Genomic DNA, 144,179 nt, shown 5'->3' with positions numbered 1-144,179 from the left:
GGTCGAAGTACCAGAACAGGCCTTCTTGTTCGATCCGAGGTAGAAAGGGTTTCACAAAGCAACAGAAGTGCAGAGGAGCAGTCCTTCAGCCGGTCACCAGCGATTCCTCGGTTCAGCCTCGTGGTTGCAGGATACTTGGCTCCTGTATTCCTTTGTTCGTGAGAACTCAGGAGATCAACATGGTAGTGGCGTTTCCAGCCCCCTCTTATCCACGGTTCCCTTCGCGCCAAAACGGAGGGGACCCAATGGGAGATCCGCTCATAAAACACTCATGCCATCTGCGGACCTTATCATGGACCACGGGGGTTGCAGGCATTCACACCACCCTAGACTCTCTGGCACCCAGGATGTGTATTGGGACCAGACATCCCAGCCCCCATCCTGGAGGCACACACAAGGCCTGTAGAAGCCCGCGAAAGCATCTGCGTTTCGCGGGAAAGTACATGCCCAAATAAGGAAGGCCCCTGGTCGGCTCGACCTGGGGGAGGTGAAGGGACAAGACGGTCAGCGGACAGGACAAAGAGCCTCGTGGTCTGGCTATTTTGGGAGCCAGGCCACCATTTTGGGCTAAGCGCGAGAAACTTGCTTAAAACGCCAAACGGAGCTCAAAAACACAAGAAACGATTGCTGCCACCAATCCCGTCTGTGATTCACTTGCACCGTTCATTTACGATCCAAAGAGAGTATCTAGGGCCTGTAGAAGACTAGAGACCCAAGAGAGCAGTAACTTAGCTTACAGTGCCCTCTTGTGCCATGTTGCGCGAAAGCTGCAACATGATAAAGAAACTATGGAAAACAACGTTTCCCGGTACTGACTGTCTTAAGGGCATGTCAGTATCCCCGTAAGAATGGAGCGAAAGCCCAGAGGAGTGCGGCAGAAGGCTGCACTTCTCTGGCAAAGTCTAGATCATGGTGAAAACAACAGCAAAAAGTTTAGGGGTTGCCACATGGAAGGAAAATTACCCACAATTAAGAAATCTTTCCTAACACTTAGCACTACCTAGCACGTGTCAGGAAACTGCATTCAGGCTTTATATTTGCTACTCCTAGTTTCAACACCACTGCTATCTCCCCTACCTGTCTATACAGGCCTTTCCTATAGTGAGACCCTGCTGACACAGTTGTCATGATCTGCCCGCACACTGCATTTCAGCCTATTTTGTGATTTTGTATCTGTGATTTTCAAATCTAACCACAGTTGTTATTATCTGCCTGCACACTGCGCTCTGCCCTACTTCGTGATTTTCAAATCTAGGCAGGTTGCCACAGTTGTTATTATCCGCCTGCACACTGCATTTTGCCCTACTTTGTGATTTTCAAATCTAGGCAGGCTGCCACAGTTGTTATTATCTGCCTGCACACTGCGCTCTGCCCTACTTCGTGATTTTCAAATCTAGGCAGGTTGCCACAGTTGTTATTATCTGCCTGCACACTGCATTGTGCCCTACATTGTGATTTTCAAATCTAGGCAGGTTGCCACAGTTGTTATTATCCGCCTGCACACTGCATTGTGCCCTATTTTGTGATTTTCAAATCTAGGCAGGCTGCCACAGTTGTTATTATCTGCCTGCACACTGCGCTCTGCCCTACTTCGTGATTTTCAAATCTAGGCAGGTTGCCACAGTTGTTATTATCCACCTGCACACTGCATTTTGCCCTACTTTGTGATTTTCAAATCTAGGCAGGTTGCCACAGTTGTTATTATCGGCCTGCACACTGCATTTTGGCTTATTTTGTGATTCTCAAATGTAGGCAGGTTGCCACAGTTGTTATTATCCACCTGCACACTGCATTTTGCCCTATTTTGTGATTTTCAAATCTAGGCAGGTTGCCACAGTTGTTATTATCCACCTGCACACTGCATTTTGCCCTATTTTGTGATTTTCAAATCTAGGCAGGCTGCCACAGTTGTTATTATCTGCCTGCACACTGCGCTCTGCCCTATTTTGTGATTTTCAAATCTAGGCTGGCTGCCACAGTTGTTATTATCTGCCTGCACACTGTAGTATAGCCCAGGCTACAATCCCCAAACTCAGCCAAACCTTTTGTGGCTAAAATTGCCCCAAAGTTGTCACCCATGTTACATTTAGCAACCACCTGCCTCTCTATTCGGCGGCTACACTGACTACTGCACCTAACTGCCCCGCCCTGTGAACACCTCCACTGCTAACCCTGACAGAACATTGCCTAGCAGTCACCTGAACCCCTATCTAACTGCTACACTGGATTAATGTATTCTGATACCCAGCTGCCATATCGCTGAATACCGCCCCGGCCACCTAAGATGCACCTAGTAGCTACTTGCCCTGCCATCTGACCACCACACTATCAGACTATTGCTTCTAGCTCACTTACATATGCAGTATCTGTTAACCCCCTGCCCCCGGCTGATCACCACACACCCAACCAGCAACTAGGTTGGCCTCTTCACTTGACTCCCACACCCCACCCACTGCCAACAAAATGTTCCTACGAGGTATCTACTCAATACTGCTGAGAACTATTCTCCACCTTATTAACTCTTCATGCTCTCCCAGTCCTACCCTTAGCTCGGCGATCATAGGTACCACTCCACACACCCCCATAGAGCTGTACACCACAACCATGCTGCTCCAATTCTTTCTACCATGCAGCATCTCTGAAAGAAACACCAAATTACGGTCCAGACTACCTAAACTATACAGGCCCCGAGCCAGGGACTCTATCCAGTCCAAACTGACCAACCGCTCCACTACCATTAGCACTTGCGCCAACCTTACATTGAAAAGACTCAAGTCCAGCCCACCTAATATTACGACCAAACACAAAACTTACAACATAGTGACCACCCCCACTAAGACTACCGCCCCACCCATAAAAGGTGCCCTCATTAACGCACGCTCCATAATAGCCCATGCGACAGATATAACAGACCTCATTCTAGCAGAAGATTTAGATTTTTTAGCCATAATGAGTCCTGGCTTCACGCAGCTGCAGGCCCAGCCCTCTCACTAGCCATCCCCGACGACTACACCATCCTCCGAGCGGATAGAACAGAATCCAGAGGCGGTGGCCTGGCCGTAAAAGCCAAAACGCACCTCAACATTAGACTTGACTCCTCTACCAACCTCCCATCATGTGAATCACTCACAGTTAAGTTACCTACTGCAAATTCCCAAACGATATCCATTCACTTACTCTATAGACTTCCTGGACCCTTAGGATCCTTTGAGGAAGACCTCGGCACCATCCTCACCAATAACCTAAAGAACTCCTCCCACTGCCTCCTTTTAGGGGACTTCCACCTAGGCTTTAAAGACCCCAAAGATCACCAGGCCACCCTCATCAACAATACTCTGTCTGAATTAGGCTTTACACAAAAAGTATCTGGCCCCACCCATAACAAAGGGAGAACCCTTGACTGGGTATCAGACTACAACTGCGTGGCCTCCATTACTAATAACTCCCCTCAACCTTGGTCTGACCACCATCTCCTCTCCTTTACCCTCAAAGCTTTGAGCCCCATCACCAACAATGTGCTAGCCTCAGCCATCCCCACGAGAAGTAAGAAAAATATCACAGTGGAAAAATTGATCCCTCTCATCCTCCCAATGCTTAACCAACTCCCTGCTACTTCCAACCCCTATGACCTCGGAGAAGGCTATAACAAAACCATGCGCATATCCTTAGACTCCATTGCACCACTAAAACTAAGAAAATGTAAACCGAAAAAGCACCTCAACCAATGGTTCTCTAGCCACCTTAAAGCTCTTAGATTAGAAAAACGCAAAATGGAACAAGCCTGGAGACAGTCTCCCACAGACCATAACAAGTTAGTGGTTAATAAAATAACGTCCAACTACAAAAAAGAAATCATAGCTGCCAAACAAGAGTCTTACAACCAGAGAATTGCACAATCCAACTCCAGCACCAAAGAGCTGTTTACGATCATTAAAGAACTGGAAACACCGGTGCTAACTCCAGACACCTGTGTGAAGGACAAACAATGGTGCACGAGTGTCCAAAATAAGAAAGAATCCATAGCTAAACCAACCAACCCCACTAATACTGCCCCGCGCCCCACCCTTCAACACCCCCAACCTCACTCACTTCAGCTTTTCCAAAGTCCACTCTTGAAGTGGAAAAAATCATTCTCAGCCTAAAACCATCCAACTGTCAGGGTGACCTTTGCCCCCCAGAAATCATTAAAGATGCAGCAAGAGACCTCTCGCCATTCATCACCAAACTCACTAACGCCTCCTTCTCCTCAGGTACCATCCCAAACAAACTTAAAGAGTCCTGGGTCCTCCTCCTTCTCAAAAAGCCCTCTCTTGACCCCTCCATTCCCACTAACTACAGACCCAATACCACCATCCCATTCCTGATCAAGATATTAGACAAGACAGCCTACAAACAAATCCAAAAATACCTTGAAATAAACCATCTCCTAGGTATTCGGCAATCAGGCTTCAGACCCCAACACGGGACAGAAGCAGCCCTTATCAACCTTAAGGCTCAAATTGACACCATTAGAGACAATGGGAAAACTGCTTTATTACTTCTCCTGGACCTCTCCGTGGCATTCGATCTAGTTGATCACAAAATCTTATGCAATCACTTGGACTCAGCTGTCCACTTCTCCCAAGAAGCCATTGGCTGGATCGAGTCATTCCTTAACAAGAGATCCATGCGTGTCTTCTCCACCTCTGCTGCCGCCAACCCCATCCCCATCACATGGGGAGTCCCCCAAGGTTCATGCGTCTGCCCCACACTGTACAACGTGTTCACGAAGCCCCTGTTTGATGATCTAGATGATCTAGATGGTCTGGGTATCACCTACACTAATTACGCCGATGATACACAGATCCTCATCCCGTTGACGGGAGATTACAACCATGATTTGGCCTTGGTGAACAAGGTGTACCTCATCATCCAGGCATGGATGGCTTCTCACAGTCTATGCCTGAATGATGACAAGACTGAACTCATCATCCTTGGTTCCACCTCAAACCTAACCAAATTGGACCACAACTACGGCAGCTTCATTATAGACGGGAACCCGATCAAGGTAGCGAAAGAAGTGAAAACTTTAGGAATATACATCGACTTCTCCCTCTCCTTCCATATACAGGTTAGCTCTATGGCATCCTCCACGGCCTACACATGTAAGCTTATAAGAGCAGCCAAACCCTTCTTATCCACCCAGAGCTGCATTACGTTAGCCAGAGCCCTTGTATTATCAAAACTGTACTACTGTAAATCCCTCTACGTTGGAGCTAGCAAGCAGGTCACTAACAACATACAGACGCTACAAAACAAAGCTCTCAGAGCAGCGCTCAGTATCCCCAAGAGCGAACACATCTCTAACATTATGAGATCCCATAATTGGCTCAACACTACAGATAAAATCCTGCTCAAAGTTTCCTCACTAATACACAAATGCCTCAACAACGCTGCCCCCGCTACTTAGTCGATAGAATAAGCAAATACACCTCTAATAGACCTACCAGAAACTCCAACGCAAACCTGCTCACAGTTCCCAGGTTCAAACGCTCCAAAATGTATGGCAACAGCTGCCAGGTGAAAACAGCCGAACACTGGAACTCCCTACCACCCTCTCTAAGGACACCCCAAACTTACACACACTTTAGACGCAACTATATACATTGGTTAAAGAACAATGACCACTAATACCATCCAGCACACTGCACAGCTGTATACTATGTAAATATGTTTATTTGCAAATTTGTAAACTTTTTGCCTTCCAGTGTAATCTTTGTAATCATTGTAATGCACTGTAACCTGTAACCAAGCTTCGAATAACCTTGTTGCTCCTGCCCTCAGGTCGGGTGCGCAATACAAATGAATAAACTAAACTAAACTAAACAAAATAATTCAGGACAAAGAACAGGCATTGAGATATTCAAACATCAAACAGTATTTAAAAGAACAACTAACTCTGTCTCCAGCATTACCATTGAAACCACTATAATATTATATCCAACATAAATTGATTAATGAAACAAAATGTTACCTGCCTATATGAATCTCACTATTATAAACCCAGAAATTCATCCACTTTCCAACATTCACTCTATATTCTGGATACTTTAGATACCAAAAATACTAAACCATCTATATATTTCTAAACCATATTTCTATAGCTTTTTCATCAACTAATATACACCGATTAATTTTTGGGTAGCCATTCACAAGGTATAAGTGTAAGCATTTTTCTATTCCTAAAATCTCTTGTCCCTTAGATTTCTTCAGTATCAAGATGCGTATGGTACCAGAAAGGAACTGCCGAACAGACATTTAACAATACTTTTTTTACAAATATGTATTTTTTTCCAACATCAAGAAAAGTATGGTGTCAGATAAAAACTTCTTAAACTTAAATTCAAAATGTCTTTTTCCACTTCCCCTTCTATACATGTGTGAAATTTTAACGGTGGGGATTATGTATAGGCTGTGTGTTAACAAAGGTTTGCATACATACATTGGTATAACTTCAAAATTGCTTTCAAGTAATTTATTTACCCTGTTCTGAACCCACATGTATTCTGGGTATCAATACACCTGGGCGCAGCCTTCTCTGAACATGTATAAGTGACTTTCACTCAGTATGAAAGTACTGCTTGCAATCTGTACATATATGTATCTGTGTGTGTGTGTGGCTTCCTTTCAATATAGATGCATGGCTGTTTTTAAAGGAGCCTGCATATAATGCTTTCAGTCTCTTTACATGTATGTGCTGGAGATGTACTATTCTCCAACATCAGATAAAAAGACAATGCATGAACTAATTCTTTCAGCATGCATTTCATTGCACAAACATTCAGTTTATACTGTGGTCTCCACCAGTGGCATTAACTGCATGATGTCTCTTAGATGATAGTGAGTCCTGATTCCATAATGATCCAAATGACTCAACACCAGCTTCCACCATATTTGCAGATAATACTTAACATTAGACAGACAATCCCACTTTAAAGTCGAAACCTGCCTTCTGATTTGGATTTTGTTTTTGACTGCAAAAGGACAGGGCCTAAAATAAGCCACATCTCACTTAATTTTCAATGTGATATAGTAAACACATGACATCTGATCTTAACACCTGTGCTCCTGTCTCAAAGATGCATTTCCCCGCTACTCTCTGGTTTTGTCCACCCCAAATATACCCTGAATAATTTGGACAGTTCAGGGTTTGGGTTGGAATTACACTTCTGGATGTAATTTCAAGATTTGGAACAACCAGCAGGGAGCCCACTCAGTCAGACATCATTCCTGCAGCAAGCACTCAATTCAGGTGGCTTAATTGGAAAACAATCCCCAAGCACAGACTGGTCTTCCTTTTCTCAATGTACAGTGCCATTGTCTGGGTAGTGCTAGTCCTTCTGTGCTCCATTGTGTTCCCCTTCTGAATCTTACTCGCCCAATATTCCATCTGTCCTATGTGTATGTCTCTATGTATCCCACAATCTCCACCCCTGGCTTGTCAGAGGTGTATTTTTCAGCCAAAAGTCACATGATCAACAATGATTGGAGGGAAAAATGTGTCATGTTGAAAAGATGCTAATTTTGCTGGAGTCTTTCCCCCCGAACATCATGGGGCCAAACGTGTCATGTCTATGATGTGCAGACAACCTATTTTTCTTCAATAGCCCTTTTGCAGTCCTTAGGAGATTGTTAGAAGAGATGCAAAGAATTATGAGAAAACTAAGGATATGCACTTTTCATACAAGCTGGTATCCTTCCCCGACCTGTTCATTGACTGGAACATTATCAAGCATGTTGCATGTTACAAATACCTGGGTGTAGAGTTTACAACTGGGACTGACTACAGAGAATTCATTGATATTAGGAAACATAATGCAATGTCCAAACTGAGCATGATGTATAGATGCATGAGAGCAGCCTCTGGATATAGATTTCAAGGCGTTCTCACTTTCTACAAGCAATGCTTCTGTACCTCGATTCTATATGGCTTGGAATGACTTAGCATGAAAGAACTTACTTGGTTAGAGGTGTTGGAGGGCACATTCTGGCATAAAATACAGAGCCTGGGCCCTAGTGTCCCTGTAGAAATAATTTGTCTAGAATTAGGCCTCAGCACACTGTCTAAAATGGTATCAAGAAGGAGAATTGTATTGTTTCTTAAATCTTGCAAAGCACCTAGATGCCCATTTTTAAACCTGTTGGGCCAATCAGTTCCTACCGCAAACCATGACTCCCTGGCATCTTTGGCACTAGAAAGCGTTGAAAATATGGCCTGGATGCCTGTTTGGGAGGGTAATTTGCATGAACTAACTAACAAGTCCACCAGCAAACTTGAGCAACAGGATTTGTGTGCAAATTATACCTACCTTGCTACCTTGAGTAGCTATAGCTCTCTTATTGTCCAGCTAGCCCATAAATATAAAACTCCTCAAGGTTATATCAAACAATACCCTTCCCCCAAATTACTCAGGTTTGGGTTGTTACTTCAAATGGGTAAATAACTGGTAATGTCATCTATTGGACCTGAGTTGGGTGTACCCAACGAGTGAAGAGTGTATCGCCGCTGTGGGTTACCTGGAACACTAGAGACTGCTCAGCTCATATAGATGAGGTGCCGTGACTATGGCCCACTCTACATGAAGTTGTTGGGTCCACAATATCTGCCTACAATGGTATCAAGAGTGAGGCTTTTTGATGATACTGCTTTAATACAAGAAATAAATCAGTACATTTTCCATTATGCAACATCTGGAATGCAATATCAAAGCTGGGAAAGGTGGGAAGAGTGAGCTAAACGGTGAGATGTTCTATGATTTAACTATGAGGTATCTGATGACATGTACTGCTTTTATGCTTGCAATGATAGCTTTACTCTACTGAATTGTTTTAGGAAGAATTAAATCAACAATGTATTGTGGATGGATCCATTTAATTGTATTTTTCTCTCTCTTATCTATGATTAATTGATTGATTGATTGTTGTGTTTTAAATTAATTTAAATGCATTTATTGTCTTTATATTATGATGAAATTTGTTTGAGCTATAAACATAATAAAACATATACATAATGCTTTATTACCAAATGGCAGGATGATCACATGTATATTTTAAAATTATGCAAGTCTGGGTGAACCTTAAGAGAAGTTAATGAATATTGTGTGATCAAAGTTGACTATTTTACATGTTTTACAATTTCTTTGGCCATTCCTAACACAAGCAAAGCCTAGTTTATAGTACAGAATCGGATAATATCACTTCTGGCTCCATCATATCCAATGTTCAGATCAAGCAGAGCTTTGGTTATGATGCACCGATTAATTTCATGATTACACATTGTTGGTCATTTCTCTTCATGTTAAGTGCATTTATTTCTTTGGTGAGCAATTACCACTGTTCTGCACCAGAGTGCAGAGACAAAAGAGTACCTAATTATTCTTTTTTTTTATGTTACCACTATCCAAAGCAACATTCTCCTGGTGTGCATGTTAATAACAATTGAACTTGACAAATTTAAGGCTGATTTCTATGTGGCATGCTTCTGAATGGCAGCCAACTTTCTATTGACCTCTTGAGTTAATGCATTGTTTAGACTTTATTTGAAGTAAAGTGTGCAGCTGACCTTCTAGAAAGCCAAAACCTTGTGTCAATTAGTGAAGTAAATGTGTATGCTGATCTAGTTTAAAAACCTGCCTTGCATACAATAGAGGAGCATTTTGGTTGGCCTAAAAGCCATGTGACCTGACCATTACATGTAATAATCTTCTAACTTGTTTCATCTGGACTGGAGCCCTGTAAGCTCTTCAGCATGTCTTGCAAGTGTGAACTGAGACTTACACTTTAGGTTACATTTCTTGATTTTTGCAATGCTGGTCTGCCTTTTCAAGGTATAGAGAGAGGGGGGGAGAGTCAAAAGCTACCCTGACCAAAGGCGTGATATAGGGTCACCGTATTTTGCAGTAGAGCTAGGTAAATACTAAGTCAAAAAAGGACAGAGAACAAAGATGGTAGACAATTTTAAATGTATTGCCACTCTTAACAATACATAGGAAAAATAATGTTAAACCATGTTAAATGTATTGCAACTTCAAACAATACATAAAAACTAACACTGTTAATCACTATGCTTACTAATCCACAAGTATTGCCGATTACTATGTGTCTAGTAATGCTATCTTTCTTTTCCCAGCGCCGAGGCGCAGTGTGTTAAATTGTTTTTGTTCTTAGTTAATGTAAAATAAACAAAACCCTTTTTTCCTTGTTACTCTCCACACTCTTGGGTTTTTGTTCTCTGTCCTTTTTTGAGTTAGTATTTACCTAGCTCTACTGCAAAATATGGTGACCCTATGTCACGCCTTTGGTCAGGGTAGCTTTTGACTCTCCCCCCCTCTCTCTATACCATTTACCCTTCTGAGTCAAGCCCCTTACAAAAAAGAGGGTCCGCCCTATTATTATTACTTCTGACTTTTCAAGGTACATGTCTCAGCAAAATGAAACTCAATGGTATTTTCAGTCCTATCTTTACGTTTTAACACAATATACTTTGAAATTAATTTCTAATGTAGCAGAATAATGGGGCACATTACATATGGATTAACTTCATTTAGACTGAGAATACAACTGTTCTGTAAGTACTTCCTCTTTATACATGCTATCGGCATTATAAGGACATGTGAAGAAATCCAGTTCTTGAAGACTGTATTCCCTGAGAAATAAATAGTTCAGTTCTGGATCTGCCTTTCAAATGTAGCACAGTTCATGCTTTGAAATAAAGGCAGTTCACATGTCATTTTCAACCTGTTTACAAAATGTGGGCATGCTACACAGTTTTACATGCATCTGATTTATTTGTGATAGAAAGCAAAGGCCATAAATCTCTAATAATTTACAGCATCTATGTATATTGTTTCTCTTTCTCTTGACAGGAAGGCTTTCTCATTTTATTTAGTCTAGGCCTAATTCCTATTAGATATAAAAACTTCCACAAATTGTAATGTCATCACAGTCAACATATGGTTGTTTTCTTGCCCCCTAGCTTGAAATCAAGGAAGGACATACATGTTCCAGTTTTTAATGGAATGGCTTGTGAATGATTAACGTTAGAATAAAACATAAACAAAGATGAAGTGGACAAAAAAACATGGCATTCTTCTGTTGAAAACATCTTAAATGTAAATATAGACTTCATGATCTCTTTGAGCTACCACCAGTAATATTCATCATAATGGCCACATTTTATTTACCTAGTGTTAGGCCGAATTATATGCAGTTCCATTTGGGAACACCACACACAATTAAGACTACAAGTGACAGTACAAATTCACCTTTGGTACAAGCCTGTAGTACACAGTAAAGTGTTAGCGATGGCTAAGCAGCCAGACTTATCTCAAGAGTATGGACCTCATCACCAGTTGTGCGGTAACGCCGGCGGTAATAGCGCTGGCGTTATTAGCCCTACTGCCAAACCCACCGGTGCTATTAGCACCGGATCACGGGTTTGGCGGAACAGGTATTGCCAATTCCCCACTGAGCCCATTCGGGATTTCCCCATTCCCCATTGGGCTCAATGGGGAAATTTCACGCTTTTACCGCTGGCGGATTTCCCGCCGGCAGTAAAAGTGCCATAAATCGGCAAAATCTCGGTGGATTTCCCCCCAGCTCAGAGCTGGAGGGAAATCAGCCGAAGTCGTGATAAATCCAGCAGTAACAGCGCTACCACCTGATATAAGGGCTACCGCCAAACTCGTGATGAGGCCCTAGTTGAGCAGTATCAATAGTTACACAAAGGACAGCAATTACTATGATTCAAACAAACACTGACTCAAGTTTTCTGAGTAAAAGAATATACATTTATTTACACAATTTACACATCAGTTGTAAAACATTTCACTAAAGTAAAGCAGTTTAGAAATCACACTCCTAATACACCACACCATTCCCAATAGATTCTGGACGAGTTAAGCTCAAAAACAAAGTGTGAGCAAAATGGCACTCCAATAATTTAAAAGGGAGGGAAAGACACATTTAGACAAAAATTGAGCAGCACCAACAGGTAAGTAAGCAGGGCAATCTAGAAAGAGGAACTACAGTGATGGAATCAAATCAAAAAGGCTTAGGGCCAAAGTCAATAGGACAAAAGTCTTTTGCTCAAGATCACACAGTTCAGGGTAGTTTGTAGTTAATTCTTTGCCAAGAGTTCCGGGCGAGGATGGTCAGCAGAAATGTTAGTTTAAAGAGTAGAGAAGGACAAGCCCTCGAGTTGGCAAAAGGTTTCACACACCTTCACCGCGGCTGGATGAAACGAACAACCGGATTGGAACAGTACCTTAAAATGAGAAGCAGATGTAGCTGAGGTGGAAATTCCTGGCAAGTCCTTCAGGCTCAAGGTTCCTGAAGCGACTGTTGGATTGACACGAAGTAGAAGTCCTGCACTGCCCAGGGAAGAAACCAGCAGCAGAGCAAAGCAACAAAGGAAAGGTGCATTCCTTAAAACCCAAGCAGGGTCCGACCTTACTGGCTATCCGGTTCACTGTAGCTCTGCACAGCAAATTCGACCAGAGGAGGGAGGCCTGGCTTGGAGTTTGGGTGAAATGGTTGGTCCCACCAGCTCAAGGGGAGAAGTTCCTAGACGATCCTCCCTGTCGCTGGAGTATGAAGATTCAGACCTGCAGCGGGCTTCACCGGGCGGTTTAGTCATTGTAGGGGTCCTCTTCTGTCAGCTCCTCTTCGGTTCTTTTGTTCCAGTGGCGACTCTGCCTTCCCAGCCCCAGAGACCTGCCTTTTATGCAGTTTTCCCCCATTCACATAGCCTTGGCTGTCAATCACACAGCAGGGTGGCAGTGCCGCCGGGACAGTCACCCCAACCAATCAGATCAGAGTGCGACATTGGTCTCCAAGGAGACCCTGTGCAGGGAGTCCTAAACCCCTCCCTCACATCCTGTCCCCCCCAGACATACAGCCGCCTAAGGAGGGCTTCTGTGTAGAAGCCCGAGAAAGGACGGTGAACAAAGGAACAGAACCTGGTTTGGCGCGCTGAGAAAATAACGAGAAAGACATTTTCAAAAAGAAATGGCGAATAAACCCAGCCGGAACCATATAAAAAACGTATATGGTCTAGGGGGTTTAAGTTCGAGGCTACCAAGATAGCCTAAAACAATACCCAGGTAATTTAAGATAACCGCGGTAGGAAAAATAGGGTAGTTAAAACTGCCACCAGCCAAGTCTTAATGAAAAGGGAGCAAAACAATGCTCCAAGAGAAACAGACAAAAAGGGATAAGTATTAACCCTTTCCAATATTCTATGTAAGATAGTTTGTACTGGATCTGTGGATTTTAAAAGTGATGAATAAAGTCAATGGCAACTTTACATGTTCTGCGAGACAGTAGTCAATCCCGGAAAATAGAGTCGAAGTTGGGAAGTCAAAAAACAACCCTGTGTCACTGCACTGAAGGTGCTGTGTAACACACAATAAAAATATGATGCCTATGGAGTAGGTGAGGCTCCACAGTCTATGAACACAAGAAAATGTCAAACACACACAGCAAAACACATGTAAGAGTGGGAAAAAAGGCTCACTCTCTTGCCAGGTGAAAAAAATAAATCCTAGAAATCCAGCAAAGCTGCTGAGGGACTCAGTAGGTAAGGGAAATTAGCCATTCTGGAAGAATTCCCCCTAACACCTAGCAACTCTTCCAAGGTGTTACATGTCATTCATAATTTTGAACCAGCCATTCAAATATATGGACCATAAAGAAAAATGATGTGTCTCTTAATGAAATGTACTAAATCTGGACATTAAGATGACTATATGGTCATACAACATTGATAATGTAGATATACCCATGATTATCAGTCATTGCAAACTGTCATAAACTGCAGAAATGTATTGCTTAGCCAAGGTTATATTTGATTTTACCGACCACAATTATAGAGTGGTACATTTCATTGCAGTCTAAATACTGTTTTTTTTTTTTTAATATGCCCCCCAAACCCTTTTATTTTCTACCCTTATAATGCCACCCCAACCCCATCCCAACCCATTTTTACCCCTTACCTACTACCCTTTATTTATGTATTTAATCTTTCTGTGTTTTTCAGGGTTATTGTCCACTCCGTTATGTACCACTCTATTTAGTTGTCCATAGAATGACTGGATACCCTCAGCCAATATTGTCTTAAAAATCACTCACAGAAGAGGGCTCAGTTTTTGCATGCTTTACATAAACAAATAGAGGAAGAAGGGATATTTGTGTTTTCCTGCATGCAGAGTATTCTAATTCAGCTTAATCTTCACACTGAATCTGTTGGTTGTCTCTGTGACCATCAGCCTGGCTTCAGAGCTGCCAGAAGTACGGAAACTGCTCTCCTGAACATCCGTGAAGACCTGCTCTCCAACCTTGATTCCAACACCCCCTGTGTCCTCATCTTACACTGATCAGGCCCTGGCCTGGCTGACTTCGTTCCTCTCTGATTGACCCTCCCACGTCCAACCTGGGTCCTTCCTCTACTCTATCTCTATCTCTACCTTTGGTGTTCCAGAAAGGTCTATCCTCTTGCCCTGGCTATTTAACAAATGCCTGGCACTTCTTGCCTACCGCATTACTGCTCTCTGCCCCAACTTTCATTGGTATGCGGATGACACTCAGCTTATTTTCAGGCTCCCCTCAGCCACCTCTTCTTCTTCTCTCATCTCTGACTGTCTGTCTGCTATCCAGGAGTGGTGTGCCACCAATGATCTCTGCCTTAAAGCCAGTAAGACTGAGATTCTCCTCATCAACATACCCGCTCCCTCCTTTCCTGTCATTCTCTGGCTGGCCTCTCTTAGCCCTCTCACTGCACCCACCTGTGAGGCTAAAAACCTTGGGGTCATCTTCAACTCCACACTCTCCTTCTCCCCTCACATCTCTAACATCTCTAAGAATTCACACTACCAGCTGCACCTCCTCATAGGTATTCTTCCTTTCCTCTCCTTCCCCCAGAGGCTCACTGTCTCCAGAGCTCTGGTTCTCTCTAGGCTGGACTACTGCAACAGCCTCTTTCTAAATCTACCTGCCTCTACTCTCCGCCCTCTGCAACTCATCCAGAACAAGACTGCAAGACTTTTCCTTGGCCTCAAGCCCAAGGATCGTGTCTCTCCAGGACTGAAATCTGTTCACTGCCTCCCAGTTGCTGTGAAGATTAAGTTCAAAACCCTCTGCATTGTCCACAAGGCATTCTGGCACCTCAAAACCTTCAAATTTCTACTCAGAAATATCTTCCTTCTAGAACCCTTCGCTCATCCGCCTCCAACTCCCTCACGGTCAGTCGCTTCTCCAAGCAACGAGTTGGTGGTACATCTCTTTTGTTAGCTGGGGTATCCCTCTGGAACAGCCTCCCTGCCTCTCTGAAAACTGAGGAGAACCATCTCCAGTTCCGGAAGCACCTCAAGACCTTCCTCTTTGCTTCTGCTTTCTCTCCCCTGGGGAATTCCTGGCTGAAACTGAAACTGCACTGGTAACCTGGCTACCCTCTGTTCATGGGCCTATGTCCTCCCCGCCAGTTGCATACCTACACTGCCCCCTGGCAACCCTTTCACTCTGGCTGTTTCTGCATCACTGCAGCCCCCCACCAGCACTGACACCTGCACTGACCCTTCACCTGCCACCAGCTGGCCGCACCTTAATATTATTATTTATGGTTTTATTGATTTGTATACTGTTTATCCTATGTACTGCACTTCCCCCTACCCCTTGCACTTTTCCCCACCCCCTTTCCCCTGCACTTGCACAGTCTCAATATCACCTGGCCTAGTAGGATCATTGTCTGTCCTCCCTCTGTTCCCCTCCCTTGCCTCATTGTGCCTTGAAAGACTTGTGTATAGGCGTGTTATAAATGCCATATCATATCATATCATTTCTATTTACAAAAGGTGTGCATGAAGATCCTTGCAATTATCAATTAATAGCTGTTTTGAGTAGTAGCAGTAACAACTTCACTGCTTTGCTACTCAATTATCTCATATTTTGGGTAAAATCTGAAGGGATTTTCTTCCTCTATCAAAAAGGTTTTAAGAAACAAATAGTGATATCTTCAGATAACATCTTTGTTATGAATATGTTTATTTTAGGTTATGTTTTACTATACAATAGCTTTTAAAATAATTGAAAAAGATAGGTATCACATTTTGACTGTTATAATTAGGGTTTCCTGTTTAAGGGGTTTATTTTTTTTTACTTCTGGGGGTGTTTTTCAAGTGTTTTAAAAAAATTTCAGAATCTGTGTTTATCAGTGTTTTCTCATTTGCCCCTTTCAAAAAATGGCGGACAACTGTTTTTCCAGGTGGAAACACAGAAATTTAATTTTATTGCTTCATTGCATGCAAATGTAGGGTAATCTCTCAATGTGAGATGTTCTAAACAATTTCTAGATTGCCCGTAAGAGGGAGCATTTCTCTCCCACACCAGTGAGTGACACTTAGGACCTAATGACATTCTTACAGGCCATGAACAGTAAGGATGTGAAATTAACTATCGTACTCGGTCTGGCGACATTTCAGATAGTGCAAGAGCTAAGACATAGATAAGGAAGGGAGGGGGAGAGTGGGAAGGAAATGGAAACAGACAGGCGACTAACGATTTAGGCCTGGCAACATTTCTGGTAGAGCTGGAGAAAACAAAAGGTGAGAGAGAGTGGTGGAGAAAGGGAAGGGAGGAACAAAACAAGCGACTATCGTACTAGGCCTGACAACATTTCAGATAGTGCTGGAGGGCGGGGGAAATAAGGGGTCATACCCTCACACACCACCTTGTCAGTCTATGCAATACCTGTATCCAAGATGTAACTAGGTATGCTTTCCTCTGTGACCAGCTATGACTATATTATCATGACTACCACCATGCAAGTCCTACCCAAAACCTAAGAACGAGCTAAAATCGTTGCTTTTTACAGGACTTTTGCTTCGAGGAACAGATGTGGGGGAAAGGCACACTTAAGACATTTTCATTTTACCAGTAAAACATTTGCAAACGCAATTAAGCCATTAACTCACAACAGACTACTAATTAATAATAGTGGCTTGATGTTACGGTTTGATAGAGAAAGCACTAAGACATACCAGGATGGTGGGCATTGAGTGGGAAGGACAATAGGGTTTAGTTTAGCAGTAGACAGTCAATGGGTGGGGAAATAACCAGGGGGCACCAGAGGCAGTAACAGTCCTGCCCCGTTCTGCTCCTCTGCCACGGCCTTGGTTTTTTATTTATTTGGACAATATTTTTCGGGTCAACATTGCGGAAATAAATAATTAATCAGGTCCACGGACCCGAAGAACATTGTCCAAATAAATTTAAAAAACAAGGCCGTGGCTGAGGCCTGTAACTGCCGCTGGGCACCAGTGGCAGTAACCGCCCTCCCCACATCCCGCTCCTCTGCTGGTGGGGGAGCTACTCGGGGGCCAAGGGCATGACTTGCCTCTGGCCACGGCACAGTTTACTTATTAATTTGGACAACGTTTGTCAGAACATTGTCCAAATAAATAAATAAACTGGGCCGTGGCGAAGGCCTGTAACTTAGGGTGACCAGATTTCCAAAACGAAAACCGGGACAACCAACAACATAAAAGAGGGACTCCCAGATTGCAGCCCACCAATGACCACCCCTCCCCCAACACGTCCCCAAAACCACCACCCAATCATATTTCCAGCTCTTCTCCTTTTTATAAATTGTATATGATCTCATTTGTGCAGTTTTGTCTCTGAATCTTCGCATGTTACTTCAAAACAAGCGTTTGCTATAACTCAGTCATATTACATGGCCTGCTGTACAATTATTTCCAAGCCAGTCTCTGTAGCACAGTCAGTAAGTGTTGTGACGTGCACTTGAAAGGTTGGGGGTTCGAGCCAATCCTCCAACTCCAACATTGTGAAAAATAATTATAATAATTTTAATTTCCATAGTCACCCAACCATGCAAACCCCTGACGGTAAAATTAAAAAGAACTCCTGGGTCGTGGGATGGAGGGCGATTTCCCTGGGAAAACCAGGACGTCTGGTCACCCTACTGTAACTGCCTCTGGTGCCCCCTTGCAGGGGGCACCAGAGGCAGTAACAGTCCTGCCCCTGTCCTGCTTCTCAGCCACGGCCGTGTTTATTTATTTATTTGGACAATGTTTTTCGGGTCCGTGGACCCGATTAATTTATTTATTTCTGCAGTGATGGTCCCCACCAGCATTGCGGGAATAAATAAATTAATCGGGTCCACGGACCCGAAGAACATTGTCCAAATAAATTAAAAAACATGGCCGTGGCGAAGGCCACTGTTCTGGTGCCCCCTTGCAGGGGGCACCAGAAGCAGTAACAGTCCTGCCCCTGTCCTGCTTCTCAGCCACGGCCGTGTTTATTTATTTATTTGGACAATGTTTTTCGGGTCCGTGGACCCGATTAATTTATTTATTTCTGCAGTGATGGTCCGAAATAAATAAATTAATCGGGTCCACGGACCCGAAAAACATTGTCCAAATAAATTAAAAAACATGGCCGTGGCGAAGGCCACTGCTCTGGTGCCCCCTTGCAGGGGGCACCAGAGGCAGTAACAGTCCTGCCCCTGTCCTGCTTCTCAGCCACGGCCGTGTTTATTTATTTATTTGGACAATGTTTTTCGGGTCCGTGGACCCGATTAATTTATTTATTTCTGCAGTGATGGTCCCCACCAGCATTGCGGAAATAAATAAATTAATCGGGTCCACGGACCCGAAGAACATTGTCTAAATAAATAAAAAAACAAGGCCGTGGCTGAGGCCTGTAACTGCACCGCCCTCCCCACATCCCGCTTCTCTGCTGGTGGGGGAGCTACTCGGGGGCCAAGGGCATGACATGCCTCTGGCCACGGCCGTGTTTATTTATTTATTTGGACAACGTTCTTCGGGTCCATGGACCCGATTAATTTATTTATTTCTGCAATGTTGGTGGGGGACCAACATTGCAGAAATAAATAAATTAATCTGGTCCACGGACCCGAAGAAAGTTGTCCAAATAAATAAATAAACACGGCTGTGGCCGAGAAGCAGGACGGGGGCAGGACTGTTACTGCCTCTGGTGCCCCCTTCGCCACGGCCGTGTTTTTTTATTTATTTGGACAATGTTCTTCGGGTCCGTGGACCCGATTAATTTATTTATTTCTGCAATGTTGGTGGGGAAGAAGTGCCCTTATTGTTGTGCTTATGAAGAAATAAGCACAACAATAAGGGACTAGTTGACAGAGAGAACAAAAAAAACTGTTTGCAAAATGCATTCAATTCACCATTCAGCCACAAGGTGGCAATGGTGCATAATCATTTAAGGCACTAAATCCAAGTCTTTCATAGAGCTGCCATGATAGCTCACTGGCAACGCATCTGTCTTGAATACAAGACATCACAGCTTCAAATCCCGCTCCCAGGATATGATTTACCGGGGTTTATCGGAGTCCCCCGAGTAATAAATAATAACGGGGTCTAGATATCGGGGAAAATCGGTAATCACCAAAAACCGGACTCCCTAGTTATAATTAATGTGAACTGTACTCTAATACAGGGTTCCTGGGTGAGGTTGGACAGAGAAGAGGATTGTTCCTGCTTAATCAAAATGATGTGCGCTTAAAGACTGGTGTGTACTTCTGACAAATGCACCTTACCTGAATAGCATGAGCAGCTTTGGTGGTATGTGAGTAAGCTCCTGCAATTCATCCACAGCTGATTAGATGAGAATCATGGCTCCATTGAGGAATAGACCAAAAAAGGTGAAAAAACTCCCAGCCAGGAGAAAAACCCTCATTGAAACATTCTGTCATGACAGGAGTCTCTGGATGACATGATGGTGAACACCTGGAGAATGGATTAAGGTGTAGAGCATCAGAGAACAGGGATAATGAACCATGAAGACATAGAACAAGGAGCCAGAAGGAACTAGGCAAGGATGGGAAAAGGGAACGCATATACAACAAGAGCTGCAATACGATTTACTGCTTAATGAAACAACTCTTCTGCTGGAAGCAGCAGCAGTCATCTTGTGATGTCAGTACATCGAGAAGAGTCGCGGTCCGAGGCCGATGTGCCTGACCATTACATAGACATTCTAATGAATTTCTGTGATTTCGGAAGGCCAATGCTGGTGTCAGCCTCCATTTATTCTAGACTGCATAGCCAGTGAAACAGCTGACAGTATAGCATCCTTGTTGATCAATTTTTATATGGCCAATCTATATCTGGCCTAATGTACCATGCAAAAAGGTCCCTCAAACTTGTCGAACTCATATTTCATGTCTAAGCTATGCAAATGATCGTGTGATACTTGATCCACCAAAACTGGCCGAGAGGAGCATTAACATGGTATAAAGTTTTTTTATTTACTTACTAATGCACCCATTAGATATAGAAATGTATGAAAGCAAAATCATATGTTACCACATGGAGGAACACAATCATAGTATTTTCTAATGCAAATATGGTGATAGTCCCATCGAGGTGGTACAAGAATATTGTAATTTAGGTATATATTTAAACAAAAAACATGGGATAAATTATTGAATATATGAAACTGTGCAAATGTCAGCTTTTAGGAGGTTTCATAAAACAATTAGAGGTCTTTATTATTAGATCATATTATTAAAAAGCCTAACCGATGCTTTTGTAGGGCATCAAATCCAAATCTAGAATGTTAGCTTCCTGCTTAGATTGGATCAATGGCGATGTTTGGAGGCCCATTGAAGGGCTGCCAAAATGTACATCAATATATTACCTTCACACAGTGTGGGGTCTAATATCTTTGGAATATATAAGGAACACTTTTCTCCGTCTTAGTATCAACTACATACTTTCAAATTATTTACTGTCATTTATGAGAGAGAATAGAGAAGTAGGGGGTTATCCATAGCTATCCACCACTGTGGAACTGAATGAACAACTCTTCATCTCGATTTAATTGAAATGTGACAGCTTTGGATATCCGGCAGTAATGACAGTAGTGAAAAAACAGAAAGGTAATGTGTGGTTTTAAAATGTGAACATTAATTGTATCTTGAATACAAAGTTTGCCCAAGGAAATTTTGAATCTGTTGAGAGTCTTGCCTTGTATACCGAATTTTTGGAAAAATAGTATAAGGCACTAATTCATGAAATTATATTTAAATCTTTTAAACGCCCAGACTATCCTGGGTTATGATTACACATTGTAGAGAACAATATAACATGTAATGATTTACACAAACAGGAGACTTCTAAGTACTGTATAAATGCATGTGTGACCTTGGAGATTTTAACACCAAACATTTTCTGAGATTAGAAAATAATTCCATATTTTTAAAGTCAATAGAGTTTGTGAAGTGTGTATGAATGGGATTCAAATTACATTTACACTAGCACTGATTGCTAACCTATCAGAAATAAAGAAAATATAGGTAGGGACATTTGAACATGTTTCTTTTAAAAATGCATAACTTTATCTTAACAAAAAGAATTTTGCAGATTTTGAAAATGATGAACTCATGATCAGGGGAGGACTTGCAACATTTAGCTTATTGGGGGCAATTTTAATTTTCTGGCTCATAGTGCAATTGCCCAAACACACAGTGCGGTGGCCCCAACTTCAACAGTACGTCAACTCTCCCCCTCCCCCACTTCTCAAATATATATAGTAGACATTATTGATATTACTTTCCATTTATACAATACCTTTTTTTAATGTTTGTGGTTTCTTAGAGTGCCCGACCACTGGAAATGTTCCAACTTACCAAACATTGTAAAATTATTTCACCTGGATAATATAACTGGTGAAATGGGAAAGCTGGAATTTAGGCCCACTTTTAAATGTGTCACAGATTGTAATTTGACAACAGGTTACATCTCTTCCCACCTCATCCCATATTTAGATGTAGAACTATGTAAAGAGGTGGCAAAGTTAGAGAATTCATTGGTAGAGCAGACCAATTGCTGAACAAGGGGGTCTGGGCAAGGGGGTCTGGGTTTGTTCTTGGAGTCAAACAAGAGCTGGCATGGCAAAAGACCAATACCTAGTTACCTGCCTCCTCAGCCAACAACACAAAACCCAGAACTGACACCAAGTCTATCCAATCCCCACACCATTTGCCCCTCACTTGTCATCCTGCCTCCTTAACAGAACATGTTGAAATTATGATTATAGAGAAACACTATAGAGTAAAAACTCATATGAGAGATGCTTTCTCTACATATAGTTAAGGAACATATGGCACAGTGATGAAAAGTTATTCACTTAAGATCACATAAGGTATGACGTGTGGAAAGTGGGATTTGAGCCCTGTCTTCTCGGTTCCATAGTTTTCAATTGTGAAAGTAGGAGCTATTTTATCTTCTTTTAATACATCTTCTGTATTAGAACCAAACAAATGCTTTCTGTGAAGTGGTTATTCAAGGGATAATCTAGTATACTGTTAAATAAATCTGTTTTTTTAAAGAACCAATATATTTACAAGAGGGTATCCTATGAATCATCTGTTTCCTAAGGCAATAAATCTAAGAAACAAAATATTAGAGAGGTAGTAATAGAATGATATGTTCATAAAGCAACACTCTAGAGTATAAACCCATGTGAGACAGTATACATCAATGAGTCAGAGAAAAAGGGGGGGTCAAACCAGTTCCACAATCATGTAAGACATAGATCTCAGCAACATTCGGCCTGCCATTCCAGATGTTGACCTCCATCTCATTTACCCAATTATCCTCTGGGGTCCTTTCCTTACATCAAATTCTCAAACTCTTCTGTTTCTTACAGTTAATTTGCAGATCTCCATTCCCCTTTTGCTCCATCCTTTAACTATTAACTCTTTCCCCTTTCCCTTATCTTGCACACACTTCCTTCTATAGAGGAGGTGCTAGACTTGCTAGACCCTACCCCCTTCAAACTGAATGCAGATAACTTGTCAGGCTGATCAATGGTTTCAGAATTGCAAAAATCAGAATTGTAAGAATTGTAGCGCTTTTTCGGACAAAAAGCACATTTTAGGGCAATATACATTTTTTAGGGTGATAATGCTTTACGCAGTGGAGGGTATCTCAGGTAGTACACATATATCATGAATATCGAAAATCTAGTCTGGCAACTGGACAGAAAATAAGTTATGCTCAAAAGTAGGTTGCCATTTGGTAACATGGCCAAGTATTCAGACAGGGGTTGATTCTAAAATGGCTGCGCAGAAAACCAGATGGGGGAAAAAAACATAGTCATGCAAAGATAATGAAAACATTCTCTATCAGCAGTTCATGGATAGTTCACTACAGCTGGGGCATATATTTAGAACTTCTTCACATCAATTCTGACATTGATGGGCCGGGGAAGCCAGTTAGCGGACTGAGAAAGTAGCAATTAGAGCAGACAGCTGTTTAGTTTGCAACAAATGTGATGAGCAAGCATGGTATAGCCTGCCAAAAAGACTGGTGATCTGATAAAAACTGCTCCTTTCAAGACATCAAAGGATTTATAATAAAGGTCAGTAGGATCTCACACAAATGTAATAGCCTATATGCACGTGAAGTGAGGCATGCCAAGTTATGTCATGTGACAAATAAGGGCTTGTCTTTAATTGAAAGAGCCAATCAAAATGAGTTGCGTAATAAAATGAAATGTTGCACCAGCCGTAAAAAAGTATATAAACCCAGTGATTTTGGGAGCTAATTGCCAGTGTTGTCTTGGTATCCCATGGCAGATTAAAAAAGACTTTTGAAACCAGCCCAGGTACCTGTCTGCCTCCTTGCTATGTGTCCAGTCTCTGCTGCCTGATCCACAGAAGTCAATGCCCAGGGAGGGCAATGGGCCCTCCTCTTCACTTCCCTTGCCCAAATTGCTCAGTCCCGAATTCCTTGTCACCCATGCCCTTTAATTTCCCATCATACCAGGATCATTTCTTTCCCTTCACTACCTTCCGTTGCCCTCACCTGCAGTTAGACAGTAGACCACCATGACTTGCCAGTCAGCCTCTGCAAACATGACAAGAAGATGTGGTTGGGTTCTTGCTAATAATTGTGGCTATGGGGTCTGCAACTTGACGATGCAGAGCGAAAGACAGCTAGGGGACCTGGCTGTATTGTGCTCCAACTTGTACTTTCTTGGAAAGTTGGTTGCATATTTCAACTCATGGAAGCAGAGAAAACTGCACCGAATATATGCCTTGGACGGGTGATGGAGAGGGAGCAAAAGCTGCCTATTATATTTATGTGTGCTTTGAAATAAGGTGTAGAGTGGAGGTGTGTGTGTTTGTGTTTCAGTTTCTGTGACTGGAGTAATGTGTTTGCATGTATTTGTGACAGTGTAATGTATAGATGGAAGAGTGACTTTGCATCTAAATATCTGAATCTAATGTTGATTTGCATGTGTGTTTTTTGTTGATCACATAAGAAAAGGGTATTCTGGATAATCCAAGGAAAACCAATCACATACTCAGAGTTGGGAGGTAACAGTAAAATTGTCACTATTTGCCAAATACTGTTCATTTTACCGTCCACCCAATTCAGGGTTTGATCAAACATCATCAGTGGTATTCCATGGGAATACCAGCAGTGGAATTTTAGGCAGACCTTTGCAGAAAATCCACCTATATTTACACGGAAAACTGTGTTGCAGATTTCCGATTTTTGGGTTAACTTCGCCGACATTTTAAGATTCATCCTCCATTGTGATTTCCACTCGTGTGTTCTTCGTTCTAAAATGGTGGACTATGATTTCGACTTGCAACCAAGCCTTGCGACCTTTGAGTTCTGTTAATGTTTAGGCTGTCCGAGAGCCAACTGTTTAGACTAGGCACAGAGAGCTTGCACTGCATATGACCTGTTATCTAAGTGTTGTCTGCGCTCACAAGCCTCATTCTTGGATAACTGTTGGGACAATGAAGAACAAACCTCGAACTTATGTTTTGACTAAACTGTATTGTAAAGGAATGTGGAACATGGCTTACCGTGTGATTCCAAGGACATACATCACCATTGTGCCTTCATGGAAATGCAAACCCATGCAATCGTATGCATAATATTGTATCATCTGTATGTGAACTAGGCACAAACTCCAGACCACGAATTATTAACATGAAGAGAGGCTGGACAATATTACACAGAATTGTATAAAAGCAAGAATGTTTAGATGTCCAGCACTCTCTCACCTCTCCTTGTCGGCTGGTACACACTTTGAGGTGTTGGGAGTCAGATAGCTATCTGTTTTGCTTTTTAAACTGTACAGTAATAAAAGATCTGTGAATTATTTAGCCCGTGATTGGTGTATTTCCTTTGTGGTACTCAGCCTCAATATTTCTTTGTTCATTCAAGATGGTGCCTGAATAGAGACCTTCAAGATTGATGCCATCTCGTTGAAGAGTTGACACGGCTATCGGACCGGGATCAGATGGTGAGAAAAGGGGGCCCCTTTTTGGATGAGACGCGACACCTCAACAGTACTGCACAATCCGATCCCTGGACGGTGAGCATGCGGTTCGAGATGGCCTCTTGACGAGGGTCCATATATCGAGGCGGGCAGTTTTACCGAAATCACCAACCATGAGGGTCCTTTGTCCTTTATAATCCAATCGGACCTCCCTTTGTCTTTTGAATCAGGTGAGTCATGCCCCGATTCCTAAGTATCCTGATATTTGTTGTAGTATTGTACTTGGGAGCACAATCGCCGCCAGGTAACACCAGTAATCTGACATGCCTGGGAAATTGTCTGCCTGTTTCAGGGCGTTATTCCGCAGAGACAGACAATCTTTGGAATTTGGCCATCCGGCACCACAGGGTGGGTCGCCGGCATGTACTATGTATTGTAAGTACGGCATTGGTAGTGTTGTATTCAACGATATTTGGCACAGACATACTAGACATGCTCCCGAACTTCAGTGGCCAGTCAATGGTAGTTTTGAGATTGCTCGGATAGAGTATTTGGAATCCATATTGTTAAAGAAAAAAGCTAGACCTGCAGCATTTGATGTAATACAAAATTGGAAAAAGGAAGCTATGCAGCAACTTAAGAGTAAAGAGAAGCATGCAGGTCGTCACATGTCAAACTCAGAAAAGTCATTATTGTACGATCAACAAAGACAGTCAGAGTCTGTTAGAAACATGGATAGGGCTTTTCAACTTGGTATACAGAAAATATATCCGTCTAAAGATTTTCATACCTCAGATGTGCTAATTGATAAACACCACCTCCTTATGTACCTATTCCTGCTGTTGCTCCTCCTCCCGTAGCAATTCCTGTCCTTCCTGTTGCTCCTCTGCCACCAGTTATTGCTCCTCTTCCTATTGTTGTTCCTCTGTCTGTACCTCTACCTTTACCGACTGTTAGTGTTCCAGTAAATCCGTCTTTGTTGCCAGTAGTAGCGTCTCCACTTCCTGTTGTACAGGATTTATCTACTCGCTCTTTTCCAAGCAGTTTTGCTCCACATGTAGCTGATAAAGGGGCGAGTGCTGAATGAAAAATTGTAACGCGGAACACAGTTTCCAAAGAAAATAGGAGAAATCTGAATGCATGGGCTAAACAATGTATAGAGAAAGGTGAACAATCTACTGTGTTAGCTACACTCCTTAATTTAAAAAGTATTCCCGATCAGAATGTCTTTATTAAGGGGATGGGAATACATTTGGCTGTAATGTCAAATAGATTGGCGGACATAGATGTCCCAAAAGGGCTGAGAGACTTGAACGTTTTAGCTTATTCAAGGGATACTGCAGAGAAAGTACATGAGCATGTCGAGATGGTTTTTGAGTTTAGACGGGAGTTAGAATGGTTACAGAACGTTGAAATAGATGGTGATAGTTTGGACGCTTTTTATGTGCAGAAATGGTTCCTTCCTCATTGTAAGTCAACAAGTGAAGAAACGCAAATTTGCACAAGGGATGCGCTTAGATGGATTTCAGATATTTCGATATCTCCCGTAAAAGTATACGATACGTATAGTCAGTATACTCCAGGAATGCAGAAGAAAGTGTTACAGGTGTGGTAGAATACCTGCAGGATGAATGTATAAAGAAAAAGGTTTGTTATCCCACAGAAGTATTGAATATTTATAAAAGAGCTTTTGCGTCCTATACTGCTTCCACCACTTTAGCGCTCGATTTGGCTCTGTTGCTTAGTAAACGTTCGGAGTCGCATACTTCTCAGCTGCCTACGAGAGAGGTTCCTCCGACATTCGTTCCCAAAGTTGAGATTCCGGCTAATGTTTCAACAGGTGCAGCAGCCATCAATATTGAAGCTCATTATGTATCACAGTTTGTTCACGTCCCATTCTCAAGACAGGAAGTCAATACTGTTAGACAGTCGATTCCAGACATTAGGAAGAATCCAACAGGGTTTTACAAAGAAATAGAATCTGTCTTGCAGTCGTCAGTTTTTACTTTGGGTGATGCAGATTTGTTTGATCCTACCTGCTGATTTATGGAAACAGATTAGGACTATAGATGATCCAGCGGGGTTAGGTGACACGTGGGTTAACTTGGTTAGGTTAGATGGAGAAAGGAAAGCTGGTGAAAGACCACCGCAAGGGATACTGACTTTGCCAGATAGAGTAGTTACAAAATTAAAGACTTTGATTCCAGAAAGAAGGTTTGTTTGGGACAAACTCACTGCTTGTACCCAAGGAAAATCCGAGGGTGCTACCGAATTCTTTAATCGATTCGAACAAGTGTTCTAAGATTTAGCGGACAAGATTTGAGCACTGAGTCAGGGAAAAGATTGTTTGTGGAAAAATATGTGCGTGGATTGTTGCCGGATATCCAGTCACAAATTATGACTTATGAGAGTGCTTGGCAAGCCAAATCACAGTCTGAAGTATTGCATATGGCTCAGTATTATGAGAATAGAGTCAATAATGAAAAAGAAAGGATCGAAAAGAAAAGGGGAGAGCTAAAAACCAAGGTACTATTGCAACAGATGGCCAAATGCCCTAGAGGTGGAAATACACAGTTTCAAGGTCAATTCGTTCCACAAAGTAATACGCCGTTGGGTCCTGTACACGGGAACCAATGTGCTTATTGCAGACAAGAGGGTCATTGGCAAGCACAATGCCCGATCCTCCAGCAAAGGTCGAATAACACATATTGTGTCATGGCTAGATTATCCAGAGGACGCCCTAGGGTAGGGGGTCCTGGTAGGAGCCAGTTCGCTCAAAATTCTGAGTCTTTCTCGCAAGATAATCAGCAACCTAGTGTAGATAGCAGAAACATTTTTGATAATCCTTCAACTGCTTATCTCTCTGAAGATCTTGTTTTCGATGATATATTGTTCCATTAGGACAGCCCGAAGCAGGGTCTGGAACCGACTCCTATTCCCGTTAATCAGAAAGGTCCCTACATTTAGATGATGGTGGGGAATAGGAAGCATCTATTTTTAATAGACACAGGAGCACAGAAGTGTTCAATTGATCATTCACGGGTTCCAGAAATTCCACTGTCAAGGCACAATAACATTTCTGTAGGGTTTTCTGGGACACCAGTGGTAAGTCTGGTTTCTCTGCCGGTACCGATTTCACTAGGTCCATTCACGGATCACTGTCCATTTCTTCTGACAACAAACTGTGGAGAGAATATGCTGGGGTTGAATCTGTTGAAGGAATTAAATACGGTAATTCATTGTTCTTCGGATGGAGTGCGTTTGATGATTTCACCTCAGCAATTTTATGCCTCACAGTTTCTGATGAGACCTTTGCCACCAGAATTTAGTGAAGTTCCGGCATGTTTATGGGCGGTGGACGACAATGATGTTGGTTTTTTAAAAATTGAGCCTGTTAAAATTGTTTTGAAACCAGGAGTTAAGTTGCCACGAATTCCACAAGATAAGATTTCAGTTGATGGTAAGCAAGCCTTGAAGTGTATAGTTTCCGACTTTGTACATTGTGGGGTAGTCGAAGAAATTGCAGGAAGTTTGTTCAATAGCCTGATTTTACCGGTGTATAAAAAAGGGGATAATGTGATTCCTTTCTGTTTCATTATCGATTTGCGCGCTAGCAATAAGATTGTTGCTCCACAATTTCCAACTGTGCCTGATGTAACGACGATACTAACAATGATTCCAGCTTCTGTTTCTCATTTCAGTGTGGTGGATCTTAAGAATGCCTTCTTTAGCATTCCCATACACGTGGATAGTAGATATTTGTTCTCGTTCACCCTAGGGGGACGCTCGTTTACATTCACCCGTGCACCGCAAGGGTACACAGAGAGTCTGAGCGTTTATAGTAGGGCTTTGAAAGAGCAGCTCGATACACTGGAGTTGCCCTCTACTTGTACATTGTTACAGTACGTGGACAACCTTCTCTTAGCTGCAAACTCAGAAAGTGCTTGCAAGGAAGGCACTGTTTTAATGCATATTCATCTAGCAAAACATGGGCATAAAGCTTCATTGAAAAAGTGTCAGTATTGCCGACAGGAGGTCCCCTATTCAGGCTATCTCCTGTCAAAGGAGGGAAGAAGATTGACACCTGAACAAATTAAGAGCATTTCTGGCATGTCTGTCCCAAATACACAGAAGGAAGTCAGAGTCTTGTTAGGAATGGCTTCTTACTGTAGACAGTGGATCCCTAACTTCTCGCTAGTGATAAAAACAATGTTGGCATTGACAAAGAAGGACATTTCTTGCCACTACCGTGGAACTTGGCACACCAGAAAGCTTTTGATCTGCTCAAGTCTGCACTGTGTTCAGCACCAGTTTTGGACACACCAAATTATGATAAGGCCTTTGTGTTGTATGTGCATGAACGTGATGGATGTGTTTAGCTGTGTTAACACAGGAACATGGGGGAAGAATAGACTGTGCGATTATTTTTCCTCCACACTTGATCCTGTTGCATGCGCTTTGCCGAGATGTTTGACAGCTGTTGCTGCTGCTGCTGCATCTGTAAAACAAAGTGAGGGTATGGTTCTAGGTCATCAATCATAATCATAAAGTGCACCGCACATCAAAAAGTAGTAGATTATGGAGGGAGAGGAAATGCTTTTGCTGACAGGATAGCTAAACAGACTGCTACTGACCTATATTCAGAAATGTATGTTACTAAGGAAGCCACAAATACTTGCACAGTAGATGAAGGGATTGACTCGATAAGGAATATGCAAGCTGATGCCTATTTATATGAGCTTAAACACTGGGCTGAGGGTTTGGCAAGGTTGGATGAGGAAGGGTGTTGGGTAGACAGTTCAAAGGGAAGATGGATGCTACCCGATGCATATGTTACTGCCATGATCACAATGGCTCATGGTCCCACTCACATATGTGCTAGGAAAATATGTAAAATGCTAGAATCTGTCTGGGTGAATGTCAATATCTCAAAAACTGCTGAGTGTTTTGTCCAGAGTTGTATGGTTTGCCTACAGCATAATGAGGGGAAGGGTAACAATGACACCTAGGGGTAGTTTTGGTCCCCCCTCTGTGCCTTTTAAAGTGATTCATTTCAACTTCATTGAGATGGAGCGCTGTAATAACTACAAACATGTCTTGATGGTCATGTTTGCCTTTAGCAAATGGGTTGAAACCTTCCCCGTGGAAAATGCTACAGCTATGGCAACAGTGAAAACCATGCTTAAGGAATATTTCCCTAGGTTTGGTTTGCCAAGGGTCATCTGGTCGGATAATGGTCAATATTTTATCGCTGCTGTTATTCTGCAAGTATGCGTGGGATTACAGATCGATTAACTGTTCCATTCGGCTAGACATGCTCAGAGCGCTGGACTTGTAGAATGCCATAATGGTATTTTGAAAAACAAGATTGCCAAGGTCTGTGCCAGCAGTAATCTGAAATGGCCATACACCTTACCTATAGCGCTACTGTCCATGTGGACAACCCACAGACTCGAACTGGGCTCTCCCTCTATGAAATAATAATGGGGAGGCCAGCTAATATTTGGAACTTGCCTAAAGCTAAGAATTTGAGAGATGTGGATCATTTACATTTATCAGAATACTGTGACCAGTTAACTCAAAACTTGTATTTGATTTACCAACATGTGCGAGAAGCCCTCCCAGTTAAATACGAGGGGCCGGGTCACAGAATTCGACCCGGTGACTGGGTGCTCACAAAGTCATTTGAGAGAGCATCCAGCCTTGCACCATGCTGGAGAGGACCATTTCAGGTCCTGTTAGCCACACAGACTGCTGTACAAGTGGCTGGTCAATGACACTGGATACATGCTACACACATCAAGAGGATACCTTTCCCTTTGCCACATGACGGAGAAGATAAAAAGGAAACTACTTGCTCTGGTTCTGGTGATCAATCGGTCTTGAACAACATCAAGGGTATTTTGGAGACTCTTCCTGAGCCCGTGGGGCCGGGGAGACTGCTGCTTTGTCTCTGAATTCTTCTTCGGATCTTTCTGTACCCTTGAACGACCTTGCCTTGTTTCATCACTTCCATTACAACACACTGTTCGCATATCATGCAGTGCCTAGAGTCTTAAGGTACGATCTGCATCCACGGCACTAGACTTACAGCACAGCACGGCTGTGCCCACAGGAAACGACTGTTGAGCTCGTCCTTTGCCACTTTTGCACTGAAACATAAGTAAGTGGCTGGGACCAGTAAAAGTTATCTTCAATCAAGATCACGTGGTCAGGAGATCACCAGCAAACGAACTACAGTGTTTATCACAGAAACTTTGCAGGAAAGAGCTTCGAGGAACAATGTCTGTCACTATCTCTACTCGTACGGAGCAACAAATCGATTGTGTCGCTAAAAAAGACATTAGACAGAAAAATACATGGTCCTTGAGGACGTATTGTTTTCTTGTAATTATGTTAACCGGTCTGACAGTAGTAATTGCTCTTGGGTTTTGGTACATTGAGGGGTGTGCGTCCACTTGAAACTTTTATACCCACTGAGAGTGTTCCCACTATGTCTTCTCCTTTCGTGCATCTGCACACTCTATCTCCTAGGGATTCCCAACACAGACAGAGTTATCACAACAATACACTTTTCGTAATTATGAATGCAACTCATGCGATGTTAAACAGAACTAATTGCTGGATATGCTTGCATTTGCCACAACAAGGGGAAAAAGGGTTGGGCTGGTATATTCATCCTTTGTCTCTAACTACTGCATGCTATGCCTCTCTAAGGGCATTATTCTTTGGTCGTTGGAATGATAGCATCTCAGGAAATTTTGACAGGACTCATTTGAATGAATTTGAAAGGCGAGTCCTGACGCTTCTGGGATGCTCCTTTTTTCCAAATAGGAGCAAGCTGAATGTTGCTTCTATTAGGCCTTCCGATAAACTTTCTAGGCCTTTCCAATCGCTAATTTCTTTCAAGATGGCTCCCGTAGGCAACTGGGATGCCACGCCTCCTTCTTATACTATTAATCACAGCCCCAGCTCTGTTTCCTTCTGCATACAAAGGAATGGTTCTCAGTCAATGGGTTCTTTTGAGGGTTGTACCAATATTGCGAACTTGACTAGTGAGGACAGACCTTTGTATGTAGGTGATCCTGTTTATTTATTTTGTGGCAATGAGGCTTATCCTTGGCTACCTAGAGATTTGCAGGGTACTTGTTATTTGGGTATCTTGCTTCCAGGGGTATATGTAGCTAGCACCTATGAGATCTCTAGGGCTCGTCCAAGGCGGGACAAGAACAGTGATAATCCTTCACAAGTCATGGGTGATGTAGCAAAATCCTTTGTGCCATTTTGGGGAGAGATCATGAGGATATTAGGAGACTAGCAAGAGTATTGTAGAGAACCATCAACCAGACCACTGACATACTCTACAATATGACGTTAGATCAGAAAGTGATTAGATTAGTGGCTCTACAGAACCGGATGGTGTTAGACGTCATCCTGGCTGAGCGTGGTTAGTATGTAAATTGGTGGGATCTGCTTGCTGCGTTTTTGTACCTGACTCCTTCCCCACCATATTTAAGGCAATACAAAATCTGCACGTCCTAAGTACAGAAGTACATGTTCCTGAGGGAAACTGGGATCTTAGTGCTTGGTTCTGGGAATTTTACGGTCTTGGGCAGGGGTCCCCAACCTTTTGTGCACAATGAGCAACATTGGCATATCAAATTAAATGGTGAGCAACATCCATTTTTCGACGGAATGTATCGGCGCACAGTTGGCGGACAAATTGTTCGCAACACAAATTAGAAATGTAACAAAATTAAAACTGCATATAGAACATTTAATTTGCAGTACTTAATAGTTATCTAGACCACGTGTTATTCTAGTCAAGGGAATGTGCAAGGCCTTTAACTTCATTTGACATTAAGTGGTTGTTTACAAGGAATGTTGAGGAAATTGAGTGGTCAGTAGTACATTTATAGACATATAGGACCAGTCCAGCTGTTCAAAAATAGAGTAGGAGTAAATAAACATTGCCAGGGGTTTCAGGTTCCCGAGCAAAATATTAGTGCAAATGTATGGACAGTAAAAATGGCCACAAACGGAGCTTGAGATTCTGCCTAGGATTTTATGGGATCTTTAATGGCAAATGGTGCATTCCTAAGCATGTAAGATCGGCAGTACTGTTCCACAGTCATTGATGACTGTATTGTGGATGTTTTTTTTCTTCAGGAATGTTATGAAATGTTAAATTTCTTATTGATCAAAGAGTAAAGACAATCCTCTTGAGTTCATTTTCCAATGGCCAGGGTAGGCACCACGAAGAAGATATCTGACAGCCAGAGAGACTGGTTGGCAATGCCTACGCTCGAAAAGGAGGCATTGGAAAGAATGACTAATTCACAAGAAATTAACATATTCTCCTAAAACTGTTGAACAGTTCAGAGGCCACAAAGGAAAACGTCAGTTTGTGTGAGTCTTTAGGAGAAACTATCCAGGACAGAGCTATTGGCAAACCGTGCTCCCATGTTCAGGAGTTCCAGTTTATAGAAAAGGATGCACCATGGTTCGATGCAGAATGTAGAATCTCGAAAAGAAAACTGAACCATGATTTAATGAGGGGTGTGTACACTGCTAGTCAGATTTATAGTTTCAAAATGGCATAAAAAAATTGCATTAAAACAAAAAAAGAATTTGAGAAAAAAAAGGGAGCTTTCTTGAAGGACACCAAAATCAAGACGGGCATTATGCCATCCCCTTAGACAAGTATTTCTTGGAACACCAGCCGCTCAAGGTTATAGGCCAATTCCCTTACTGGACATTGGGGCTTATTACGAGTTTGGTGGCATCTCAACGGTACCGTTACTGCTACTTCGTCCAGCGGTATCACTGCCAGATTCCAAGTGGTGGTTTAGCGGTGTTAGTCGCCAATTATGGAGTCCGTAGCACTCCAGGGTGGATTTCGTCGGTATTTGATCGATAGAAACATAATGTGGCGGAATTTACATTTTATTGGAGTCGGTGACAAATCTGTGGATGCTGTCCCTTCTCCCCTATGGGGGAGAGCATTCCATGTGGCCAGGGCGGTACGTCCTTGGTACAATAGTTCCCCTGAGGGTGGTGCACAGGGAGAGAATCACAAGGGAGAGGAAACCCCTCCTGGGACTAGGAACAACCCTACCATGAGAACGCAATATACTCGCCAATCACCAGACCCTAGGACCCCCCCATTCCTATAACCCAAAGAACAACCCCTTCCCTAGATAAGTACTGGGACTATGAAGAGCACAACTGACCCAAGGGAGATCAAGGTTAGAAATACTGAGACGAGGAAGAATGGGGAAGAGTTGAAAGATATGTTATTGACAACCACTGAGACAAATAAGATGCATGGAGGAATGTAGAGTGTTCTGCATAACCAACATGAGCATTCTAGACAATTTGGAATAAGTACTGGGATGAAGAGGAGGGGCGGAGGCATGAAGAGTTCTCCTAAGAACCACAATGAGCAGTCTAGTTGTTGCTGGCTGCTCATTGGTCAATGCATAGTAGAAAAGGATGAGGGACTCAGGAAGAAGTTGTCTAGTCCTCCATGAAGGAGCTGCAGGAGCCAGCACGGTGCAGGAAAGTGCAAGGAAGCACACCAGGAAGCCAAGAGAGGAGCTGGAAGGACAAGGGCCAGTCCACAGTGGAAGGACCAAAAGGCGAGCTGGCAGAGAGAAGCTCCCGGTGTTCCTGCAGACAGGGAAGCGCGTGAAAGGAAGACCACGCTGTCCTGGGAAAGATTGACACTGCAGTGTTCCTGGGCAGACCAGAGTCCACTACAAAGGGGAGCACTCAGGCTGGCTGGTGGGAAACTAAGACGGTGCAGTCAGCATCTTAATAGTCACAGTACCTGGCAGGCATGTGAACCATGTCTGTCCCCCAACAAGAGAAACTTACGTGTCTGGGACCCACCAAACGAAAGCAACATGAGTCCTCTTCCTTGTGCGGTACTTGGGAGGAAAGGGCTCCAAGTACTCACACACAAAGAATGTTTCTGGGACCCACTATACGAGAACCACACAAGTCATCTTCCTCGTGGTGGTACATGGGAAAAGAGAGCTCCAAGTACCCTCATGCAAAGAAGGGGGGTTTGGGACCCACTACAGGAGAAACACACAAGTCCTCTTCCTCGTAGTGGTACTTGGGAGAAGAGGGCTCCCAGTTCCCAAACATAAAGAGGGGTACAATCCAATGAGAAGAAGGGAAACCACAGAGTAATTTACTAAGGACCACACTTCGCAGGGAAGTGAACCAAGTTGACCCAAGCAGAAAGAGAGAAAGGCCGAGATCTAGAACCTACAAGAGAAGGAACCAGGGCAAAGGAGTCATTGCCCCTGTCCAATAAATAGAGAGTTGCCAAGAGAAGGAACCAGGGCAAGGGAGTTGTTGCCCAGGTTGCTACGAAGTTTGTGCAACAGAGAAATGTCTAAGAGAACTTTGGGTTTGGAACCTGAGTTATTTGGAACTCTTTGATTGGATCTACAACCTATTCTTCTGAATTAAGAGGACATTTTGTTTTTTATAGTTTAGTAAATAGTGTCATGGATGGAAATAGGTTTCGGACCTGTGACAGACAGTGGACTATTTACTTTAGACAAGACATACTGGCAGTTTCCGGTATCAGGTATTAATATGGCCACATATATGGTCGCCGTAAATAATATCGCCGGGAAAATGTTGTGGCGATATTATTTGGGTGACCATATATGTGGCGATAGGGGCAAAAAAAAAACAATTTACTAAAAAAAAAAAAATTAAAATAAATAAAAAAATGTGGGGGTTGCGGGGGTGTCCCCCGCATGTTCCATGCAATAATGGTGCCACAAAAAACAACCATTTTTCGGCAATATTTTTGCATGGCGATATTTTTGTGATGACATTATTACATGGAACCCAGTTTCCTTAGTTTTGGTTGAGGAAGGGAAACCCCTCTTAGCTTTAGGGAAAGGCAGGAGTTTCCCCAGTCCCCCACCCTTTTCCTTTCAATAAAAGTATATGTCATTCAACATGAGCCCACTGTGTCCGAGTCCTACTTCTAAATTCTTACAGGTCACTAATAGTTTTTTAAGTCTTATCCAACGTGAGACGCAGACCTCTCAACATCTGTCCAATATACAAGATTGTGGAATTATGCATTGTTTTCCAACACAAATAAAGGTGACAAGCAGGGATGTCATTTGGTCCCAATGTATTCCTTTTGGATGTTAATTCTAGTACTTCTCTTAGCAAAAGGACCCGGGTTCTAATTGCGGTACCGCAATTTGCGGTACCGTAATTAGCGCCTTCCCCATTCCCATTATGCCCTATGGGGCAAAAATGGGAATGGGGAAGGGCAATGGAGGAAGGAGGAATTACCGCCTTCCCAACCTTGGAATAGGGCGGTAATTCCCATTTCCTCCAAGGCGGAACCGGTAAATTACCGACATGAACCATGGCGCTAACCTTTGAGCATTTGATGACCACTTCATAGAGGGGTGTGGTGGTGTTAACTGAGTATTTGAATCAATTAATTGACTTGTTAGTTTAAACCTATTAACAATCAATTAATTGGATTGGAATACAGGGCAAATTAATTATGAAAAATGTGGCATGAATTTACCGTATCTGCCCATTAACCATGTGCTAGATGGGCAGGTTATCAAACGAAGACCATTTTTCCGCTAGGACACTATGTAATAATAAATACAGGAGACACCAAAATGAATATTGTCGATAAATATACATGGTGGGATCAAACACAAACATCACTTGTACAGAAAGTGTGCATGCACATTATTTAATAAAGGAAAGTTGGGTATGCATACCACCTCCTTGTCGATTATGCTCATACTAGTTGTACCAAAGAACAGAATATGCCAATTTTCTCCATGACACAAACATGGTTCAAATATTGTACTCATTAATACATTTGTCAGCTGGGCAAAGTAACTGGAGATGACAGGGTTTTAGCAATGACGCTACCATAACAAGTAAGGACATTTACTGAAGAATTATGTGCATGGTGGCACCAAACAAATCTTGCATGTATAAAAATAATCCAGCTGGAAACACAGCGGCTCATTGGCCAACATTCTTGCACAGTCCAGGACTCTGTCCTGACTACAGTGCTACTGAGGTCTCATCCATTCAGCACCTCCTTCTAGGCCTTCACACCATGGCCCAGGGCAACTGGCGAGCAACAATTTAGGGTGCCGTGAGCAACATGTTGCTCCCGAGCTACACGTTGGGGATCCCTGGTCTTGGGGATGGAAATTCTTTTCAGTCTTAATGGTAATCCTTGGTGTTCTGTTGTTCTGTTGTTGTTGCATACAATGTCTTCCTGCCATATGTTCGATGTTAGGGGGATGTTGTGCGCAAACTGTAGGAACATTAGGACCGAAAATACATGCACCTGAGAAGATGACTAATGCATTTGTAATGGAGGATATTACTGTCAAAGATTTGATGGCAATTGATATATCTGATGAGTGTAATTCATGATGTACGGACATTGAAATGTGGAGTTACGAATAAAGTGAATATTTTTAAGGCTCTTGGCTTAGGCCAAAAGGAGGGTTTGTTAAACGCTAATTATATAGTGCCTCCTTAGTAGTTCTATTGGCCTTAACCTATTCGCACTACACAGAAAACTGTGTTGCAAAGTTCCGATTTTTGCTTTAACTTCGCCGCCATTTTAAGATTCATCCGTCATTTTGATTTCCACTCATGTGTTCATCGTTCTAAAATGGTGGACTATGTTTTCGACTTGCAACCAATCCTTCCGACCTTTGAGTTCTGTTAATGTTTAGGCTGTCTGAGAGCCGACTGTTTAGACTAGGCAAAGAGACTTTGCGCTCCATATGAACTCTGATCTAAGTGTTGTCTGCGCTCACAAGCCTCATCCTTGTATAAACGTTGGGACAATGAAGAACAAACCGCAAATGTATGTTTTGACTAAACTGTAATGTAAAGGAATGTGGAACATGGCTTACCGCGGGATCCGAGAACACACATCACCATTGTGCCTTCATGGAAATGCAAACCTATGTAATCCTTTGCATAATATTGTATAATCTGTATGTGAACTAGGCATGAACTCTAGACCACAAATTATTAACATGAAGACAGGCTGGATAATATTACACGGAATTGTATAAAAGCACAAATGTTTAGATGTCCAGAACTCTTTCACCTTTCCTTGTCAACTGGTACACACTGCGAGGTGTTGGGAGCTAGATAGCTATCTGTTGTGCTTTGTAAACTGTACAGTAATAAAAGATTTGTGAATCTTTTAGCCCGTGATTGGTGTATTTCCTTTGTGGTACTCAGTCTCCATATTTCTTTGTTCTTTCATTACATCTTCAGCAAGTAGTAGTTGTAATAAGGTGTTGTGGATTGTAACACACCAATGGCATATGGGGAGCAGTGTTGCCAACATTACCATCTAGAGTCACAGAATCTGTTATTTAAATGCATACATTGCCACTTGGTGGTATGAACATACCCCTGAACCTAGGACTCCTGTCCCTCTCACTCACTGTGGATGCCCATGAGTGGGGTCCACCCAGGCACATCTACAACATTGCTTAAATGAAGACCAATGCCTCACCCCATTTAAACAGAATCCAAACAGGCTTTGGAGCACCCTGTTCCTTAGTGGCAGGCTAGATTATGGAGGATTTTGTCTTTCTCAATTGTATTGTTACATGTTGGAGCTCTGGCCCATGGGGCAACAGCCCAGCCAACCTCGGGGGCAATTGTTCCTTTGCCTCCATTGCCAGTCCGCCCCTGCTCATGATGAATTTCTAAAACGAAATTCGTATCTGGAAATATGAGCGACCTTCTTGAAGTTTGTACTATCATTAACTGATCATTTTTAAGAAACGTGGTGATATTTAAGCATTTGTAAATGTGATTTGTATATGTTGTCTGAGTGGAACATGTAAATATAAGACAAAAACACTGAATACAATAAAACCAATGCATGTGAGACAGGTTACTTGTAGGGTCTTGATAAATGTCAATTCTATGTGAAGCACGTACTTTATATAACAAGTGCGGTACATAACGTGTAGACATTGGAAAGATAACATGTTCATCGTGCCCTTTGATGATGTAATGCTGTAAGCTGACGTTTGGAAACAGATCTCACCCATGAACATGTATCTGGTTCTTTCTCTTAAATATAGATTGTGTCGGACAGTAAATATAGTGGCTCTGCAGCAGAGCCACACTGCTTTCAGTTGCATGCTTTGCAGAGAGCTGTTTGTTGCAAATTGTGTCCGTTTTGTTGAGCATATTTGTTGAGCATTTTATCGCCATTTTACGTCACCATCTAAGTGGTGCTAAGGATTATTCTTACAATTGGCTCATTTTTCCAAGAATACATTTGTAATACAGTGTGTGTTTTTGCTGATTGGATGTTCTTGGTTCTTCACATGCCAAGGATTTGATGGGATGAGTTATGTAGCTATGCATTGTACTAAAAGATTCATCTGAAAATATGGATCCTTGTCTCACTGAATACTGTTTTCAAATTCTCAATTAAATATAGACAATACATCTATGCCAGTGCTGTCCATTGTTTCATTAGCAGGTGTCCCCCTGTAATTCAACAGAGCCCTGTCAGTGTGGCCAGATGTTCGCTGTTGAGCCTAGAAAGAAAGCAGGTTCATAGGCACTCAGGCTCCCATAGTGTCATGGACACTGGTGGATCAGCCAGCAGCTGCAGTTGCTGTATTCAATCCTCCCCACCAACGATCTTCTATTATTTCAGATTAGACAATGCTTTCAATTATTAATAATAGTATTTCTGTCTGCACATTAAAAAGACCTTTAGAGATATTGTAGTTAAAGGGGGTCATTACGACCCTGGCACTAAGTGGTTAACGGCGCCGTAAAAAGCTTTGGCGCCGTTAACACCTTAGCACCTTACTACGAGGTCCCTTTGCGGGACCCGACCTGAACGGCTGGTCTGGACCAGCCGTTAAAGTAGGGACCTGCAAAGGGACCTCGCAGGCAATTACGGTACCGCAATTTGCTGTACCGTAATTGCCGCCTTCCCCTTTCCCATTGAGCCCTATGGGGCAAAAATGGGAATGGGGAAGGGGAAGGGCCATGTTGAAATGGGGAAATACCGCCCCGCCAACCTTGGAATGGGCGGTATTTCCCCATTTCACCATGGCGGACTCGTTACAACACCGGCACCAACCATGGTGCTAATAGCGCCATGGTTTAGCGCCGGTGTTGTGATGAGGGCCAAAGTATTTAAGGCATAGTAGGCTACACGTTGACAACTTACCAGCACCTTCACTCAAAACTAGATCTGCACCTTCAGCCAGGTATTTGGTGGTTTATTGGAAGTGTCTGAGGATGTAGCATGTCATCCTTAACCGATATTTGTAAATGTGCCTATTTCAAATCCCCCTAGTTGACCAATGCGTACAGGAGAACTGCGGTAGGTGATTGCAGGCACTGAAAAACCATTATCTGTCAAATTCGGCTCCTCTCTCTACGTCAGTCCTCTATGGGCCTCATTACGACCTTGGCGGAGGACCATGGCGGTATTAGCACCATGGTCCTAAGGTCCCAACTCTGCCATGGTGGATGGCGGAATTACCGCCCCATTCCAAGGTGAGTGGGGCGGTAATTCCCCATTCACCAATGGCCCCTTCCCTATTCCCATTTTTGCCCCATAGGGCATAATGGGAATGGGGAAGGCGATAATTACGGCACCGTAAATTACGGTTGCCGTAATTATCGCCAAGGTCCCTTTGCGGCATGGTTTTTAACGCCTGCAAAAAGCAGTCATTAAAAACACCATCCCGCAAAGGGAGCTCGAAATCAGGCGTTAAGGGTCGGCGCCGTTTAAGGCGCCGTTAACCCCTTAACGCCTGACTCGTAATGAGGCCCTATGTCTTTTTTCATTTGCACTGGGTATTGTTGCAAATGAACACTCCCAATAAAAGTGGGACGACAATTAATATACGCGAGACAAACCTTAGACAGAGGCATCCAACACAATGCTTGCCAGTATCAGAATGTTTGGGGATGACTGCTCATGATTTGTCTTTGCATTCTGAGTCTTAAATACCTGCATTTGTAATAGGAAAATATGGAGCATTATTTGTTGCTGGACAAGCATCTCCATGTTTGAATTGGGCATGCTGACATGTAGTGGACAGCAATGATTTCCTTGAAAGATGTTATTTAATCCATGCCTTCAATGAGAATCCTGAATTACCCATAGCATTGCATGCCATCACTGCAAAACGTTAAGAAATTGCGAGTAAAATTTCAACAAAGAATTCACGCTACAATACACTGCTTTGGACAGCACCTGATACCCTCCCACTCTTTGCTTACCTGGGTGATGATGAATTTACCAAGCTGTGCGCTGGAGGTGCAGCTTTTTAAAAACTCATGAACACGATGCATTTAGAGCATTGGCCAACCAAAAGATAGAGTACTCATCAGTAAAGTAATTTCAGTATCCCACCACCGTTAGGGGGTAATTTCAGAATGTGTTGGAATGTAAAAGGAAAGCTTAACACACTTTAACGCTTTCATTTTACACTCCAACTGGCTTTCAGCTGACAACATGTGGTGTACAAGCACAGAACAGAGTTAACATCTTTGACATACTTTCCTCCTCAGTCCTTCTTGTGTGAGCACTTCATTGTATGCCTGCCATGACTTAAGTAAATGAGGAAACAAAAACATGTGAGGGTTTGTTTTGCTCACTTATCAGGGAGCCCGTTGCAAAGTTGGCAACATTGGCAAATTAGGATTTCTGACATACAACCTCTACCATATTTAGTTGATGGTGTTTGGGAAGTAGGTAGAAGGCTTTTGCCATCTGTTTTTTTCTTGGACATGGGTTCAACAAGCCCCAGCTAACCCTGCAGTGAGTAAATTACAGACATAACCACTAGCACAGCAAACGCCTATTCCCCAGCTAGCTTCAGCACTGCCCCTAATAGAATACAATTGAGTCCCATGATACATTGGGTCCAATTGTATGCATTGCTTTTCTACCTTTTCCTTCTCATGCTTTCCTGAGCACCTTATCTATGCCTTGCGTTCATGTCAACCATCTAACCGACACTGCGCCTCCCTGCCACTACTGAATTTTCTACTGAGTATTCTATCATACTCCTCCTTTTCCCTATTTTACAGGCAAAAGCGCGTTGACACCATGAACTATGGCAGTAGGCACTATACAAATGCAAAATAACATAACATCTAAGTACACCTCAGTTTTTTGTTTCCTAAATCACAAGTTTAATATAACCTACTTCATGTATGTAAAGTACCAGTCTTTAGTTGGCATTTTAATGACCATGACTCTCCCAGTGTTTCACTACCTTGCCAGGGCTTAAACCGCGCAGGCTCTCTTTGCGTCCCTGGACGATGGACACTTTTTTTATTTTGTATTTTTTTGGTCATTTGTATGGTGCCTATACACAAGTGTTTCCAGGTGCCACAAGGCAAAAAGAGGGGGGCAGCATTAACGGGCTGTACTAGGACTTATGGCATTCTTACCCTGCAAGTGTAAGGATAAGGAAGGGCGGGGGAGGGTGGAAGTACAGGAAAGGAGCTTGTACGGGGGAGGGTGCAAGGGGGTGAAGTGCAGAAGTTGGAGTCCAGGGTGATGAGCGAGTGAACGTGCCATGGGAAAGTGGGAGAGGGAGAGCATGAGTGTGGACAGAGTGGACCAGACTCAGGTTAGTCCGGTAACGGTGTCCAAAGGCAAATGCCGGTAGGGACGCTTGGGGAGGCTGTTCGAGGAGGACCAGCCGCCCTTAAGACTCATAAGGGGTCAGACAACAGTCTCAGAGGCAGAAGGAGATAAGCAAGGGAGAGGGAAGGAGGAGCAGAAGAGGAAACTCTTTAGAAGTTTCTGGAACTTAGGAAGGTCCAGCTCAAGTCTGAGGAGGGCAGGGAGGCCGTTTCAGAAGAAGGCTCCTCTTAAGGAAAATGATCTACCTCCAACTCTCTGCTTGTAAAAGTGTCTCACCTGCATAGATTTGCAGCTAGAGGACCAAAGAACTCCAGAAGGGAGGTATTTAGGGAGGGAAAGCCGGATGTAGAGAGGTCCCAGGCCCCAGACAGCCTTGTGGATAATGCAAAGTCTCAAATACAGTTCGTAATGCTTTGGATGGGGCTTGTCACTGCTAGTTTGGGTTGGACAGTAAGGTGCTAAGTATTGGATATTCATTGGTAATTCTGCATTGAGCAGCTGGCCCGGACGGCATTACAAATGTTATGCTAAAACTGAATAAAAGGACATTCCAGGATCAGGGCGTACTGCAGTGATAGTTCCAGTGTTCAAGAAGGGCATTCGGGATGACCCAAGAAACTATCATCCAATTGGCCTTCTTGACACAATTGAGAAGACATTTTCAACATTCCTTCAAAAAAAAAATACTCAGTGGGCATCAGAAGTAAAGATCACAGACGAAGGTCAATCTGGATTTACAAAAGGCGTTGGAACAGAGCTGAACCTGCTTTAGTTGAACATACTAAAACTGAACACTATAAAGGGAGAAAACAAGCTATTCCTTGCTTTTATAGACCTTAGGCAAGCGTTCAACAGCATAAATAGACAATTGCTGTGGGAGAAACTTCGAAAATGGTCATGTCCGAATCAGCTGCTTTACCCATTGATGGCTCTATACACAAATACTTCAATTAGAGTCTGCTTTAACACATAAGGTGACCTTGCAGAGGAAATACAAACAAAAAAAGGGGTAAAGGAAGGATGCCCGTTAGCAGCACTTCTTTTCAAATTATTTATTGCAGATTTACCAACTGCCCTAAAAGAAACAAATTCCTTTCCCCACGAATAAACGGTCAACAAATCAGCTGGGTCATCTACACTGACGATATTGTGCTAATATCTACACTGACGATATTGTGGTAATGGACTCAACACAAATTGGTTTGCAAAGACTGCTCTCTAACTTGCAAAGCTATCTCCAGCAAAATGACCTTAAAATAGATGTAAAAAAATCTAGAATTGTGGCATTTGGTCCAAAAAGAGAGAAACGCCACAAGTCCTTTCAAAGGTCAGTTGCAGGAGAACAATTACAACCCACTGACAGTATACGCAACTTGGGAGTGCTATTTAATAAGTTGATTAGAGAATGGAGTTGGGTGCAAGATCTGACAACTCGGATGCGAATGTTGGCACTACAAGGGGCAAAACTCCATGCTGCCTGTGGTAAACTTACATTAAAACCTATACTATCATTTTACCAGCAAAAGGTCGTACCAACAATCGTGTTCGGAAGTGAAGCCGGCTGGAATATCAGTGAAGCTGTGTGGTGTCAATTAGAAGGCTGTTTCTGGAGGAAAGTGCTCAAACTGCCGTCGAATGTCTCAATAACTTCTATCCGGTATGAAATATGCATTGAATCGCTGCATGGGTCAGTGATACGGAAATCTGTGGCAGCTTTGAGGAAAATGCGATTGTCTCCCACTGCATTACCATATGACATCTTGAGTCATAAGAATAAGACAGCGAACTCTGGACTGTTGTTGATGTGGGAGAAGAAAATTGAGAAAATATTAAAGGAAGCTGATGTGACATTGGCAAATCCTCAAGTGGCAAAGAAAAAATTAAGAAGGTGGAAATGGAACAAATTGAGGTCTGCATTAGATAATGGCCCCATTGCTCGCGCTATCCATCAGATACCAAACTGCTTAATACAATTTCCATCTCGTTACCACTGAGACCAGTTTCTGAGATCACGTTTACATTTTTATAAAACTAAGGACATGCTATTGCTGAGGCATGATAAAGAGGCTTCACATAACCTGTGTAGATTTTGCAATAGTGCGATCGAATCAGTAAAACATCTGGTTGTGGAATGTGTGGAGTTAATCCCGCAACGAGTAATGCACGTGAAGAATTTTGCCCCTCTAAATGGACACATGGAGGAGTGGCAATAACTTTAAACTGACGTGTGCAGTAATTAATGATATGGACAACATGTTGACTGTAAACTTGAAATAGAGTTTGTCCTATTGTTCTAGAGGAGGTGATCATGACAAGTGGTGGATGTGGTAGTGATGTTATGTAATGAAAAGTTTGTAATAAACTAAATGTAACAATTTAAAAATATATATATAATTGGACTTACACTGTTTTTTCCCTGCACTACACCATGCTACCTCTTAATGCTATTGTTACACCATATGGGAGAGCAATGTACTGATATTAGTTGGAATGTACGCAGCCAAGAAAATGTGATTAAAGCTAGGAAAGTGCAGGCCGACAGCGAAAGGCAGGGTGCCAAGATAATCTCAATTCAGGAATCATACTCGTCCCTATTCCCTTTGCTAAGTGCTTGGGGTCACACTGTTTTTATACATCATATTGTACTAACTGACGTAGAGTCCTTACCCTAATTCATACGTAGTTAATGTTCACACTTAATTCATGCGAAGCTGACCCATAGGGACATTATATATTCCTTAATGGTGTCCTATTTAGGAGAATCATTATACTGGTCAATATACAAGTGCCCAACATTGAGAACCCCCACTCTTTCTGGGCCCTAGCAGACACATGATTGAAATACAAGGAGATTCAGATGGTCTGGGCAGGGGACTTCAACACAATAACAGACACTGTCAGGGATTGATCAAGTGGGGAGCCAAGCACCCTTGCATTGGCAGTGCAAACATTACATAAGGCCCTGCCCATTTTCAATATCCTGGATTTATGCCATGCACCTAACCAGGAGACATTGGATTACTCTTTCTACTCCTCCGTGCATGATAGTTACTCCCACATTAAATTAAAGCACTATCCTTGCCTGACCTAGTGTTCAAAGGAGAGCTGGATAAGGCCATCACCACCTTCTTCATGAACTAACTTAGGCTGAGCAGCACACATAGCCATGGTCTGGGACGACTTTAAGGCAATGAACTAAACTCACAAGATCGTATGGAGACTATGGTCATACTCGCTGAAACATGCGGCCTTTGACCTTAACGGTATTAAATGGTGTATTGAATCCTAGACTGGTCTCGGGAGGATAGCTCAGCAGAAGCAAAACGACATGGAGCAACACAGGTTTGATTCCCGGGTCCGTGCTTAGAAGCTTGTAAATAACCTATCATATCATACACTGTTTCAATAATGTAGCCTCTGTGGTGGATCGTATTTCGGAAACCTTTCATTGTTTAGTGTTGTGGTCTAATAAATAAAATGTTATAAAAGTAATTCAGGTTCTTTCTGAATCTTATGTTCACCGTGGCCTGTTGGAAAGACACTCATGCCACCATGTGTCATTACATTGGCTGCATTGCTTCAATTTTTAGAGTTTTGCTCAGATGAAGTCCAATGAAAATGTACTTGGGCAGACCACGATGTATGGATCTGCTCAACAAGGACCCGTAATGTGTGTGTGGTGTGACCGTAAATAATTAATGAATTGTTGGAATGCATTACGCATAAGGTAAAACTATTTTCGGCAGATGCACAAATGGCCTCATTAGATTTAATCTAGACAAACCCTGGAGTAAGGAAAATAAACGCAGGACAACGATGAATATGAAAATGGCCGTACAATATTATCAGTGTTAACACCTTTGGCTGAAGGGAGGCAAACAAGGAATTTGGCAAACGTAGCATGGATCATTTGCTAGGGTTTTGTAAATCTGGTTTATTGTGACACATCATCCCTGCTTAGGAAATCACAGCTGCATTTAGCTTTGTAAGGAGATGTAAATAAGCAATTTACATATTCATTGTTACATCTTTCATTAAGGCTGCATACATCTCTCTAAGTGTGACATCTTAGGATGGAACATATATTCGCTCCAATTGTAGGTAATGCATCTTTGGAGAAAAATCTGCCCAGGTGTTATTAAAAAGCACCAGAATAGGCACTATTCCCTTTGATGTGTTTTGAATATGGGCCTTTCCTATTTTTCGCAAAACCAAAAGAGGGACACATGTTTCCCGACAAAACAGTAAGCAATCACAGTTTAATTTGTCCACGATTCATAAAGTCATTCATATTTTCAAAAACATAAAAGGTTTATTTTCCCATATATGTGTACAAATAGGACTCATTGTAATACCTGTTGAATTTATCACGCACAGATGCACACAAATCACACACATCTACATGACATTGATTCCTAAAAGTGTGTTGTGACACACCAGTGCATTGGCATGTCACACATGCATTTTTGTGAATCAAAGCCTAGGAGGAGAGGACATGGGACAGTTGTCCCTTTAAAATACCTCATTAATAGCTTAGAAGTGTGACTGTCATGTGCAACTTTCACAGGTGAGTTTAGTCTCTGATTGAACCACCTTCAATTAATAGAATATGTGAATTAGTGATTCAATGGCATGCCACAGAGACGTCTTATTATCATCAGATACTGTATTTGCTCCAACATCAGTAAGAAAACAAAAGGAAAAAAGCAACTTCTATAACCCCCTTTCCTCACATGTGCTCTTGCTAACCAAACATTGCCCATCGTATCCATTCAAAAGTCGTTCGCAGAATTTCCTTCTTTTCGTACTTCACCACAAGGAAGATTGATAAGTATGTGTTTCACCATGATTTGAAGAGTTATGTGTTCATATGCCAAGTGGAGCTCCTCCATTTGGGTCACTTTCAGTGAGTCTCAATCCCTCTCAGGGTTTATGTTGCATAATATCGACCAAATGAGTAGATTGTCTGCAATTGTTCGTTGTGTTTGGCTCGCGACTCAAGTGAGCGTTACTTCGAGGTGCAACATGCAGGTTTAGTTAGGAAAAAAAGGGCTGAACCACTCATGTAGCCGTGCCTAAGACTCACAGAGTTAATACAATGGATTTGTTGATTCGGGGACAAAAGGTAGGGTTAAAAGGCACAGGAGGAAGGCATTTCATGTTCCATGGTCCATTTATATTGTACTGAGACTCACATATTGTTCCCAAGAGACTACAACTCTCCAGCTCTCAGAACTCTCCATTGGCTCCCGGTTGGGCAAAGGTTGACTATCAAACCTTAGGCATATCCCACTGAGCAGTGCATAAAAACGGCCCTTTATGCCTACAGAAAACCCTACCACCCACTGCACACTCTAAAATCAAGCTCTGCCCTCCTTTTAGTGATACCAAACACCAACTCAGTCAGGTTAGGAGGATCCTCATTCTAAGCCTTGGACCCACTCTATGGAACTCGCTTCCACCCCACATTCGACACCGAAGATTACCTGTCTTTCCACAAATGACTGAAAACGTGGCTCTTCCCATAGAGAATCAATGCTTACAGTAAATGGAATGAATAGTCACAATACACAGAATTCCAGGGTTGTTTGAACAAGGAAAATAAAAGAGAAAAGATAGTCGATGGAAGGGATGGAAAGACTACAACGGATAGTATAACTAAAACGGATAGAGCGAGTGAAACAGATAGAGTAAATGAAATGGATGGAATGGATGGAGCAGTTAGAGTAGATAGAACGGATCCAGTAGATGAAACAGATAGAGTGGATATATGGAGTGGATGGAGTGGATGGAGTTGACAGAACGGATGAAGTGGATGGAACCGATGAAGTCGATGGAACGGGTGAAGTGGATGGCACAAACAGAGTGGATGTAATAGATGGAGTGAATGGAACGGATGGAGTAATGGAACAGATGGAACGCATGGAACTGATGGAACGCATGGAACAGATGGAATGGATGGACTGGATGGAATGGATGGACCAGATGGAATTTACAGAGTGGATAGACCAGATCGAATGGATGGACCAGATCGAGTGGATGGACCGGATGGAGTGGATGGAATGGATGGATCAGATAGATCAGATAGAGAGGATGGAACGAATGAGAGAATGGAGAGTATGGAGCAGATAGAACGGATGGAGTACATGGTACGGATGGAATACATGGTGCGGATGGAGTACATGAAAGGGATGGAGTTCATGGAATGGATGGACTGCATGGAGCAGATGGAGTGCATGGAATGGATGGAGTGCATGGAACGGATGGAGTGGACAGAATAGATGGAGTAGACAGAATGGATAGAGTGGATGGAATGGATGGAGTGATTTGAAAGGACCAAGTGAATATCCTGGATGGTGCGGATGACACAGATGGCGCAGATGCCACAGATCTTATGGATGGTAAAGATGCTGTGGATGGCGTAGATGTGACGGATCTAACAGATGCTACGGTTGGTACAGACATTGCAGACAGCATGAATGTTACGGATATTGCGGGTGATGCGGATACTACCGGCGATGCAGATGCTACGAATGGTGCGAATGATACAGGTGGTGCGGATGCTACGGATGGTGCGGATGCTATGGATGGTGCGGATGCTACGGATGGTGTGGATGCTATGGATGGTGCAGATGCCACAAATGGTGCGGATGCTGCTGACAGGGCAGATGCTACGAACGGTGTGGATGTTACGGATGGTGCAGATGGTGTGGATGGTGCGGATGCTACGGTTGGAGTGGACGGGGTGGAAGGTGGAGATGCTACAGTTGGTGCAGACGCTGGGGATGGTGCGGACACTTCGTTGGGTGCGGACGCTTCGGATGGTGCGGATGGTGCGAACGCTGCAGACAGTGTGGATGCTAGGATGGTGCAGATGCTACCGATGGCGCGGATTGTACGCATGGTACGGATGGTACAAACAATGCGAATGCTGCGGACGATATGGATGCTGCGGCAGATGGTACATACCTGTATCTCCTATATATGCTATGTACCTGTATCCCCATATTATCTGTATCACATATTTACCCCTATCCATCCTGTTGCTTTGTATATGTATGCCACTATGTATGCCCCCCTGTAGTGCTCTCGTGCTTGGTCACAGGCGCTTGACTGATATCTACCATATACCACTACTACGCTTACTCTCTCCTATAAAACATCTTTTAACTAGAACACAGCTTTACCATGATCAATTCGGTCTAGCTGTTCTTATACTAACTTGACCCCATGAACACCTCATCACCCTAATAAAACACAGCTAGCTGAGCACATTCTGGCTAGCTTAGGTGTCTCCTCAGGCCTAACGCAGCCAGAACTCAGTCTGGGTGTCCACCCTCCAGACTGAACACATTCAACTGATTTCCTTAGCACCATACCTACCGCTAAGAAGCAGCTATCATGCAACAACCACACCAGCTGCACACATAGCCGGTGGGCCCACGCACCATACAACACTCTCTCTACTGACTTGAACTGCGGTTTCCGAGGGTGTTCAACCTACCAGCGCTTTGATCATACCAATGATATATAAGGCGCTATATAAATGCCAAGTAACATACCATAACATAACATAACATAACATAACATAACATAACATAACATAACATAACATAACATGACAGGATGTCACAGAAGAGAATAGGGAAGAGGGGAATCCTTTGGTGCACCCTATTTCTTAGGATAAGGAAGGGGAACCTGCTATAGAGAATTAAGTTTGTGTCATTTGTAAATATATTTATTTTCCAAGCAGTAGACCAGGTTTTAGGACACAATATTTCTGCCTTATCCCAGTCCATTCAGACTTCTGTCTCTCGGGCAGAGGGTGCCAGGAAGCCCAGTTGCCTTTCCTAATCTAGTAAGATTCCAGAAGGCAATGTGGGGTCAAGGTGAGGTTCTAAAACCCCCAAACACATGAACTCCTGTGGTTATTGTCCAGAGCTCACAGATTCCAGGGCAGGGATGGCTGTGTGCCTGTTCATGGTTGAGTTGCTTCAAGCAGGCACAAGAGCCTCTGGCCTGGAGAAGTTAGAGAAACAGGTCAAGAGCTGAGTTGGGTTCTGATCCCTTTTTAGATTCGGCCCAATTGGGAGATACTGCTTTTTTGTATGATGCTCATTCAGGACTGCAGGGCTTGCTGTGATCTCATAGGCCATCCAGACGTTAGCCAGTGGTGCCCCTCCTAGCGAGCAGGGGATTATGCTGGGGTATTTGTTTATAATATGGAATCTGCAGCCAGTATTAAAATAAAGAACGTACGAGTTAGACCATAATGCCATATTGATTAGCATTTAACCCAGTAGTAGATCCTAGGATGATCACATTTTTCCCTCAGTATGGAAGAGATGTGTCGAAGGATATGGCTAGTTCCCCTGTTTATAATTCTGAACCTAGCAGAACAGTTGAATATGGCTGGGGAGTTAGTGTATACTATCCAAATGAGCAATTTCACTCTACAAGCCCTATGCTTTCTGCTGCAACACCAAAGCCACCATTGTATAGTGTTTGGTGCTGAAAATTAGCACCAAGCTGTAGATTTTGCAGATGCCAAAAGGGCAGAGGACAAAGGTTCCCTTTCATTTTGGGACACAATCGTCAAGGAGCTGGAGAAGTATGTCAATACTTTCACTTCTCTGGAGAATGCTTACATTTCTCTCCCATGTTTCTTCCAGGGCCATCCGTAGCAGTGTCTGTTTCAGAGACAGAGGTTTCCGCTCCTGTGGCCCTCTTTGCTCAGTGGGAAATACTGTAGGGGATCAGGGACAGTTGTGATTCTTTACTTAAAATTGTTTGCTTTATTCTAAAGAACCATGGGTTCTTCAAACCATTCAGCGGTTGTGTCTGTAGTTTTCAGGCTCCCCATGTCAGAAATTCAGATCTATGATGACAATGACAATTTTGCTGAAGCCTGATTTTCCTTGTCCTGCGTTGGTGCTGCATGGAATTATGTCCCATGCACTTGCTGCCCCTGACTTTCCTATTGTGTGGGGGACACCCAAGAAAACCCTGACCATTGTCCAATCAACCCCACCAACACCCCTACACTTCTCTTCTAAGGATGGCACCCACATCCACTGATCTACCACTAGACCCCAATGCTTCCCATCCGTGACTCTACCTTGCCCGCTATACATTCCCCTGAAGAAAAGAAATACATCTTCTCCTACCCACATCTCCCTTCTCACCTTTTGTGGGTCGGGCACCACTGCTTCCTTTTTCACCCCAGTCATCTGCTATAAGTGCATGCCATATTTCCTAACAGGCTGAGGCTTGGGTAAAGCAGAGCATCGGGGAGAACACCTCCATTTCCTCGAATTCCCCAGAAGGGTAGACTTTTTCTCTGTGAAGAATCATCAGTTAATTTGGCACAAAATTCAGGAGCTTATCAGAGGACAAAGGCAACAGAGAGACTGGATGTTAAACTGGGGGGGGGGCTTCATCAACAACATATCTCTAGTATCAACAAAGAACAATGGTTTCCAGAGAGTGATACATCAGAGGGAATTGAATGTATTCCTGCTACATTGGCGCAATAAGATGAATATGACGGAGGATAGCTCAGAGGCAATGAGTTTGTCTTGGAAGCAAGAAAACATATAGAAACACAGGTTTGAATCCCAGCCTTGGCTTAGAAACTGGACCCCGGCATTAAGTGCATTATAAAAGAACAATTATAATTATACTGAGGCTAACAGATTGGTTCATGATGCTGGATCTCAAGGATTACAATGTGAAGGGAACTGTTGCCAATTCTGAGGCCTTTCCTTGCCCCTTCTTTGCTGAATTGATCAAACCAGTAGCAACATTCTTCAAGGCCAGTGGTGTCTCTTTACTTGGATGATATTCTTATCATGAGTCCTTCATTACATGCCACACAGGCTCAAGCCTATTTGCAGAAAAGTTATTGCAGTCTTTGGGGTTTATCATAACTTTCCAGCTATTGGAACTGGTACCAGTCAAGAGGATGCAGTTTATAGGATATCTGGTAGACCCCAGGGAACAAAAACCTAATTTGACCTGCCATTACATTATCTGCTGTCAAGAAGGAGCTCAGAAAAGGGCTCAACTGGTGTCTGTCACCTCAGTCAAACATCTAGCCAGGTTAATAGGGATTTTCTTTTCCTCCATACAAGCTGATTTTTCAGGGCCTCTATATTTAGAGTCTCTGTTATGTTTGATTAGGCCACATTTCTGCTGCACCAAGATAACTTTTCAAGTTGCCAAGTATGCAGCTGGATAGGCAAGGCAGTGGAAATATTAATCATATTAGTTATGGTTAGTTATACATTCTCAAGAAGCTTTTCCTAGAGAATTTGAGCACACAGAATAATAACGATGTATGTCTTTAGCATTAGATGGAAATCCAACAGTTGCAAAAGACATGTTCTTGTGTGTACTAGGCCCCGCGTTGAGGCACTGCCAAAAAGTTGAATCAGGCTTTATATGTGCTGCCTTCTGGTGAAGTCTTTGGATTGATGAGTTTGTGGCAGAATGGCTTGGTAGTACAAATAATACAATAAATTACTTCTCAAAAGTGGAGTCTCTGTTATATGTTTTTTTTTCTATGAACATCTCTTGTTCCCCAAGTATGATGAACATGCAAAGGAAGAGTATTTGTCCTTGGTCTAGCTTGGTAATGGGGACAGAAACATGTATCAATGTAGTAGTTGCAAAGATATGTTTCACAGTGAAAAAGCTGCAATATTTGGGAACGTTCTAGGGTGCCAAGATGTCTGGTGTCATGGGAAAGGATGTTTTTGCATCTACTATTGTTACCAAGAGGTGATGATTTCACTTTCTTACAAATTGCAGTATTAGGTCATCCGAAGGGGGATGGATTTCGGATGTCACGTGTATTGAACTAACCAATACAGTAATGTATGTTGTAATTTAGGTTTGTAAATGGCAGGAGACAGTAGGAGCACACGGTTTTGCATTTACTTAATTTCTGGAATATATTGCAATTTTGTTGTGTTTGTTTATAAATACTGTAGCCCGATGTGGGCAGGTCGAGAGTTCTCAGCCTTTTGGTCAATTGAGCATGACTGACACCCGGCCAATAATTGCATGAATTAAAGAGTTGTCTTTCTGCAATTTGTGCACCATGTTATTCTTCCCTAGATTTATTGGAGTCAATCAGCTGGTGACCTGCTGACATGATGCCCAGTGACCCCCAGGATGATGGGGACCCATACCCAATATCCTGGGCCACAGCACTTGCCTTCAGAGAGCATTTAGTGTGCACACACAGAGTAGGTGAGCAGACACTGTCTTCTCTAAATGTCTGTCTAATCTCTGGATTGGGGGCTCTGCACCAGGTGTGCAGGCAGTTAAAAGGGGCACACCATCAAGTAGACTCGGAGGACACATGGTGAGTGCACATTTTGAGTGAAACACAGTGTTCCTGACATTTTTCTTTTATGTTTTATTATTGCAATTCATTGTGAGTTGAATGTACTTTTTAACAGAGTATTCAGGGGACAGTGGGTAACCTGTTTGACTCTATAACATGTTCTTCAAGGGTCTCACCGCAGAAGTACAAGACAATTCCATAGGCCCAATAGGGCAGCAACAATAAAAATGTATTAGAACATATGCACCCATATTTTTTGTCAACATATAAAGGGAAACAGTTGACAATAGAAAGAGCATACTTGGTCTATGGAAAATGTTTGTAAAGGAAGAGAATGTCTCAGAGAATGGTAAAGAGGGATCCGGTGAGGTGCACAGTCATGCCACCACCTCCCACCTTATGGGTCCTACCCCCTACAACCTGCAAAAGTATATGCTAACCTCCAGTACTCTTGTCCAACTGAAGGCTCAAAGGGGATGTTATGGTAATCCATGGACATCACCAGAGAGCCATTTATTTTAGAAATTGAGAATAAGCCTTGCAGACAATTAGAAACAGCATTATAGAAAGAGGAAGAGGAGCTGGCAAAAACAGCAGAGGGGCAACAAAGGGACAGTGAGTGTTGATAGGCACAGACCAATGGAAGGCAGCACATGTTCTTTTTAAGATGTATAGTAAATCTATTGAAGATCCTTAGATAGCTGCAATGGAGGAAACACCCAATTTTAGGGAGACTATGGGGGTCCACAAGATATAAAAGAGCACAACAGTGTAGACTATGACTAGGTATATACCGACAGAAAATTAGAGGATGATGACGATGCTCACTGTGTCTTAGAGAGACTCAGCTACACCTCACTGATGAGGCCCGACAAGGCCAAAAGGCGTGCCTGGGGTTGCCGATGGTACTCCTGTTCAGAGAACATTGTGAAGTGGTTGTAGAAGTGGTTATAGACCCTCCTGAGTAGAAGAAATTCTATTGAACAGGGTGTTTGACCCATTTTTGTTTTCAGTAGAGGGGCTGCCACACTCCTTTGTAACACCCAAAATATGGGAGGCTACAGGGAGTCCACAAGATATCAACGAGCACAACAGTGTAGACTATGACTAGGTATGTTCCAACAGAAAACTAGAGGATAATGACGATGGGTTGGAGACAGAGGACCCAGAAAAAGTAACACCATGGGGCCACAGACTCAGACCATAGCTTGGTTGAATGGTCCTAGCCATGGGTAAGAAGTAAGGGATACTATTGCATTATAAAAAGTGAGGAACAATGTTCCCATTGCTGCAGAAGGGACCGAGAAGATCTCATTATGTACCTTGGCCCCACATGGATCAGAACAACTTAATGCGCACCTTGCTCTCCCTCACTGCGGAACCTAGCAAGTGGATTTATACCCTAGAGAAGCACACATCGGGAAACACTTTAGCTGTAGGAGAGATAACGTGTTTGTGTCCCTGTTAGGAGAGCAGGCTGACAAGATATGAAAAAGTGTGACTTGCACGATGAAGGTAGATGAGAAGCCTGCACTCTATGGCCAGCAGATACAAGAGATGTGGTGATTAAAGATGGGAGAGGCCTGGGATTTTTAACATGTTGCGCAAAGGGTCTCATGGAAGAGGTACAAGACACTTTGAATAAGGTGGTTGGGTTCAAAGCAAAGGGATAGCCCGATATACAGGTACACATAACTCATTATAGCAGACTGACACAGAAGATGGAGAAGGATATGGTAGAGAAAACCGTGAGGACAGAAGCAAAGCTAGTGGAGAGATAACTGGCTAAATTGAGCATGGAAGGTGTGGTAATAACCAGCACCATGAAAGCACAACCTGAAAATAGCCCCATGCAGGGAAGGACAGAAGGGCTGACAGACTTGATAGAAGGGAAATGTGAGGTTTCCAGAGGAAGAGTGGGGGTTTTCTGAGAGGTAGAGTGGGTAAATTTGGGGGTATGGGACCTAGATTTGGGGGGAAGTGTTGATCCTGTTGGAGGACAGGCCATTTATCATGTCACTGCAGAAGTAAACTGACCATGCCCCACCACGCTAACGTCTTGCGGTATTACCATACATTTTACCCACAACCCCAATTCCTACAGCACTCATTTTCCCCATACTCCCCGGCCCCTTGCAATAAGAGCCAGTACAATACCAGGTACCAAATGCACAAAAGCCAGTATAATACACAACACCAAATCTCATCCATTCACATATGCACCTGTTGCCCGCTCATCCTTGGGATAAGAACCCTCTGCCACAGGGATGATAACCCATCACACAAGAGTGAGAGTGTTTGTAGCAAAACCTTCCTTTTCCCAGGTATGAATGGTCACCCACAATAGGACAGCTCATAGGGAACTCTGACATACCCAGTACTATCAATAACTGCTGACACTGATGAGGAACCCTGAGTGGCAGTGAAAATAGGATATCAAACATTTTCTTTTTTAATCGACGCAGGGGCTACCAAGTCCAGTATTAGAGAAGGGAGGTTTCATTTTTCAGTCAAAATAATGGACAGATAGGGATTTTCTGGTGTTTTTGTATCAGCACTGTAGAGGAGGTCCCAAATAAAGCCTGCACTCCAATCGTCCATTTTGAAGTTCCAGGAACGTTCACACCGAGATATGTGACATATAATGAGCAAATAAACCAGCAGAGTGCCGCAGTAGGGCACTGCCCAGTGCCTATCAGAAGAGCAGCACCTATTGAAGTACCAATACCAAGGAAACCATGGACAGTAAGTTATGCATTAAGAAAACCCTACCACCAAATTAAACGAAATGAAGATTGCCTGAGTACATTCCTGGAAGAAACCCAAACGGGTCTTGATGGAAGACGAATGGTGACATCACGAGGACCCAGACACACTCACAGATAGAAGAAATGACGACCTGAGGAATGACACACAGAGACGATACAACATGAGAAAAGAGATTGTGAACTTAAAGTGAAAGAATGACATCAAAACATAAGAGAATTAAGCTGTAAGCAAAATATAGATAGTCGACCTGTTTACACCTGTAAATATGCTTGGAACCACAAGAAAGCTAAGAAAACAGTGCGGCTTGCTATGCTTAGTAGAAGAATAGTGCGGCAAGCGCCATTATACATAATCTACCTCAACGAAACCCAGTATTATAAGTGTATTTCCACTTTGCACAAAAAGCAGAATCAACCCAGGTTACTAGAGGCCAAACGAGAAAAGATTCATATTCTAACAAAATGAGAAGGGACGGCTGAAATGAAACTCAGCAGATGCAACTCGTGCCAAGAGAGCCAAGGTCATAACAATAGAAGGACCGAACAGTAGCTACATCTAATTGAAACCGAGAACAGAATATCCTGCCTCTGAAAGGTCGAGATAAGAAGACGTAGGCAGGTAGCGGGCTAAATAAGAATCAAATATACACATTGAGAGAAAAGAGAAAAAATCACGGTGTGGGAAGCACAAGACTAGCCGAGCAAGAAGAAGTGTGGGTTCACACTTACGCTTTGCACCTGACCAGGCAGGAGATATCAGAACTTTTCCAGACAGAAGATGCGGTCTCGAGGCCAACCATAGTGAACTCATTGACACATGGATACTAAAGTGATGATTGATTGTAACCATAATCGGAGGAAGGCCAGGTAACTAAGGGGTACCCCACACCTGGCCAACCGTTCTGCATGCTGCTAAGCGAAGTGGAAAAGTTTGCATGGGGTTGATGCCAACCTAATCACAGTAGACCAAATAATCTGGGGTTCTATAGTTAGTAGAACCAATGAGATGTTGTACTTTTAGTGACATCTACAGTTGTCATTTTTGAAGGAAGGGCTTAGATTCCCACCTGACAGTGTTTACCCAATCCGGTCACTCCGTTAGCATATACAAATATACTACCTATAGTAAAGTTACCTTTTCCTAACCAATAGAATTGCATGTTAACTTTTGAGTGTTACACGTCAAAGATGACCATTTTGGAGTATAAATGTTACAACTTGTATGAAGTTCGTTGGAGTTTGAAGCAAGAAGGACAATCGCATCACTGCTGATATCCATGACCCCCCGTTTTCTGTACTTGTCATTAAACTGACTCCCTTTGCCAAACCACTGAGTTGTCCTTATTGAGTGGTGTTGGAGTAATGAATCTGCACCCCCATTCATCTCAAGGGTGTAGCGATCTCGTCTTAAAGTACTTGTGAGCAAACCTCGGCTCTGTGGCCGGCCACGGGTCTCAGAGTACAACACCTTTGACCAAAGACTTAACCATCACTGTACGCACTCAAGAAATGTCAGCACCCTTATTGTAGTCATGAGACACCACCACAGTCAACCTATTTGGCAAGAACCTCATAGCCAAGTTGAATATGACCATCTCATTCACAGAGGAGGATAAAGTGTGTTCTACCATAGGCACATACTATGCTAGGGCTGTTGCACTAATACAAGCACTCTGCAGTCACAGCACCCACCGGGTGTACTGCTTCTTATATATATGTATACATACATTTATATGTTCCTTTATGGGGTAGCAATTTTTGTTTGGTTGGGTGCCAGGTTGTAAGGACAGGGTTAGACACACACCTGCCACATCTCTATTCAGACCAGCTTCCCCAAAGGAAAGGGCACCAGGTGCCATTATCAAGCTATATGTGAAAGAAGTTATCACCAAGGCAGACATTGTAATCCTCTATGTTCTTGAATGGTGCACAATTATATTCTGTGATGCAACACAGCAATTGAGGGATTTGACTGACGAATGGCTGTTTGAATACACTGAGAATGAGGGAGAAATGATATCTGAAATGTCCATGACTTGCCAGATAATTTCATAGCACAGAGAATTACCTGACACCATGCTCCTTACCAAGACATTACCACTGTACTTTCAGAGATTTAGAGACAGAGCCCACTGAATTATGGAGCGGTAGCCTCCTCCATGTAGGGCTGTTAAAGGGCATAGTAGTGGTTTGCATCAAATTGATACCAGGTGCAGGGTTTCCACAAGTAAAGCAGTATCCCATGTCAAAAGAGGAGGAGGAGGACACCATTTAGATGTATGGCAGCAGGACATACTACAGCCATCAGAAGCACCGTGTAACATGGCTATTTACCCTGTCAAAAAAGCAGAAGGGTAATCTTGGAAGATGGTTCAGGACCACTGCCCATTGAATAATATTTCAGAGGCAGAATTCCCAGTGGCCCCCTATCGTGCTGCCATTCTTTGTACCATCCCAACTTGAAGCCACTCATTTCACTGCAGTAGATCTCAAGAACACATTTTTCTCCATCTCATTGCACCCTGAGTCCCAGCCCCTCACAGTATTTGCTTAGAGGGGCCAGAGATTCCAACACACTTGTTTGCCACAATGGCAATGTAAATCCCTAGTATTTTTAACAGAGTATTTCAAATGGACTTTGGACACGTACAAGTACAGAGCACACTCCTTCAGTATGTGGACAACCTCCTGGTCTGCAGCCTATCAGAACAACAATGTAGAAGAGACTCTGTCAAACTACAGGCTTTATTGGCAGGAAAGGGCTACAACGTAGACAAACAGAAACTGCAGTATTGCCAGCAAGAGGTTATGTACCTAGGGCAGATCACATCATCTGCAGGGAGAAGAGTAATGCCAAAAAGGGCAGCAGAAGCAGTATATCAAACACCACAGCTAACCACAGTCAAACAGATGTGACAGTTCCTACGGTTATGTAATTACTGGGGAGCATGGATAGTTGACTGTTATACTCAAACCAAACCCCTATTGCATGGGTTGAAGGAAGCACAGATAGTTAAGGGGCCCATTGTCAGGACAGATGAGATGATCCAATAATTTCAAGAATGTAAAATTGCGATCAGTAATGTACCATTTTTAGCAACACCAGATTACAAAAAATAATTCTTCCTGTTCTCACATTCTAATGGCCAAATGATGGTGGATGTTCTTGCCCAATGAACGTTGATGGGTCACAAGCCTTTGCCTCCTATACCCACTCATGCAGGAACATTTCCCATGTGAGCAGGCTCTAGCAGCCACTACTTTAGCACTACATGCATCATCCACCATCACCGTGGGGGGCGATCACTCTTAATGTAGAGAATGCATGTTGTGCAGTATTAGAAAAATCAACTCACCAAACAGCAAACATCAGGGTATGATTTCTTTTTTGTCCAAACCCTCCATTTACATTATCAGGTGCCACACAGTCAACCTATCAGCATTAATTGCTGGGCCGGTACAGCCCATTGCCATAGTGCATGATTGCGCTACATATGAAGATATTACAGATGAGACTATTCACGTTAGAGAAGACACACTTACGGAAGGGAAGATACTCTTTGTTAATGGTTTATTGATGATCAATCAGGGCACGGGACAAAGGCACATGTAACGCTCACCTGGTATCCACGGGGACGTCACTCAGCCTGTTCTGACCTCTTACGACCTCAAACCCTTCCCTGGAGTCTACTCGGCTGGAGACTGGGCCTGAAACACAGGATTGGTAGAGTTTAACTCCCTATTGTCTCTGTGTACTTGAACCCCTTCTTCTCCGGTGTCCAACCCTTCCCTTTGATCCACAGCTCACTTGTTTTCTTGGAAAGTGTGCTTTCAGCGCAGGGGCGCATTGATTGATTTGACTTGTTGCTACCTAGTTACTTCACTGGCAAGAGTCTGACAGGTAAGTATAATGAGTCTTTTAAACAGTTCTCTAACTTCGTTCCTTTCCTTCCTTAGATGATGGCCGGCGTCCGGGGATGGCGAGGTGCTGCTGAGATGAGTAGTGCTGAAGGTGAGTGGGAGCGCGATGCGCAATGCGACCCTTTCGTATTTGTATTGAAATGAGTTCTTTTTCTATGCGTTTTAGGTGTCGCAACGTTTTCAGCGTGTATGCCGGTTATGAAGAAGAAATGCGGTGAGTAAGCGCGGTATGCGGCGCCTCTAGATGTTTCCACGCTAACCTGGAGTTTCTTTTCCCTCTTGCAGATGAATGAGAGGTTCCGGAGACAGAGTTCCCCCAGAGCGGCTGGGATTCAGGTAAGCATTTGAAGCTCGTACAGTCTTTAAAAATAAGCGAAGATTTGATGAATGCTTACTAATGCCTTTTTTCTGTTCTTTTCCCTTTTTCTTAGGAAGCGCCGTGCCGGGATGGGAATGACACCGCCGAAGGTGCTTGCAGAACAGAAGAAGCGATGAATGATGGGCAGAAGCATCCGAACACGGTGAATGTCACGCTGCAGGTGCAGAAAACACAAAGCATGTTTCTCAGCCTGGGCGTGGCTTAAATAGTGGCTTAAATAGTCTCTGGGTATCCCAGGTGTCTCTGGGCTGAACCACACCCAAAAGACTAGACTGCACATGCAGTTCTGGGAACCAAAATATGTGGGGGCATCCATCTTGTCCCCATCAATGCACTACAAGTCCAATCCTCAATGTTATCCTATGGGAGTGAGTGAGTCTGGTGCCACAAGCGCCAAGTCTGACTCCAAGTGGGTCTTTGGAGGGATGGAGAGGCACTTGAGGGCCCTGTAGGTGATCGTGGCCTGGCTCCAGCCTGACATCTTGGAGGGCTGGGGACATGAGGGGCAGGAATCATGACAGCACATGGGAGCAGCAGCAGTAAGTCTTGAATCGGGGAACTACCAGGCGTTAGAAAAAGATGACTACCTGCCCACTACTCTGCACAGGCAGCACAACTTGTAGCACTAATAAGAGCATTACATCTATCCAAAGGGTATCCTACCATCATTTACTGAGATCAGGCACATGTCAACTCTACAGTACATCACAGTCTATCCAGATAGCGTAGGAGAAGGTTAAATAAAATCAGATGGCACGCCAGTGCAATATGTAGCTTTAATCCGGCTGTAGTTAAGTGTGCAGCCCACACAAACAATCCAAACCCAATTTCTTATGGCAATAGTGCAGAAGATTTAGCAGCAAAAGAAGCAGCATACTCAGACAATTCCACTGCCACAGTATACCTGAAGTAGTATTACAGCAAGTAGAACTCACAGTCCCTTACAATGCAATCACTTTGGCCCAAATTATCAAACTACAAGCCCTTGCTCCCCAGCAGGAGAAAGCGTTATGGACAAAGATAGGTTATTCATTATCCCCCACAGATCTAATATGGAGAAAAACTATTTCAGGGAAACCAGTTATACCCCAGAGATTACTTACAGTTTCGCTTGACCAGGTGCCCTTCCCTGCACACACAACCAAACAGTACATAGCAGCAGATTTACAGGAAGAGTGGTTCATTCCAAACCTTTAAGAACACATTGATGATTTAATATCCAATTCTATCATGAGCACTACCGGTCATACACTCAGGACCAATGTTCTCTCTAAGCTGTGCGCTTGCCCAACTTCCTTCTGGGTGCTGCTCAGAAGAATTTTAGCAGCACACACAGACAATTCCCACCTAGTCTAAAAGTTTTAATAAGGCACAAATCACAACAAGTACCTAATATTTGCGTTCTCTCAAAAAAAACTAAATTATACTATTCTTGATATTCTGATCTAGCCTATTTATATTGCCCTACTATGCACGCTTGATCTTAAAAACCTAACAATAGAATACACCCACAACTTAGGTTAAACACTTATATGAAATAGTGGCTCCATGAAGAGAGCATATAACTAAGATACGCATGCACACATTACCCAATTTATCTATCCTCCCCACCCTTGACTCCTACACTTGACTCTATTACACTTATACCGTATGACTCAAACTCTGCCCCAGGCCACATTCAGATATTACCAGACAAACTTGACTCTGCCTCCCTTAGCTCAGCAAAAGGTTACCAGACTTAGATACAAGTCTTGTTTTATGTTTGTTATAATAATATGAATGATGTCCAAGCACTAGAATTAAAGCATAACCCAAGTTACAATTCAAATATTGGATACTGTCTGTAAGTAAGCAGGCTACTAGGATGTGTAACCTAGTAATGCTCATGTAGTGCTCTTTACCTAGGCACCAGCCAAGAGAAACTGAATAAACTCCAAACAACCCAGAACAATGCCATTCGTGCTGCCCTAAACATTCCCTGCAACCACCCCATTTCAGAATCTAGAACCAACCTAAAGTGGCTACCTGTCAAGCAGAGAATTTCACTAAAAACACTCGCCCTAACGCACAAATGCCTGGCTAACAAGGCCCCTATCTACCTCTGCAGTCGGCTGTCGCGCCACTCGACCTCCCGACCACTAAGAACTGCCCAGTCCCACTGTCTATCGATCCCTAGGTTTAAACTGCAAAAAGCGGGGGGATCAAGCTTCCCTGTTCTAGCCTCTAAGCTATGGAAGTCCCTCCCCGCTATAATCAAAGCTGAAGACTCATTCAACACATTCAAGGCCAAAACCAAATCCTGGCTTTTCGACCAGCTTTAAGACATGCTCAGCGTCTTTGTCTTAAATACCCTGACACACTGACCTCCGTTACTATTTTTTGACTGTACACCCTAAGTGAAACCACTGTAATATATGTAGATAGAAACCCTGTTAATATTTCTTTTTTTTTATTCGGGGCTATATCCTAGGCCTTTTTTTATTAATTTATTTTCAAGATTTACAATAACCAAAATATACATCATCAAAAGTTCAAACAGAGTATTAAACATAACACTCAGTGTTTCATAGGTACAGAAGCAAAAAAGTCCAAATCATGGATAAATATTGAAACTTTTCAGATAATACAAGACACATTTTGTACTATTCTTAAAATAAAACGCCTAATCTCAAAATAATTTAACAATAAATGCAACATAGAACATTACAAACACATAAAGACCACACACAGACTACATAAAACAGAACAAAAACAAAACAGGGAAATCCTCAACTGATGCACATAAATAATATTGGATAGTCGGATCCGATAGAAACAACTGATCCTCAGATACACAGTCACCATATAAATCTGTAAATGGTTTACGAAGAATATTTCTGTTAATGTAATGTAATGTAATTTTTATGTCTGTATATATGCATTTCTGTAACTTTGTATGAATTGCGCCCTGATCCCTCCGGGCCTGATGGTTTTGCGTGTTATAAATAAAACAAATACAAATCCCATGCTTCCTATTCTTTGTACATATGCCACACACACACTTTGAAACACACCCCCCTTGCAAGTTGACGCATTATAAAAACTCAAATATTAATTTTCCCTCTAAGTATTTTGAGTAGTGTAAGTGTGTCCAAGAAGGAGGTTATAAGATTGTATTTATTGAATACAAAAGAAATGATCTGTCCCCATCTCTAAGAGGGGGTTTCCTGCCTCGAACTAAAACTAAATAAATTGTCAAAATGTTTGCCAAATCAAAGTTCCACTGTCCTGCATCAAATCCTACTCTAACCCTCACACTATAACTAAGGATAAACTAACAGAAAGTTCCTTCTTCAGGAGGATGGCTCCTTCCTGTTGTTTCTTGAAATGTGTCCAAAGAATTTTCTCCGGCATTCGATCTTTCATAGATTCACATGCCGTGAATATTCCCTGTCATCAGGCGGTTACTTTAATTTAGTACTTTTCCTATGGAAACATTTTGACACCTTGAGAGTCCCATCAACGTCGTTGTGGGTGCTTTTGGTCCCACCAATAGGACTTCAAGTGTATAGCTCCGCCCCAGCAGCTTCCCCTCAGATTTCAACCCTCTTTCTAGCTGGTCGTATTACTCAAGTTCTTCTTGTCACTGAGAAATTATCTTTATACACAAACTATATATTTCAAATGGGTTTTGTGGTAAAGCCCCCATTCTAAGCCTCCTCATTGGCTGGGAGGACTCAGCCCTGGCCCCGCCAGGTAGTATTATTCATGTTTCTCCCAATGTCACTGCTCTGCTGGTCGTGGATTCGAAAAGATCAATGGAACTTTGTGGGTAGAAGCAGGGGATAGGTTCCTAAATGTTCATGGTTTCCTGGTTTTGTTACGCACATTGCCCTCTCTATAGGGAGTAAAACGGGTGGTGCATAGCTGTAAGGCTGGTTTTGAGTGTTGTCACAACTCGCAGAACATGCTGTGGATAGTAAGCAGAGTCCCAGGAATTCTGACCATCATATTCTGTGGTGCAGTTATTTTGATGCATTTATCATCACTACACAAATTAGAGCGCATTTTCTCCTGGCCCTTGAATTACTCCATGAAAGTGTCACATGAACTCCTATTGCCATGTTTTCTGACACATTCTTTTCAGTTGCAGTTATTCCATTTACACAAATTGCATAATATCTGATTTATTTGACAGCCACATCAGTGGTTAGCAATACTTGTTTTTTGTAATAAACAGAACTTTTTTCCCCAATGGCATTAAATACGTTCTATATTGTTTCTGACTAGAGTTAACAAACGAATAACCACAGCTAATTCTATTGTTTCTGCTGAGTATGGAAAGCTTTGTTTGTGCATGCACGTTTTTCTCTCTGCGTTGGAGTACTTTTGGTAGGAACTATGGAATATCTTGATTCTTGAATTGGTTGATGAGCTCTCCTTATAATCACATGTAAAATATTTGTTTTTTTATAGCCTATTTGTTTGGAAAAAAAGATGCTCCTTGCACTGATTTGTAAACAAGTGCGGTGGTTGGGAAGGGGAAATTGCCTTCCATACTCTTTGGAGATGGTACTTCACTAACTATGCATGCTCACAAAGTGGCTTACATTGTTATTGAGTTGCGCACATGGAAAGTAATGTGCGCACGAATGCTAATCATTTCTGCACTTAGAAAAAATAATTAGAGGGAACATTGATCAGGACCCTGAAAGCTACATTGCCCCACCCCTCATTGTTTTTCAACACTTGCACATTGACCACATGCACATGGCTAACAGGTGCACTAACTTTCGTTATCAAATTGTTGTTGTGTGCCCATTCTCCAGATGGATTGAAACAGGTCCCTGTGTTCACCCCAATGCCAAATTGGCTACCAAATTTCCAGTGCATGTAGTATTCTTCCATTGTGGATCATGTGATGTCCTGAGATCAGACAACGGGCTCACTTTTTCAATTATATATTTAAAGAGATTTCCTCTTTATTGGGCATGAAGCACAAACTGTGCTCATTTTACTACCACATACCAATGGGATAGTGGAGATTTGAAATGGTTTATTGAAACTAAGACTTGCTAAATTATGCGTTACTCTGCGCAAGAGCTGGCAACACTGTCAGCCGCTTACCGTGCTTGCACTAAGAAACCATCCTGGTTTTTATCATCTCCTTACACTGCATAAGCTGGTCACTGGGGAGACTGCATGTTCCCCTTACACCTTCATATTCAGCCACTGATGCACATCATTCGGCTGAAAGTTTAGGTGATGAATTTGGGGGTATTTTAGAGAACTAACAAAATCTGTCAGATTGATATCTTGTCAGATTGGGCCCCACGAAAAAGAGAATGCTTCACCAGTGACCATCTCATCACAGCAGTAGAAAGAATCTTGACAGCTACAGCCACTACAGCTCTTCCCAGGAGACTGTGTTTGAGTACGGAACTTTGTGCGCAAGTGGAAGGAACCTAAATTCACTGGACCGTATGACGTCAGTTACAACAGGTGCATAGCCATCAAAGTTACCTGGCAAGAATCAATGGATCCAAATCAGCAATGTCAGGAAGGACAAGAGCTCCACCCTCCCTACCCAATAGCAGTGGGAGGAACAAGGGGAAATAATCAGGTGAGTGACATTCCTTTAACATTCTTAAAAGCAATACCTCCATTTGGGCGGTTGTACATTAACGTTTCTCCACAGCATCCAAGACTACAGAAAATCAGGCCCGGCTCCATGAATTTTCATCTGGGTGGGCCATAGTTGTGATCAGGGGGGCCCATATTTCATTGGGTGTGGGTCTAGGAGTACCCTAAACAAAGTGCTGGCGTTGATCCAGATTTCCTAGATCCGTGATCCAGCAAAACATTTCTTCCAGGATCTGCAAAAATATGTTTGCACCCCTCTATAAAAAACAGTACATAGCAAAAGAGAAGCAAGGAAAATAGTGTTGCAACATCAATCTACCTATCTTCCCTTCCCATCTGCTCTCCCCTTTTTGTTATATCTGATCCTCCTTCACCTTTCACCATCCAGTCACCTTCCCTTAGCTGCCCTAACCACCGTTCCCATTTACCTCCCTTCCCACCTATTCACACCAGCACCCAGCATGCCTTTCCTTGCCTGGCTTCGGAGAATTCAGGGTGATGCCTCCTTTTCCTCCTGAGAGGGCTGAGCAGTGAGGCCCCTAGTCTTTGTACCATCTCAGATGGTGTCTGCCCAACAATACCTTCCTGAGCACTGAGGCTACTCGCAGCATGACCCAGAGGAGATGCTTGTGCTCCCTCCATCTTGTTGTGAAAGATAGAGCCCCCCCCCAGAATACTGAAGCAAGGAATAGGAGATTTTGTTTCCTACAAAATTTCATTTTTTTTTCAAACTTCTTTTAATTTCAAGAACAGAACATACCATGTCCAATCAACACAGGTAGTCTTTTGATCTTAAAAAAATTCGAGCACAACTACATATCTTCCAATAACATACACATGTATATACAATCCTCCCTTCACCCACCCATTCCACAACCTCCCTGCCCCTCCTTTCCAACTGAAACACTGCAGTAGTCCCATTCTGAATGTCTCCTATCAATGGTTCATGTCCAAAATTACATTTTAAACACAAAATGTTATTTAATTGAGTTGAGACTGCAAGGGGGTGCTAGGGCTGTGAGGGCTGCATCAGGAGGCAGACGGTGATGTTTGAGGGGTTTGTGGCCTCCTGGTATCGCTCCTGGTGGGGCGTGACCCTGTACATCATTGTCTGGTACATACTGTTTACACACTGGTTATAAATGCAATTGTCCATAATGACTCTTTGTTTGATGTGTTTACTTTGATTTGCTATTGAATGACACAATTTTGTTCAATAAATGTGGCCCAGACATTTTCAAAGTTAGATGTGTGTGTGTGTGTGTCCTAATGCCTTTGCTGTCCATCTATTAAACCATGAGTGAGGCTTTTTGGAATACCTTATAATGCGAACTGAATCACTTCTAGGGGCACCTAATTTTAACAGGTAAGGCATAGTGAAATTAAAAATATGCCAAGGATCACACACTTTGATCAAGTGGTAAAGCCATAATTTGAGTCTAGCCTGAAATTTAGATACTTGATCACACATCTTCCGAGCTCAAGTTGGTACAAATATGTGTTGAAGTTTGGCTTTGTATACCTAAAATAATACTAAATGTTATACAGATTACTTTAGAAATGCACAAGTCACATGACAAACCAACCTCACAATGTATTCATCATTGTAGAAACATGTTGATGAAAAGATTAAGGGAGGCATTTTGTTTTGAATCCTATATTGCACAGAGCGTTATTCTCCTGTGTGCACATTCATTAATTTTAATTGTTTCCACCAAGTACTGGAAAAGTAAAGAGTAAAACACAGGCGAAAATTGCCTTTGCTCCTTTCTTTACCACTACGTGTCTGGAAAGTGTAAATCACTTCCACAATTAACGATTGTGGGAGCCATCCACATAGTATTCCTTTGGACTCTGCCCCCTTATACCAGGTGTAAAACGTCAGGCAGATCCCATAGGAATCCATTGGCTTTCCGCCAACATAAAAATAAATGCTGGTGGAACACCAATCGGTTTTGGCAGGGGGACATTGTTAAGTTCGATCTGCTCTCCAACTTCACCTGTCAAATCATGCAAAATCCTGCAGCTCATAAAAAGTGGAGCTAAATGCATTTAGCGCCATTTCTTCCACATCGCTTGACCTGGAAAATTATCCCCTATGACTGTAGCTTTATTTTCCCCATCCTGAATGGAAGCCTACAAGCTCCAGCATAGCAATTAATGAGAACCTTCACAAAATCTCATACAGACACAAAGTGAAATAAAAAGCATGAAAAAAGTTATTGTTTCACACAGCTTGTTCTGTATCCCCTTAATTACTAATCAGCCACCAATCACACTTAAATACCTTCTTAAAATCCTATATAACTTTTTTTAAAGTGCCACAGCAATGGTCACTATCGTTTTACCTTTTCCCATCTCTAATCACTTCCTGTTGTAAATAATCTGCCTCTGAAACACGTTAAAAAGATAAGATCTCACTGGTAGGGCCTGTTTAGCCCTGCTGTTCTTATTCGAGGGGAGGGAGTAGAGCTGGGGTGCGGGGGGTTAGCATTGGCGTGTGTCCCTTGTCCAAATGTTAAATCCACCTCTGATTGCACTCTTTAGAAAATATTTAAAAACTGCTTTTTAGGTATAAAAGATGTACACTTTTCATTCTTTGTCCGTAACATTATAGAAAACTCTTCTTTTTTGTTATTTTAGGGGTGTTCATGTTTCATTTCTGGCACTGCCTAAACACCCAGCATCCAAGATTTACATCATACTTTCCAAACAAATCCCACAAAACACATGACCTGTTCTGTTTGCATGCAAACTCTCTAAATTTATTCAAACAGAATGAAGTTATCAAGTCAGTATTTATCAGTTTGAATCATGAAACGTTCTGGGAGAGTAGACTAGGCTTCCAAACAAAGATACATTCTATTTAGGTCAGAGCCCCACTGGTAAGTATGCATGAGAAGATCTGAAATTGGTCAATACTTGCCAACCAAGCCTTATCATTTTCAGGTAGGGCCTTGTTGGACCAGCTCAGTGAGGTGCAGCTTGATTCCCTAGGCATAGCAAGCAAGCCACCCACATCTGGGCATATACACGTTCACTTAGGGAGACTAACTCAAGGCAACATGCATTGGCCTAGCCAACAGCTTGGGTTTTTGATTAGGCATGGATAGGCATTTGCCAGGTACTGCCATAAGGGTACCACCTGGCCATAAGATGGAAACAGCTGGAAAATGCAGCCAGTAACTGGGCATATGATGGCACTGCCTGGCAAATGTCTGCTAATACCTATAAGCAAGGCAAAACTGCTGGCTTTGTAATTGCTTGTTTAAGACAGGACTTCAGTGCAAATCAGAGGCATTGACAAATATATTCCTTATAAAAATCAACTTGCTGAAGACACACATTAAGAGAATTTGACTACAACAGGAGCTCATTTAGAGGCAATTATGTAATTAAATACTCAAAAGAATGCTTAGATATAGCACTGGTAGGCCCTGTACAGTAACATGTTTGTTTTTACTTTGTGATAGAGCTTGCTCAAAGAGCTCTGCAAAGGTTATGTTTTGGTGGTGAGGCATTAACATTGCCATGGCTAGTCATTATGTGGGTAAATGACCAGACACGCCCATAGAATGTGTGTTTCTCCGGACAGTTTATTGCCATTGAATCTGTGTTCCACAGCATGAGTTCTGTTTGTACCTAATAGGTAAAAAGTCTCTGAATCAATTAGAACCACCGTCATTGCTCTGGCCAGCCATCCATTGCATTGTTTACATATCAGCCTTGGCCCTGTCACTAACGTCAGAATCCCTTCCAAAACTGCTAAACCACAGGGCCTAAAAATTCATGTGGTTGCTTGTGTTCCAGTGCAGATACAACACTACCTAGCAATTGAGAATGCACTGCACCTTTCGGTGGCAGCACCAAAGGTCATTTGCTAATGGCTTGTCCCCTTCTCTAATCGCACAGACATACTACAGAATGATGGCATGGAATGTTGCGCAGAGCAATGGTAGTGATAATGTTTAATTCAAACATTGATTTGCATCTATCACTTTTTGATTTTACTACACTCCCCTCCAGAATTACATTTTTGTTACTACCAACCTTATCTTTTCACTTATACTCAAGTAGTTAATGCAGCAGAATATATACTTTGAATGTAATTTGTACGGCCCCCCCATCAGTTGACCACCTTCTGCAGAGATCTGTGTTAAAGCAACTTTACATGTCATTTATTGTTTGATATAGTTAACTGTTTTATTAATCATGATGTGAAAAACCACTATATTCCCACAAAAAAACGTACTTTAAATCACGGAACCAAAATTGTGATTTTAGGTTTCAGAAAATGGTTGTAGGCAGCCTGCTTGAATAAGTGTGCTACCTAACTTAGAGGTGTGAATGGCCCTCCATCTCCCTGGTCGTTTGTACTTTCATGGCTGTGGGGCATAAATCATTGTCTAGGGTAAGAAAACAAATCTTGGCCAGGCCTCCTGCAATTCAGCCTCTCGGAATGATGTCTCTGAGGTTGCTGCTGAATGTTTAGAGCAGGGGTGTACAACTGATTTTGCCAGAGGGCCGAATGTACCCTACATGCTGCCTATAGTGGGCCAAAAACTAAATGCGGGAGGAGCGGCAGGAGTGTTCTTCAACCCTCAATTATTATTAAACACATGGAAAAAATACATGTTTAGGTGTGCCGGTCTTTGTGTATTTCAAACGTACATTTTGTACTACAGATTTTCCATTTTTATAATTCATTTCTTTCATAAGGATATATTGGCAATAGTGGACAAAGTAGACAAATCATTCAGGAGAAAAAACACTGTGCTCAAACATGTCATGCATTATGCTGCTTTAGATTTGCAAGGCACAAGCTCATTATTTTGGACTGCTATTTGGACTGCTATACTTTGCTGTTTGAGTTGGTCATACTCTTGGGAGCATGGCCTTCGTTGTGTCAGGTTTCCACAAAAGGCAAAGGAGGTACATCTCTTAACTGTGCCTAATTTAGCTTTATGATTGGGTTCACTCTTGCATGTGACACTATGCCCCATGGCCCCCACCTTCCAACCAAACACTATGCCCAATGTCCCCCACACCGCAACCAGACACTATGTCCCATGGCCACCACCCCCCAACCAAACACTATGCCCCATGGCCCCCACCCCCAACCAAACACTATGCCCCAGGGCCATAATCCCACATCTAAAAACTATGCCTCATGGCCCGCACCCCCACACTATGCCCCATGGCCACCACCCCCTGAACCAAACTCTGCCACATGGCCCCCAACTAAACACTATGCCCCATGGCTCCCACACCCCAACCAGACACTATACCCCATGGCCCCCACCCCCAACTGAACACTATGCCTCATGGCCACAATCCCACAACTAAAAACTGTGCCCAATGGCTCGCACCCCCACACTATGCCCCATGGCCACCATCCCTCCAACCAAACTCTGTTACATGGCCCCCACCCCCAACCAAACACTATGCCCCATGACTCCCACCCTCCAACCAGACACTATGCCCCATGGCAACCACCCCCCAAACACACACTATGCCCCATGGCCCCCAACCAAACACTATGCCCCATGGTCACAATCCCACAACTAAAAACTGTGCCCCATGACCCGCACCCCCACACTATGCCCCATGGCCACCACCCACAACCAAACACTATGCCCCATGGTTACCACCCCCAACCGGACTCTATGCCTCATGGCCCCCACCCCCAAACAAACACTATGCCCCATGGCCACAATCCCACAATTAAAAAGTGTGCCCCATGGCCCGCACCACCACACTATGCCCCATGGCCACCACCATTGCAACCAAACTTTGCCACATTGGTCCCACACCCAACCAAACACTATGCCCCATGGCCCCCACCCCAACCAAACACTATGCCCAATGGCCCCCACCCCCCAACCAAACTCTATGACCAATGGCCCCCACCCTCAAACCAAACACTATACCCCATGGCCACAATCCCACAACTAAAAACTGTGTCCCATGACCTGCTCCCCCACACTATGTCCCATGGCCACCACCCCCAACCAAACACTATGCCCACACACCCCCAAACAACAGAGTGACCAGTGGATTGCATCAGCGCAAGAGCCTTTTCACAAAGACAGTGAGCTAAATAGAATTGGCATCAACAAATGACTCTGTCTGCATCCCGGTTTCACTACGAACCAAAGTGTGTGATCCTGGGCAAATCATGTAATCGCACTGTGCCTTATCTGCAGTGATTCACTTCATAGTTTATGTTAGCATATCATGCTGTTATAAAGTCATTAAGAAAAACAAATCCTAATGACTATAGAGTTCTTATATAATAACAGTGCAATTTAGGCATTTTGCACCACAAAGTTATGTGCCACTTGGCTTACTTATGGCAACCTTTTCTAAAGTCACTTCCATTGTACCTGCAAGTACTAAAAACTGATGATGCTCCTTGCAAAGTCCTTTTCTGTGAGGCCCCTTCTGTTGGTGCAATCCATATGCAAGTGTAGGTGTTAAAATGCCATCTGCCACTAATGTTACCAAAAAAAAGTTGATGGGAGGGGAAGCTGCGTGAATGAGGCTGTATGTATGGAATTGCGCACACTGCATTTGGGGGGGAAAGTAGCAGGACTTTTTTTTGCGCTTCACCCAACACACTGTTGCAATGCTGGATACTCCCCTGCACACACCCCAAACTCCCAGAACACAAACACTGATAAAGAACATGAGAGCGCCCCCACTTACCAGCACTGTGGATGTGCTTGCGCTGCAGCTGGCGTGGCAAGGCTGAAATGCCTTCTGGCAACATTCCACGCCATGCCAGCCACAGTGCTGGCCCTCTGTTGGTATAGCCCATGCACTACGTGACTCGTAAGCGCCACGTAGTAAATGCAGTCCACCAATAGAGGGTCAGCATTTCCCATTGGCAAGTCAAAAAAAGACTTTCCTAATAGAGGACGGCTGTAGCTGCTTGCGGGAAAATCAACATGCTGGACCGCACTTGGGCCCCATGTTGTGCACCCGTGGTTAAGAATGACATCCACCCCCCACTCCAACAGCTACCTGGTGATCATAAACATCACTGACATGGCCTCCTTTCTAGGGGGGGCCAGGCCCCCCTGACCCCCTGCTGGAGCCGGGCCTGCAGAAAATATTAGAAAGTATGTGTCTTACATTGTTCTTCTCTTCTGCCTCATGTCTTTATCTTTCTTCATGGCCACATTCATATGGTTTCCTTCTAGGGCTGGGTCCAATAATTATATTAACATTGCAAATGTATCTATGAATATTAGTATTTCCATACAGTAAGAGTTGTATGCAGAAGAACATTTGAGTAATTGAATATACTGGTTTGGTCCAGGAGAAATGTCGTTGATATAGTTTGTTGTCCCTGATCTCCTGGTGAATCAGGGTACCCTGGTGTTTTCCAGAGTATGTGGATCAATGAACAAACAAAACAAAGTCCACTCGATTTCTCTCTTCCCACTGCCCTTATGTGGCTTTACCACATGTTATTGTCGGCGTGGTGATGGACATCCATCGATTTACCTAAAATAACACTCGGGCTGGCAATGTCTAGTCATAGAGAAGGGAGGAATGGGGTAATTTTATGGTACCACCCAAGTTCCGGTGTTCTGATGAAGTAGGACAGGGGCAGCTTCACTTCAGAAGATGACTTTGGCTAGAGATGAAAGGTGCTATTTTCTACAAAAAATAAATGGGTCAAAGGGCAAAGCAGGAGCGATGTTTAGGCTACCAAAAGGTGCAGTAATACAAAAGAATAAAAAATATGTTGTTGTCTGGGAAAAATATGTCAAAAATTGGACCTGGATAGAACAACATAAACCCCTGAGATAAATCATAGCACTTACACGATTCTCCCTGTGTTTCAGAGGCAACAGCAGTGTGTTTTTGGGCACTAACAAGTAGTTTAACATGACTCTTGATCTCCCTGATATCCAGGGGGGTACAGCAGCATTCATGGACATTTTTTGGGAGTGTGGAGGGGTAGCGTATGTGCAATTGCTGCCATTCTGGAGAAGAATATGTTACATGGCAAGATTACAAGCCCCCATGTTGCTAATCCAGGATGTTAATCTCACAGAAATCAGCAAACACCCAATGACTGAGCCTATGTACTTAATGCATTAGCAGATCCGGTGATCTTTGGGCCTGCAACGGCACTGCCATAGCAACTACCTGTTCCAAGACTCCAGAAATAAGCTGAACGACATACCTGATGAAAGATTATTTAGCAAAGCCAAAACGTTTTTTGCCTCATATGTGGGTCGCAGGATACAAACAGCGGCCAATGCTAAATGGCTCCAAATAACAAGGTGGGAATTGATGCAATTGACTAATGACTGATTAGGCTGACCACTCTTCATAACTGCTATGTTTTAGATTTATTAACTGCAATGGAAGGCAGAGTTTGTGCAGAACGAAGTAATTCCTGTTGTGTTTATAGACCTTCCAAAGACATGGATAATGGAACTCTTACCAAGGCAATAGATGCAATACAAAATGTGCACACCACAATGGAATAAGAGGGTGGGGTAAATGAAATTACTGCTTCACATCATTTATTTCCTGGGTGCCCTCATGCATGAGTAATATTGCTGCTGATTACTGTTCTTTTTTTGCTGCCTGTTCTTTTTTGTTCTTGTCATCTGATTACTTGTTTTTTGGAATTACTAAGCTATGTATATGTTATCAATTTTAACAACATGTTCTATTGTTCAGAATGTATTTTATAGGCATGGCAAGGTTTGTTTTATTCTATCTTATTTCATTTTATAATTCTTGAAGTATAATTGAGTTGCTGTATATTCTTGTGCTTAAATATCTATATCAAATAAAGGCTAAATGAACTGAACTGATTGTGGGATGCTCCAAGAAGATAATGTTCAAAGCAATGCACATGTTGTCACTCACCCTGAAACCTGTCAATGACACTCCCCTTTTGAAAGATGGTCACACACAAACAGAACAATGGACTGGCGATGATCTGCCTTGCGTGGTTAGTAAAGAATGTCCAACTGTTCCACCAGGAACACGTTTCGATTGCCTGAATGTCCCTGAAAACGACATTGAACCTTATGTTGAAAGCACAATATATGGGGATTGCTTTTTCCTACGTTGCAGCCCAAATTAATATGGAGGAGATTTACAGAATGTCATTAAAGAGTGTGTATCAAAATCTCCTTTTGACAAGATGAAAGAGAGCAGTGGGGTAGTTAATTAAATAGAGGGCAGAATGTTGTTAATATACAAATGGAGCAACCTAAATGTAAGGGAAATACTAAAAATGTTTCTGTGAAAGTAGAAAAGTCCAAAGTTGCGCTTCCACCTTTAAATTGCTTAGTGCAATATACAAAAAATGAATGACTAGAGATGTACATCTGTATTTAGTAATTTTGACACAAATGAAAGAAAAGACACTTGAATTTACTTCATTCCATTCAGTAGTATAATTGCTGTACTTTCATTAATCCTGGTTGTTTGCTCCCCTGATGATAATTGAATTAACTTAATTCAATAGTGTAGTTACAAATGTTTTCATATGTCCTAGTTGTTTGCTCCCCAATACTTGTTTTCCCGCTAATTTGTGTCTAGCGGTTCTTCAGGAGACGCAATTTTAGAAACAAATATTCCAAGCGAGTCTTGTGCACTAGGTGATGAAAAAAGGAATATATTTTTTAGCAGTTGAGTAGCTATACTTGTGTACATGAGTGGCTGTACTTGCTTCTTGAAGTCAAAAATTGTTTGACATTTTTGTCTGGGTCATTAACCCCTTAAGCGCCAGGCTATTATGTAAGTCTATGCAAAAAGGATGAGCAATCTCGCCCTTGCCTGCAAGCTGTTTTGCTCAATTGTAGATAGCTCAGGAATCCGCATGGTGTGATTGGCATGTTCAAATGCAGCAACCTGAATGTAAGGGAAATACAGGCTGCAAGAATACTAAAAATGTTTCTGCCATTTTAATGTTGGTATCGTTGCCATGTTGTCTTAATTTCTCTGCCATTTTTGATTAGGCCTTGTTTCTTGGCAAGTATGCGGTTGGAGAGCAAGGAAGAGCAAATATGACTCGTATTGTTATGTTTCTGAGAATAAGTTCCAGTTATCCTTTCTCATTAAGCTTTTCCCAGGGAATGTGAACACACAGAATAAAAACGATTTCTGTTCTTAGCATTAGTCAGACAGAAATACAATAGTTGGGAAAGACATGTTCTGGTGTGAAATAGGCCTCAGGGGGAGGCACTGCCAAAATACCAAATAAGGCTTTCGATTTACTACCCTCTAGTGAAGTCCTAGGACTTCTAGTTGTGTGGCGGAATGGCTTGGTAGCACAAATAATACAAGAAATTACTTCTCAAGAGTTGAGTCACTGTTGCAGGTTTTTTCTACGACCATCTCTCTTTTCCAAGCAAAATGAATGTCCTGCAAACTAACAGTTTCTGTCCTTGGCCTAGCTAGGTAATGGAGACAGCAACATGTATCAATAAGGTAGTTGTAAAGATATGTTTCATGAAGAGGAAGCTGCAATGTCTGGCAACAGTCTAGGGTGCCAAGATGTGTGGTGTCATGAGCAAGGATGTTAGTCTACTATTGTTGCCACGAGGTGCTGATTTCAATTGCTTACTAATTGCCCTATTAGGTCACCTGCAGACGATGGATTTGGAATATCACATGTAATGCACCAACCAATAGAGTAGGGTAATGAAAGTCATTCGTTAGGTTTGAAAATGGCCAGAGCCAGTAGGAGAATACAGATTTACATTTACTTAATTTCTGTAATATATTGTAATGTTATGGGTTTTGTCTATAAATACTGTATTTTGGTTACTTGAGACTGACTGACGTCCCGGCCAGTGTTGCATGCATTAAAAAGCTGTCTTTCTGCAATTTGTTCACCTCATTATTGTTTTCTGCATACATTGGAGGCAAACACACGCTACCGTGATTACAAATTCATCCTCTGAGTGAATTCTTTATATATGCCAGTTGGGTCCTTTTTTCTGGCAGTGCAAGGGGAGGATTCCTCAGGTGGTTAAATCGAAGGCCGGTGTAAAAGAGGTGTAGAATGCAAGGCCTATATTCAAAACCTTCCCAAGTCTTCAATTACAATCTGTTACATATACAACAACTGATTTTTATTGTGACATTACTTTACTACTTTACTACTATATTAGCATTTGTATTGCCTGACGGTTGCCTAGCTCCAGCTCCAAGGTTCTGCAATAGTATGCTATGACCAGTGACACCATGGGTGACAGAGCTCTATTCCAGACAGGAAGTCAACAGAGAAGAAGCCAGACATGTGTAGCAAGAACAAACACATTTCTTACCTCACAGTTCTTCAGTTGTGGGCACTTCGGGGGGGGGATACCATCTGTACAAATATATTAGGGGACAGAGTATAGCTAATGCTCACTTAGGGAAGTCAGGCATCTCAGTAACATAGGAGTTAGTCAGAGAAAATGTCTGGTGGCCAGTATGGATAATTAAATAGATCACTATGTCAATTTAGATTTCCTAGACTTGTTTTTACCTAATGTCAGGTAAATGTTTTCATGCGGTTTAGGGTAGGGAAGTGGAATATGAATGGTTGCAAGTACTCGGCGGCACTTCATGGGTAGGTCCTCAAGTGAGTAGCTTATGTGGTGACTGCAGGCAGGCTTCATTGATGCACTCAAGAGTGAAGAGTGTGCCCACTGGTTGAAGTACTGTAATGGTATGTGTAGGAAAGGGGACAGAACCTCTGGTGGCTGGCTTATTGGAGTCAAGAGTGTGCTGACTGGTTGCACATACTGTAATACTATGTGTACAGAAGTGGACAGGCCCTCAGGTGTATGCATTATGTGTTTGGGTTGTGGCCACTGGGCAGATTTTTGGGTTCTTTATTGTATTATACTGTATTGGTTGTGGGCAGTTAGTTGAGTCTTGGATGCTGAGGTCATGCATACAAGAGTCTGTTCATTGGCAGAAATACTGTAATATAATGTCAACTGAAGTGGATATAGTCTCGGGTGGCTGTGTTATGTGTGTGGGTTGTGGTAAGTGGGCAGATGTTTGCATGCATTGCTGTTTTATGCTGCAGAGGTTGTAGCCAGGGCCTAGACTCTTGGGTGCATGAAAATTATGACGTGCGCAAAGCCAATACCCAGAGAAATTACGATCTTCTGGAGGAAGTTCCGGAAGAAGTGTGAAAGTAAATGGAAGAGAAGACGGAAATGACGCACCTACGAAAGATGCCAATGAAGAAAGAATATAGACCTTATACAATCTAATGGAGAAGTAGCAAATTAAGCAACATTTCGGGAGCAAAATGAAAATTACACGTGCAGAGAAGCACTGAAGAAAATGCAAAAGCATTTTACTATTGTACAGACACAGTAACTCAAGTAGAGAAAGTGTTCATTAGGCTGGCTACGTAGTGAATAGATTCCAGACGGTGCAGCCAATGTATATGTATAAGAATGTATAGATTCTGGATGTTCAACAATGCATTTTGGCAAACTTGGACCCCGTGAATGAAAGGGCTGAAAGGGTGGCGCTGCAGAATAAAACAAGTTGAAGGTAAAGGAAGATTCTAGAAAGCTTGCGTGGTCCAGTGTCAAGAGTCGGAGCCACCGAAAACTTGGTTATATACTTGAGAAGATGCAATAACATGAGAAGTGAGCTGAGCTCCTGTTTGAGGTGTAATGGAAAAACACTAGAAGCGCCAGGCCGACCCCCCCAGCGTGCATGCTGCTAGCAAGTGGAATATTTGAAAAGGGTACAAGTGTGCCAACCAATTGTAGAGGGCCACATAGCAGTGAGCCCTATCATTTGAGAAGCCAATAGAACAATGTGTTTTAGTCTAACATGGAAGATAACTTGCACTTCTCACCTTCTCATACACAGGTGCTGCCTGTTTTGCTTGATTCTTCTACCCGGCTTCCCCATACTGCCCTCCAGCCTACTTCTACAGGAGTCTTTTCTGATACATTCTGATTTCACCATCACCGTCTTGGGTCCAATGCTGGATTGGACTTTTATGGACTTCGTTGCTTCACGGTGCGCCACCCTTTTTCAACTCTAATGCTGGACTTCCTTGCATCTTGTACTCATGGTGGCCTTGAATCATGCTGTTCCCATCTTCATCTTGTATCCTGGCTTGCAACATATGTGTTACTACTGACTTCTGCAATTGTATTCCCTCTGTCCTCTTGCTTCTCCACTCTTTTTGAATGCTTACTCTCTGTTCATTCCGCCTATCCCTTATCCCGTTTCCTATCTCCTCCCCTTACTTTCTTCTATGCACTTACTCTATCAGAATTGTCCCTGGACCTAGTATGATAACAACCTCGTCTGTCTCCTCCGACCTCCCCTTAATGTCCCCCACCCCCTCCAGCACTATCTGAAATGTTGCCTAGTACGATAGTCGCTTGTTTTGTTCCTCCCCTGACTTTCTGCACCCCTCTCCCTCACCTTTTGTTTTTCTCCGGCTCTACCAGAAATGTCGTCAGGCCTAGTACGGTAGTCGCCTGTCTGTTTCCAATTCCTTCCCACTCTCCCGCTCCCTTCCTTATCTATGCCTTAGCTCTTGCACTATCTGAAATGTCATCAGGCCGAGTACAATAGTTAATTTCACATCCTTACTGTTCATGGCCTGTAATAATTACATTGTATTTTCCCTTGCTCCCTCCCTTGCCTTGAAGCGCTTTGAAACATGTTGTGTATAGGCGCTATATAAATAAACTATCATATCATATCACTTGGGGTGGGCTTAGTTGTCCACCTGATCTTAGAGACCCAATCACGATCCCCACCCTTATAGAAAGTATACTTAGATGTTCGCTTTAATCCTATCACATCCCTTAGTAGGTTTTCTTACTTTGCCATGTAGTATGACGTCACTTATGATGAGTTTTTGTTATAAAAAGTATAATTTTTTATGAAAAATATTGAGAATGTGCTGTGCGGTGTTCGTTATTGCCTGTTGTTGTGCCTGTTTTAACAAATGTTATTAACAGCCGTGATCTTGGCAAACTTCCTGAGTCTGTCTGATTATTGATGTTTGAGTAAGATCTGCATCCCCATCCACCTTAGATACTGTTACCGCTTCGTAAAGGACCCACTCGGGTTCACTTGGTAGCAGAGGGTGGTTTCGAAGATCCATTGATTAGAAGGATTTTCAAACTTTCAGAAAATTGGGCATCCTCCGCCATTTAGCTGGAGGATTGTGAGGCTTCCATTGGATAGCGGCCGATATAGAACTCTTACAAGAAGACTGATACAGGTGGGGTGGATACCTCTTTCACAAAATCCCTACTGGATTCCACAGGCGCTGAGCGGACCAAAGGCAACTGTGGCCGTTTGGAGGAGGAGACAATCTCGAGTGTCAGGAGTCGAAAGGCCAATGGTGAAAAGATTGAGGGGACTGGCAATATATGGGAAAGGGAGTTGTTGTAAAAGTATAAGGTAATGGGGGGTCGGTTGGTGAATATATGATGAGGAGCATCTAGATGAGGAGCATCTGTATAGCCCTGAATCCTAAGCTCACAGTGCTTCTTGAAGGAGTCATTTCAAAACCCAAATTGGGTACTTAGGCGGCACCCGGACAAGGTCTGTGAGAGGGAATGATTCAAACTCCTATCAGGGTATTTTAGGGGCACGTTCTAGCAGTGAAGAGCGCTGAGGATATATATGTTGAAGTCAACTATTTTGTCTTTTTGTGTATTTAATGTATTAGAAATGTGAAGTTTCGAAGAGCGACAAAGATAGGCTGTGTTCAGCAGTGATCAAAAGTTAACATCTATCTTTTAGCCATTGTTGGAGTAAACTGTGAAGTAGAGGCTTTGAGCGGTGACTCTTGGTGCACGCTCACATTTGTTATTTTTCTGAAATGTATTTTGTGTAAATCAACGGTAAGCATCGACAGTCAATTGAGACGATGGGGGATGTTAATCCACTGATGCATCTTTGCAAGCAATTGCCAAAACACGCACCCAAGCTGAAATAGTTCAGTGCGGAATGGGTTAAGGGTACCACAGATTAAATGTTCATTCCATGGCCCCAAGGGGGATCATTTTTGCAACACATGACCACATACGTGCATGAGAGGGACTCATGGAAGACATTGGAGAAAAGGCTAGCTAGTTTAGAGCTTTGGAAAATGTACATGGAGGAACAATAAGATCTGCCTCCTGAGGATTGGATGCTTAATCAGTGTAGGGAGGAAGGTGTTGAGACTTCTGCTCCCCTTATCTTGCCTGAAGTAAATGGCAATAGTGCAAAAGATGAAGGATTGTATCCATTAAGGGAATTAAAGGTGGTGACATGATATAGTTATCAGGTACACAAACTGTCTGCATTTAGCAGTGATGATAGTTCAGAAAGGACTAAAGGAAAAGAAGAGACCTTTAAGGTGTTAAAAGAAAAAAATGGAGAAAAGTGAACAACCAAATGTATCCTTAGCTATAGAACGAGAGATTAAGAGATGGAAAGGAGAAAAAGAACTGAGAAGGTTAAGTGCGTACAAAATGAATGGATGGGTGGACTGACATTGTTTAAACTGGATGGGCAGAGTATCAAGGAAGTAAGGCAAGGGAAAGTCCAAGTCGAACAAGATAGAAAAGACAAAGAAAGAGGGAAATGAGTGAAAGAGGAAGAGCAGAAAAGAAAGAGTAGACAAAGATGAGAGCAAATGTATCAGGAGGGCAGCTAAGAAAGGAAGAAACGGATGAGGATCAAAGAAAGTATGACATCAGGCAGAGAGCAATCAAAGAACAAGACATGCTAGAAAAGAAGAGAGAAGAGGCTCAGAGATTACGGGACACAATAATTCAAAGGCAAAGAGATGAGGAGGTGCGCAGGGCAAAGGAAAGAAGGGAAGAGAAAAGAAAGGAGGAGGAAAGAGTTAGGTGGGAAGCGAAGAAACAAATGGAATTAGACAAAGAAATGGATCAAAAAAGGAGACAGAGAGCATGCAACATTGATCGCATTCAGAAAGAGCTGATGGAACTGATTCCAGTAATATCATGGAGCGATATATAGGAGTTTTTCTTGTCACACGGAGTAATGCCAGGACCATCTAGGGTAAACCTTGATGAGAATGTTAGATAGGAAGCATCGGATTGGATCGATAAAGCCAATCAGGAGATGAGGGTGGAAGGTGAAGCGGGAAGCAGAGGAAAAGGAAATCGATCTCTAGTTGCCCGGTCACGAGGCAAAGAAGGAAGTCTATTTAGTCTTGAGCATAGAACCTTGTCTTTAGAGAGGCTGGCTTTTAATAAGTATTAAAAGGATGAAAGCCATACTAGTTGGGGACTAGATATGTCTGAAGAAGACAGAGAAACCTTCCATGGGGAGGAGGGAGAAAGTGCATGTCCTGAGGGATGTTTGCAGACAGAAAAGGGAATGTGATGCTCGGATTTAGACCAACCTAAAGGTAGGATGCCAGACCCCATAGCGTATCCAGCGCACCCTAAAGGGCAATCGCATAGTAAGAGGGGGAATCACCACCATATGTGAACAGGCTGATGTCATTGCTAGGTAGAAGGCAAGCTGGAACCATTGTCCTTACTATGGATAGGAAAATGATGGGAGCCATTTGCAGATTTAGGTTTACGAAGTTCCCTCTATTGCAGAAAGGAGGGGCCACACCGTACTATATCCCTTGGCCCCAGATGGACAAGGATAATTTAAGATGTACACTCCCTAGTTTGACAACGGATGCAGGAAAATGGATTTATGAATTAGAAAAGATGACAGGAGGAAATACTCTAGCTATAGGGGACCTTAAGGGTCTCCTAGCAGCCAATCCTGGGGAAAGGGCTGATGATATTTGTACGAGAGCATGTTATTCAAATGTCATGGCACAAAACACAGGGCATGATGGAGCGCCATCTAATAACTGTATTGTGGTTGTTTGGAAAGCGTTCAGGCTATAGTATTCTGATACGTCAGATATAGGTGCAATTATGGCACATAAGATAAAAAGATGATGAAAATCTGCTTGCTTACATTCAAAGTATTCAGAAACAGTGGACCTTGGAAACGAGGGAGCCATGGGGGAAATCAGTACCAGTATGTTACCGCATTTACTGTCAGGGATTGCCAGAACAAGTACAGAGACAGCTCAATTAATTAGTAGGAATGAAAATGAAAAATCAACGCCAAACAGATCAAGGAGGGAATGGGTTCTCGATGCAAAGCAGAGGAATGAGTTTCAGAGGAAGAGGTGGTTTCCAGAATAATCAGGGTGGTTTTCAAAATAACCAAGACAAAGGTATCAGAACAGGCAGAATGACAATACACATATGCAAGGAGGGCAAATTAGAAGGCTCCCTCCTGTATGTTGGACATGTGGTATGACAGGGCACATTGCGTGAACATGTGGAAGTCAATGGCATGTACAAAATGGGAAATTCTCAAGAGGGGGACAGCTTATCCTCCAGCATATAGCCCACAAAATAGGGAGGGTCTTGCCCAAGGTCAGACCACAAGTATCAAGCACAAGCTCCGCAAATACAACAGGCTTTGCAACCACAGCAAGCACCATTGAATCCGCCGCAAGGGCAGTCACAGCATGCACCAATGATACAGCAGAGTGCAAGCACAGGACAGTTGTCAAAACCTAGAGTAGGGGGTGTCACTGTCATGGGAGAAAATCCTTTTACAGGTACAGGAATAAGCATGTACCCACAATAGGACAGCTCACAGGGTGACTTGATGTGTTCAGTACTATCAGTGGCACCGAATCCTCAAGAGGAACCAAGGATCGATGTTACCATAGGAGGCAAATCTTTTTCTTTTTTAGTAGAGACCGGGGAAACTCGCTCATGTATACGAGAAGGGAAATATCCATTATTGGGAAATGGCATGAATGCACAGGGCTTCTCTGGAGCTACAAGTAGTTCCTTTTATTGATTAATTTGTCAGTCTCTGTAGGAGAGTGTGATATGTATCTTCCATTATTGTATTTATGGCAGACACCAATTTATATTCATGGCCGAGATTTAATGACAAAATTAAACATGACAATTTCCTTTACTAATGAAGGCCTAGTGTGTTCCACTCCAGGGATACATTATCTAAATGTAGGTGAATTTATAATGGTGTTTACAGGGCAAATAGCTCTGTGAGGGATGCCATTGGTGCCAGAAGTTTTTCTTTATGGAGAACGCTTTTTGTTAATGTGGCTACCCGGCTTATTGGGAAAGACTATGAAATTAACTGATGAGTTTTTGTTCAGGCCACAGATATCTATGGATGAAAATGGGTGATTATTCCCTTAGGACTAATTGCAGCCATAGTATGAGGGGAACTGGCCATGCTCGAAGGAAACAATGGCGAAGCAGGCCATGGACAACAGTGATTGCTTTTGGGGAAGGGTATAGATTGACTGACGTCACTGATGAGCATATGTTTAGAAATAATCTGTCAGTTGATGAAGTGATATTTGAAATGTTTATTACATATTGGATTAAAATAGAGAAAAGAGAGGTCCCACAGTGAATAATGATAGTACGGCAGCGTCCAGCATATTTTGACAAGGACTTGGACAAGGACTTGGAGAAAGTGCCAACCTCTTTATGGACTACAGGCCCCTATGACGTAGGCCTATCGAGGGGGTGGGAAAAGTTAAGATTAAGCTTAACTCAGGAGCAATTTTACATCAAGTAAGGCAGTGTCCGATGTCTCGAGAGGTGGATGAGGGTATTTTAAAGACTATTTCAGCTATGATGGAACAGGGTATCTTGGTGATGTCAGAGACAGCGTGTAATACTCCTGTGTACCCTGTGAAAAAATAGAAACGGGGGTCATGGAGATTAATTCAGGACATGAGACCAATTAACCAGATTGTAGAGGCAGAGTTTCATCTAGTTCCAAATCCTGTGATGATTTTATGTAGTATCCCACAAAAGCACGATATTTCACAGTGATTGTCTTGAAAAATGTGTTTTCTCAATCCCGTTGCACAAGGACTCCCAAGACCTTACATCATTTACGTTTTGTCAGAATAAATTGAAGGGCACTTGTTTGCCACAGGAGTACTGTGAGTCTCCATCTATCTTTAATAGGGTCCTGCAGATGGACCTAAGCAATATTGATTTGCCAAGTGTTAGGCTGCAGTACGTAGATGACATTTTAGTTTGTAGCACGACAGAAGATGATTGTAGAGAATATTCAATTCAGTTAATGACTATCCTAGCAGACAAGGAATATAAAGTAAACAAGGAGAAATTGCAATATTTTCAGGAGGAGTTAATTTTGCATGAAGGAAAGAAAGTGACACCTGAAAAGGCTGAGGCGATTGTGAAAATACCAAAAGTGCACACGATAAAGCAAATGCAGCAGTTTCTGCTATTGTGCAACTATGTTAGAGAATGGGTATTTGATTATAGTTCATACACAAGACCCCTTTTGCATGCTTTGAAAAAAGATCAAGTGAACAAAGAGAAAAAGAATGGACTGAGGAAATGGAGGAAGGGTTTGAGGAATTGAAAAAAAACGATATGTACAGCTTCAGTTTTAGCAATTCTCAATTATTCTGAGGAGTTCTTCCTGTTTTCACACACAAATGGTACAGTTATGACAGCAATGCTAACACAGAGGACTACAATAGGGTACAAACCTCTGGCATATTATAGTGGAATTTTAGATCCAGTTATGAGAGGGCACTTTCTTTGAGAACCATCACTGGCATCAGCCCCGTTCGACCATTGAGAAGTCTTCAAGCATTGTGATGGGGTGTTCCATGACTTTATTGGTTGAGCATGCTTTGTTTGCTGTTTTGGCCAAAACCTAATGGTAAACTGACATCTCAGAGGGCTTCTGCATATGAGGTAGTTATATCGAATCCAGCGATTAAAATAGTCAGGTGCAGAATAGTGAACCCTGCCACGTTCGTAGCCGAACCTTTGAGAGCGGATGAGCAGGTGCATGATTGCTCCGTTATTGCTCCCTTTATGCCTATCACATTCGCTAGTAGGTTTTCTTATTTTGCCACGTAGTATGATGTCACTTATGATGAGTTTTTGTTATGAAAAGTATAATCTTTTATGAAATGTATTGAGATCGTGCTGTGCAGCGTTCATTAATGCCTGTTATATTCCCTGTATTAACTAATGTTATTAAAACAGTCGTGATTTTGTCAGTCTGAATATTGATGTTTGAGTAAGATTGCATCCCCATCCATCTCAGATACTGTTACCTCGTCTTAAAGGACCCACTTGGGTTCAGGGGTGTGTACTGTCAGGCTGCTGCCTAGAGATAGTGTCGGACTTGAGGGCGGTGTGGAGAGGGGTGTATACTGTCAGTGTGCTACCTGATGGTAGTATCAGAGGTGAGGGGGCTGGTGGGTGGTGTCTGGACTTGTGGGTGCTGCCTGGGTAGTGTTGGAGGTGATTGGGCTGGTGGGTGGTGTCTGGACTTGAGGTTGCTGACTGTGGTAATGTAGGTGGTGAGGGGGGCTGGTGGGTGGTATCAGGACTTGAGGGGGCTGCCTGGGGGTGGTGTCAGAGGTAAGGGTGGCGTGAGGAGAGGGTGTCCGATGTCAGGGTGTCACCTGGGGTAGTGTCAGAGGTGAGGGGGCTGGTGGTGGTGTCTGGACTGGATAGTGTTGCCTGTGGTAGTGTCAGAGGTGATGGGGGCTGGTGGGTGGTGTCTGGATTTGGCGGTGCTGCCACTAGGTAGTGTCAGAGGTGAGTGCATTGTAGGGAGGGGGATGTACTAGCAGGGTGCTGCCTGGGGGTAGTGTCTGAGGTGAGGGGTGTGTTCTGTCAGGGTGCTGACTAGGGATAGTGTCAGAGGTGAAGAGGGCTGGTGGGTGGTGTCTGGACTTGAGGAGGCTGCCTGGGGTAGTGTCAGAGGTGAGGGCGGTGTGGGCAGGGGGGTGTACTGTCAGGTTGCTGCCTGGGAGTAGTTTTTGGAGATGAGGGGGGCTGGTCGGTGGTGTTTGGACTTGAGGAGGATGCCTGGGGTGGTTTCGGAGGTGAAGTGGAATGGTGGGTGGTATATGGAATTGAGGGTACTGCCTGGGTAAGGGGGGCTGGTGGGTGGTGTCTGGACTTGAGGGTACTGCCTGTGGTAGTATTGGAGGTGAAGGGGGCTGGTGGCTGGTATCTGGACTTGAGGGGTTTGTCTGGGGTAGTGTCAGAGAAAAAGGGGGATGGTATGTGGTGTCTGGATTTGAGGATACCGTCTGAGAGTAGTGTCAGATGCGAGTGCGGTGTAGGGAGGGGGTGTACTGGCAAGCTGCTTCCTGGAGGTAGTGTCAGAGGTGAGAGCGGTGTGCGAAGGTGTGTGTACTGTGAGGGTGCTGCCTGGGGGTCATGTTAGAGGTGAAGAGTGCTGAAGGGTGGTGTATGGATTTGAGGGGGCTGCCTGGGGGTAGTGTCAGAGGTGACAGCAGTGTGGGGAGGGATGTGTACTGTCAGATTGCTTCCTGGGAGTAGATTTTGGAGATGAGTGGGGCTGGTCGGTGGTGTCTGGACTTGAAAGGGCTGCCTGGGGTGGTGTCAGAGGTGAAAGGATGGGTGGTATCTGGAATTGAGGGTGCCTCCTAGGTGAGAGGGTGTTGTGGGGGTTGTTTGGACTTGAGAGGGTTCCTGGGGGCCGGCAGTGTGGGGAGGGAGTTGTACTGCCAGAGTGCTGCCTGGGTGTAGTGTTAGAGGTGAGAGGTGTTTGGGGAGAATTCTGTACTGTCAGTGGGCTGCCTGAGGATAGTGTCAGAGGTGAGGGGGCTAGTGGGTGATGTCTGGACTTGAGGGTGCTGCCTGGGGGTAGTGTCGGAGGTGAAGGCAGTGTGTGGAGGGGTGTGTACTTTGAGGGTGCTGTCTGGGGATAGTGTCAGAGGTGAGGGGATCTGGTGGGTGGTTTCTGGACTTGAGGGGCTGCCTGGGGGTAGTGTTGGAGGTGAGGGTGGTGCGGGGATGGGCTTTACTGTTATGGTGCTGCCTGGGGTAGTGTTGGAGGTAAGGGCAGTGGGGGGTGGTGTGTGTACTGTCAGGGCGATGCCTAGGGGTAGTGTCAGAGGTGAGGGGGTTAGTGGGTGGTGCCTGGATGTGAGGAGGCTGTCTGGGGTAGTGTCAGAGTTGAAGGGGGCTGGTGGGTGGTGTCCAGATGTGAGGGTGGTAGTGTTGGAGGTGAAGGCAGTTTGGGGAGGGGAGTGTACTGTCAGGTTGCAGCCTGGAGTTGTGTCAGAGGTGAGGGGGGGCTGGTGGTTGGTGGCAGGACTTGGGAGTGCTGGCTGGGGTAGTATTGGAGGAGATGGGGTGATGTCTAGACTTGAGGGTGCTGCCTTTGGTAGTGTTGGAGGTGAGGGGGGCTGTGGGTGGTGAATGGACTTGAGGGGTATCCCTGTGGTAGTGTCAGAGGTGAGGGGGGCTGGTCTCTGGATGTGAGAGTGCTACCTGTGGTAATTTCGGAAGTGAGGGGGCTGCTGTGTTTTGTCTGGACTTGCAGGTAGGCTACATGGGGTAGTGTCAGAGGGGATGGCAGTGTGGGGAGGGGGGTGTACTGTCAGGGTGGTGCCTTGGGGTAATGTCGGAGGTGAGGACGGTGTGGGGAGTGTTGTGTTCCATCAGGGTGCTGCCTGGTGGTAGTGTCGGAGGTGAGTGGGGCTGGTGGGTAGAGTCTGGACTTGAGATGTCTGCCTGAGGGAAGTGTCAGAGGTGAGGGGGTCTGGTGGGTGGTGTCTAGAATTAAGGGGGCTGCCTGGCTTCGTGCCTGCGGTGATGGAGGGCTGGGGAGGCGTGTCTACTGTCAGGGTGCTGCCTGGGGATAGTTTTGGAGGTGTAGGGGGTTGGTGGGTCATGTCTGGACTTGAGGGGGCTGTCTGGGGTAGTGTCAGAGGTGAGGGGGCTGATGGGTAGTTTCTGGATGTGAAGGTTCTGCCTGTGGTAATTTCAGAGTTGAGGGGCTTGTGTGTGGTGTCTGAATTTGAGGGGGTTAACTGGGGGTAGTGTCGAAGGTGAGTGTGATGTGGGGAGGGGGTGTACTGTCAGGGTGGTGCCTGGGGTAGTTTCGGTGATGAGGGCAGTGTGAGGAGGGTTGTGTACCATCAGGGTGCTGCCTGGCGGTAGTGTCAGATGTGAAGAGTGTGGGGAGGGCTTTGTACTGACATGGTGATGCCTGGGGGTAGTGAGACAATGAATGTGAAAATGTTTATGTATTATATTGCTGACTCTCTCTTCTGTTTTTCTGTTTTTCTTTATATGTTTCTGTGTATGTCGGACCCTGTTGATTTTTCATTTTATGTTTTATAACATGGTTAATTTTGGACTATGCTGGCTTTTGTACGATTGATTTAACTGATACTAATGTCTTATGTTTGGCCAAAAAATCTTGATTAGATAGGCCCCGATGAAGGACTGTTGAGTCCGAAATGCATTGGCCATTTTTTAGGTAATGTTGCCCATCACAAAAATGATTGCTTACTGGCACTTTAAATAAACCACCAAACTCAAGAATCGACGACTCATTAATGTTGACTAACAGAGCACTGAACTTTTTTTGCAACCCAATTGGGATTTAAGGGTGTGCGGCCCACACCGCAGGCAAGTTTGCCTTGGTCTTTTCTCACACAGTTCACTCTTATCCTGCTGACGCATGGTAGCATGATTTAGTGGGCTGCACCCCAAAATACACCAGTATCTGGAAATTATTTTTGAAGAAACAAGAAGTAATAGCGGTGCCTGCTCCAGTTCATTGTCTCTCTCCTTGTACTTTCTACTTCAGTGCATTGAAGAGCGGTGGTACGCAAAAATGTCATATGAAGATATTGAAAAATTAACAGACTCACGAGCAACCATTTTTGGTTTTTCAGCAGATGAGGCAAACACCATCCTTGGTCTAATCAAAGACACACATATAGCCACTCCAGACATAGATCCAAATAAGGAAATCAAACAGTTGGAATACCTGATCCGTAGAGAAATCAACTGCAAATTACACACAGTGACTCTTGGACGATATTATAAGGCCCAACGCATCCCTCGTTGCTTGAGGATTGGCCTAAAACCAACATTGTGCAAAGAGAATAAGGAATTTGTCAAAAAGTGGGAACAGATTTTAAACAGATGCTCACTTGATCTTATTCTTCTTACTATTCAAGAATTATCAGCAAATTTGTCCACTTTGGAACAAGAAATACAAGATTTAACCAAGGAGATTACTGAGCTTACCAACGAAGAGTCCTTTGCAGAAATTCTAGCCGACATTAACACTCACCTTGAAAGCTACAAGTCAGATTTGGAAGCAAGGAAGATAACCAAATTCAGACGTGATACTTTTGAATTTTTACGCGACAAGGTTTACAAGGTTCTCAATTCAACAAACCACACACAGAACAGAGTAGTTCAGACACAGACTCAAGCAGAGAAGAAAATCCACAAAATCAACCAACAGCATCAGTAAGTGCAGAAGGCGGACCCAGAGCAAGAAGGAATAGCCAGCCTTTTTTAGACAACAGCAGAGGAAGAAAAGAACGAGGAGGGGCAAGAGGAAAAGGACCCAGGGTCCAAACGAGACACCAAGCATGGACAACCTTGTAGTAAATATCTCACACAGGACCCTTAGCAACCAAGAAAACAGCGTATTACAAAAGGGGCTCAAATTTGTACCAACCTACGGAACTAATTTATTTAACACCAAGATTGAGCTAAATAAACTCACACGAAAACAAACTAAAATTAAAGGTATTCTTTGCAGAAATGGAGAATGAGCAACAATCCGATAGAGATACATCAGAGTTAGTAGAATTCAAGCCTAAAAGTACTTTTGTAGCTCCAATTACAGTTCCCGAAGTCAATATCTTTGAAAAAATGGTTCTCGCAGACCTAAAAAAGATACATTTCGGTACGCCCAAATACAAGAATCTCAGCAGAGGTGAAATGGCCATCATCAAAGGCTTATACATGGATGACAAAATAACTATAAGGCCGGCTGACAAAGGAGGGGTGTTAGTTATCCAGAATACAGCAGACTATAAAAAAGAATGCTTACGACAACTAGGAGATCACCAAATCTATGCTAAAATAGATCATGATCCGACGAACAGAATCAAAACGGACCTTGAGGCAGTTCTCACAAGAGCGGAAGAATTGGGCATGATTACACACAAAACCAAACAATTCCTGCAGAACCAAAAACCTAAAACTCCACATTTTTATTCACTCCCTAAGATACACAAAAATCTCGACAACCCACCCGGAAGACCAATTGTCGCAGCGACAGGAGGGATATTACAACCTTTGGGAACCTACATTGACTACTTTTTACAGCCGATCATACAAAAAACTTCTACATATGTTAAAGACAGTAATCATTTCTTAAAAATCCTGTAACAGATCCAACTAGAAGAACAAGATATTCTGTTCACCATTGATGTGAATAGCCTCTATACGAGCATACCCCATGACTTAGGACAGGCAGCAGTGGAATAGCTTTTACTTAAGGAAGACAACATAAGAGAGTATAAGGAATTTATACTGACATTACTCACTTTTATCTCCATGAATTCCTACTTCACCTATGAGAAAGAACACTATCTGCAGATATCAGGAACCGCCATGGGAGCCACAATGGCACCAGCGTATGCCAACGCATTTATGCATCGGTTTGAAACCGAACATATTTTGGAAATACAGAAATGAAATGACCAACTGAAAGTGTGGGTGAGGTACATAGATGATATTTTCGGGATATGGAAGGGATCCACTGAAGCATTAAAGGAATTCTTGACATATCTAAATCAGGTTGATTCACGAATACAGTTCACCGCAGAAATCGGAAATCCCAATATCCACTACCTTGATGTTGAAGTAAAGGTGAATCAACTACAGATCATGACCTCACTGTACACTAAGCCCACCGACAGGAATAATTTGCTACATCATATGAGTTTTCATCCTCAGAAAACGCTACGGAACTTACCCTATGGACAGATGCTACGATTGAAAAGAATCATTAGTGATCCAGAAGAACTTTACCATGAACTACGCAAATTGGCAAACAAATTATCCAAACGAGGATACCACCAAGAAGAATTAGATGAGGCATTTTCGAAAGTGACAGCTAGAACCAGAGAGAATATACTGGAAGGGAAACCCAAAAAAGAAGCCCCCACAATAGTATATGTGTCTAAATGTTCAACTCAGAGTGCACGAATTAAGAAATGCATTACCAAACATTGGGCAATACTCACCAATGATGAACGTACAACGGCCTTATTCCAAACTAAACCAGTGTTTGCATACCAGCACTCAAACAATTTACGTGATCTACTGGTCAACGCAAGAGACACTGAAGGGAAGAAACAAAAATATAAAAAACAAGGTACCTACCCATGTCTGAACTGCAACAATTGTAATAGTGTCATCAAGGGGAACACAGTATCACACCCCCACACAGGAGAAAAGATCCAACTTAGAGATTTCGGGACATGTGACTCTGAAAATTGCATATACTGCATACGCTGTCTTTGTGAACTTTATTACGTAGAAGAAACTGGACGAAAGCTGAAAACCAGGATGAGTAAACATAAGTCCTGTATACGAAATAGGAATCCAAACTCAGCAGTGGCTAGACATTTTAACCAAAAAAAGCATATGGTAGCCCAGCTAAGATTCCAAATATTGGAAGTACTAAGCAACCAGCAACCAGGCATCGATCCGCGAAGAAGACGTCAACAAAGAGAGGCGTACTGGATAGATCGGCTGGACAGTTTATCACCCAGGGGAATGAACGAAGAATTGGATTTGAACTGTTTTCTATAAGTAGACACCATGGTATTAGTGATTGACCAAGCAGGACCAGCACGTACTGCATGCAGAAGTGAGGTTGAGATCATTCCCTACGGACGACATTCCTACATCTGATCAGCACAAGCTGACTTACTAATTAGTCATATATGTGTTTCTGTTATTTTCTTTATATAATGTGTTTTTTCACGTGTTTATATGACTATTTCATCATGTTGCAGCGATTTCATTATCATGTAAATTTTATTTGTTTATTTCTTGATTTTTCAATATAATTAATGGTACCAATATAGTACACATAATCATCATTTGTACTGTTTGCCAGACATTATGTCTGCAGCATGTCACAATAGTCCAATCATATACAGCATCCACTTATTTACAGTTAGAATTAGCCCCAAGCAAGATGGCGTCTTTTACATAGACAGGACTCCATCTTGGAGGAGGCATTACCATAGTAACCTAAGCCTCAATTTGAACACAGCTTAGTGTTTACTTAGGTAGTGATTTGACAGAGTATCATGACTCAGCGAGGCACGTCTCCTGCGCTGCAGCACTAAACACAAGGTAAGCGCTAAATGGTAGACTAGCTTATCCACGTTGCAGAAAGGTTTAGAGTATAAAAGCAGATGCAAACGGGCTGACGGCACACTCGATTATATGTCATTTTTTGATACAGGCTGACTTGTGTACGTGATGTGAAGCGGCTGCGCCGCACATTTAGCTAAAAGCTTTTTGAGTTTGGATAAGCCAACAAAGGTCATCAATTTTGATTTGTTCACAATATAGGCACTTTAACATCACGCATGTATTCTAAACACAGTAATATGATCGTAAGCACTCGTTTTGAGCGGGTCAACGGGAATTCTAAATCCAACTGGTTTAATCAATATTAGATACCACAGGACAGCCATTACTTGTTAGTAGAGTATTTAACACACAAGGTGTATCAGTATTTCTAACATTGAATGGACATTTGGGTACTGGCATAACAGAAAATCTCATGAAACATTGTAAAATGTGAAGATGCACCACACAATGTTTATGTGAAAATGTTTATGTATTATATTGCTGACTCTCTCTTCTGTTTTTCTGTTTTTCTTAATATGTTTCTGTGTATGTGCGACCCTGTTGATTTTTCATTTTATGTGTTATAACGTGGTTAATTTTGGACTATGCTGGCTTTTGTACGATTGATTTAACTGACACTAATGTGTTATATTTGGCCAAAAAATCTTGATTAGATAGGCCCCAATGAAGGACTGTTGAGTCCAAAATGCATTGGTCATTTTTTGGGTAATGTTGCCCATCACAAAAATGATTGCTTACTGGCACTTTAAAAAAACCACCAAACTCAAGAATGAACGACTCATTAATGTTGACTAACAGAACACTGAACTTTTTTTGAAACCCAATTGGGATTTAAGGGTGTGCGGCCCACACCGCAGGCAAGTTTGCCTAGGTCTTTTCTCACACAGGTGCCTGGGGATAGTGTCAGAGGTGAGGGGGTTTGGTGGTTGGTATCTAGACTTGAGGGGGTTGCCTGGGGTAGTGTCTGAGGTGATGTAGGGGTAGGGAGGTGGGTGTACTGTCAGGGTGGTGCCTGGGGTAGTTTCAGAGGTGAGGGGGCTGGTGGGTCATGTCTGGACTTGAGGGGGCCATCTGGGGTAGTGTCAGACTTGAGGGAGGTGTGGGGAGGGGTGTGTACTGTCAGGGTGCTGCCTGGGGGTAGTTTGGGAGGTGAGAAGGGCTGGTGGGTTGTATCTAGACTTGAGGGGGCTGTCTGGGGTAGCGTCAGAGGTGAGGGGGCTGTTTGGTGGTGTCTGGACATGTAGATGTGCAGTAGGGGTATATGGAGGCAGTTTGGGTGCCTTGGGAATAGGGGGAGTACTCACAGTTTCTGAAGGGTGCCGCCTTGACTTACGAGGGAGCTCACACATTTTTACAGGGGATGCAGCCTTGACTTACGAGAGAGGTCCCGTGTTTTTGCAGCGGGTGCAGGCTTGACTTACATGGGAGCGCGTTCATTTTCGAAGGGGGTGCAGTCTTGACTTACGAGGAAGCTTGCACATTTTTGCAGGAGTGCATCCTTGACTTGTGAGGGAGCTTGTGTGTTTTTACAGGGGTGCAGTCTTTGGTTGGACTGATTTTCTATACTCTGACCTGGTGAACAGATTTATAGAAGGCCAACCTATATTGTGACAGGAACAACTCTGGGAAGCTGTAACCAAACCAGTTTAGGTAGCAGTGACAAGCAGTCTAGGCTAAGTTCTTCAGAGGTGGTGAGCTTGTAAAGGGTCCACAATGAGGTCACACTATGGGAATCCCAGATTATACTTAGACAGGATGTATAAAAATACAGTTAGTTATTTATGGCCAAAACACACTATAGAAAAATGACTACAAGCACGTAGACGTATCATACAATAATATCACTTAACTAAATACATATATACATTCACTTTGTTATAGAGCATAATCCAAATCAGAAACCCCTGCAAAGGAAAGGTTACTTATGCCCAAAAGTTCAGGTTACAGTTTCACAGAACTTACGATGCAGGAAACAATGCAGGTAGGGTCACTGGGGTCCAATGAAGGGTTCTTACAGTTAGGGTTCAATTTAAACTAACGTCTCAAAGTAGCCCCAACAGTTAGATGTCTTGTACAAGCAAGCATTGGCAAAACCAAAAATGTTAGCAATAAGCTTTATTATAAGCCAGTTGACTCATAATGGGTGTATATGGGTAGGTTAGAAACTCTGTAATTTAGCCCTCACACTCTTTACCCAGACTTGGCAGAATAAAGGAAGAGTGACTGACGTTGCTTTTCCTGCTGTAATTTGCGGTCCTTGATTCCCAGGGGTTGCAGGTTTGAGCTGGTCTTTGGTTGGTGTATTTTACCGTTTCAAGGACTCTCGGTCAAAGAATGCAGAAAACTCTATGTAGCTACCCTCTCAGGACTGGACTCGGGTCAGGTAAACCATTTTCAAACAGTGTTCACCAAACAAAGTGATGCAAAAGGACTCAGCAGCTGTGGTCAGACTTTCCCTTCTATCTCGGGTCCCCTCGATGCTAGGACGCCAACATCTCACAGGATGTAGTCTTCTAGGGCCAGCTGAGGGGATCCCCCAAGTTTCAGTCTAGCAGCACGGTAGCCCAAAAACGATGCTGGTCAGCCACAGGACGGTTCCAGGGCACTTCCGAAGGCTTCCTTTGGCAGGGCACCGAGCGTCGGAATGGATTGTCCCTTCACTCCAAGGGTTGTATCTCCTTTGCAGGACTACTAAAGATCAAGAGCAAGGCAGGGATCCTCCAGGACAGCAGCAAATGTTGTTTGCCAGTCCTCCTTCAGTCAGGTCTCAGGTTTCTTCACAGGTCTCACAGTTGGTTAGGATACTTGGATCCTTCAGGTTTATCCATGATCTCTGAATAATGGGTGCAAGGGTCCTCTTCTTATCCAAAAAGCCAGGTAAGAGCTGCTGCCCTCACTAGCCAATAGCAAGACTAGCACACACACACCCCAGAAGTGGTCCAATCAGGACCACTGGCAGGAACATTCATGCATACCACTCAAACACTCTAAAACCAGTTTGTGGATTGGAGTCAGGCAGACACAGCCCACATCCTGCTAGCAAGCACACACAGCCCTCCAGTAGCCCGCCAAAAGCTCCTGCTTTCCAGGGCACTGGAAGTCCTAATAAGGATTTTCCTAACCTCTTAGGCCAGGAAGCAGGCTAAAGGACAAGATGGAAAGAGAACAGGTGAAAAATCTCGTGGCAGGGCCATGTCTAACCAGTAGCCACAGTTAGTAGTCAAACGCAGTAAACGTGGTATAGCTAATAACCGGGGAAAAGTCACTGATGCCACCAGCCTATACTATTAGCACGTAAAAAGTAACCAGAAATCCTCTGAATCTTAGGGCCTCATTACACGGAAGGTGGTAACCATGGTGCTATTAGCGCCATGGTTGCCGCTGGTAATTTACCAATCCCACCATGGTGAATGGCGGAATTACCGCCCCATTCCAAGGTTGACGGGGCCGTAATTTCCCATTCACCATTGGCCCTTCCCCATTCCCATTGAGCCCCCATAGGGCTCAATGGGAATGGGGAAGGTGGCAATTAAGGTACCGCAAATTGCGGTGCCGTAATTGCCTCCAAGGTCCCTTTGTGGGTCTCGTCCTTAACGGCTGGTAAAACCAGCCGTTAAGGTTAAGGTAGGGACCAGCAAAGGGACCTCGTAGTAGGGCGGTAAGGGATTACCAGCACCGGTGCCCTTACCGGTGCCGGTAATCCCTTACCGCCATCCATATAATGAGGCCCTTAGTCTAAGGCAAAACAAAAATAGACCCCTGTGTACTGCAGTGTACGCTGCATTGTACAATGATAAAAAGTCACGACAAGTGATACAAAAGTAACCAAAAGTAGTAACACATTAACGCAACTACGGGAAAAAAGGCTGTTGGATCTATCAGTTTCCCCATAACATATGAGCAAAGGCCAGTGCAGGGAAGCTGGAGGCTTCACTGCACTGCAAAAAGTACAGGACAGATTCAAAAATAAAAGCAAAAAGTTTAGGAGGTTCCATGAAGGAGGAAGGAAAGGTGCAGTAAAGAGAAATCTTTCCTAACAGGAAGGACTTAGTCCTGATTTAGGAGGGAGCCCCTGCGTTTTCACAGGGGTTGCAACCTTGACTTACGAGGGTGCTCCTGTGTTTTCGCAGGGGTGGCGCCTAAACCTACGAGGGTGCACCCATGTTTTTGCAAGGGGTGCAGCCTTGATTTATGAGGGAACTCCCGTGTTTTCGCGGTGGTACAACCTTGACTTACAAGGGAGCTTGTGTGTTTTGCAGGTGTGCTGGAGGGTGGGTCAGGAGTGGACGCAGAGGTTTGCGCTTAGGTTGGAATATGGTTAGGTTTACGGTTTGCATGGGGGCGTGTTTTGGGTGCTCCTCAGGCAGCTCAGATTTCTTTGCCGGTCGGGTTGTAATGCACTTTGGAATCCACGAATACACGCAGCAGGCAGAGGATCTTATTTGCACAAGCTCGCGCAGAGTCTTTCTCCGTGTGCAGGCTTTGAGGGATCTACATGCAATTTTTCTTGAATTGGCCCTAAATCCGTAGCATACAACTCACATGTCTATTCAATTTCTGAGCAAAGTCTGGCTGCAGTACAAGTTGTAGTGTACTTGTAGTGTAAAGGACACTAGCTGAAAACAAAACCATGCACATAAACACACTATTATTGCAGTTAGAAGCAGCTACACACTCTAGTATCTTAAATGCAAAGGCATTATGCTCAAGGTGGGTCCAAAGGTCATCCACTCTAGCAGCACCAGACATAAAATATCATTACAAACCAGAACTACAACAGATGTATGGTCTGGAATTGTCTTTAAAATCAGAAGCAGATGCAGTAGATACAGACATCCAACTTGGAATTTTACAAATGTTGCATACTGCGATGGGTGTGCTGTTCCAGCAGTTATAACATACTTGGCGTATCTACTACATGTGCTGCTGCAAAAGGGCAATTTAACCATAATAATGCTTTTGGACATCAGGATACACACATGAAACACGTATTTGATGCTTAAGCTCAGGTTGCTGACTTCTACAGCCTCCTCCTTGCACTGCGGCAAGTTGACCCACATAAGCCCACATTAATTAGGTCTGATTCAGACTATGTAGTGAGAGGTTACAATTTCGACTTACAATGGTGGCAGGAAAAAGCATTTAGAGATTCCAAAGGTACATTATTATTGTCAAAGCAACCTTGGAAAAGGTTTGGGACATCAGACAAGCAAATCCTCTAACTTGGATTATGCATACAAAAGCATACAGAAAAAATTATGTGCATAGTACAGGCAAAGAGCTTGGTGATCAGTCTGAGTGAAAGTGGAATGCTGAAATAATGTTGAAAGCATTCACACGCTCTGCTACACAGATAGATCAGGACATACAAGCATGTTTGGATGCAAATAGTAAATATTCCTAAACCGCAAGGGTTCCCCACTTCTTATACATACAGTGTGAAAGAGAACACAGTCATAGACACTATCCCTAGGTCAAAGGGAGGTCCTACTGATAGGCTACTGCCCAATAAGAAGGACAGGTAAAAATGAGTTTTTGTATCACATGCAAGCGCATCCACAACCTAATTTGGGATGGCAGCTACTACACAGCGTTTTTCTGGACAGATATAGGTGGCCAGGGATTAGAATAGACATATGCCAGTATATAATGAATTTCTCCATATGTTTCCAAGCAGCAATGGACTATTTAAAAAAAAAGACAGAACCATTTGAATGCATGTATATGGATCACATAGATCCACTACCATCAGTTAAAGTAGAAATATGTTTTAGTCTTGGTGGACTCGTGCACCAGATTTATCGGGTTAATTTTCCAAATGAAAGCTGACTGTAAATTGTTCACAAAAGTATTGCTTTCCTTAGTAGCTATGGTATCACCTAAATTGCTCCAAGATGTCAATGGGCCAGAATTATCTGGCAAAGCCTTAAGAGAAGCCCTCCCAAGCAGGGGTTGTGCTCTGCCTTTTTCAAACCTATTCAGTACTCAGTGTAATGGGGTGGTTCAGAGAACCAATAGGATAAAAAATCAAGCCTTGACTAAATGCATTACCTCCTTTGGAGGTAATTGGGTAAATCATGTACCACTAGTGCAGCGTAGCATTCATTACTTACTTCATCTTTTCCAAAGTGAGGGTAAAACCCATTATGAATTGCTTTATGGCATTCCCGTGTACATGCCTTACTTATTGAATTCCTCTAATTCTCTCACCAGGCCAGCCAGCTTCTTCTAACAAATCACCTGAAGGACTCCATGGTGAGGACGCATTTCGCAGCACAAAATCAAGACTGTTGGCAGCACTACATGACTCTAAACTATCCTTTGTTCACTCTCTTTGACTTACTGGACAAGGTGGAGTCGTTGGACACCTACTCTCTTCCCACCTCGATGCCTCACAAATCTTCAAAGTCATGTCCTCTCCTACCTCTTTTGAATTCACCATCTCTACTATTCCTCTGCCTTACTCGTTTCTCATCATCTCCATTTATCACTATTCTGGCCCCACTGGGTAATTCTTTGATTATCATGAGCAATTCCTTTATTCTCTTTCCACTAAACACCACCTTGCTCTCCTAGATGACTTTAACCTTCCCTCTCCAACCATTTCTCAGAAATCTCAACGTCAGTGTTTTCTTGGTGGCCATGCTCTCCACTCTATCCATAACTTTTTGAATCTCTTATTCATCTTCACCTCTCTCTCACCCACTAACACTACTGTCACACCATCCATATCTGATCACTCAATTGTTCCCACCACCATCTCCTTTCCACCCTCTGACATTTCCTCAACACTTGCTTCACCTATTGCTAAAAGGAAATATAGACCTTCTGTCATTCCCTCTTTCTCTCTGACCTACAGTTCTCATTCTCTTCCTTCACACTGTATACCTCTTTCTCCAACACTGCCTTAACCAGTTTCCAATACCTGCTATATGACTTGTTCTACTCTCGCTTCTCTCTGCTTACTTTGCCCTAAGTCTCAGCATCCTCAACCTGGGGTCACCCCGTTCATACGCTCTCTTCACACAGAAATGCATTGGATGCTGTGCAAATGAAGCTGTACTGACTTGCATGAGGACCTGCAACTTTACCTTTCTGCCCTGAAATCCATCAATTTCACTCTTGATAAATTGAAACTAGAATTCGACCTAACCCTTCTTGACTCTCATTCCAACCATCCTCACCGGCTACAGGGCACCCTAAACTCACTGCTCACTCCTCCTAAATATATGACTGTCAACTCCACTCTCACAGCTAATGACCTAGCTGACATATTTGCTGCAAAAGTTGCCAAAATTAGAGACTCTCCACTGACCTTCCTTGCACTCCCTCCTCCTACAATTTATACTCTGCCTACTCTCCCACCATTGTCAGCCACCATCTCCCACTTTAGTCACACTAATACTGACAAAGTGATCTCTCTATTGATGAAGACTGACCCCTCTTGTGCTCCATCAGACCCCCTTGGTCTTCAGCTAGGCAAACCTACTGCCCCTATGGTGGCATCTCACCTCGCTGAACTCTTCAACCTGTCCTTCTACTCTGTTTGCTTTCCATCTGTTTTCAAAACAGCCATGGTCATCCCTCTCCTAAAAAAGCAATGGGCTGACACGATCCTACCAGCTAACTTTCACCCTGTGTCTCTCCTTCCGCACTACTCTAACATGTTCGAAAAAGGGTTGTGTTCAACAATTTTACCAATTTCTTAGACATCTATGACCTTCGAGGCCCCCTACAAGCAAGTTTTCACTCCTGTCACTCCATGGAAACTGCTCCCATGTATGTTTCCAACGACATCACCTCTGCTAAGCACTCAAACCTGCTATCAGCAGATGTAATCGTATAAAAAACAAACAAATGCGAGATGTATTAAAAAAATCTGCTGTACAAAGATTACTACAGTCAAAAATGTTGAATAAATCCCCCAGTCAGTGTCTTTATAGTGAACAAGGACTGCGGGTGTGCACCCCGCTCCCTTGTGAACTATAATGCCATCAGGGGATGCAGTGGTGTCCCCTGCTTCCTATTCAATAACATTTAAAAAAATGTTTTAAAAAGAGGCCCTTGTGGCACCGGCTTCCATTCACGTAAGTGAAGGGAAACAGCATCACAGAGGGAAGCAGGAGAACGTTGCACACAAGGAGGTGTGCTGCCAAGAGGTAAGAAAGGGGGTGGTGGGCAGTGGGTTGTCAGAAATTTTATGGAGAGTGAACACCAAAAGTCATTTTCGTTCAAATGACTTTCGTTTTTTTCTCTCTCAAACTTTCCGAATTCGTTCAATTCATGGTTATCCCTCAAACCTATTGTCAGGAAAGATTTCCGTAATTGCAATTTTCCCTCCATATTATGACCCCCAAACTTTTTTGTTTTGTTTGGCTATCCTAACCTGACTTTTTCCAGCAGAGCACAGTCTTCAGCTCCCTTCCCTGGGCATTTGCTAATTTCTTATGGGGAAAGTGGCACATCCTTCAGACTGTCAGTATTGGGAAACTATGTTTCCCTTAGTCTTTTACTTTTTTGCCATTTCTTGTTTACTTTTTTATCAGAGTACTGCACACTGGGTCCCTTTGTTTTAAGGGGCCATAATATGTTCTAAGCAATATTTGGTGAGTGTACAAGTGTGCCTATAATGAACTGATGGCAGCAGTTTACTTTTGTGCTATTTTTACAACTTTTTAGCGAACCGTGGGTGGTTCCTGACTGTGGCCAGTGCTGAAAATGGCTGTGTCACAAAGTTCTTTGTACTGTCCTTTGGTCATCTTGTCCTTTGGCATTCCCCCTGGTCAGACATCCTTATTTGGTCATTCAGTTGCCCACAGAAGCTGCATCTTTTGCGGGCTCCTGCATGTCAGGTGTGCTAGTGCCCAGGAAGAGGGCGGGGACTCTCTGGTCCCACTCCACACTACTGATGCCAAGGTGTCTGGAGTGCATGAGTACATGAGGACCACTGTGGACCATGATTGGACCACGGTTGGTGTGCATGCAAGGGAGCAGATCTTCTATTGGTTGTCCAGATCTGATCGTGCATCACACTTTGGATAATTGAAGTGGTCCTGGATCAATTCCAGGTTGATCTACAGTTGTTCACACCAAACTATAGAAGTAGTCATATGTGTAATGTCGGAACACACATGGGATTTACATACATTGGCATGCATAGGCACGCTTTACTCTCTTGCGAGGAAGTCCGGGCTTTGAGCCAGGTTATCAGTTATTTTACTGCAATCCAGTGGCTATTTTCATTATGTAAATAAGTACTAAATGTTGCAGTAAATTGTAAACAATGTTCTGATGGTTTACAATGGACTATGGAACGTGACTTGATGTGGCTTCTGGGTAAGCCCAGAGGTGCTTACGGAATTTTGTTTATGCATATTTTGGGAGTATTAGGATAAACATTCTCAGAGCTGAGGCATAACCATACCAGAAGACTATGTTTTAATATGCTTGGAGTGTTTGAAGAGTTCATGCATTAACAAACCAGAAGACGTTATGTTCATAATCATGGAGTGCATTCAAAAATATTTTCATTGCTTATCCATGAACAAACCTAGAAGCTTTAAAAAGGAAGTATCTGGGAGAGGTAGACAGAGCTGTTCGGATTTGCCAATGGATACATTCAGATTGGAGGCAGAGCTGAGGGGTTAACTAAATTGGAAAACCTTCTCCATACTGGCTTATGGAGGAAGGAGGGGCCGATTCCACCTGTTTTTTCTGATATGGGATTTTATCAGCTTTTGCAGCATTAAATTGTATTTTTGACTACAGAGGCTCAACAAACTTCTGCTTTTGACTTTTTGAAAGACCTAAAACTTTTTATTGAGATATATAAGGAGACATCAAGCCCTTAACTACAGCAGCCTAAAACCATTGGGCTATCCTGCTCAGATTTGGCTCATGTTTGCATCATGGTAAAGTCCAATTGACACTATATCTATGTTAAGGCTTTGTTATAGCCATTTGAAGACCATGATGGACTTTTTAGGTGGTTTGTAGGAAGGAGGGGTTGATTGCTCCTCTTTTTCTAACCTGGAAATTTTGAAGCTTGTGCAAGATGACATTGGATTTTTGACTATCGAGTCTCAAAAATCTTTTGCTTTTGACTTTTTTGAGAGAACTATCCTTCTTCATTGTGCTGCACAAGGGGGGACTCAGCCCTTAACTACAGCAACTGAAACCGATTGGACTATCTTGCTCAATTTGACTTATATTTGTATCATGGTCAATTCCAATTGATACTAGATCTCTTTTAACGCTTTGTTACAGCCATCAGAAGACCATGGCACACTAATTCCCTTGGTTAGAAATACACTGATTGCCCTTTGCTAACTCTGAAAGGTTTTCTGATTCTAACTACAGCACCCACATTCACCTGTTGCTCATATACTTGCTGCTTCTGATGATATTTACTTCTGTGTCCCATTTGATACCTGCATACCATCTAAATGTTTACATTCTCATCCAAACTGATTTCTAATACCCCTCCCATCCAAGGGAGATTGACATCCGATTTCATATCTCTCCATCTCATCTCAAAAAAAGTGTGTATCCTGTAGCAGGATGAGACATATCCACGTATACAGCAATCCTTTCCCCAGCACTCACTCCCATAGTAAACCCGTTGCCACCACCAGCTGTAAATTGTGTTTAATCAATCTGCTTATTCTCTCTGCCAATCCAGTTCCCTGTGGGTGACACAGTGAGATCCTAATGTTCCTTATCCTATGTGCATTGAAAAATCTTTTTGTCTTTGTGGACACAAACTGCACTCCATTGTCGCTCACAATGCATTTTACAAATCCTCCTTAGCACACACTTCTAACAAAAAGTCTATCATGACTTTATTAGTCAGTGAGTTAGCAAATTTGATTTCAAAACAATGTGTAATCCACCATTATAATCAGATCCCAACAGTCCTGAGCCACATATTCTATCACATCAATTCCTGCATTCTCCCATACCTCCAGTGGTACCACCACTACTTAAGCGGTACATGAACCAAATTCTTAGTTTTGTTGCTCTCTGCACATGTGTGACCGTTCTTCACTGCCCATCCTACAGGTCATCTATTTCTAGCTATCAGTAGTTCTCCCTCAATCCTCTCTTCAACAAACTGTGGGCCAAATGTCCCATATCGGCATTCATCACAGTTTTCTGCCTTACCACAAAAGGTTGAATGGGCTTCCCCTTTCTCGCTAAACCCCACGCATGCATGACAACTCATCTTTAACCATATTATATGCCACTTCACAAATAGATTTCACAGGCCACCCTCTCTGCACATACTATATTACACAATTTAGTTCATCATTCTCCTCCATCACTTTCTTCCATTCTTTTGTGTAGTGTGGTTGGGACTCTGTAGCAGTTTCCCCAATGATTGGCAGAGAAAACTCAGGCCCATCAATGACTCCCAGCCAGAAGAACGGGAGACTCAGCCATGGGACAAAGATTTACTGTCTTTTATTAGCCAAACCAAAAATGACAAGGGTCACACCAGAAAAAACAATATTCTCCAGAGCTCTCATCTCCTAAGCATGTGTCACCCGGTTTTTGCCAGTGAGAAGTCACAAATTCAGGTTCCAAACCAAAAAAATGATCAGCTGATTACATCGGTCAGTTTGAGCAGGTTACATATAGAGAATATATAGGTCAGTCCTAACATTGGATAGCCATGTCTACCATGTCTAGGAGCTCCTCCTAAGACCACTCCACCTGGTATCAGTTAACACTGTTGCAGGGTTACAGAGAGACCATTTACCCTTGCAACAAATTATTCCAACGTGAAACGTGAAACTGGATTTGTCAGAGTGTGTCCTCTCATACCCAGCACTCTGGACAGTTACCAGACTGAGTGTACCTTTTCAAGGCAATGGGAATTAACATGGAGGTGTGAAGTGTTCACTCATGTTGCCATCCTCTGATCACCTAAACCTGTGAGTGCACATTCAGTTGAAAATTCAGATGCAACACTTGTAGCTTCTTCTCCCTTGGTTCAATGGGAATGACTCTCCTCGTCTACCTTATTTGAAAGGGCATTGTTCTGTTCAGCTGGGTCACGTGTGCTGAGACCATTAAATTAAGCCCTCTTGCTTGTAATTATGAGGATTTGTGCCTAACTTTCTGCAGGTGGCCTATTGTCTTTCTAACTAGAACTTTCCTGTCTCCTCTTGTACTTGGATATGTGCCTTGTTTCCGATGGGTGAATATGTGCTTCCTGTATAATGCGGCTACGTCGTGATGTCAGTGATGATGTCTTTGATTGCTGTCTTTGCAGTCAGTCGTCTTGCTCAAATCAATGTCATTTCCATATCGTCTAAGTCATCGATTGGGTATGGTCTGAACGGTTTTCTGAGTGAATAGCGTTTCTCACACCAGCGATACATCGAAGTTTAGTGGCAACGTGCCTAGAAGTGAGGCACATTTGTTGTGTATCTGCCTTCATGCTGAGGATTGGGTGGGGAGCATGAGAGTTAGATCTGGCACCCCATCTACAATCACCCTCTGGTCGACCAGTTGACCAAACTATATATACCATTCTCTTGGTTCATCTGTAGCTTCCTGAGACAGAATAATTTGTTATCCCTCCAAGATGTCCTTAGTATTTTGCATTATAATCTATGCTCCATGTCACGTAGCTGCAGTCCCCATCAAGGTTGCACCATATGCATTTTCCCCAATAATCACAGGTATTATAGGGATACTGGAACATCGTTCCTGTCAGGAACAGGGGGCACTGTGTCAGTTGTGTTTTCAGTGCATTCCATGTCTTTGTATCTCAAAAAAGGTGGCAGGCGCTCCTCTCCAGAAAGAACATGGCATGATAACCTGTTCTGAGATGAGAGTTTGCAGCACATGCTTTTTGCTCACTGTGCCTTTAACAGATGGGAAATGCCCATTTGCATATCAGTCTTTGTCCCGCCCACATGTCTTTGTATCTTCATCTTCTTCAGTCTCTACATCTATTATCACTTTCATCCCTAACGTCTTCTCAGTTGTCTTTCTACATTGCCTGATTATTATCTTGCTGATACAAACTATCAGCAACATTAGTATCAAGGCTGATACCAGTACTTTCATTCATGAGAATATGTAAGACAGACAAACTTCATCCTTTTCAATGCTTTTTGTTTCTGCCTCCATCTTTGTGTGAAGTTCAGAGATCCTGGTGATGACCTCTGTCAATATCCCATTGCCTTTGTCATTGTCAGGAATGTACAGCAACAAGACTCGATCTTGGCTCAAACACCTTCCTCCATGGGTGTGAGGAGACCCAGAATGTATCTGTTTTGGACGGCCTTTTGTCTAACCGCTCCCAGCTCCTCATTAATGGTGTTGAACCCCTTCATGGTTGAGTTCATTATCTGCATCAACTCCCACCTTGTAATCTGGAGCCACTTGGCATTTCTGTTTCTTTGAACTGGTGGAACGATGGATGCAAACATTTAATTTCTGCTGAACAACCTGTGCTTTGGTGGTATTTCATCCAATGCCTTTTACATGTCTGATGATGCAAAGCTTCCCCTCTTCACTCTGGTCAATTCCACAGATCTTCTCTTCCTTTTAATGCTATCCATTTTAGGGAACCCTTAAACTTGTATGCCCATCTGGGACACTACTAATTCTGGAGTGGTCAGATGTAGAAGTGCATATTTTATTACACCGTCAGATGGCAGCTACAGATATGCCTTCTATTTGCAGGCCCAATAGTGATCCATGGGCACTGCTGTTCTGACTTCATGCTTGGCATTCTGGAAATCTGCTTGCATCCTTCATTTTCTCCAACCTCTACTTCGCCATAATTCTGGAAACATAAAGCTGCTTCCTTGAACGGTATGTTGGGCATGGGCACTGCTTCGTTTTCAACACATGTGAGCAGTTTTGCACTTGCTTCCCATTCTTTAAAGCACTTGTCATTTTTTTTGCTGTACTACTTCTACTGGAACTTTTAGGAGAGCATGTGCTTTGATCCCCACCACTCCTTCTTTCCATCCGTCTTTTGTGTATACTTATCCACACACTAGCATCTGCAGTGTTTCCCAACATCCTGGCATCCCTCCTATTTACGTAGGTCCTCTCTTGGGACACTGTAACTCCTTCTGTGTCACTGTCTGCACCTCCACTTTGTGAGGACCCTCTGTTATACACTCTATGCTTTTAGCTGTGTACCAGTAATTGTCTAACATTTCCTTGGACTTTGTGTTTTCTTGGACATCGACCTTAGTGTGGCACACTTCCCTTGAAATCATCCTTGTGTGGTGTGTAGCGATAAATGCATGAAGCATTGCGCTTTTGTTGCTGGAATTTCAGTTGGTACAAATGTTCTGGATGCACTCATGGCATAGGAGATGAGAGAGCAGACATAACAGCTCTCTTTTGTTGTTTGCTCCCCCATTTTGGCCTATACCACATGTTATTCAATTTATGGGCTGAATCATGTAGGAATTTACCTGATTAAAGTCTACTCCTGCACTGCGCATGGCCCTTTTTACTTTTCTAGCAGTGCTTGTTGTCTGCCCAGACATGGCTTCCGTAACAGAATGGATCAGGTTTACGTTCAAAGGATCAAAGCTTGTGGATTTGCGAACAGCAATCTTCATAGAATAAGGAGTGTATAGAGGTAGAGACAGCCGAAGAAACACTAGATAACCACAATATTACAAATTACAACTCCCATGTTGTTATTCTTGGTTGCTTCTTTGTGTTGACCCAAGGGCTTGTGCAACTCACCTGAAAAGCCTGGGAAATGCATTTTTAGGATGTTAATTTATGTCAAGTTAAGACCTGTGCCTATAGTATTGGGCGAGTCTTGTGATGAACAATCGGTCCAACACTATATGGATTCTCGAATCCCGAGGCAGAGTGATGACAGATGGGTTTACACAAGTTAGTTGTGGATAAATGGGTGCAACATATAAAACAAAGGCTTAAAAAAACAATTGTGGTATTATAATTCTCTCATGTTCCATCCGTATTACAAAGCGTATGAAACCCTTCCGGAAAGGATTATGTCTACTAAGCACCATATAGCTTGAATTGTCCTTTCTTTCTCTACAAATGCCTATTGTAGGCAAAAAGAAATAGTGTGCCTATTCTAGGTATGTGCAATGTCTCTACCTATCTCTCTTGCTCTAGACTGTGTCATCACGGGTTGTTGTTCTTCTTCTTTCTGTTTATCTTCTCCTTGCATCAAATCATCATCTCTGAGATGGGAAGAGGTCTCACCTTGTCAGGGCTTAACGTCTCTAATGTAGTACCATGCTTTTTTCACGTGCAGTTTTACTTCATGCTCTGGTGCTTGTTCTATAGTATAGGGGCCCTCAAATCTGGGTTTGAACCAGGGCCTCACAAAGTTCCGAAGCAGAACCATGTTTCCCTTTGGATAAATTAGTAGTTGCTTCACTTGTGGCTTGGCTGGTATCTCCTTCACTGTTCTTTGAACTCTGCCCCTGCACCTGCAGTTGGCGAGAAATAAAAGATGCAGTAGCCATCAAGGAAGCCACATATTCATGCATTTAATTCCCCAAAATATCAGAGGTTGCATTTGATTCTGTCAATGCTCTAGTGGAAGGAGCCAGGGGTAGTCGCATGTGCTATCCTGTCACCACCTCATGGGGCATTACTTGATGGTCGGTCCCGGTCTCATTGTGCAATGCAAACAGAGCTAAGGGCAAACAGTGAAGCCATCCCTTCTTTAAAGTGGCTTTTATTTTGGCTATAATTTCTTTGAGCAGGTCATTGAGGTTGTCACACAACCCGTTCACTTAGGGTGATAAGCACAGGAGAATGTGTGCTGCATCCCCAGTAGGGTTGTGATGAGTTCAAAAGTCTCATACAAGAAATGAGACTTATTGTCTGACTGCAGGACCTCACAGACCCTCGATCTTGGGAACCTCTCTCTAAAGAGGAATTGCACAGCCACTAGAGCATCATGGTGTGAACCAAGGCCAGCTTTGCTCCATCGTACAAACGGTCATACAACCACTATCATGCAGTGGTAGACCTGCCACACCTGGATCATATCGAGGTAGTGGATGTTGGAAAGGTCCAATTGGTTTAGGTATGGCTCACCTCACTGCAAGTAATGTACGTCCTGCAGTGAATTTCTTGCAGGTGACACAGTTCTCCATAAATGTAGTTATATGCTCAATCATGTTCAGACAGAATCAATCTTCTCCAATATGAGCAGCAAGTACTACTTTACACATGTATGTGGGATGGTGCAGTTGCGTAAATGCAATTTGTAATAATGTCATTGTGAGTACTACTTTGCCTGTGTTTTCTTGTTGCCAGAGAGAATCAGTGGGGGATATTGTACTCCCCCTTTTTACCTATAGATTCTTTTCCTATGCCGGAGCCCTTCCCTGAAACTCTATTTTCTGTGTGGCTCGCAATGTCGGCCCAGGCGGAAGCGGGCACGTCAACCAAAGGCCCATAAATTCAAGGACCTGTCTTTGCCTGTCCGGGCCTTCGAAGCTCAGGAGCACTACACTTTGCCCCTTCCAGGCCTCTCCTAGGATGTGGATACCAGATTTCATTTACCGGCCACATTCTCCGAAATCCCTCCACAGACGCATCGCTGACTACGCGGACTGCCCACACTTGATCCTGGGAAGCACCCGCCCCATCCCAGGCCTGTGACCACACCTGCCCCATTGGTGTTTTTTCCTCTTTCGCGTTACATCATCCCATTGCCACACCACATCCGGAACATATGTAGCCATCCGTATTACCAATTTGTGCATGCTGCACCCTCTTTCTAATATTATGGGCCTCATCATGAGTCTGGTGGTAACCCTTAAATGCGGCAGTAGCGCTATTACCACCACATTTAAGGGTCCGCCAGATCATGGCCTTGGCGGATTTCCCCCCAGCTCTTAGCTGGGGGGAAATCTGCAGCAAATTTGACGATTTTCGGCGCTATTACCGCCAGCGGGAAATCTGCTGGTGGTAATAATGCGAATTTTCCCCATTGGAAATCCCGAATGGGCCGAATGGAGAATGGGCACTTACCCTTCCGCCAAACCCATGATCCGGAGCTAATAGCACCGGTGGTTTGGCGGTAGGGTACAAATAGCGCCGGCGGTAATAGTGCTGGCGTTACCACCCAACACGTGATGAGGCCCTATGCCTCAACTCACAATGTTATATATTGCCTATCTTGAACCTCAATCACCAGCCCTAAGCCCACCTACTGTCGCACCCTGTACATTTACTTTCAATTAACTGTACGCTATGCTCGGGTCCCATTCAGACAACCTGCTGTCATTAACACTTGGCTTTGCACCCACAACCTACATCCACCATTCTGTCGCCGCTATCGGCTACCTGCATTAGCCCATGTGCAGGCGGTCATTGCCCCGGATCAAATCACTGCCTTCTGCAAACTAACATTACTGATCCACTGTTATAAATTTAATAGCCTATAGATGTTGATGTTCCTGTTTAGCTTTTGATTCAGCACAAAATATCCACCTGATTGTTACACATGCCTAGCCTGTGCTAACTGTTGATTCTGCATGGAATATCCACTTGATTTGCACACATGCCTAGCCTGTGCTAACTCTTGATTCTTCACGGAATATGCAGTTGATTTGTATATCTGCCTAGCCTAGCCATTTGATCTATATTGTGCACCCACCTACTTTATTGTATACCATAATATCAAATACCACAATGGCCTCACCAGCCTCGGGTGCCCACACCACCACCCCTTCCCTGTCCTACCCCATTCTTACCCACTCTAACTCCCTTCCTACACATCTCTATCCATCACACCCTCACACTACCTGCCTCTATAGCAATCTCCAGCACTCCTAACTTCACCAGCCCCACCATCCCATACGTAGGCCAAAATAGACACTTACGCCTTAGCTCCAGAATTCCAAACCACTCATCCCCCGCCATACATATTCTAGGGTCAACCAGAAAAGAAAGACTATCTAAACAAACACAAAGAAATCCCAACTACCACCCCCCCTACTGTCACCAATCGAGCTACATTAACACATGCGCCCTCAACTAGTCATGCCACTGAACCCACACAGTCCATGCTATGTGTTGAAACACATGCAGCACAGCCCGCTATACCACATGATACCATGCCTGAATCACACTCGCCTCTGATTAGCCCCGTACCACCCGAACTACAGGCCCCGATTACTAGCTACACAACAGAACTACCTACCCAAATTCACAAAGCATCGCTTGAACCCTCGACCATCCCAGACATCCCAATTACTTTTAAACCAGAACCTCACACCACCTTTAGCAAAACACTTCCCTAGACGGTCAACTGCATCCTCATCAATGCCCGATCCCTCGCCGCCCACGACCATGTCATTCAAGGTCTTATCACCACCAACAACCTCGACTTCTTGGCAATCAGTGAAACCTGGCTTCACAAAGCTTCTGGCCCAGCATTATCACTTGCACTCCTTCCCGGACACACCAACTTTAGACAGGATCACCACACAGGCGGTATAGTCACCCTCATAGCAAAAGACTCTATCCCTATCAGAAAGGTTGAGAAGACAACTGAAAACAACAGTGACCACTTAATGCTCAAACTCAACCCCTCTCCTAACTGCACCATCACCCTCCTCATCGTATTCCACCCACCAGGACCCATAACAGATTTTCAAGCCACCCTGACACATCTCCTAGCAGACAACCTAAAATAAATCCACCCAGTCCATCCTCCTAAGTGACCTCAACCTTGGCCTAAATGACCAGAAAGATCCCCCAGATAACACCATAAACAAAGCACTAGGCACTTTAGCATTCCAACAAACTGTCTCAGACCCCACTCACATCAAAGGTTGCACCCTCGATTGGATAGCCCAACATAACTGCCAAGTCACCATCAAAGCTAACAAACCCTTGCTATGGACTGACCATCACTTCATCCTCTTCAATATCACCACAGCCAAGGCAGCTCCCCGACCCACTACCCCCTCCCGTCAGCTCTCACTTGAAGCGCCCACCAACTAACCAAGAGAGACTCATACCCCACCTCACAGTTCCTGTCCTAAGACCACCCTTCTCCAATGACCCTGAATCCCTAATTCAAACGTTCAACTCCATCACGATCCAAGCTATAGACACCGTAGCACACCCATCAGCCATAGGAAAGCTAAACGCACCAACCATTCCAATGCCTGTTTCAACCCCGAGCTCCTAGAACTTCGCTAAAAAAAATGGAAGCACTATCTACCTGGAAAGCTAACCCTAGCAACACCACTAAAGGGGAATTCAACAAAATAGCAAAAGAATATAAAAACAGCATAATCAAAGCCATAGCCACCTCATTCAATACTAGGATAGGCTCAGAGAGTTCCACAACCAAGGAGATCTTCTCCATATTCATGGAGCTGGAAACACCTACCCCCCCTTAACTTATTTCAAAAGATGAGCCCTGGTGCAACAGCATCCAAGATGCCATGCTTAGAAAACTAGACTTTCTACGCAAAAGAATCCAAGCCAACTAATAATCACTCAACAACCAAGCACCCCATTCTCCTATAAACACTCCGGATAACAACCCCTATTCTCCTCTAGGGAAGTCACTGAACAGGAAGTCATAGCACTCATGGAATCCATCAAATCCCCTAATTGCAAGGGTGACATCTGCCCAGCCACTCCCGTTAAAGAATGCACTTCCACTCTTGCACCCTTCCTCACTGCCTTCATTAACGCCTCATGGAAAATTATCCCTGCCTGTCTCAAGGAAGCCTGGGCCCATCGGCTCCTAAAGAAACCATCACTAGACCCACTGCACCAGGCAACTACAAGCCCATCACCACAGTCCCCTTTCTCCTGAAGATCATAGACAAAGGAGCCTTCTTGCAAGTCCAATAATTCCTCGAAGCCAATAACCTCCTTGGTCTCCGACAGTCGGGTTTTTGACCAGGTCACGGAACCGAAACAGCCCTACTAGATCTCAACAACCAAATGGATGACATTAGAGACTCTGGAAAATCAGCCCTTTGATCTCGTCGATCAGAAAACCCTATGGCAACACCTCTCAACCTCTGCACACTTCTCGCCCAATGCTACAACATGGATCACCTCATTCCTGCAAGGCAGAGCTATGAGAGTCTTCTCAGACCTAGCCTGCACCCACCCCAGAACCATCCAATGTGGAGTCCCCCAGGGCTCATGCATATCGCCTACCCTGTACAAAATTTTTACTGGGCCTCTGTTCTACATCCTCGACTCACTAGGCATCATTTACACGAAATACACAGATGTTAGTCAGGTCCTCCTAGCACTTTCAGGTGACTACGAGGCAGACTCCATAACCCTGAACACCATCTACTCCATTATACAATCTCAACAAAGACAAAACACAACTACTCTTAGTCGGTTCACCTGAAACACTAAAGAAACTTGAATCCCAATACAAAGCTTTTACCAATGACAACATACAAATCCCAGTCTCTCAGGCCGTTAAAACCTTGCAAGCCTACTTAGACTCTAACCTCACTATGACAAGGCAACTCTGTTAGGGAAAATGGCTAATTTCCCTTACCCACTGAGACAGTCAGCAGCTTTGCTGGATTTCTAGGATTTTTTTTTTCACCTGCTAAGAGTGTGGTCATGATGCATACCCTCGGGGACCCAGACCACGTCCAGCAACCCTGGAAGCAGGCATCAAGTTATCCTAAGCAAGCCCAACAACCTCTGCTAGGGGCTATTTGGGTCCAGTCCTGGCACCTATGGTGCCAGGCTCATATGGAGAGTCAGTCCTAGCACCATAGGCGCCAGGCTCATAGATTAAATCTTACCTGATGCAGACCATGCTGCAAAATCTCCAAACCAAAAGAGGCTTGGAAGGGACTACTTTACTTACGGACTATTTTTTACTCAGGCGGGGCTGGGGAGGAATACTTACCTGGGACTACTTTTGAGGCTATTTAAACCATGCCCAAAGAGCAGCACACACTTCGCGTTATTCTGCATCCAGCAGCGTAACGCTCACGGTGCCTGCAAGTCTGCATCCAGCCTTCTGCCATGCCCGCCTCGAGTTTGGAGCTCCTAGAAACAGGGAGAAAGAAGGAGAAAAGGTTAGAACAAGAGCAATACCTTTAATCCTTACCTGAATTCCCAATCCATCGCGCCTTCGAGCTGGAAGAAAGAAGTTATTTTATGCGCATTGCCTGGCCTGCTGCAGTGCCACGCTGAACTCACCGGCCTTCGCAGCATCTTCACATTCCACTGCATCCTCCTGCATGTTCCCGCCGCACTCCGGCACCTCAGGAGAAGACAAGAACAGCAAGGTGAGCCAAGGGCATACACAGAGGAATATTAGTTACCCCCCCATAGACTTACCTGATTTTACCACCAGGGGTACTATTCCTCTTCACGGGTCGTCGCAGCTTCCACTGCATCTTCGCCGAACCCCGGCCCCTAAAGGGAAACAAAAGGACAGCAAGGTGAAACGAAGGGACTAACAAGGGGAACCCTCCTCAACACAATAGACTTACCTGATTTTACCGCCGGAGGTATTATTCCCCAAGACTTCATACTTTCTCTCAGCGCCTGAATAAGGGAGAAAGCAACAGCTTACATATTGACATTATTTTATCGCACTGTGTTGGTTAATACAAATCCTTACCAGAATACTACCGGTTGCCACAAGGAACTCTTCATTAGGGTCAAGCTGCAACCTGCAAGGAATCGGACAAGAGTGAAAGTCAGGTATTTGAACTCTTATGAACTTTATACTTACGGCGTCTTGCCGGGAATCTCGGAGTCAATATTGTTCTGGAACTCACCAATTCCTTCGAGCCAGTGAAGCAACTGGTTATCAACGCGCCCCTGCGCTCAATGCAGGATGGAGAGCTCATCTTTTCAAACCATCAGGTGAGACTATAAGAGGGGACATCAAAGGCGATCTGTGGGGAGAACAGCAGGGGTGGGGGGATTTACACTCAACTCCACGGGTGGTTAATTCCCTTTCTCCATTTTGCAGAAGAATATTCCTACGGGCCAAGCAAACGAAGCTAGGTGGGCCAGTCCAGTCCGTCATCTCAGCCCTACGCATCACATTGGTGGAGACCGCAGCTGTCCAGTTCCGATCGACGCCTCTGTGCGAGCCAGGTGAGCGTAACAGAGCCTTTTTTCCCCCTCGTACATGTGTTTTGCTGTGTGTGTTTAACATGTTTGTGTTCATAGACTGTGGAGCCTCACCTACTCCATAGGCATCATCTTTTTACTGTGTGTTACACAGCACCTTCAGTGCAGTGACAAAGGGTTGTCTTTTAGACTTTCCGACTCAGACTCCATTTTCTGGGACTGACTACTGTTATTTCTCTATTAGTCTTTTTAAATCCACAGACCCCATACAAACTATCTTACATAGAGTACTGGAAAAGGTTACTATTTAGCCCTTTTTGTCTTTTTCTTATGGAACATTGTTTCGTTACCTTTTCAATAAGATTTGGTTGTTGGCAGTGGTAACTACCCTATTTTTCCTACTGCAGTTTTTTTTTAATAGCCTAGGTATTGTTTTAGGCTATTTTAGTAGCCTCAAACTTAAAACCTGCTGTACCATATACATTTTTATATGGTTCTGGTTGGGTTTATTCGCCATTTCTTTTTGTAAAAGTCCTTCTTGTGTTTTACTCTGCTCGCCAAACCAGGTTTGGTTCCTTTGTTCGCCGACCTTTCGCAGGCTTAGGCACAGAAGCCCTCCTTGGGCGCCTGAATGTCTGCGGAGGACAGGATGCGAGGGAAGGTTTGAGACTCCCTGCATAGGGTCTCCTTGGAGACCCATGTCGCACTCTGGTATGATTGGCTGTGGTGACTGTCCCGGCGGGACAGCCCCCCTGCTGTGTGATTGACAGCTAGGTTGGGAGAATGGGGGAACACTGCATAAAAAGCAGGTCTATGAGACTAAGAAGCCAGAGTCGCCACTGGATCAAGAGAACCAAAGAGAAGCTGCCAGAATAGGACCTCTACCATGACTGAACATCCCGGTGAAGCCCTGCTGTGGGTCCGAATCTCCAAACTTCGACGACAGGGAAGATCTGCAAGGGATCTTTTCCCCTTGAGCTGGTGGGAACAGCCAGTTTGCCAAACTGCAAGCCAGGCCTCCCTCCTCTGGTCGAATTCACTGTGCACAGCTACAGTGAACCGGATAGCCAGGAAGGTCAGACCCTGCTTGAGTTTTAAGGAGCACACCTTTTATTCGTCTCTTTGCTCTGCTGCTGGTTTATTCCCTGGGCAGTGCAGGACCCTCCAGTCTTCCTCTGTCTTGTCAGTCCTACAGTCGCTTCAGGAACCGTGAGCCTGCAGGACTTGCTAGAAATATCTGTCTCAGCTACAGCATTCTCCTGCTCTAAAGGTACTGTGCTAACCCGGTTGTTCGTTTCATCCAGCCACAGTGAAAGTGCGTGAAATCTTTCGCCAATCCGAGGCCTTGTCCTTCTCTATTGAAAGTAACTTTTCATCTGACCAACTTCGTTCTAAACTCTTGGCAAAGACTTAACCACAAACTACCCTGAACTCTGTGATCCTCTGCAAAGACTTTGGTCCATTGACTTTGGCCCTGGCCTCTTGATTTGATTTCCTCACTGTAGTTCCTTTTTCTAGATTGCCCTGTTTACTTACTTGTTGGTGCTACTCAACTTCTGTCTAACTGTGTCTTTCCCTCCCTTTTAAATTACTGGAGTGCCATTTTGCTCACACTTCATTTTGAGCCTAACTTGTCCAGAATCTATTGGGTGTGCTGTAGTGTATTAGGATTGTGATTTTTCAACTGCTTGATAATAGTGAAATGTTTAATAACTGATGTGTAAATAAATGTATATTCTTTCACTCAGAAACCTTGAGTCAGTGTTTGTTTGAATCATAGTAATTGCTGTCCTTTGTGTAACTATTATACTGCTCCCTTTACTCTTGAGATAAGTCTGGCTGCTCAGCCATCGCTACCACTTTACTGTGTAGTACAGGCTTGTACCAAAGGTGAATTTGTACTGTCACTTGTAGTCCTAATTGTGTGTGGTGTTCCGAAAGGGTACTGCATATAATTCTGCCTAAAACTGGTGTACAGCTGTGAGGATCAAGTATAGTGATTACACTTAGTGTGCTGCTATTGCCTTGGATCAACTAACCACAAGGCTAAACATCACTAAAAAGCAATATTAATCATGTATGATATGGAAAGCTACTGTCAGGAGACCCTTCTTAGTTACACTGTGGATTATCTGAAAAATCTGTGTAGAGAAAGGAATCTCTCTGTTAAAGGCAAAAAGTCAGAATTGATTGAAAGGTTGTTAGAGAAACACAGTATGGAGTGTGGGTGTGAAATACCTGACCCCTCAGCAAATGTGGAAAATGATGATGAGGATAATGTATCCATTATTGATGAGTTAGATGAAACAGCTGTGTCCCACAATGTAGGCCTCACTGCTCCTTTACCTGCTCAACAACCTCAACCTTTGTCCACTGGGACCTCTACCGGCCCTACACTCAGTCCTGAATTCATTGCTGTAGAAAAGATGAGGCTTGAATTGGAATTTAAACATTTAAATGCTCAAACTGAACAAAAGCATCAAGAACTTAAGCTCAGAAAAATGGAGATGAACCATGCATCAGAAATGAAAAAGTTGTCTATTGAAAATGACATTACAGGGAATCCGTTGCTTCCTTGGCTCTTCTCTAGGCTACCCTCTGTTGCATCTGATGTTGTGATGGAGATGGGGGGGGGGTGGATAGGAAGGATTATGAGTGTGTGAAGCTAGCTTTAATTTCTAGATTTGGGAAAACCCCTTCCCAGTACCGTAAGAGGTTTAGGACCCTCAAAAAACATGATGGTACCCCTTGGGCTACCTGGATATGTGAATGTTTGAAAAACTTAGATGGTTGGGTTAAGGGTTACAGAGTGAACACTTATGAAGGTATGAGAAATCTTGTTATGTTGTAGTCCATTTATGATGCCTGCTCTCCTGAGCTCAGGCAGCACTTGGCTGATTCTAAGGAGATAGATCCCAAGAAATTAGCTAAGGCTGCTGACTTGTGGGTTGCCAACAGGGCTACTCACAAGGATTCTGGGGCAACTCAGATGAAGGATGAGGGAAAGCAGCCAAAGGAAAATAACAAGGAGAATTCAAATACCTCCAATCAAAAACAGGGCCACAAACAGCAACATAAGGGTAAACCACAAGGAGAACCGAATCAAGCTAGTGCACCATCTGGACCCAAACCAGATGGAGGTCAGAACAACCCCCATTCATCAAGACATTTGGGAAATCTTATGTTTGTGTGTCAACTGACCATGTGAAAGGGGATCCCAGATGTAAGGGTAAACCTTCAGGGCTCCACACTGTCTCCTTAGCCTCCTCCGCAGAGGAAGAAGAACCTATGGCAAGTGGAAACTTTCACCTACTCGCTTATGAACCCATGAGAGTCTCAGCTAGTGTTTCTTTAGTGTCCCTTGGCTTGTGGGAACAACAGAATTTAGATGTCTTTAATTCCATCTCAGATAACACTAAAGAGTATTATAAAGATAGTGTTCTTGTGAATGGCCAGGAGACTCCTGCCATCAGAGACACTGGAGCCAGGATAACTGTGCTGGATGAATCATTTTTCAAGGTGGAGGATGTTGCTAAGGCACCCAAATGCCTCATCAAGTTAGCTGGAGGTCCTGTGCAAATGTTTTCCCAGTTACCAGCTCTCATCCAGTGTAATGGTTTGACTGTCAAGATACCTGTTAGTGTGCAGTGTGAAGTGCCTGGGAGAGTCCTGTTGGGTAATGACATGAAAACCTTTGGAGTTGTGTTCAGTACCCCCAGGCCTTCCAGTAAAAGGAAACAAGAGATCACTAGGCCTGCAAGGGAGAGGACCTTGACAGTCTCTCCGAGGAGGAGAAAGAGGAAACTATCACTGAGTTGCTCACTGCTATTTCTGGAAAGAAAGAGGCAAAGGGGAAACCCAAGACCTCCAAGAAAAAGACAGATGGCACCCCTGTGCTACCAAAAAGGACATCCCCAGATTGTCCAAAGTCACACCTGTGACTCCTCCATCTGCTGAGGCAGAGTTTGAGGTATAACCATGTATGTATGGTTGATCCATTTTCTGAAGAGTCAGATCTGGAGGAAGACACTGTTTTGGTTGGAGATCTTGACCCTGTTGACCATCCTGAGCTGCAGTCTTTACTGGCATAAGGTGGCCCCAACGGGTCAGACTTCAGCAGAGGACAAAGAGAGTGTCCTACTCTCGAAGGTCTTCAACAACTGGCTGCTTCCCAACTTGATGGGCAAGAAGTTGGAAAGCATAGGTTGAGCTGGGAAGATGGCCTCTTCTACATTGAACCATCTGAGTCTATCCCTGGGGACTGCAAAAGAATTGTAATGTCCCTAGAAAACAGACTACAGTTCCCTACAGTTGGCCCATGTGATACCTTTGGCTAGTCATTTGAGTTTCGGGAAAGACCAAGGAAAGGCTCTCCTTATACTTCTACAGGCCTAAAATGGGGTTAGAAGTTGACAAATTCTGTAGGAGCTGTCACACTTGCCAAACCTCGGGCAAGAGTGGAGCTAAGAATGTGGCACCCCTGGTGCCTCTCCCAGTGGTGGGAGTTCCTTTTCAGAGGGTTGGCATTGACATTGTTGGTCCCCTTGACCCTCCCACATCTTCATGGAACAGGTTTATCCTGGTTACAGTAGACCATGCTACTATACCCAGAAGCAATACCTATGAGGACTGTTACGGCTCAGGCTGTGGCTAAAGCTCTACTTGGTATTTTGACCAGAGTAGGGTTTCCTAAGGAAGGGATATCCGACAGGGGATTCAATTTTATGTCCCACTGCATGCAAGCCATGTGGAAAAACTGTGGTGTCACTTACATGTTCTTTACAGCCTACCAGCCACAGACAAATGGACTGGTAGAGAGGTTTAATCATACTTTGACGAGCATGATAGGTGCTTTAGAGGAACCGCTTAAAAGAAAGTGGGACCTCCTACTGCCATGCCTTCTCTTTGCTTATAGAGAAGACCCTCAGGGGGGAGTTGGTTACAGTCCCTTTGAACTTCTCAATGGCCATTCAGTCAGAGACCTCTTGGCCCTGATTAAGGAGGGGTTGGAGAGTGCTCCTTCCCGCAAGCCATTCAGAGTGACTGACTATGTGATAGCTCTCACAAAGTAAAATTGCCCGACCATAACCATAGCCATAACTATGGTTTGGCTCGACTGCTGTAACATCCTCATGGCTGGGATCTCAACAAAGAATCTGGACAAATTACAAAACTGTCCAAAATAATGCACGCTGATCCACCATTGGCATTCCAAGAAGAGAACACATTTCAACTGCCAGGAAACAAGCACATTGGTTACCAGTCAAGGAACGAGTTTTTTTTTAAATACTGCCACGCACCCTTAACTGTATCCACCATGCAGCACTTCAATACCTCTCTCAGAGATTCACTAGACCACTCACTGAAAGACCCACCAGACACCTTTACACTAACCTTCTCTCAATCCCGAAGGTCACCAGAGCGCGGACAGGAGGCTCCACCTTCCCATTCATCATCGCAGCAACCCTGTGGAACTCCCTTCCGCCCAACATCAGAGGTATTTCATCCCACTTAGCCTTCCACAGGGAAATCAAAACCAGATTCTTCACCTGACCCACAATAATTACCCCTCATTACTCCATAGGTACTTAATCACCCCACATGTAACACTGTTTTTTTCATTAAAGAATTCTTCCCATGTGTATGCTATGCCACCATGTACTGTAACCTGATCAAACATTGCTATGCCTCATGTAACTAGTATGCAATGCTGCAACCTATAACTAAGGTCACCTTCATGTAACAGTGCCTTGATGCCTCTGGGCTGCCAGTGCACTTTATAAATACCAATAAATAAAAATAAATAAATATGTTATAATCTCCCCTTATGATCATATTGTGCACACAAATACATGTTCTTGATAGGGTACCAAAGTTTGTTATCCCAGGAAAATATGCTGCATGCTTTGCTTCTGCATCTGCTGCTTTGTTGCCCTGAGAATCTGCATCCCCCTCCCTCATAAGGGCATGGTACTTTATGACTGCATAGCTACTGGGAGTTGAAGTGCATCTATGATCCTACCCAATTGGGGCCCATGCTGCACTGGTGTGCCGTCAGCATGTCTAAAGCCCCCCCTCTGCCAATGTGACAGCCCAAAGTGTACTGTATATGTCACAAAGGCTGAAACTAAATAACTGTGATTTCCTGAGATCTGCATGATTATAATGCCATTATGAGAGCTACTAATTCTGCTGCTTGCGCCCAAAAATATGAAGTCAATGTTGTGCTGGCTATTGTTTCTGCTGTACCGTCTGTTTTAAGTTTACCACAGCTGTCCCCGTATGGCTTTCCCCTTTTGTCTGGTCTATTGTCGATGACCCGTCAATATAAAGCACTTCTCCCCCTCAAGTAACTTCTCCACCACCTTGGGAAGGTCATCATACTGTTCCATGTATGTAGTGCAGTCGTGTACATAGTCTACCTCTTCTACTGGCTCAGCTAAAAATGTCACCGGATCAAAAGTCCTGAACCTCACCACCTTGATTGCTGAGTTTGAGATAAATACCTCATATTCTGAAGCTCTCTGTGTGGTTAGCGTACGCTTGGGTCTTTTTAGAATTGCAAAGAGGGTGTTTCCACATGAAGTGTGGTATTGCACCCCATGATAATACTCACTGACTTCTCTACCGCGAACACAACAGCATCCAGAGCTTGCTCAAAAAGGTAATGTCAGCTCATCACTGGGTCTAATAAGCTAATGTCTTGTGCCATAGGGTAGTCTACTGTGTGAGTACAACAGTCATTACTACTTCGTTAAAGTGTGAAATCAAATCAAATGTGCCATGATAGTCTTGGATCTGTAGTAATGGAACTGTGCATATTGCTTTCTTCAGCTCTTTGAAGACTTCAGTCATTTATTGTGTCCATTCCAACTTACCAATTCCTCTCTGTGCCTCCATATGTCCACTCAGTAAGGGTCTTGCATATGTGTTATAGTCTGCCCCAAGTCCTAACAGTACAGGGCCCTCTCATGTTAAATATGATCAAATACAGCCGCTGCTGCTTTAATAGGGTTTGTTTTGAATAAAAAGTAAGCAGCAGGCCTACCACACCAGCTTTGAATGATACATGAATTTAACATTTGTTGAATTTGACTATTATGACACATTGGGCATCATCAGAAGTTTGTTGATAGCCTTGCTGGTAAAACCAGCAGGCTGCCACCAAACTTCTGAAAATTTCCGGCGCCCGTGGATGGGCAATTACCGGGTCATTACGGCCCTGCCGGACCCGGTAACTGCCCATGTGCGGCTGCTGGAAAAAAGATGCTCTCCATTGTCATTCGGCCCCATAGGACTGAATGGGAAAGGGGAGGTTGGATGCACCGGCACCATTTGTAACAGTGCCGGTGCATCCGACATGCTGTGCTCACGGGTGCCTTTCTGCCTGCAAGGTCTGACCTGGCGGGCAGAAAGGCACCCATGAGCACAACTTGTAGTTTGCCGGTCTGGAAACTATGGTACCGGCATGCTTACCGGTACCGTAGTTCCCAGACCGGCAAATTTATAATGAGGCCCATTGTGTTATATGAGTTTTTTCTGCCCCAAGACCTAAATAACAAATGAGAAAACAAACATCTTGAGTAACGGCTTAGGTTTTTGTCCCTACCAAAAAAGCAAACAGTTTTGAGACAGCACTAGAACTACCATTTTTTTTAGAATAGTCTTCTTGAATTACTTTTTGGGAAATTCCACCTCAGAGAGAGAGAAAGAAAATATAACAGGTCTAAAACCATCTTCGACTTTCACTCCGGTCAACAACATGGTAAGCCCAGCAATTTTAGCGTTTGAGAATAAAGTGACACATGAAAGTGAACTTCTGTTGCAAAATAAAAATCACCAAATTGATAACCTATCCAAAACAGAACGGACATCTCTCCTGAATTTACAAAAGAAAATTAGACATTTGTCATCAAGCCAGCGGACAAAGGAGGAGGGATAGTTCTATGGGACAAAACAGCCTATGACAAAGAAGTCAAAAGACAGTTAGATGACTGTATTTTCCATTGGATGATATATATGAACCCCACTAAAAGACTAACGGAAAAGATCACAAGTCTGACGTACCATGCAAATCTAGAAGGCTGGATAAGTAATGAAGAACAACAATTTTTAGTTGCAAAAAATCCCATTATTCCAGCTTTCTACCTTTTGCCCAAAATACATAAACATGCAACTAATCCTCCAGGGAGACCTATAGTCTAAGCGTTCAATTCCAATTTAGAACCTTTGTCTATATATGTGGATGGTTCCTTCGCCCTTTTATTAAAGAGATGACATCGTACATTAAGGACACCACTAGTATGATCCAAGTGCCGGCCGATTTAAAGATTCAAACAACAGGCATTTTAGTGATCATGATGTCACTTTGCTGTATATCAGCATTCCACAACTTGATTGTATTCAAGTGATTGAACTTTACCCGAATAAAAAAACAACAACTTTACATTGAGTACCCACAGCTTTCCTTCTAGAATGTACTAGAATTGCATTAATGGAAAACTATTTTCTATATGACTGATCCTTCTACAATCAGAGTCACGGTACCAGCATGGGGGCAACTTTCGCCCCAGATTTAGCAAATCTTTTTATGGATAACTTGGAAATGATTTTTTTCTACCACCGCAATAATCCATTTAACAACAAGATGTTGTGCTGATTCTGTTACATAGATGACATTTCTATGGTATGGAGAGGTTCTGTAACAAATTTAGCTTTATATACAACTTGGCTCAGCCAACAAAATGCATACATTCAATTCACTGGCACACAGTGCCATGGCTAGATTTGCTCATCATGAAATCACCAGAAGGTATTTTGGAAACCACATTGTATAGGAAAGAGACTGATAAAAACACCTTGCTACAGTTTGACAGTTTTCACCCATCCAATCTTAAAGAGAACCTCCCAATCGGGCACTTTCTAAGAATTAGACGTAATTGTACAAAGGTTTTGGAATATGAACATCATTGTAAACTTTAAAAAAGTCTAAAAGATTGTGGTTATCCACAAAAAGTAATATAGAGAGCATATAAAAGGGCTAAGCACACTGACCAAAATATATACGTAAATCCTTCGAGGAAGACTCAGCTAGACAAAATCTCCAATAAACCATCATCTAAGGAAGACAATCTTAAAAAACTGGCACATCATTAAGACCCCAGATTTCAATTAATCTACTCCCCGGTTTGACTTTATAAGGCAATCCAACTAGAAGGATAAACTTGTACACACCTATCCTAATAAAATGGAGTATCCAAATAATCAAACAACTTTGTGGTCCCTTCCACCGGTAGTGGGACATTTTAAATGTGGCGCATGTTCGGTTTGTGCATTGACTAAGAACATTAAGGTTTTTGACTTTTATGAGGTCAAAAGGACATTACCATCCTTCTCAAATTGCAATACATCATGGGCCATATATGGAATTAAGTGCCTGTGCAATCTCCTGTATATAGGCAAGACCAACTGTCCTGTGAAACAGAGAATATGTGATCATAGGTCTTGCCTTAAGAACAAAATGGACAACAAACCAATGGTGGCTCACTTCATACAAAAACAACATTCCCACACTGACTTGTTCTGGTTTCTTATCCAAATTGTCCCACAACCACCACGTGGAATTAATAGGGACTTAGCTCTTACAAAGAGTGAACAAAAATGGATCCATAACTTGAAAACAGTGAAACGAGGCTTAAACTCGGCGGTCGAATGGGCATTGTTTCTGTGACCAGTTCCACACTTATTGTGAACCATTAATGGATAGAATTGGCTAAAAGGATATTCTAAAAGCTGGAAAATATCACTACCGTCAATTTGGGATGATCTATTCAGTTGATAACAGCTAACTTGGACTTTGATTCACCTGAGACTATAGAGACATTTGTACTAATTAACAACTCCACATGGATAAATAACGTACACTAGCCAACTTGTTTTGAAGCTAACACATTGAACATGTGTGGCAAAAAACAATCGTTACCTTATATGTACAAATAACGTACATTAGCCATCTTGTTTTGAAGTTAACACATTGAACACATGGTGTGAAAAATACTTGTTTCCTTTTTTCTTCTACAACTTCTTTGTATCATATGAACACCTATTCTACTGAAGTCGGAACCAATCTCTTCTAGATCAGTGTCTCATTAATGATGATGTAGAGTTAAACACAGTACATTTTCAGACACTACTAGTACGTAGCTCCTTCAGAACCTCTTTTTTGTAAATAAGTTCAAAATATGATGAACAGTATGAAGCAGACATAATCCAACTGCCTATCTTTGACAATATCTTTGTTCACGTTAGCACTCTTGATTCTGGGTGAATAGTAAACATGGGCTCTAAGAGTCCCCGTAAAATGGCAGCCACAGCCATATATCCTAATTTCTACCTAAGGTTACATTGAAGCGGTCCAGTGGGTTATGCGATGAGACATGCATTGACCATTACGGTTTGTACGGAAAGAAAAACAAACACACACACATCGCTGTTTAGCATACGTGAATACTCTGGCAGATTGCACTGAGACAAAAAAGAAAAAAATAGGTAAGCCCTTGCTCCGCCGCACCCGGTAATTGCCCATTCACGGGTGCCGGAAAAAAGATGCTCCCCATTCCCATTCGGCCGCATAGGGCCGAATGGGAATGGGGAGGTTGGATGTACAGGCGCCGATTATAACGTTGCCTGTGCATCCGACATGCTGTGCTCGTGGGTGCCTTTCTGCCCGGCAGGTTCGACCTGGTGGACAGAAAGGCACCCGTAAGCACAACTCATAGTATGCCTGTCCGGGAACTACGGTACCAGCAAACTTACCAGTACTGTAGTTCCCGGACTGGCAAACTCATAATGAGGACCATTAGGCCTCATTACGGGTCTGGCGGTAACCCTGCCTTTGCGGTGCCACCAGGATATTCCAAGTCTGGTGACTGGGAATGCAGTTATTTCAGAATTCCCATAGGACTCCAAGGGAATGTAGCCATGGGAGCACTGGCATGGTTAACAATGGTGCAGGTGCTCCCGAGAGAACTCTGCGAGCAGATGCCGTCCCGCCCGGCAGGTCTGACCCTGGCAGGTGGGACATAACCCTCCTGCTGAGTTGTAGTGTGCTGGTCTGGAAACAACTGCGCTGGTAGGCTTACCGGCACCGTTGTTTCCGTACAGGCTCTATTGTAATGAGGCCCATTGTGGTAAATAAGTATTGTCTGCCCCAAGGCCTAACAGTACAGGGCCCCCTCATGTTAAACATGTCTAAATACAGCGGCTGCTGTACTAGGGTTTGCTTTGAATAAACAGTAGGCAGCAGGCCTGCCACACCAGCTTTGAATGATACATGAATTTAACATTTGTTGCATTTGACTATTAGGACAGATTGGGCCTCATTCTAAGCCTGCTGGTCTGTAAACAATGGTGCTGGTAAGCTTACCACCACTGTTGTTTCAGGACTGGCGCACTCCAACTCTGCTAGCGGGTGCCCTCCCGTCCGGCAGGTTAGACCTGCCGGGTGGGGCAGCACCCACCCGCAGAATTTCACGGGAGCACCGGCGCCATTCGCAAGAGTGTTGGTGCTCCCCAGTCCCCATTCCCTATTGTATTAGGGATTAAGTAAATTACCAGCGTCTGACTTCCCAGCCGCTGGACTTGTAATAGCCCAATGGCACTGGGAAGTCAGGCACTGGTAATTTTTTATGGGTCTGGCGGCAAACAGCCAGTAGTACCAGCAGGGCTACCGCCGTACCCGTAATGAGGCCCATTGTGTTATGAGTATTGTCTGCCCCAGGTCCTAACAGTACAGGGCCCCCTTATGTTAATAAGTTTAAATACAGTAACTGCTGTAATAGGGTTTGCTTTGGATAAACAGTAGGCAGCACAGCTGCAACACCAGCTTTGAATGATACACACATTTTTAAAATGTGTTGAATTTGACTATTTGGACACATTGGGGCTCATTCCAAGCATGCAGGCCCGGAAACAATGGTGCCGGTATGCTTACCGGCACTGGTGTTTCCAGACTGGCATACTATGAGTATGCGGGCGGGTGCCGTCCTGCCCAGGAGGTGAGTCTTGCCGGACAGAACAGCACCTGCCCACAGAGTTTTCATGGAAGCACCAGCACCTTTAATAATGGTGCTGGTGCTTCTGTTGTTCCCATTCCCATAGAGTCCCAGGGAATGGGGACTTACAATTTGCCAGCGCCTGACTTCCCGGACCACCGGAGTTGTAATCTCCCAGTAAATCATAATGGTTCCGGCAACAACCTCCCAGTAACACCAGAATGGTTACCGCTGTACCCATAATGAGGCCCATTGTGTTATATGAGTATGTACTACAATCAAACACCCAAGCGCTGCAATAATTGTAAAGACCCAGAAACTGTTGCATTTCTCTCACTGTCTTTGGCACTGGCATTCTACTGATCACTTCAGCTTGTTCTGGAGTCACTTTTTGCCATTCCAGTGATATCAACTGTCCTATGTACAGCACTTCCTTTTGGTAAAATTGTAATTTTGCCTTGTCCACCTTGTAAACTTTCTCTACCAATACTGTCATCAAATATACTGAGTAATTTGACACTGTTTTTCTGATTTACTACAGATTAAAATGGTGGCCACATATTGCATGGCTGAGCTTGCTGTATGTATGTTGCCTAGGTCCATCTGAAGGACCCTAATTAATATGGAAGGTGATTCGCAGTACCCTTGTGATAATCTTGTATGTTTCCACTTCGGATTCTATATAGACATTATGTCAAGTCCTGGGATTCCTCATTAAGTGACATAGAAAAGAAGGAGTTTTTCAAATCTATCACTGTAAAGTGTGCAGCTTCCGTTGGGATGCTGCACAGAATTGTTGCTGGCTTTGGAACTAACAGCAATTCTTCTTCAACAGTTTGATTCAAAGGACTCAAATCCTGAATAAAACACCATGAACCCCCTGTTGCCTTTTTCATAGGATACACTGCAGTATTACACTGCGACTCGGAAGGCACCAGAATGCCTTGCTTCACCAGTGCGGCAATCATTTTCGTAAATTCCCTCGTCTGCTACCCTCGGAGGGGATACTGGCTGGCCCTTGGCAGAATAGCTCCCTGTTTAAGCTTTAGCTTGACCGCTCCTAATCCTTTTAGCAGACCCATGTCATAAGGACTATTGTCCCTAAAACACTTGGTACCCACCCTAAGACTCCTCAAGAAATAGTGGTGGTGGTTTTCCCAACACAACAATTCTCTGCAGTACTTCCCTGTAATGCATTTCCACCCAGTGTGTAATGCTTATGTCAAACACTCCCTCGCTATCTGATCATCATCTTGGAATAACTCCTCATCTGTCTGTCAGTCAACCTGTATCCTTCGCCACACTGCAATTACAGTTCTTCATGTTTGTCCTGTATCATCACTCCAATGCAGTACTATTATCTAGTGTCCTATAATAAATGGCTAGAATTTTATTAGGATTACTTTACCTTTTTTCTCATCTGAAGGAGTCTATGAATAGGAATTCATTTGGTATGCAAAACAGTCTACCGTGTATCCCTAGAAGTCATTGTATTAATACTTCTACCCCATATCAAAACAGCACAATGTCTACTGGCACCCCCCTCTGTACCGTTTCGCAGCAATAAGCTTGGATGAGAAATGGTCATATTCAATCGGCTCATCATGTCCCTACCCATAAGATTCACTGGTGCCTGTTGGGAATATAACAGTTGCATGGTCAGGTTGTGTTCAGCCACAGAAAGTGGCCATTCGTCAGTAAATTGAACCATATCAGCGGCCCCAGTGAATCCCTGCACATTCATTGCAATGCCTGACATTGGATGTCTCCTCTCCCTGACACAAGGCCTAGTCGCCCCTTCATCCAAGAGGAAGGAAAAAGTTGTGTCACCTATAGTCAACCCTATATGTGGTTCCTCAGCTGGATTAGGTGTTAGGTGTAACAGATAGGATTGAACACATCCGGTCTGCCTGTTGGCTGTCCTATTCTGGATATAGTGACATTCCAGTCCCTGTGAATGGATTGTCCCCTACAACAGTCACCCCTCCCAGCTTTTGCGCGGGAGCTGACATCGTGGAGTGTGCATGTGTTGTGGTTATCATGTTCTGCTGAACTGGCACCTGCTGTGTTGGTTGCAATTTCTGCATGTCTCCCTTTGTATGCACTGTATGTGTCATGGGCTGATATTGCTGTGTTTGCATGTCCTGCATATGCTCCTTTTGTGGTATGTACATCTGTGCTTGATTGTGATCTTGTGCATAATAGTCATGTTGCTGTGTGTGGTATGTGGGCTGTTGCTGCATGCCCATTCTGAGACATTCTGCTCCTATAACTACATACCAGCGAGATATGGCACATGTGTCCATACACCCATTGTTCTTTGCTGTACCCCAGGAGACTCTCCTGCATTCTGCTGCATCTGGTATCCGTACCCTCTTCCCTGAGGTATCCCTCCTTGTCCTCTCAGCCACAGATTCATATTCCACCCATCCTACAAACCCTCCCCTGCCATCTGTGGTTGGTTCTGCACCTGCTGAGCAACTACTCCTTCTTCACTTGTCAACATCTCCCCTTCCATTTTATACATAGTTCATTTCTTCTGCACTAACTTTGCTTCTCTCCTCATGCTTCTTTCTCGCATTCTCTTGATGTAGCCTACAATAGTGCAATATATTCAGCTGGGTTTCTGACCATGGCTTAGCCTCCATTCCCTTTAGTTTCTTAAGCTGTGTTTACACTTGTTTAGGTAACCCCTGACATGATATGTGATAAAAATGACCCCACTGTTTTGTCCCACGGTTCTCTCGTCTCGAGAGGCAATCGCTCTTGAATTTGTTGAATGTATTCAAGTGGGTCTTCTTCCTCACACATTTTGCATGTCATTATCGTGCTTATGTCCAACATGTCTGGGTATTGCACCCTTAGAGCCTGTCATACAGCCGATTGGCAGTTATTGAACAACGCACCATTGTATGACATGTTTTGTGCTCTCACCTCAGGATATCCTGCCCTTTTCCATACATCATCAGCTACCTCCCCAAGAATGACTGAGAGTGAATACTTCATGTCCCCTACTGTCAATGTCGTTCCCGCTGTCAGTTGTTCGCTCTCATAAATCTACTTGCCAGCCCCTGTAGTTAGCGAAGGTAGCTTACATATTAGATTGTCTTTCTCCATCTGCTGCCATGGTATGTACTGAGGTCACCCTTCACCCTTTTCCAGTAAGGGGAATTGTGTCAGTGTCATCCACCCATCCTGTCCTCCCATGCCATCTCTGTTCTTGTCTCTCCTAGATGGGCCCTGAGCCTCTGTGCATGCAGAGTGATATTGCCTGTGCTCTTTGACTTACGCTCAGATGTGGTAATCGCCCTGCAATGTCCTCTTCTCCTTTGTCCATAATCTATTTACCTCAACATATTGAGTCTTTTTCTGGGCTGACTTCCCTGGAGCATCAAAAATGTCTTATCTCTTCGTCTTTGCTCCCCTGTGAATCCTAGTCCGACGCCATGGTCCCAATGCTACTGTCACTGTTACCTTCTCTGTCAAAGCTAAGTCTCCTTAACATTGCATCTTCCTGCTGTTTCCCCTTCTTTGTACTGTGACTTTGTGCTCCCCCCTCACTGAGGGTTCAGCACTTCTGTCTACCTGTTGGGTAACCATGCTGCTTCTCATGCTCGCATAGAATTCTCCTATTCTTCTTCGTATAGCTTTTCCTTCCTCATCATCTTAGCGCACCAAGTCCATCTTTATTTCAACTTCAACCACTTTCAGAGAGCGTCTTTCTCTGCTCTCATCTTTATCTCACTCACTCCTGTATTACACTCTTTCCCTGCGATGGCATTCTTTAACCAGACGCTCAATTTCTAACCTTCTTTTTTCTTTCTTTATTTGTAATTGTCTTTCTTCTCTTCTTCTGCTTTTTTTTCTTGCTTTGATTTCTAGGTCTTGCTGCTTTTTTCTTTACCTCGCCTCTCTTTTCAATATTTCACTTTCCTCCATCTCTTCCCTTACCCTTATTCTACTTCCTCCATTATCTATGCCCACTCCTTAGCTTCTTCCCCTGTGTCTTTGTTATTTGACAATTGCTTCCTTGCGTGCCCTGTCTCGCTGGCTGATTTCCATCCAGTTTAAGTACTTTCGGGGCATTGTAAGTGAGGCATTGTATCACAAGGAAGCAATTGTCAAATAGCAAAGACACAGGGGAAGAAGCTAACAAGTGGCATAGATAGACACTGACAAAACAGTTGCAAGTTTCAAAACCTTTCCTGTTAAAGTCAAGGATTTTGGGAAAACTCCTGTCTGGACCTATAACTAAAATGGGAGTAATCTTGACCATTAAATAATAAAGAAACAGTCTTAATTAGTCTTAGTGAAACAATAAAGGCCTATACTAACAAAAACCTAATGCCTGCCCTCACTCTAATACACTCTAATGTGACATAGGGATATGTATCTGCAAAAGGAAAAATTAGTAGTGAAACAAAATGTCACAATGGCAATATAAATCAGTATTAATTCTTGTCCCCACATTGTATAGTACGTGGTTAGATGGAACACTTGATGGATGATCGTACGTTGGCTTGCAAACACAGTTAGACGACTGGCTCTGCCCTCCACAGCCTTTTTGGCCATTGAATTCTGAGTCACAGGTTCATGGGTTGACCCTCTCGGGTTCCTTTCACCGAAGTCCAAGTCATTCTTCAAGCTTCTAAGTGGTTTCAGCAAAACAGTATCTAAGTATAGTATATGATTTCAGTTCACTATAGGTTCCCTTCAATCATGCTCAAACCTTTTCTCCTTGGTGGGGTTCCCGTCCCCAAGCTTTCTTGACATTCCACACTATAGGGCCCCTCAGTCAGGCTCAAACCTCCTTTCCTATTTTGATTTTGCTCTCAAAGACTTTTGAAACTGGGAGGACTATTGCTCTCACCTCCACATGACCCTTCGACCATCCTTTCTTTCTTTACTTCCACTTTTTATTTATTTGTCAGTTTATATCGTGCCTGAGCCCGCAGGCATCAGGGCGCAGATAGAATATTTACATATTTTCCTTCAGTTCCAATGTCTTTAGGAAAATGCACTTGTTACATGTCACTTGTTTTTCAAACGGGTCTCCCTCAGTTATGCTCGGACCCTCCTTTTTACTTTCACACACGGGTCTCCCTTGGTCAGGCTCAGACCTTCCTTTTTACTTTCCCTTATCGGTCTCCCTCAGTTGGGCTCAGTCTCTTCTCTTGCTTTTCACACAGATCTCCCTCAGTCGGGCTCAGACCCTTCTCTTGCTTTTCATACGGGTTTCCATGAGTCAGGCTCGGACCCTCCTTTCATTCTCTTGCCAATTTCAACAAACATAATTCAACCGTTTGTGAGCTTTTCACTTAACACTCATCATCTTTCGCTTCCTGCTCCCTCTACAGCTTTAAGACATAACACAAAGCCCTTTGATTGGGCAACCTCACTTAGCTGGACCACTCTGCTACTTTGTATTTCCTATTCACAGTTCTTAACAATGGATTCACTTTTTTTCTCACAGCTTATTGCCGCTCAAGTAACCTTCATCCCGCAAATACTGTCACATAAATTTCAATTAAACACAGACCAGGCTTTCTTTGCTTCCCTCAACTCACTGGCCATGCTAAGATGATTTCCATATATTTCACCTTTGATGTAGGAGTCAAGGTTGTTACCACTGCCGTTTCTGTGCCTCCCCAACTCTGCTGTTAACCCGTGAGGGTGGCTGGTAAGCTTGGAGCTCTCAGAAGACTCTTTCGCCCTTCTAGCTGGACTGTTGTGCGCTATCCTCATGGCCATTCGGGTGTCCCTCCCCACTTACCAGGGACCCCTCACCCAGGTGATTCTCCCCCACTTGACCACGCCCAGGGTCTGGATCCAAAGGCGATAGCCATGACCTGGCCACCTAAATAAGGGATCCCGGGTTCTGGGCAATGAAACACCCTCTGATTTTTCACACCACCTATCGACTCATTTTATGCCACCGATTCTTGGCCCCATCTAAGCCTTGTCTTCTCTCAGACATTCCCTTTTAGCTCCACTTGCATCTCACTTAGCTCCCTTCGTTCATTGCTACTATCTCTCGCTGCTTTATTGCTGGCCATGCGCCGTTAGTTGTGCCTTCAATGTTATACTCTGAAAGTGTGAAAGTGTGATTAGTTTATCCTGCCACTGCTTTTAATTCCTTTATGTGGTTAAATCCCTTGCTTTCTGTAGTTGTGTCTTCATCTGCTGTTTCAAAAAGAGGAGGGGGCAGGGAAGCAGAGGGCTGCTCGTCCCCCGGGTCCCGTTGGCTCAGCATCCAATGCTGCTGAACGGTTACCCCTTCCTCACCCTGAAACATTTTCCATAGCTCTAATATGGCTAATCGCTTGCTCAGTTTATTCCCCTTGTAAGCTGCCTGGAAATAAATAACCATTTGATGCTGCACACATTTGGAAACACTTCTGTCTTTGGGCCATGGCTTTACCAATCTGACCTCCGTGTCGAGAGTCCATTCTTTGCTATACTTGCATATTTTGTCCTGATACCGCAGGTGGGACTTGCACATATTCTGTAGATGTAGAGGTGTATCCCTTGTTTGTGTCACCCATATACAACACTTTATCAATACTTACTTGAGCTAAAATCGGGATTTTGATACATCCAATTGCAATTAATACAATATAACAAATATTTTCTCTAGCCTCTCCGGCTCAGCATCAAAAGGAAAACATAGGCGTGCTGCACGCACTGCAGCTCTTGCGGTTTCCTCTGTAATTAAAGGTTCAAGACACAACTCCACTTGCAAGCTTCTCTGGCTCCGCCCAAATGGCCCAACACAATTTTTCAACTCTCAATCAGCAAATTACCCACCATGTTCCACTGCGTTCTGTGCATTTCAAGTTCTATTGAATAACCTAACTGGTGAAGTCACCACTACCATAAAGGAGGAGGTTTTACTCAACAAAGAAAATCAAGCTTTCAAGAAATGTGCCCGCTTATGACCTGCCCCAAACACAATGGGCCTATTTACGACCCTGGCGGAACGGGTTAAACTGCGCCGTAAAAGGCTGCGGCCCCGTTCAACCCGTTCCACCACATTACGAGGTCCCCTCGCGGGATACGTTAAGCACGCCTGGGAAAACCAGGCGTGCATACCGGGTCCCGCGAGGGGAAGAAGGAGCAAACAACGGGCCATCTCGTAATGGCCTGTTGTTTACTCCCTCTTCCATTCCCATTCAGCCCTATGGGGGCTGAAATGGGAATGGGGATGAACCGTGTCCGTGTCCTCGAGTGAGGAATTACCGGGCCATCCGAACTCGGAATGGTCCGGTAAGTCCTCATTCTTAGGACTTAAATTGCAAATTGCGGCATGGCTACCGGCATAACTTGTAATGAGGGCCAATAACAAAACATAACGCTACATAAATACGACATATATATGGCCACCTTCCTGTATCCTAACAGGGAAATCCATTATGTCTTATGGTCCCTTTTCTATATCGCTGCCTTATAGAAATGCACCTCCACGGGGTAAAACAGGAAACCACCTTCTGAGATATAAAGTATCATCTTCCGCTAACCAATATACCCAGGTAAATCATTAAACAATCATCCATGAACTAAGTTAACTTGCCTAACTCACAGGGAAACCATTATATATGTATTCATGTGTGTCAGTTAAGCTGACAGTCTAAGCGGATCTCCCAAACTGACCGCCTAACAAACAGACATCTCTACATCAAACAAATATTTTAACAAATGACACCAAATAGACATTTCGTACCCCCCCATTTGATGTATAGCTGAGTCTACTCTCTCAGACACCAACTCTTCCAAAACCTGTCACCCCGCTGTCCGGTCAGACAGGCGTCTCACAGAAAGCGAGCAGGATTTTGTCATCAAAGGCAGGTCCTGTTGACCTCTTCTTTAGACACGTTTGATTGAATGAATCGATTACTCATTCATGCGTTGGGACAAGATGGCTTTTGCTAAAAAAAAAAATAGCTTCCACTTTGTATAGCATGGCCGGGACCCTCTAGCAGTCACCAACATTCAGGCCCATCAAACACTCCCAGCCACAACAATGGGAAACTCAGCCATGGGGCAATGCTTTACTCTCTTTTATTAGCAAAACCAAAAATGACAGGTATCACACCAGAAAACAAATATTCTCCAGAGCTCTTGTCTTCTAAGCATATGCCACCCAGTGTTAAATCAGTGTGACGTCACAAATTCAGGTTCCAGCCCTATGAAAATATCAGCTGATTACATTGGTTAATTTGAGCAAGTTATATATAGAGAATATATAGGATAATCCTAAAATTGGATAGCCACATTTAAGAGCCCCTCCTAGTAACACTCTTACTCATATCTGTCTACACTGTTCAGGGTCGCATGGAGACCATTGGCCCTTGCACCAATATATCCTCACATGAAATGTGAATCTGGATTGGACAGAGTGTGTCCTCCAATCCCTGGGATGCTGGACAATTACCAGACTGAGTGTATCTTTTCAAGACAATGGGAATGAACATGGAGCTGTGAAGTGGGCTGGACAATTACCAGACTGAGTGTACCTTTTCTAGACAATGGGAATGAACATGGAGCTGTGAAATGGTCGCTGGACAATTACCAGACTGAGTGTACCTTTTCAAGACAATGGGAATGAAAATAGAGGTGTGAAGTGGTACCTAATGTTCCCATTCTCTGATCACTTAAGTCTGTGAGAGTGCATTCAGTTAAACATTCAGAGGCAACACTTGTAGCTTCTTCTCCCTTGGTTAAATGGGAACAGCTCTTCTTGCCAACCTTATTTGAATGGGCATTGTCCTGTTCAGCTCGGTCACTTTAGTTTGTTTGTTTATTATATTTATAAAGCACACCAAACCTGGAGGTATCTGGGCGCATTACATAGATGCATAGGTTACATACAGGATGGAAACAAAATAGATTAAAAATATTACAATAATCTACAGGATGGAAGCAAAAATAGCAGCAAACATTTACAATAAACCACAGGTATTTACAAAGGTTACATACAGAAATGCAAAGATGGCAGACTGGTTAATTCATTATAAATCAAGAGATAGGAGCCAGGATTTTGTTAAGTTCCTAAAGCTGTTGTAGGAAGGTTCTGCTCTTAGGTCAACAGGTAGTGAGTTTCAGAGTTTAGAGGCCATTACTGGAAAGCTACTTCCGCCTGCTTTTTGAACTTTAAATCTATGGATATCGAGACAGTATGAGTGTGCTGCTCTAGTGGGTCTTTCCAATGTTTTTTCGGTAAATGTATCCACTACATATTTAGGGGCAGCGCTGGCGAGGCATTTGTGTGTAAGTGTTAGGGCTTTAAAGTATATTCTATCTTTAATGGAAAGCCACTTTGTGCTATGTCGGACAGCTGACATGTGCTTGGTTTTCGGAATGCTGAACACAGTTCGTAAGGCATTGTTCTGCAATATTTGGAGCTTGTTCACATTATATTTACTGGAACCAAAATAGAAGGCATTACAGTAGTCTAACTTTGATAAAATTGGGGCTCTGGCCAATGTGGTGCAGCTATCTGTCTAGCGGAAAGGTTTGCAAGCGTTAATTAATTTGCAGGTGTATGCCGTGGCTGAGGCTGTGGCATTGACCTGTCTGTTGAGGTTTAGAGCTGAGTCAAGATAAAATCCGAAAGTTTTCACCACCTTGGATACTTGAATATTGATGCTGTCATTGATCACTCAAATTGTTAAGTCTTACATTCAAAACTATGAGAAGAAGTGTGCTTAGACCATGAAATTAAGCCCTCTCACATGTATTCATGAGGATTTTAGCCAGACCCGCTGCAAGTGGCCAATTATCTTGGTATCTGGAACATCTCCTTCTCCACTTGTCCTTGGCTGATTACCTTGCTTCTGCTTGCGATCGTGTCATCCTTTCCATGTGTTCAAATCATTCCCTATGGCTTCTCCATGTTAATAGCACTCAAACATGTGTAAGCTAAATATATGAAGTCTTTGCATCTTTGCATCTTGCGTTTCAGCTTTAGTGAAAGATATGAACACAGCTATATGTACGTGTATCTGGCCGCTTAGCTACATGGGTCATAAACATATGCTTCGTGCCTATATGCAATAAATTAGTGCATGTTTCTGTAACTTCATGAATGGATGAATATGTGCTTCATGTATAATGCGGCTATGTTGTGATGTCAGTGATGACGTCATTGATTTCTGGCTTTGCAGTCAGTCATCTTGCTCGATCGATGTCATTTCCATAACATCCAGGTAATCGATTGGATATGGTCTGAATGGTTTTCTGAGTGAATACCACTTCTCATAACTGCGATACATCGAAGTTTGTGGCAATGAGGCTAGAAGTGAGGCCCATCTGTCATCTCTCTGCCTTCTTGCTGAGGATCATGTGGGGGGCATGAGAGTTAGATTTGGCCTCCATCTACACCTCATCCACTACAAGCAACACCTCAATGCTCACTACCCTTGTAACCATCACTTCTGTCACTTCCTCTTCAGCACCTCCATAGAGAAGTAATCTTGACAGACAATCCGCCACCAAATTGTAATTTCCTTGCACAGGTTCTACAGTAAAATGTAACTCTTGCGTATTGGCCAACCTCCCCACGATGTAGAGGGTGGCCAATCTTGATCTCCGGGCAGAGATGATCTGAACCAATGTTTTGTGATTGCTCCTCACCATACACGGTATACTCCATAAGCAACACTGCCATGCCTCCTTTTCAATCACAGAAAATGTCTTCTCCCCTTGTTAGGGAGATTTCTCACCCAAGTGCTAAATTCCCTCTACCTTAGAGCCCTCCAGCGCTTTTGCTATATTTTGGGAAAACGGGTACGCCATGTTTTTCAATATGGCACCCAAGACCTATCTGTAAAAACAGACTCCGGTCAACTTTTATCACCATTTCTTTTAGGAAAGGTCCTTCTTGTCTTAAATTCTGCAAGCCAAACCAGGTTTGGTCCCTTTGTTCGTTGGCCTTGGTGGGCTTCAGTGCTGAAGCCCTATTCTGGCGCCTGAGTGTCTGGGGTGGATAGGATGTCAGGGAGATGCCCGAAACTCCCTGTGCTTAGTCTTCTAGAAGACCTGAATGCACTCTGACATGATTGGCAGGCTGGCTGTCCGGCAAGGACAGCCACGCTTCTGTGTGAGTGACAGCCAGGCTGGAATGAATGGGGGAAAACTGTTGAAAAGCAAGCCTCTGGGACAAGGAAAGCAGAGTCGACCACTAGAATGAAAGAACCAAGACCAGCTGAAGGAAGAGGACTGCTGCAACGCTTGGTCCACCGGTGATGCCCTGCTGCAGGTCCGAATTGCCTGAAACTCCATCGACAGAGAAGCCCTTCAAGGTTAACTTCTTTCCTTGAGTTAGGTGGGAACAACCAACTCGCAAGTCACCTGGACACCGTCTCTATACTGGTCGAATTTTCTTCAGAGTGCTGTTGAAAACCGGATAGCCAGTGAGAAGGATGCTAGTTTGTGGTCTTTAAGGCACTCACACCTTAAACCAATGTTTTGCCAAGCTTGTGGCCTCTTCCCTGGGCAGTGCAGGAATCTGCTGACATCCTCCTTCTTGTCCCCACGACTGAAGCACAGGAACAGCGAGATCTGCAGGAACTGGCAGGAACAACTGCCTCAGCTACAGCCTTTCTTCACTAAAAAGGTACTGTGCAAGTGCGGTCAGGAAATCCTTTCTTGCGCGGTGAAAGTTTGTTAAACTTTCCCAACTTTGAAGGCTTGTCCTTCCCTAAACTGACATATAACTTTTCGTCTGACCAACTACTTCTAAAAACCGTGGCAAAGACTTAACCGTTTACTACTAGAACTGTGCTATCCCATACAAAACTCTGAACCATTGACCTTGGCCCAGGCCTATTGAATTGAAGTGCTGGTTGTAGTGAACTGAAACTATGTGCCCTACATCTGAAAGTATTTGTGCTTTATTTCTTTTAACCTTGTCTTTTTTCCTTTTTTTAAAGTAACTGAAGTGCCATTTTGTTCCCACTTCAGGGGAGCTGAACTTGTTCAGAAACGTATTAGTTGTGTATTGTAGTATATTAGCGTGTGATATTATGCTGCTCTTACTAGTGGAATGTTTTCCAGTTGACTGTGTAAATAAATGTATATTCTTTTACCAAGAATCCTTGAGTAAGTGTTTGTTTGAAACACTGTGATTGCTAGTCCTTTGTGTAACCTCTTGTACTGCTCACTTTACTCTTGAGATAAGTCTGGCTGCTCAGCCACTGCTACCACATTACTGTGTAGCACATGCTTGAAACAAAGCTGAAATTGCACTGACAATTGTAGTCTTAATTGTGTATAGTGTTCCCAAAGGGCACTGCATGTAATTGTAATTCTGCCTAACACCCCTTCATTGAGCACTTTGAAAGCATTTAGTGCGGGTACCTCTTCTCTCCCTTGGAGTTGGCTCAATAATGCACCAACACCCCAAACTCGCATCTACAGTCAGAAGTGTTGTAGCCCCCATTTTGAACCTATATACGTGAGAGCTTTCATTATGTCTTTCTTGGTGCTCTTGAATTCTTCTTTAATCTGATCAGACCACTCAAACTCCTTAGTACCTTTTAAAACATCTAAAAAATCTGTCATCTTTTCTGAGAAATTTGGGACAAACTTTGCATAAAACTCCACAAGTCCTAAAAACAACATTAACTATTCCTTAAACCCCTGGCCTCTCACCTTCATTTTTGCCTTCACAAACTCAGGCTTGCATCTAGACCCTTCTCCATCTACTACGTACCCCAGACACATAACCTCATATACCTTGAACTTGCATTTTTCCTTCTTCACTGTCAGAATTATCTCTTGTATAGTTTCGAGAACATGCACTAATAACTTATCATGTTCCTCCGACTTCCATGCACACACCAGGATGCCATGCTAGAAACAGTATATGTCTTTGCATCCCCTAAACGTTTTCCATTATCCTCTGAAAGACTGCACACATGGATGCCAAACCAAACAGCATGTGACTATATTGGTATGCACCCATCAGCAAGGGTAGTGTAGCCCAGTGGCAACGCACTTGTTTTGTAAGCAAGATGATGCAGTGAAACACAGGTTTGAATCCCCGGCCTGCACTTCGGAATCTCTTTGGTATTAAGTGCTTTATAAATAATCAATTATTATAATAATTATAAATGATGCAATGTGTCTCATATCAAGATGGTATGCAGACAATTAATGAATGGTTGAAAACCACTTTACCTTACCCATTGTGGCCCAAATATTGGGAAGTCGATACCGGTGCAACCATATTGCCTTATTAACATTGCACGCGTCCACACATATGTTTATCCTGCCATCTGACGTTTGAGTCACCACAATGGGTGAAAACCACTAACTTGCCTCAATGGGTTCGATAATGCCCTCACCATACAACCATTTAACCCCTGATCCAACTCGCCTCTCATTCTCAAAAGAACTTGTCTGACTTTATCTACCACTGGGACAGACCCCCATTTGAGTTTGATTTTGTGACTGGAACTATTCAACATATCTATGTCATCGTTAAAAACCTCTGGAAATGTGTCAAATATTTGCTTTGATATTCACTCCCAGAGACTAGAAACTGGACTTGTTTCTGCTGCGCTTTTTTAGATGCCTCTGGTGCCTCCATCCTAGCAAATTATCCACCTTCTTTCAAACATATCCTTTCCCCATTATATTACGATCACCCACTCCTATGTTACACCAAGGGTAGCCTAGTATGTCGATCAGCACCCCACCATAGGCAGAGGGATCAATTTCATTCCAATTTAAATCTTCCACCCTCTTTTGTAACATTGATTCATCCACGTTTTGTGATACAAGCATGTATGATGATTCTTGACTCCATCTTGACTCCTCTCTCTCCTTCTCCACCCACATCTCCCTAACCTCTAGTGACTGTCGGCACCACCTATTCAACATCCGCAAGATCCTCTCCTCCCTCACCTTCCACGCTTCTAAACTCCTAATTTCCTCCCTTATTTTCTCCTGCCTTTTCTACTGCTCCCCTCTTCTCTTTGAACTCCCTGTCTCTCTCCTGACTCCCCTAAAATCCATCTACCACTCCTCTATCCATACTCTATGTCTTCTCGGCCCTCGTGACTCTATTTCTACCTCGCTCTCTCAACTCGTCTGGCTCTCACAATTGAAATTTCAATTCCTCTGTCTTGTCTAAAAATCTCTCCATGGCCTCGTCCCCCCTATCTCTCTTCCCTCCTCTCATTTTACTCTCCCTCCCGCTCTCTCTGATCTGCCGATCTCTACCTTCTCACTGTAACTCCTGCCCCTGTGCTGCCGCATGCTTCCGCTGCTTCCAACTCTTGGCCCCCCTCTACTGGAACTCTCTACCTACCCTCCACCTACCCATCCTTACGCTCCTCCTTGAAAGCCCTTCTTCTCCACTCCCCCCGACTCTCCTCACCTACCTCTCTCCCCCTCAAACCCCTGCCCCTCCTCCCCTCGCTCCCTCCTTCCCCCTCCTCCCGCTAACCTCATACTGGACACTGCTACCAGGAGGTGTAGGAGGAAACCTCGGGAACTCCCTCCTGTCCCCCCTCCCTCCTCCTCCCCCTTCCTCACACTCCCACTGACCTCAAACCTGACATTTATACCCCTTCACCTACCTCCTCTCCCCTCCCCTATCCTCCTTCTTCCCCTCCCTTTGAGCAAATTGTTCCATATACTGTACTTCTCTTTTGTTTCATGTTTGTAAATATGCTTCTTTCAATACTGTATCTTGTTGTTACTCTGTAAAGCGCTTTGGTGTAAAGCGACATATAAACTCAATAAACATAAACATAAACATCCTTTGTCCACTAACATCTGAAGTCAACTCTCATCCACTTTAACATTCACCAGGGGTGATCAATTTGCTCCTTCCTCCCCTTCTTCTTCTTCTGCTCCTCCAGTTCTGTTGATTGCTTGAATATGTTTGACTACTCTCGAAAAGTCTATTGCTTTCTGCGAGTTCATCACATTTACGTGTGCCTTTAAATATCCCTTCTCGCTTGTTCAATTGCACGACAAGCTGTTGTGAATTGTCCCTTCTTGTTACATTTGCAGCACAACCCTTTCATAGAAAGACAATCCGGATCCTCTATGCCTGAAAAATGGCATGGTGATATTAATATCCTCAAATCCACTAGATATACATCCTCGCTCTCCGTGGACATCTGTTTGTGTGAAAAGACCCTATACCTCTCCAGTAAAATATTTGTCAGGTGTCCATACTGCTCTTCCATCATCCGTACAGGTTAATTACACATATCTCCTCTGGCTGGTCCATCACCCACATATCCAGGATCCAGTATGTGTTTTATGATCCTCACTGCTCCCTTACCCAGGCAGTTCATCAACGTTGCACGTTTTCGCTCATCTGAAAACCTGTTGTCTTCAATGGCTAACAATTCGAATCTAAACAAGTCTTTCCATTCCTCCAATTCCGTGGTAGTGCCACCCTGTGTTTCTACAAATGTAGATGGTGGGGTTAATCCTAGACTCCTCATTCTGCTCTAATCTCATGGCAATCTTTCTGTCTCCACACACTGCTCATCTGCCAATGAATCCCTCTGGTATAGTTCTCCTTCACACCCGTTTGCTGGTACTTAATTCTTCATGGTGCTTCCCCTTTGCAGGCTGCTCTCTCTTTCTCTTCACCTGACAGCTTGTGAAATTTCATAAGCTTGAACCCC

Source organism: Ambystoma mexicanum, chromosome 1q (assembly GCF_040938575.1).
Source record: "Ambystoma mexicanum isolate Mex_15411 chromosome 1q, UKY_AmexF1_1, whole genome shotgun sequence".
NCBI lineage: Eukaryota > Metazoa > Chordata > Amphibia > Caudata > Ambystomatidae > Ambystoma > Ambystoma mexicanum.
This window is presented reverse-complemented; position numbering follows the sequence as displayed.